The 131,458-nt window shown below is 37.9% G+C and overlaps 7 protein-coding genes and 1 pseudogene across 8 annotated transcripts; 3 read left to right on the top strand and 5 right to left on the bottom strand.

Moving 5' to 3' along the window:
- Positions 1-6,012: 6,012 nt before the first annotated feature.
- Positions 6,013-6,113, bottom strand: LOC143636655 (small nucleolar RNA R71; annotated as a pseudogene).
- A 16,238-nt stretch (positions 6,114-22,351) lies between these two features.
- Positions 22,352-27,534, bottom strand: LOC143636651 (uncharacterized). Its single transcript, XM_077104192.1, has 15 exons — positions 26,963-27,534; positions 26,736-26,865; positions 25,466-25,667; positions 25,215-25,301; positions 25,071-25,130; positions 24,903-24,989; positions 24,494-24,565; positions 24,370-24,425; positions 23,964-24,049; positions 23,788-23,878; positions 23,561-23,718; positions 23,390-23,481; positions 23,227-23,301; positions 23,022-23,095; positions 22,352-22,578 (listed from the first exon to the last, which is right to left on the bottom strand). Exons 1-15 carry the CDS (start codon positions 27,516-27,518, stop codon positions 22,503-22,505), a joined length of 1,902 nt encoding a protein of 633 aa, XP_076960307.1. The 5' UTR covers positions 27,519-27,534; the 3' UTR covers positions 22,352-22,502.
- A 23,689-nt stretch (positions 27,535-51,223) lies between these two features.
- On the bottom strand, positions 51,224-58,614 carry LOC143636612 (uncharacterized). The gene is made up of 12 exons (XM_077104170.1): positions 58,297-58,614; positions 56,942-57,165; positions 56,173-56,231; positions 55,620-55,697; positions 55,158-55,507; positions 54,786-54,854; positions 54,619-54,707; positions 52,704-54,485; positions 52,542-52,619; positions 52,335-52,446; positions 52,206-52,256; positions 51,224-51,554 (listed from the first exon to the last, which is right to left on the bottom strand). Exons 1-12 carry the CDS (start codon positions 58,612-58,614, stop codon positions 51,504-51,506), a joined length of 3,261 nt encoding a protein of 1,086 aa, XP_076960285.1. The 3' UTR covers positions 51,224-51,503.
- A 2,644-nt stretch (positions 58,615-61,258) lies between these two features.
- On the bottom strand, positions 61,259-67,834 carry LOC143636650 (serine/threonine protein phosphatase 2A 55 kDa regulatory subunit B beta isoform-like). Of its 2 annotated transcripts, none has more exons than XM_077104191.1 (14): positions 67,679-67,834; positions 65,917-66,020; positions 65,711-65,809; positions 65,276-65,395; positions 64,983-65,186; positions 64,319-64,410; positions 63,429-63,547; positions 63,160-63,283; positions 62,543-62,666; positions 62,296-62,364; positions 62,113-62,204; positions 61,958-62,035; positions 61,820-61,884; positions 61,259-61,731 (listed from the first exon to the last, which is right to left on the bottom strand). In XM_077104191.1, the coding sequence occupies exons 1-14, from the start codon at positions 67,794-67,796 to the stop codon at positions 61,604-61,606; spliced, it is 1,536 nt and encodes a 511-aa protein (XP_076960306.1). In that variant the 5' UTR covers positions 67,797-67,834; the 3' UTR covers positions 61,259-61,603. The 2 variants fall into 2 exon arrangements, with proteins under 2 accessions (XP_076960306.1, XP_076960305.1); XM_077104190.1 differs by having other exon boundaries at positions 64,980-65,186; positions 67,679-67,833.
- A 22,464-nt stretch (positions 67,835-90,298) lies between these two features.
- On the top strand, positions 90,299-92,298 carry LOC143636634 (inorganic pyrophosphatase 2-like). The gene is made up of 4 exons (XM_077104179.1): positions 90,299-90,439; positions 90,684-90,805; positions 90,908-91,109; positions 91,870-92,298. The coding sequence occupies exons 1-4, from the start codon at positions 90,302-90,304 to the stop codon at positions 92,230-92,232; spliced, it is 825 nt and encodes a 274-aa protein (XP_076960294.1). The 5' UTR covers positions 90,299-90,301; the 3' UTR covers positions 92,233-92,298.
- A 15,154-nt stretch (positions 92,299-107,452) lies between these two features.
- LOC143636632 (inorganic pyrophosphatase 2-like) lies at positions 107,453-108,568 on the top strand. Its single transcript, XM_077104178.1, has 4 exons — positions 107,453-107,622; positions 107,689-107,810; positions 107,897-108,098; positions 108,207-108,568. The coding sequence occupies exons 1-4, from the start codon at positions 107,485-107,487 to the stop codon at positions 108,549-108,551; spliced, it is 807 nt and encodes a 268-aa protein (XP_076960293.1). The 5' UTR covers positions 107,453-107,484; the 3' UTR covers positions 108,552-108,568.
- A 1,432-nt stretch (positions 108,569-110,000) lies between these two features.
- On the bottom strand, positions 110,001-116,291 carry LOC143636649 (ABC transporter C family member 8-like). Its single transcript, XM_077104189.1, has 11 exons — positions 114,133-116,291; positions 113,730-114,050; positions 113,567-113,653; positions 112,898-113,485; positions 112,661-112,825; positions 112,286-112,580; positions 111,985-112,199; positions 111,565-111,870; positions 111,115-111,178; positions 110,282-110,521; positions 110,001-110,162 (listed from the first exon to the last, which is right to left on the bottom strand). The coding sequence occupies exons 1-11, from the start codon at positions 115,888-115,890 to the stop codon at positions 110,122-110,124; spliced, it is 4,080 nt and encodes a 1,359-aa protein (XP_076960304.1). The 5' UTR covers positions 115,891-116,291; the 3' UTR covers positions 110,001-110,121.
- Positions 116,292-128,458: 12,167 nt separating this feature from the next.
- On the top strand, positions 128,459-128,917 carry LOC143636611 (uncharacterized). The gene has a single exon (XM_077104169.1). It carries the CDS (start codon positions 128,459-128,461, stop codon positions 128,915-128,917), a length of 459 nt encoding a protein of 152 aa, XP_076960284.1.
- The last annotated feature ends 2,541 nt before the right edge of the window (positions 128,918-131,458 follow it).

The following is a 131,458-nucleotide window of genomic DNA, read 5'->3' as shown; positions in this document are numbered from 1 at the left end:
CTTTTAAAGCTTGTTTAAATATTCATTGAAATGAATACCCAGATGATAAACCGCATAAAGACCCGATGTATCCAGGAACCTTAAAGCATCCCATCAATACAGGATTTAAGGCCATAAAACCATACATCATTGAAGCGTTAACCACTTACTGATAGCTATGTTTTAACAAATTTAAACAATCATTCTGATTAAAAGGCTTGAGTATGACCAACTATTACATTTTTGCCATCATTATCAAGACTTTTGTTAGAAACTAATACCCCATCAATTTGGAAATATTTAAGTTTATATCACTTACTTTTCCTTACTTGTTTGTTTTAAAGGCCTACCAATGCACCAATACAATTAAGCACACAACCTTTTATGACTACTTTTTACTGGATTTGGGACCAGATGATCAATGTACTATCCTATTCCCTTTTTGCTTCAAAAACTCATTTTCTGAGGAGCAACAATTTTTCAATGTTTTTGGGATTTTGAAAATTTTCAATGTTTTTGGTTTTTCTGAAAATTTCTCCCCATAAATTCAAAAACTGTATGAAAAAAAAATTATTTACAAAAAGAAAATTTGACTCTGATGTTCAGGATCACAAGGTATCCAACACACCTGTAATCTCGATAACCCCTGTTCAACACCGCCCAAAACTTTTAAACCATTTAGTTTTAATAAGTAATGAAATCTTGACTTATCAAAAGTTTTGGTGAAAAGATCTACTTTTTTGTTCATCAGTGTGAATTTTATCTATGGTAATCAACTTCCTTTCGTAGCAATCATGAATAAAGTGATATCGTATTTTTATATGTTTAGTTTTAGAGTGGTTTACCGGATTCTTAGTTATCGAGATAGCTACATTATTATCTACAAAGATAGGGGTAGTATGAAAATTCAAACCGTAGTTCCGCATCTTTTGTTGTATCCAAAGAACCTGAGAGCAGCAACTGGAAGCAGCTACGTACTCAGCTTCACAAGTAGACAACGAAACTGTGGTCTGTTTCTTGCATTGCCAGGTGACAAGTCGCCTGCCAAAGAACTGACACCATGCCGTTGTAGATTTGGCATTCAGCTTACAGCTTCCATAATCTGAATCAGAATAAGCCCTTAACACAAACTCATCGTCTTTTGGATACCAGAGACCGACCCCCGGGCATCCCTTGAGATAGCGTAAAATTCTCTTAACGATCATGAGATGTGAAACTTTCGGATTTGACTGATATCGGGCGCACAAACAGGTAGCATACATGATGTCTGGCCGAGAAGCAGTAAGATACATTAATGAGCCTATCATGGATCGGTATAAAGTTTGGTCAACCTTCTCCCCGTTGGGATCAGGACCGATACCATGATTCAATGGTAGAGGAGTGCTGATTGCCGATGCATCAGACATGTTGAACTTTGTCAATACGTCATTGACATACTTTGTCTGATGGATAAAGATACCATCTGAAAACTGTTCGACTTGAAGTCCAAGAAAGAACTTCATCTCCCCCATGGCACTCATTTCAAATTTCTTCTTCATGACTTCTTCTAACTGCTTGCACAGAACATCGTTTGTAGATCCAAAAATTATATCATCGACATAAATCTGAACGATCAGTAGATGTCCATCAACAGATTTGGTGAAAAGTGTACAGTAGACGGTTACTCTGATAAACCCGTTGTCCAAGAGATGCCGGGACAACATCTCATACCAAGCTCTCGGGGCTTGATGGACACCATAAAGAGGTTTATCAAGGAGATACACTTTATCTTTGTGGATCGGATCGATAAACCCCGGTGGTTGTCCCACGTAGACTTCTTCACTAATCTTCCCGTTAAGGAATGCTAATTTCACATCCAACTGATATACCTTAAAGCCTTTCCAAGAAGCAAATGCTAGAAAGATCCGAATTGCTTCTAGCCTTGCAACTGGTGCATAAACCTCACTGTAATCGATACCTTCTCTCTGATTGAATCCTAACACAACTAATCTTGCCTTGTTTCTTACAATAATCCCATTTTCATCCCTTTTGCACTTGAACACCCACTTGGTGTTAATCTGCTTTTTATCTTCAGGTACCCACCAATTTCCAGACCCCGAGCTTCTCAAACTGCATAAGCTCCTCTTGCACAACATTTACCCAGCTTTCTTATGTTAGGGCCTCTTTATACGTCTTTGGTTCTACCTGAGAAATGAAACATTTAAATGAGAAATGATTTTGTAAAGTAGAAACCTTAGAATAGAAACACTGAGATTCTGTTCGATTTGACTTCTTGTTTGCTCCCCAGCATTTAGATTTCCAATTATATTATCCTCGGGATGGTAGGATAACGTTCTCGGCAACACCTCGGTAAGTACTACCACTTCAGATTGGAGATTGTTCACATTCCCTTTAGCATTACTAATGGATGGAGAAATGGCTTCAATAATCTCTTCATCTGGTTCACCATCATCATCAAAAACAGGATTAGTTTCTGGAACATCATCAGATTGAACATGGTCAGGAACATCTTGAGGAACAGACGCAGGTTCTTTAGGCATAGTAATAAACAGTAGGAAATATTATTGATTCATTGTCAAATATTTGATTACAATAGGATCCTATATATAGGACTAGATATTACACTTAAGTACCACCAAGAACAATAAATATAAAATACATCTAATAATATTGTCTAACATACCCCCACAAGTTGAGGGCGGCGAATGACCTGCAACTTAGACCTTAACATTAGAAATCTTTGTGACGGTAGTGGCTTTGTAAAAACATCAGCTATCTGGTCATGTGTAGATATGAATTGAACATGTAGTTTCCCTCGAGCAACCTTCTCACGAACAAAATGATAATCGACTTCAACGTGTTTTGTGCGGGCATGGAACACGGGATTGGCGGCGAGATACGTGGCACCCAAATTGTCACACCAAAGCGTGGGTGAAACCTTGGAGACAATACCAAGTTCATTTAAGAGAGCCTCCAACCATGTTATTTTAGCAACAGTGTCAGCAAGAGCTTTATACTCGGATTCGGTGGAGGACCGAGAGACCGTGTGTTGTTTGCGAGCATTCCACGAAATAAGATTTGATCCTAAGTAGACAGCAACCCCCCCCCCCCCCCGTGGACCGACAGTCATCTGGACACTCGGCCCAATCAGCATCAGAATACGCTTTCAGAGTAGTGCGCCAATGAGTATCAGTGAAAGCATGAAGAGAAGACCCAGAATCATGCCGGATAAAAAGACCAAAATGAGAGGTATCGTTGAGATAACGTAAAATCCGTTTAACAGCCAACCAATGATTTTCAGTTGGAGCATGCATAAATTGGCAAACTTTATTGACAGCAAAGGTGATATCGGGTCTCGACAGAGAGGCATATTGAAGCGCTCCAACTATTTGGCGATATTTGGTAGGATCAGCCAATAAGGGGTTGTCGCCAAGCCTTAAGTTTTCCGAGCTACTCATTGGAGAAGGCACCGATTTGCATTCGGATAATCCAGCCCGTGCGATCAAATTAGAAATATACTTGCGTTGGGACAGAATTAGGTTTTTGCCATGAGGAACAATTTCAATGCCCAAAAAATAATGCAAGTGACGGGTGGATTGCCGAACCACCCTTAAGTGTAGTATTTCTCGTTAAAACGTATGCGTTTATGTTTAATTTCACGAATTTGGATTACTACACTATGTCGTGCGTTTGTAGGTACAAGTGCTAAAAATGGCGATTCAAGTGAACTATGATGGAGAGGAGCAAAGGACTCGAGAGTTGGCGATGGCAGTCAACAAGTCAAAGAAGATCAAGTGTGTTGGAGCTGAGGCTACCGTAGCTTACGGTAGCCACCGTAAGATACGGTAGGGTTCCACCGTAGCTTCCTACCGTAAATAGTTAGAACCTACCGTAGTGGTTTTCAAAGCCACCGTAAGCTACAGTGGCCACCGTAGCTTACGGTGGGGCCTGCACGCTGGTGACGGTTACAACTCCAATTTGATGTTATAATGGGCTTTTGAGATCCTTTTCATGATATTCCGATCTAGACATTTGTGTAGATTAACACTATAATCTTTGAAACAATATTTTGGGTGATTTTAATTGAAGATTAACACTATAATCTTTGATTGCTTTGGATTAAAGATTGAATCAATGATGCCAATCATGTGTGGCTAAACCCTTTGGTGTTTCTCTTGGATGTAAGTTTATTCACAATACACTTATGTTTATTGTTCTTGAATTGGATTGGTTATCTAATTGTTAATGTTAGTATAACTATGATGTTTGTTTGATTGTTTGTAATCTGTCCATATCGTGTTAAACCTACTTGCGTTCTATACGTTCTTGGTGTCATTGACAATTGAGATTTAGTAGAAGGAATTAGGGTTAAAAACATATTGATTGATTAACAAGTAACAACCTCGCGTTCTAGTAATCCGAGTACTTAGTTCATGATTAATCACATTTACACAAAATCAAGATATTATGATTTATCCATTGAACCTTAACAAGAGTGTTGTGTGATAACCCGAATTCCAAGAGAAATACTTGTTCGATCAATTGTTTACAACTTCCGTATTAGCTAATTTAGTTCTTAAAATCTAATAAAAAAAAACCAACTTGAAAATTACTTCCTGTCATTTACATTTATATTAGTTTAATTGTAAGCTACTCAGTAACGCATATTCCACAAACTATTCGTGTTCGACACCCATTTACCACTATCTAATTAGTTGTATTTGGTTTATTTTTACCCGAGTCTTCGACCTCGTGTCAAATTTTGGCGCCGTTGCCGAGGAGTAGTGCGCAACGTGTGTTATTTTTGTAGTTTTTGTTTAAATTGTTATTGTCAGTTTTACGCGGGTTGTGCTAGTGTGCAGGTACTCACAGGTATATGCATACAAGACGCTCTCGGTCTTCATCACCGTTAGCGTTTGATCCTGAAATCGAGAGAACTTTTCGTCAGAATCGGATTCTACAAAGGGAAAACAAGATTATTGGGTCACCAAGCACAAAAGGTCGAACAACTGACAACACAATCATGACTTTGGAACAAACTTTACCGCCAATGCCACCATCCATTAGTCCACCATCCACCATTACCACCACAAATATCACAAGTGAACCTACTTCAACCGTATTTAGCTTTCAACCACCAGTTAACCTCCCACCCTTGACAAATTTCATGCCTATTCAAGGACAATCAACAAACTCACCACAACAATCATCCTTCCAATCTCAACGAAATCCAACTTATCAACAACCATACACGTTTACCCAATACCCACCCATAATCCATACTTCACCGGGTCAAAGATCGGGCCCACATTTGTTTAGTGGGCCACGGTATGGTGATGGCAATGAAGGGTATGAGGAGTTTGAAGAAGGTTATTCAAGTGGGGTTGATGGGAGTCAGTTGAGGATTCAAGGCAGTTTGGGTATGGATCCGACTTTCAACCGCAACAACAAGTGCAGCAATGGGGTAGACCACATGTCAATCAAATACAACAACCACAACCATTGCAACAAGTTCCACAACAACCGCATTATCAACAACCTCAATTCCAACAACCAAATCCCCAGCCACAAGTTTAACATAATATGCAACAAAGACCCGTTTACCGACAAATGGGTCAACCAAGAGTACCATTGGGGGTACCAAGAAGACATGCAAGGGAAATGGTTAGGGGAATAGAGGCTCATTTTTGACCAATTATCACCAATAACCCATCTCTGGTGGTTATTCCTCAAAACCAAAATGGAAGAACATTTGAGGTGAGAACTAATGCACTTCAAAGTTTACCAAAGTACAAGGGTCTTGCAACGGAAGAACCCTACTTTCACTTGGAGGCATATGACTCTATTTGCAACACGATTGGGGGTCAAGGTTTCTCACTGGATGAGGTGAAATTGGTTTTATTTCAATTTTCGTTGGAGGATAAGACGAAAAGATGGTTCTACACATTGTCATCCGCATCAATTTACACTTGGGCTGAAATGCAACAAAGGTTCTTAGAAGAGTTTTACATGGCCCAAAAGACTAATGATGCGAGACGAAGTTTGAGGTCTTTCCAACAACAATTGGGTGAAATGTTTCATGAAGCATTCGAGAGGTTCAACATGATGATCAAGAATTGTCCTCATCATGGTATAGCTCATTGGGAGTTGTTAAATGCGTTTCAAGGGTTGAATGCGGAAGATGAGAGGGATTTAATGTCAATCACAAATGGTACATTCGGTACCAATTATGAACAAGATGATTGGGCATTTTTGGAGCAAGTCGGTCACTTCAAAGAGAAAATTTCAAACTGCAAGAAGAGCGAGACCGGCAATTGGAAGACCGCAAGTTCATGTCGTGGAAGATGTGGGGGTACAAACTACTAATCAAAGAATTGATGTTTGTACCAATTGTAATGAGTTGGGTCATGGGGCTGATGTGTGTACGGTAGGTCAAGCACAAGTTGAAGAGGTGAATGCACTTCAAGGTCAAGGGGGTGGTAATCGGAATTTCAATGTGAACTCAAACACTTACCATCCCGGGTTGAGAAATCATCCAAATTTCCGTTATGGAAATCAAGCAACCTTTATCCCCCGTCAACAATACTTTAACCAAGGAAATCAAGGTCAATTTCAAGGAACGGGTGGTAATCAAGGTGGATCTTCGGGCCAAAGTTCATCAAGTGGGAATGAAGTGATGGACATGCTAAAGATGATGCAACAAGAGATGCAAAAGAGGAATCAGTTGGATGAAGCTCGTGTACAAAAGGATGAAATTCGTGACAAGGCCATTCAATCATTAACAACTCAAGTGGGCCAACTTGCAACTGAGGTATCCAATTTTAAGAAGAACAAAGGTCAACTCCCGAGTGACACCAAGGTGAACCCTACTCACACTACTTCTCGCAATGTGCCGATTAATCAGGTAAGTGTTTTAAGAAGTGGTAAGGAGCTTAAAATCAATACTACACCGGAATTAGTTGAAGGTGTGGTAGAGGATGTGACGGGAGTAGAAAGTGAAGATGAACAATCTTCACCCATTCAACCCCCTAAGCCATCCACGTTTTCAAGCAAAGAGTCGGATCAAAATGAACTCTTAAACGATAAAAGTAAGGAAGTGGGAGAGGTTCCAATTCCATTTCCTTCGGCTTTGATTGATCTGGGTAAGAAAAACGTAATTTTAAAACGGGGTCCTCAAAAGGAGGAGATGTGGGAGGTATTTAAACAGGTTAAAGTTAATCTTTCTTTACTTGAGGCAATAAAACAAGTACCCGCATATGCAAAATTTTTAAAAGAATTGTGTACTCAAAAAAGACAACAAAAGGTTCCTAAATGGGTTGATTTAACTGAACGAGTGAGTGCAATTCTAAAGGGTAATCTTCCACCTAAGCTTCAAGACCCGGGAGCACCCTTGATTAACATTCAAGTGGATGACTTTCAAATGTCGCGGGCACTATTGGATCTTGGAGTGGGTGTGAGTATCCTACCGGGGGGTTTGTATGACCAATATGATTTTGTTCCACTTAAACGAGTTGAGACCACAGTTGTATTGGCTGATTTGTCTCACAAACTTCCTCGCGGGATTGTGCGGGATGTTATTGTTAAAGTAGAGGAATTTTATTATCCTATTGACTTTTTGGTTCTGAATTACTCGTCGGTTGACCCAACACAACAACAAAACGTTATTTTGGGTCGACCATTTTTAAATACTGCTCATGCTATTATTAGCTGCCGGTTTGGTACAGTTGACATGGCCTTTGGAAATAGAAAAATGTGTTTAAATATGTTTACTAATGTTGCTAATTCATTGGCTAGTGAAGAATGTTTTATGGCAGATATCATAGATGGGTGTGTATCACACGAGTATGAGGAAGGTATGTTGGATGTTTGTGTTTATGATGATTCTAAACAGGTTCACATTTGTGCATTGGAGTTAGTGGAAAAGAAACAAGAGCTATTGGCATTGCAAGACGAAAGACCACCATGGACTCATCAGGTTGAGAGTCTACCAACAGAGATCAATTCTGATACCAAACCTTTGTTGATTTGTCCTCCCAAGGTAGAATTGAAAGAATTGCCAAGTCATCTCAAGTATGCATTCTTGGGAGAAGGTGAGACGTTGCCGGTTATCATTGCCTCTAACTTGAATGAGGCTCAAGAAGAGGGATTGTTGGACGTTTTGAAGGCTCATAAAGCAGCGATTGGGTGGACTATAGCCGATTTGAAGGGTATTAGTCCATCTATAGTCATGCACAAAATCATCACCACGGATGATGCAAAGCCTACTCGGGAAACTCAAAGAAGGTTGAATCCTAATTTGCAAGAGGTGGTGAAAAAGGAAGTTATCAAATGGTTGGATGCGGGAATCATCTATCCCATTTCAGACAGTGCATGGGTAAGTCCAACACAGATAGTTCCAAAGAAAGCCGGCATTCAGGTAATTAAAGATGAAAGTGGTGAACAAATCACCACCCGACCGGTAACCGGGTGGTGAGTGTGCATTGATTATAGAAAGTTAAATGTGGCTACCTCAAAAGATCATTTTCCATTACCTTTTATTGACCAAATTATTGAAAAATTATCGGGTCAAAAATTTTATTGTTTTTTGGATGGGTACTCGGAATATAATAAAATTGCAATCCATCCCGACGACCAACACAAAACCACATTCACATGTCCATATGGCACTTTTGCCTTTGGGCGAATGCCATTCGGATTGTGTAATGCCCCGACCACGTTCCAACGATGTATGATGAGTATTTTTTCGGATATGGTTGGGGATTCACTTGAGGTATTTATGGATGAATTTTCTATTTTTGGGTCAACTTTTGAAAGATATCTTGATGAATTGGAAAAAGTTTTAAAACGTTGTGTCGAGACTAATTTGGTTTTAAGTTGGGAGAAAAGTCATTTCATGGTACAAGAGGGTATTGTGTTGGGGCATGTAGTTTCAAGTCGAGGAATGGAGGTGGATAAAGCAAAAATTAAGGTTATTTCTTCATTACCACCGCCGAAAAATGTAAAAGGGCTAAGGTCGTTTTTTGGGCATGCTGGGTTTTACCGGCGGTTTGTTAAAGGTTTTAGTGTGATTACTAAACCTTTATGCAATTTGTTGCTAAAAGATGTTGCATTTCATTTTACTAATGATTGTTTGCAAGCATTTAATGTTTTGAAGGAAAAATTAGTGCAAGCACCGATTTTGCAACCACCGGATTGGACGAAGCCTTTTGAGATTATGTGTGATGCAAATGATACCACGATTGGAGCAGTTTTGGGTCAAAGAATTAATAAGAAGCCGGTGGTGATTTACTATGCAAGCAAAACGTTATCCAAGGCACAATTGAATTACACCACTACTGAAAAAGAATTATTTGCGGTGGTGTAAACCTTGGATAAGTTTCGGTCATACATATAGGGAAGTAAGGTTGTGGTCTATTCGGATCATAGTGCGGTTCGTTACCTCATGGAGAAGAAAGATGCAAAACCCCGTTTGATTCGTTGGGTCTTATTGTTACAAGAGTTCGATTTGGAGATCCGAGATAAGAAGGGGTGTGAAAATGTGGTGGCGGATCACTTATCGAGGATTCCTTTGGAAGTGTGGATGATTCACATGAAATCAATGAGAGATTTCCGGATGAACAATTGTTAGCCGTTTCCACTACACCATGGTATGCGCATTTTGTCAATTATCGGTCCACGGGTGAGATGCCGAAACATTGGGCCAAGAAAAGGAGACAACAATTTCTCACCCAAGTCAAGAAATATATTTGGGATGAGCCCGATTTGTTCAAAGTTGGTGCCGATCAAATCATTCTGCGTTGCATTCCCGAATCGGAAGTTCAAGAGATTTTGGCACATGCTCATTCATCCGCTTATGGTGGTCATTTTAGTGGGCAAAAGACGGGTTATCGAGTTCTTACAAGTGGGTTTTATTGGCCCACTATTTTTAAAGATGCAAGTGAATATGCCCGCCATTGTGTTAAGTGTCAAAAGATGGGCGGAATTTCAAAACGGGATGAGATGCCGTTACAACCCATATTGGTGGTTGACATTTTCGATGTATGGGGCATTGACTTTATGGGCCCGTTTCCAAATTCTTGCGGGTATTTATATATTTTGGTGGCGGTGGATTATGTTTCAAAGTGGGTCGAGGCCATAGCAACAAGAACTAATGATCACACCGTGGTATGTAAGTTTGTTCAATCCAATATTTTTGCAAGATTTGGAATTCTGAGAGTGATTATAAGTGATGGGGGAACGCACTTCAAGAATTTCAATTTCGGGAAATTGTTAAAACGGTATAATGTGAATCATCGAATTGCTACTCCGTATCACCCGCAAACAAGTGGACAAGTTGAAGTGTCCAACCGATAAATTAAAGAAATATTGATGAAAACGGTGCGGGTTGATAGGAAGGATTGGTCGGTGAAGTTGGATTATGCACTATGGGCGTATCGAACCGCTTATAAAACACCCATAGGAATGACTCCTTACCGGTTGGTTTATGGGAAAGGATGTCATTTGCCTATGAAGTTGGCTCATCGAGCATTTTGGGCTATTAAGAGTGTGAACATGGATTACAATGAAGCCGGTGGGTTGAGAAAGTTGAAGTTGGCGGAATTGGAAGAGATAAGGGATGAAGCATATGAATGTGCATCGGCATACAAAGATAAGTTGAAAAAGGTTCATGATGCCAAGTTGAGGAAGCGGGTTTTTGAAGAAGGGCAAAAGGTTTGGTTATATAATTCACGGCTTAAGCTTTTTCCCGGAAAATTGAAAAGCAAATGGATGGGCCCATACGTGATAACAAGAGTGGGTAAGTTTGGTGATGTGAAAATTGAAGATTTGCAAAATCAATTAAGACAAACTGTGAACGGACACTGACTTAAACCATACTTGGAGGGTAAGGATATTAACATGTGTGAAGTGGACAAGGTGGGCTACCTGTTTCGGTCGCCTGAGGAAATAACCAATTAAACAGTCCAGGTTTGTTGTATAATTTAGTTTAGTTTTTGTTCAAATTTGGTCTTCAAAATTACCTTTCTCGTTACGAGGTTGTCCAAATCAAGTATGAGGAATTCTCAGGAATCTCTTCACCGTGTTGAGGACAACTCGGGTTTTCATGGGGGGTAGGGTAATTTCTAGTTTTTTTTATTTACTTTTTCATGATTTTGTTTGATAAAAAAAAAAGAGTTTCCATCAGGTGCCACCGTAGCTTACGGTATCCACCATAGGCTACGGTGGACTTGATAATCCCTACGCCGGCTAGCTTCTGTTTATGTTGGGTTTCTCACGCTAGGACCTACCGTAAGCTACGGTAGCCACCGTAGCTTACGGTGGTTGTGAAAGGGCGACGGGCTCCTGCAGGTTATAAAAAAAACTATTTTAATAAATCCAAAAAATCTACACCCACATCTTTTATTTACCTTCTTCTTCTCCTCATTCATTCATCATCTTCATCCTAATATCTTCTCTACCAAACCCTAATCCCCAATTCATAACTTCTTCAAATTTTGACCAAAATCAACAATTTTCGGGTCTAGATTGACTAGATTTTCGCAAGGAATCACATTCTTTGCTTGGTTTTCATCAATCTTAACTTTTTGGGGTTCGATTTTGGACGTTTTTGGTCCAAAAATTTTGAACAACAAGTGGGTTTTGCAAGTGACTAGTGATTAGAGTGATTAGAGGGTTTAATTCGGCTTAAAGGTATGTTTCTCTTCACTCGTTTGCTACAAAACTCGTTATTTAAGATTATATGTTGTACATTGCTTACACTTGCTTGTTAAATGTGAGAAAGTTTGATGTTAGTTTGAAGTTGTGCTATGGTTGTGAATATGGTATGGAAAATGATAGTTTGACAAAAGTTGAAAATGGGATATGTTCTATATTTAAACGAAATGTTGTCAAAATTTTGTGAAAAATGGTTTATGACTTTCGTATATTCACAGCCGTAGAAACAAGCAAGTGTGGGAATGCATATAGAGATGAATACTAACATGGTTAATGTTTGTCATTGTTAGATGGGACGTTCTGCTAAGGATGAAGGAAAAGGGATTGCGGGTTCCTCTAGCAACTCTGCTGCCGAACAAGCAAAAAAGCGGAGGTTAGAACAACAACAAGAACGGGAAGAAGAGGTGGAGTATGTTAAACCAAATTGGACTCATGGACCACTAACAGATAATGATTTGAGATGGCAACCAGAGTTGTTTCACGAGAAAATGAATACATTGACAAAGAAGTACGACGCATTTATTTGTGAGAAAATGGTCCCGGAACGTGAGTTTGGCCCGTTTGATGTTTTTGACCGATTCAAGGCATTGGGTTGGGAAGCAGCCCTCAGGTGTTATGATCGAAACGAGAAGTATGTTTTCATCAATGAAATTAAAGACTGGATGGCAACGTTGAGATGTCCTTCGTTTAATAAACCCTTGGGGATGAAGCTTGTTGGAACTGTTAACAACATTGAGGTCACTATGTCATTTAGAACATTGAGGCAAATTGCACGATTTGACAGTAAGCCTCAAAGCAACTACGTATATCCAGATTTGAATGACTTGTATTATCAACCCGATAGGCATCCAACGTGGAGAATGATGTTGGGAGCATTGTTTTTACCCGACACTTATGATGGGAAGTTATTGAGGAAGAATTTGAAGATTGAGCCAAAGATGTTGCTCATCATTTGTTTACACAATGTCATGCCAAAGAAAAAGGGGATATGCAAGAATTTCGGTATCCCGATGTCCCGATTCTATATTCTTTGATGCATGGAGGACCACTTGTTTCATTCCGGTATCTAGTACTTAACAATATTTGGATAAGCCGGAATAATGTGAGTAGGAAGATTATTCCACGTTGTCGGTTGATTACCGCATTGTTGATGCGGTTTGGTGTTATTGGAGATAATGATATTGGATTTGGGAAGAAACACAAGCTGTTCGATGTGACGAAGTTGGGGGTTGGTTAGGAATACCGAGCAAGTGACAGGTACCATATATTGAAAAGTGAGGGACATAGATGGAGGGCATTGAAGGTTGATGCGCGACCTTTGCAACCGGGAGAAGAAGATGAAAGTGAGCGTGATGATGAAGAGGGAGAGAGTGGAGAGGATGATTATGATGATGAACCAGCGGGTTGCGATGGAAAGTGAAGGAGTAGGTGGTAGTTCAAGTGCGCAAGGACGGGGACGTGGAAGTGCCTTACCATTTGATTATTCGAGGTAAACATTTGACCCACATTGGGCACACCATGGCAGCATGCAGGATGTAATATTCAACACCAGGCCAGCACACTACTATAATTGGGCCGAGAAAACTCAGACATTATTTGATCACCAAACTTTCATGGGCGCGAGCATGGAACAGGCCCAAAAGCAAATGTATGATCGCCAAGAAGTGTGGAACCGGACCCACGCTTATGCTGAGCAAAGAGAAATTAATCATCGGTATGAGGATGACCGTCAAAGGAGAATGCATGAAGCGTGGCATTCTGGTCAACCTGTGGTGGCTGACCCACCGATCGTCGACTACACCACATTGCCACCATACGACGGTACGGTGAATTATCCCATGCCACCATTGCATCATTCCGAATGGGTGAACCCGCATCAAACTCAAGGAGAAGGTCAAGCTGGTGGAGAGGATCAGGGGGCGTTTGGTTTCGGTGAATTCACGGACGTGATGACGTCCATCTTTGGACCACCGCAACCACGTTACTATTGAGCTACGTCGGCAGCAAATCAGGTGTCCTCTTGTACATTTTTGTATCATATTTTTCTGTTTATGTTTGGGTCTTGGAAGGTTGGGTGGAGTAATGACAAGTTGGAATTTAAGGATCGTGCTTGTGGTGGTGTTTTTGTTACCCTAAATACCCTACATTGAGGACAATGTATCTCAAGTGTGGGAAGGGGGGATGAAAATAAATAAATATATATATATAATTAAAAAAAATTGAAAGAAAAACACCGGAAAAGTGGTAAGATTGTTGGGGAAAAGTTTTGGTTCCCTGTCATGGTCATAATTCCCCTAAAAATCAAGTTTGCTTAGCTATGTTAAAACTGTGGTCGAGTAATAATCTAGGCAAGGTTAGCATGCTTTCAGTTTATCTAATCACATAACATGCCCACAGTCACTGGGGTATTGGGAAAACGAAGAGCGGTGAAGGAATGGTTATTCTCCGTTAGAACTTGTGCCATCAATGCACTTCAAGACCTTAGCTTGGCATAAATGTAAAAGTGATTGAGGCACATAGGTTAAAACCTCTTCTAGGATGAGTGTGAGTGTGGGTTTTGGGGGTTGGGCCTCATAAATTACATATATGAGCGTGGATAATGAGAGGGGAGGGGGCTTGGTTCCTTTAGAAAACTTTATTGGACCTATTCCTTTATTTGATATAACCCCGATGTATTAGTGAGACGATCTGGCTTAGTAGGTTGTTCTTTGTAATTGTAGTTGTTTTGTCAGTAATCAATAGAGAGTAGTAGTTAATTGTTTATGCAAGTTTGATGAAAAAAAAAGACAATGAAAAGTTGAGGCATTGTTCAAAGCCTTGTGGTTCGAGTTAGTGATGAAAACTGTTATGTATATAGTAGTGTGTTTTACTGTTTAATTTAGTTTTGATGTAACAAGCCAGGTCGGATCATTTGAGCCACTTCCAATATCCTCATTCCACACCTTACCCCTAGCCTCATTACAACCCGTTTAAGACCTCTTGATTTGCATTTATGTTAAAGCATGATTAGGTGGAGATTTGACAGTGGTACAAGCGTATGCGAGGAGAATCGAGTATGATTGTGATATTTGGAACAGTCACCGATAAGTGAGTTAATGAGTGACGATGTGTTATGTGCGAGTACAGACCAAAAGCATGTTAAGGTTGACTAGAATTCTATGTTTTAAAATATAATATCAAGTAAGCTAGTGCAAACCTCTGATTATGTGGGAATAGGGTATGACTTAGGACCTTGATCGAGTCGGGCTTGTGGTTTGTGTGGAGGTGGTGTTCTAAAAACAATTGGTTTGATGAGTTGCTTGAGGGCAAGCAACATTGAAGTGTGGGAATGTGACGGGTGGATTGCCGAACCACCCTTAAGTGTAGTATTTCTCGTTAAAACGTATGCATTTATGTTTAATTTCACGAATTTGGATTACTACACTATGTCGTGCGTTTGTAGGTACAAGTGCTAAAAATAGCGATTCAAGTGAACTATGATGGAGAGGAGCAAAGGACTCGAGAGTTGGCGATGGCAGTCAACAAGTCAAAGAAGATCAAGTGTGTTGGAGCTGAGGCTACCGTAGCTTCCTACCGTAAACAGTTAGAACCTACCGTAGTGGTTTTCAAAGCCACTGTAAGCTACGGTGGCCACCGTAGCTTACGGTGGGGCCTGCACGCTGGTGATGGTTACAACTCCAATTTGATGTTATAATGGGCTTTTGAGATCCTTTTCATGATATCCGATCTAGACATTTGTGTGGGGTGATTTTGGTGCCTTGAAACAATATTTTGGGTGATTTTAATTGAAGATTAACACTATAATCTTTGATTGCTTTGGATTAAAGATTGAATCAATGATACCAATCATGTGTGGCTAAACCCTCTCTTGGATGTAAGGTTATTCACAATACACTTATGTTTATTGTTCTTGAATTGGATTGGTTATCTAATTGTTGATGTTAGTATAACTATGATGTTTGTTTGATTGTTTGTAATCTGTCCATATCGTGTTAAACCTACTTGCGTTCTATACGTTCTTGGTGTCATTGACAATTGAGATTTAGTAGAAGGAATTAGGGTTAAGAACATATTGATTGATTAACAAGTAACAACCTCGCGTTCTAGTAATCCGAGTACTTAGTTCTTGATTAATCACATTTACACAAAATCAAGATATTATGATTTATCCATTGAACCTTAACAAGAGTGTTGCGTGATAACCCGAATTCCAAGAGAAATACTTGTTCGATCAATTGTTTACAACTTTCGTATTAGCTAATTTAGTTCTTAAAATCTAATAAAAAAAACCGGCTTGAAAATTACTTCCTATCATTTACATTTATATTAATTTAATTGTAAGCTACTCAGTAACGCATATTCCACAAACTCTTCGTGTTCTACACCCATTTACCACTATCTAATTAGTTGTATTTGGTTTATTTTTACGCGAGTCTTCGACCTCGTGTCAGCAAGTTACCCAGATCTTTAACTGCAAAAGAGGTGCCCAACTTGGTGATGACATCATTAATAGCCGTAGGGTTGTTACCAGTAACAATAATATCATCCACGTAAACGAGAATATATACCAAGGTGCCTTGAGCCTTTAGAATGAATAAAGATGGATCAGTTTTGGAGCCAACAAAACCAAGATGATGCAAAGTAGCTGAGAGATGTTCAAACCAGGCTCTTAGTACCTGTTTCAGACCATATAAAGACTTATGTAGGAGACAAACATGATTAGGTTTAGATTTGTCAACAAAGCCAGGTGGTTGGCAAAGATAAACAGTTTCTTTCAATTTACCATGGAGAAAAGCATTCTGTATATCTAGCTGTCGAAGAGACCATTGGTTTGTTACAGCCAGAGATAAAATAATCCGAATTGTACTAGCCTTTATCACAGGACTAAAGGTCTCTTGAAAATCAACACCAGGTTGTTGGCTAAATCCTTGTGCGACAAGTCGTGCGTTGTAATTAGTTACATTCCCATTCTCATCCTTTTTAATCCTGTAAACCCACTTGGAATTAAATAACGTTAGTATTTTTAACAAATGGTACAAGAGACCATGTCTCATTCTTAACAAGGGCTTCAAACTCTTCAGCCATGGCTTGGCGCCACGTTGGCGACTTATTGGCGACAGTAAAGGAAGATGGTTCGAAGGAATCAGAAAGGCTAGTGGAGGTGTGATAGGCTGAGGGATTGTAGCGAGATGTGGGCTTCGGATTGGGTCGAAGGTTAGATGGACGAGGGCAATGTTGTGTGGATGATGGGGGGGGGAGGTTGTGGTGGTGTGTGTTGAGCTGTAGGGGTGAGGCTTGTAGTGGGTTGAGCTATAGGGGTGGGGGCTGTAGTGGGTTGGTTAGGAATGCTAATTGGAATATTGAGGATGGGCTGGTGTATGGGTTCAGCTGTAATATTGGGAATGGGTTGGTTTATGGTTCAGTTGTAGGAATAGGTGTAGGGTAGGAAGAAAAATAAGGAGGCATCTGGTCATTTATTGTGGGTGTAGGAGTGGGGGTGAATGGGAAGAATTGTTCATTGAAACGAACATGACGAGCAATGTACACGCGTTCAGTATTAAGATCTAAGCAACGATACCCGTGATGAATAGGACTATATCCTAAAAAGACGCACGGGGTGGATCGAAAATCCATTTTGTGACGAATATACGGACGTAGATATGGAAAACACTGACACCCAAAAGCCCAAAGAAAGGAATAATCAGGGGGTCTTTTGAAGAGATTCTCGTATGGTGATTTGGTGGAATTAGCACGAGAAGGCATTCGATTTATCAAGTAAACTGTTGTTTCGAATGCAAAATTCCAAAAGCGTTGAGGGGTGTTGGAATGAGCAAGGAGGGTAAGGCCCGTTTCCACAACATGACGATGTCTACGCTCGACAATACCATTATGTTCACTTGTGTGAGGGCATGAACGCGTATGAATGATACCAAGTGAATAGAAAAAGGGTATAAGGCTGCGAAATTCACCCCCTCTCCCCCCCCCCCCCCCCCCAATCAGTTTGCACGTGCTTAAGTTTAGTATTAAATTGTCTTTCGACCATAATGACAAATGACTTAAAGGTTGAATAAGCATCAAATTTTTGAGCCAATGGATAAAACCACATATATCGTGAGTGGTGGTCAACACATAACAAAAAAAACCTATGTCCATTAAAAGAAAGTGATGGAGCAGGCCCCCAAACATCACAATAAACCAAATCCAAAATATTATTACTACGAAAATTTGAAAGATATAAAGACAATTTGGAGGATTTCCCCATTTGGCATGAAGAACATAAAGATGGAAACAATTTTGATGAAACTGATAAAGAACTACTAGAAATAATAGACCAGAGAACACGAGCATGTGTCCGAGACGGTGATGCCAAATTGTTGAGGATGCTTTAGTGGCTGTGAAAGAAACATGTGGAAGAGAATTCAACTGAGGAATGCGGAGCGAGTATAGACCTTGACTACTTGGACCCGTGAGTAGGATGGCACGTGTAGATTCGTCCTTCACAACAAAAAAAGACGAGTGAAATTCAAAGAAAACATCATTATCCATGCAGAATTGTTGAACAGATAGGAGATTCTTTTTAATTTGGGGTACATGAAGAACATTAGATAGATTAAAGGTTTTGTTAGGAGAATAGATTTTTGAGGAACCAATGTGAAAGACAGGAAGAGGATTAACATCGCCAACATGAAGTGAGTTGTTACCGTAATAAGCTTCAGAGTTGTCCAAACTTGTTAAGTCTGGTGTGACATGGCTGTTGGACCCTGTGTCTGCAAACCATGGGGAACCTGATGCTGATCCATTTGAGAATGCTGCATAGTTTGCCTGAGACGGTTCACGAGCAGAAGAAGAACTGGACTGGTTGGGACACTGGGCGGGAATATGATCAATACCACATCGGTTACAATGTCCATACACTGTATTTTGAGTAGACGCCCAAGCAAACTGTTGTTGGCGGTTTTGACCACCGGTACCACGAGAGTCATCACGGTTTCTGTGGTAATTGCCACGCGAGTTGCCACGTGAGTTTCCATGACGAGTGCCACGATAATTTTTGGACGAGCGATTGACATAAAAGGCTTGAGGCCGAGTATTTTGAGAAATAATAGGGCTGAGTTGATACCCTAATTGTGCCGCCATTTGTTGTAAAGTGGTCAATGAAGTTTGTGATGAGGGATTGGAATGAGGTGCATGACCAGCCATGGAGGCTGTGAAAACTTGAGGTGCGGTTGGAGTATGACGGCTGATCACAAATTCGTGATCACCGAGCAATCCATACAATTCACTAAAGGTGATGGGTGGTGATCGAGCCACAAGGGTTGATTTGAGGCTATTATACTCGTCACAAAGACCGGAAATAGCAAGCATGGCTAAGTCCTTGTCTTTAAAGGGTTCGCCAATATTAGCTAAAGCAGTGGCATACTCTTGCACGCGGCTGAGGTAGGAGGCTGGGCTTTCATCGCCTTTCATCTCAATCTTTAACAGTTGAGTTTTTAGTGTGTATTCCCTAGAAGAGTTGTTCGGTGCATATGCCCTTTCAAGCGAGAGCCATAAATCTCTAGATGTGGTACCTTGAACATGTTGAAAGGATGATTCAGATATGGTGGAGATGACAATCATTCTTACGTGGGCATCGTTGGCGATCCAATGGAGATAACCAGGGTTGTCAACAGAGGCCGTGTCTGTGGTTGCAGCAGTCTTCGGTGGTGGGCATTTAATTGTACCGTCTATGTAGCCAAACAGATTGTTGGTGACTAAGAAGGGATGAATCATCACTTTCCAGAACCCATAGTTGGTGGGTGATAGCTTGAAAGCAAACTTATGAGAGTTATGTGCAGTTTTCTTTACAGTGGTAAAGGCTGCAATCATCGCCATTGAAGGGAGTGGTTTTTGTGGATCGAAAAAGAAAAAAAAGAGAGGCTGTGATGGCAACTAGGGTTTGGCAGAGAGGCTGCAACGGCAGCTAGGTTTACCAGGCTGTGATACCATAATAAACCGCAGGAAATATTATATATTCATTGTCAAATATTGATTACAATAGGATCCTATATATAGGACTAGATATTACACTTAAGTGCCACCAAGAACAATAAATATAAAATACATCTAATAATATTGTCTAACACATAGCCACTTGATTTTCCGACAATTGTTGATTGTAAATCATTGTCAAAGTTTCTTCGGAAAAATCTTCCTCAGGCAGTTTGAAACTCTCCCAAAGACTCTCATAATCAAACAGCCTTGAATCCCCTGGTCGTTGTATGGCAAGAGTGTATCGTTGACAATTGACATTTTGGACTTGAATAATCTTGTAGAGGCTAGGAATGTAGACACGTCTAAGTAGACTAGCATACCCCACAAAGAAACCTTCAACAGATTTAGGACCAAATTTCCCACTTGGGTCAAGAACGGTACACGTTGATCCAAATGGTTCTTGCCACTTCAAATATGGTTTTCGACGATTAAGTAGCTCAAAACGCGTCTTACCAAATTTCTTTACTGTATGTACCCGATTAAGTAGCTCTGATACCACTTGAAATGACCTGGAATCTTGATGTAGATTGCAATTAGGATCTCTAGATATTACAGCCTATAACTCAACGTGCGGAATCCATTGAGAATGAACACACACAAGTAAACATTAAGCTCATATTCATTGTTATGTTGAAAGATTACAAGATATGACACTTTTGCTACTTTCTCTCTCTACTCTCTCACTCTAACACTGACCAAAAAGTCTACATACAAACGCATAAGTCCCCTATTTATAGAAAACAACATGAAGACCAACAAGTCCGTATATGTTATACGGCATATAACATATACGTCGCATAAGATATGTGTTCTTGTGGACTTATGCATTGAACAAACTATACAGAATACATTTGACATTTTAAGCCCTATACAATCATATTTACTTCATCTAAGACCCTAGCAATAGACATTATGCTCTAACAATATTCTTATATTAGAAGAGTTGGATAGTTATAGACCAACTTGATATGGATAAATATTAAAGAGGGTTAAAAGGGTCCAACTTAAAAATGACATAACTTGGGCTATATGTGGAATTACTAGGCCCATTAGTAGGCAACGACACGTCTTGACCAGCTTTCAACCTAAAATCCATCATTTAAGCCTCTAATTTTACCAAAGAAGACTTTCGTGCAAGATTAACATCATTTAAAATCTTCCATAAACAAGTAAACGCGTTTCCTAGCTGTCTCCAATAACTGAGACTACCATTCACTTTTTTTATTACATTTTTCTATTGTCCTTTTGCATTTCAAAATTTTTTCATAATTGTCAAAACCAGGAATCTCTGTATAAAGTAATATATTGTCATGGCTTTATTTATTCATAAATTTAATAAAAAAATGAAAAATAATTTCTCTAGTTTTTATCGCTTCCACTTTGCATCTGACATTCAATTATACTTCAAATAAACTTTTATCGAGCAAATATGAAGCCATGATATTTTTGAACCCTAATTAAATTAGATATACATAGAGTAGAAAATAAATATGGGACCGAATTACAGAAATTCATTATCTTTTATCTTTAATCCAAAACACTAACCAATCAGCAGCCAGCCCAAATGAAGCACCCCGTTACTCAAAATCTGTATTGCAATCGCACTCCTGAAATCAGTTCCGATCAACGCCACCTCAGCCATAACCCACAACACCAACCTCTCCCCGCAACAGCTCCTGCCTGAAGATCCCCTTCAAGATTCCCCGGATCCAAAAACGCGATGCTCATCAGAAACCCGGGTCCGGTGAATAGGGCGGCGTGTTGGTGGAATCGTCGGAGAATGAATCTGAATCAAAGCCGTCGATTATTATTTTTTGTTGGGATTCGAAGGCGTTGTCGGCAGTGGGAGTGGTGGTGAAGTCGGTGGATAAGGGGAGGAGAGTGTGGTGTTCGGGTTTGGGTTTTGATTAGGTGATCGGATGGGGAGTTTTGCCCTTGAGTTTATGCGTTTGTGGTTGCCGGTTTTGAACTTGGTGGTGGCTATGGAGGAGAGAATATTAAATTATATATTTTAAGTTTTTATTGTTTTTTTTATTTATTAAAATATTTTTTTAATTTAATAGATAAAATTATTAATTTGCCCTCACGTGCAAGACAAATGACCTGACTTAACGAAGATTTTTAACGGAGTTAGGTGAAAAGGACAAACGCGGTTGAATTTTAAAACGTAAAGGACAAAAAAGATCAATTTTGAAGATAACGGAGCACAAGTGAAATTTAGATGAAAGATAAAAAACAGTTTCTGTAATTCTTTGTGTCTAAATATAGGGGCAGTAGCTATTTGATTCATTTTATAACAAATTTGACCTTTGGATATTAAAAACTATTTGTTTTGGTTTATAACCATTTTTGTCTGGGGCGTAAATGAGCTGTAAATAAGCCGAATTGCTCGTAAACTACTCAGGATTGACTCATTAAAATCTTGAAAGTTGAATCGAGCCGAGGTTAAACAAGCAATCCCAACACCAGGCATATTTAAAGACACAAGCTCGTGTTGATTAGTACTATTAAATTCAAACATCTATCACCTATTGAAATATTTAAACACAAAATGTTTTGTGCTCTCAATCAAATGATAATTTATTAGTTCACTTCTTAAATTGAAATCAATACACACAATTCTTCCTACATATATCTTAAAACACACAAACTGCCTAGGATTAACAACATGCATAATCTTAATAGTATGTCTTCTTACCTAAAACTATATATACACACAACGATTTTCGCTTTCCAACACATTACCGCTTGCATATAGTGGATGATCAATGCTAGATGATCTACACACATCCTTGTTCCGACATACTTGTAGCAATCGTCAAAAACGCAGAGATAACGCTCCCATATATCAAAGCCCTAAGACAACCAATATTAACGAGTTAAATATTAATAAATAAGCAGGTCAAATAGATCAAACGGTTTGAAATTGGACCGCAATGCATACAACCTTTAAAAACATTTTATTCAAAGATTTAGATAACTATTGTGATGATTTATTTTTCTGTAACCATGATTAACGTACTAACCATTAGTAAAAAAAGTTCAAACAAAATATCATCATCCGTTCTTAACGCACACAACCTTTAAAATCATTTTTTATTCAAAGATGCAGATTACTATTTTCCTAATTTGGTTTGGTGATCTTAATCGGTGCACTAAGTATTTAATGTAACCATTTTGATTCAACGATCAAGATTTTTATTATCATAACTTTGTTTTTTGTAATCATAACTAACGAAATAAGTATTATTGTTATTTTCTATATTTGTAAATTGTAATTATGCATTTGAGAATCTTACTCTGGACTCTCTTTCTGATAACCAAATTCAGCTGCTGCTTTGAGAGCGCGCTGATACGTCTGTTTCATTGCTTCCTGCCATTAAAAAAATAACAATGCTTCACAACTGAGTACAAACTCATACTCCATATATAAACATCATCACAGATAGACGCATGTCACATAAACAGACAAAAACAAACTTGTAATTTTCATGAGTTTCTTGCCTGTAATTTAGACTCGAAGTCCTCGGGTGCCCAGTTAAGATTGTACTCTTTTAGCTCAAGCTCACCAGCAACAACCTGGGATATATCATAAAAAATAAATGACAAAATTAATTAAATTAATGTCGATATAATAATAATATAGGCCATTAATATGTATGCATACCCCTCCGATACCAGCAGCTATGGAAGGAGCAATTAGAACATTGGCTCCTTTCAATACATCTAGTGCTTCGGAAGTACATGGCATGTTGGAACCTTAAAAATAATACAAATATTACCATAATCAGTAAAAAGAACAATAATTATAGGTGGCTAAAATGAGAAAAAAAATTACCTTCAATAAGTATACGACATCCCAAATTAACAAGTCTAACGGCATCCGAATGATCGATTTCATTTTGTGAAGCACAAGGGAAAGCAACATCACATCTTTCATTCCAAGGTTTCGCTTCATCATAGTACTTAGCACGCGCATAAGTCTTTGAATAATCTCTGGATATTTTAAAAAACGTCTAATATATAAAGAACGAAAAAAATGTGTTTCCAAAAGGGAACACACACCTTAAACTTCGATGTTGTGCTTTGATGTCTCTAAGGAAAGATAGTTTCATGAAATCAAAGCCGTCTTCGTCAACTAAATAACCTTTTGAATCTGTAAAAATGTGTCGGCGCAAATATCGCGTTATGAAATTGTGTTAAATAAGTTAAATCTAACGAGTGTTGAGAAATGAAATAACCTGATACTGTGACAGGAAGAGCTCCATATGCAATAAGCTTCTCTAAAACATGCATTGCTATCTTCCCGGACCCACTAACCACACATCTAAAAATAAAATAAATAAAAATAAAATGCCATTACTAAAACCATATTCAAAGCATGTTTCAAAAGATATAGGGATAACGTATGTTGAGGCCACCAGCCAATAACATGTCAAATGGCAAAAATACCCTTAAAAGTTTTGAAAAGACGTAACACATGTGATGAGGTGTCTAAATGTTACACATTAAAACTGTTGTCTCTTCAAGAACTTCAAGGGCATTTTCGTCATTAGACAACTTTTGTTGAACTGTTGAAACCAAATACAAACTTGGGTGGCCTTCACATACATTTATTCAAAAAAAGTATATAGTTTGGTGAAAAACCTTAGTCCTTTGAGTTCTTTATTCATGTCTGCAAGCATAAGTTGTGCAAAGAAAACCTGTGAAAAACAATACAATCTGTTAAACCATATACTCTTAATAAATGCAGAAAATTGTAAAGGCTTACCAGTCCATAACCGGTAGCTTCAGTACGTAGGCTGGAACCGGACCAGTTTAGTCTTGGACCCGTAAAACTTCCCTGCCCAAAAATATCACAAAAAACACAAACAAATCCAAAGTTCAATATAAAAACATCATGAAAATATTATTAAAACGACAAGATATCACAAAAAAACACAAACAAATCCCAAGTTCAATAAAAAAACATCATGAAAATATGATTAAAACGACAAGAAGAAATAAAAGCAACACCCAAGTGAAGAAATACTATTTTGCAAATTAGGATTATCTAATACTTTATTTTTTCTTAAATTTAAGAAAAGTAAATTCCAGAAAGGGGTAAGCTGGTCGAGCCAACCCAATCAGACCCATTTGGCCCGTTCGCACAATCACCCATTTTGCCACGTCAGCCTCACCTGAGAATGTCCAGCCAGGCGTCTATATTGGCCATAAAGGAAGCCCATTTCACGAGTACCAACACCCATCTCCTCAGAAGGAAGATCCTGATATTATCATAAAAAAAGATTGCACGTTTCATACTAACAAATAGTAGAATACACAAGCAATCAACTTGATTCGGATACCTTATCGGGACTAATGTAACGATACAGCTCATCCATATAGCTCAGGCAGAAGTGCATAATCTACAAACAAGAACATGTAAATCACATTATTATTTAAAAACGCATGATAAACAATTATATTGATATAAAGATTAAACAAAGTACCTCATTGTCACTTTTCCCTTTGGGATCAAAATCACTTCCACCCGAAGCTCCTCCAAGCCGATAAGGAGATAATGCGGTCCTTAATGTCTGCAGTCAAAAGTCTAAAGTCAAAAATCAAAATTGGAAAAACTCAAAACTACGGATGCAAAATGCATAAAAGAAGAAGACCCATGACAGAAAAAGATAATAAGACATGGAAAAACGTGACCTTTATTTAAAAAGATAAAAGAAGGTAAAAGATGGAAACTTGCCTGCTGAAAACCAAGAAACTTGGCAATACTTAAGTTCATTAACGGATGAAAACGAAGGCCTCCTCTACATGGGCCCAAGGTCTGGTTAAACTGGACCCGAAACCCACGATTGACATGCATTTCACCTCTATCGTCAACCCATGGAACTCGGAAGATAATTGTACGCTCGGGCTCTAACAGCCGCTCCATTGTATTGATATAACTACAACAAAGTTAAAAAAAAGTAATGAAAAGAGAAACTCATTAAAAGTGACAAGATATTCAGGTCGGGTTGGTAATAGATCAAAATTTGTACTTTTAGGTTCGGGCCGGTAATAGATCAAAATTTGTCCATTTCTTTAATTTTATAGATAGGTAACTTATTCAATATGACTAAAAATTATATTACCAAAAAAACTATCTTATCCATTTTAGTGACATGTTTTAAAGGTTGTACGCATTTAAATACACTTTCAGCAACTTTCGGCCCGCTTATGTTTTAGCTTTTACTTCTTTTTTATGCACAATCCAAACTGGCACATATTTAGGTGAACGGGTCGAAACTGCCGCCTCTACTATTATTAGGGGTGAGCAATTCGTGGTTCCGAACCGCTAGAACCGGGGAACCGGAACCGAACCGGTAGATCCGAACCGTATTATTGTATTTCGGGTCCGGTTCCGGTTCTTAAATTTGGCTGAAAACGGTTCCCGGTTAGAACCGACGGTTCTAGTCAAAGAACCGCTAGAACCGGGTTAGGTTTAAACTTTGAAGATTATATTTAAAATCCTATTTATTTAGTAGGCTTTCATACTTCCATGTACGAGCAACCATCCACGTTCTCACTTTCCCGGTTACATTAAATCCCTTACAATATCATAAACAATAATCATCTTCCACGGCCCTAAATCTGTTTTAAAAAATAATGGTTTTCTGAAATATTTAGAGTTATTCTAATCTATGTTCAATCCCCTTCATTAAAATATAATATGTTGATAATGTTTTATTTTATGGGTTGTCGCTTGTTTCTTGCACCTTCTAATATTTCATATTTAGAATTTTAATTGAAAACAGGTTCTGGCAAGAACCGTTTACACAAGAACCGTTTAACTCGGTTCCGAACCGAACGGAACCGTTAAAATAAAATACGGTTTGGTTCCGGTTCTTATATTTAGCATTTAACAGTTCCGGTTCGGTTACGGTTCCGGTTCGGTTCTCGCGGTTCTTAAACGTTGCACAGCCCTAACTATTATATCAAATAAAATCAATACAATCCACTTTGAGAAAACACACCCTGAGTTTTTTGAAATGACTCTTTCAAGAGAGTGAATAACTTCTTGCACAGATTGTATGAACTCGAGCTCATTAGGATCTCGTTTTAGTGCAGCTTCAACAATCGATCCAGCCGATTTTGACATGAGAGCTGTGATAAATATTATATTATTAATAAATAAGACACAAAAAAAAAATTTTAAAAAAATAAACTTGAACATTTTAATAATGATAAAAATCATTAAAACCTTTAACATATATGGGCTTGTCAGCAATGATCTTATCTTTAGAGGCCAATTGGAGACGAAGAGCCTCTTTATGAAGCAAACTGTTGTTATGTTCTTCTAACGCACTCATTTGCATATTTCTACTGCCTTCATTTCCGTAAGGATTTCTTCTATGTTTCCTACCATATTCCCGGCAAATCGAGCAAAATATCCTCGCCGTACCTTCTTTCATATCCACATAGGCCCATTTGTACGTGTCGGCCCATTCTTCCCGCCATCTTTTCACCACTTTTTTCTTTCTTTTGGCGGGAATCGACTTTAACAATTCTTGATCGTCGCTTGGAAGTTGTGAAACAACAGCCATGTTCTTGTTTTCATCATGATCATCAGCTGAAGATTCTTGTGGCGGAACGGTAATTAAAGGAGTGTGAGCGAACGTCGGGTCGTCGTCACCGGGCCCGATTTCTAAATCGATTTCTCCACCGAGCTCTCTGACGACCAAGTGATGCCTTTGTTGAATCAAGCTGATGTCATCCATTGCAGAATCCATCCCTAACCCGACAACTGGAATCAACATTCAGCATCACAAGTGTAATCCCACTCGGGGTTCGATCTGTATGAATGTAAAGATATGTATTTATAGGTGAAAAAGGTTTTATTATAGTGACTTCATGCAATCACACACATTTAGGCGTGATTATGTGGTTTCATATGATTAGAATCAGATAACTAGTTGTAATAAAACGGGCAACTAATTATCTGCTTTATTGGCTACACAAATAAATTTTGTATGTTACTTATGGTATTAAAAAACATTCAACAAAGAAAGAGCATGCAACACAATACATATACATCATCATCATCATCATCATCATCGTCGTACTCAGTATATCCCACCAATAGCAAAGCTATGGTAGGGTCTGAGGAGGGTAAGATGTAGACAGCCTTACCTCTACTCTATAGGAATAGAGAGGCTACTTCCAGTGAGACCCCCGGCTCGATAGTGGTTTTGCATCAAGCCTTGGACATAAGGCACATAACACTCAACCATCAAGACCCCAGTCGATTGGTGCATGTACCCTTGTCTTTCGGCTATCAACGCCACCACATGATGCCTGATTAACCTTCCGCCACTTTTAACGCTATTTTCACGAAATTAGTAAAATAACGTCAAAATTAGTGCAATTTCACTTTTGCCCACCCAAGGGCCCACACATATATACGTTTTATGCGCGTACCACAAACAGGGCGTGATATATACATCAGAATGTGTAAATTAAAAAAAAAAAGGTCTTCTTAAGGTGAGTTGTTGCATATATAACATTATCATGATAAGGAATTGATGATAATGATTTTTCCCAAATTACATCTAACGGTACTAAGATGTGTAATCTATTACAACCGGAGTAATGATAATGATGATTCCAAAAATACATTTAACATACAGAGTAAAATAACGCGCCTTTTTACTAAAATTTAATGTGTATATCCTTGTGTTTGAGCATTAACAGGGCGCATACACGAGCCGTTATGCTCATACCGACTACCATCATGGCACGTCTTCTTTTCCCATCGAATTAGTTTTAGCGGTTACGACTTTACGTAACTGGCTTCTACACATAATCATTTTATTATAAAGTGATAAAAAACAATCAGTTTCATCCTAGTTGAAATAAAACCAACTATACCCATGTCCATGGTTGTAGAAATTGTGCCTAGGCGCCGATTAGTCGCTGTTTGGTCAAAATCAGTCAAACTTGAAAAACTTATAAAATTTAGTATGCATATGAATAATTGAAAATTTTCACATAAGTTCCAATCCAATTAATCTAGAATACTCCCTATTAACCCCGATTAATCATTTTCTTACCCCACCGCTCGATTAGCACCTAGCGAGTTCTACAACACTGCCGTGTCAATTTTATAATCACAATGTGCCAACTGCCAAACACTCAAAACTCTTGAACAACTACACACTAAACACCATCTAATATGATTATCACAACTTGAAACACAAAAATGAAAAAAATAAAATAAAATAATAATAATAATAATAATAATAATAAAAGTAAATAAACACCAAAACTGATTAAAACACAAAGCTGAAGCTTAATGCAACCCACCCTATCTTCTGATTCTACATTAACTAAAATAAAAATAAAAATCCTAAAATAATAAAATTAAAAAAAAAAGTAATATAATAATTTCTCAAGATTCAATTTTTTTTTCTTTTTTATTAATACCCATTTCAACAAAGCAACAAAAAAACCCTAATTTCAGCTTCGGGTACAATACCCAATTGATTCTGACCCAAAGATTGAAACTTTATTTCAATGAAACGTAATAAAGATAAAATTAAAGCGGATTTGGGGACTTACAGAACTGGGGTTTGACTTTGTTGACTGTTTAATGAAGAGGGTCAACTGCGAATTGAAGGTTGATTTAACATTGGATTGATTCGGTGGCGTATGATCATAAGAAAAGAAAGTGTGGATAATAATAATAATAATCTGTAGAAAGAAAGAGAGTTATTGATAGCTCAAGAAAGTTGGGTGTTTTTTAATTTATGGTAACAGAGCTGGAATGAACAGTAGAAAGAAGATTGGAATATAACTAACCATCAATAATAATAATCATTATTATTAAGAAATTGAATTTTAATAATAGTTGATGTCCGGAATGTGACAAATGACATAACTAACTTTAACTTTTGTTGTTAAGAACTTAAGATAAACTATCTGATAAGTAACTTCGTCTGTTACTGTCTTAGGGGCACATACACTTACTTCTCTAGTTAATAGTGGATTGTTACAAGCAAAGTAGGTTAAAGTTATGAATGCTAGTGATCATCATATCGTCACGGTAAGTTATTATCGATCAATAGTTCATAGTTTGAGTTATTAATCTAATTTACCAAAGGGGTTGTGGCCTAACGGTATTAAGGTTTGTAATTAGTATCTTACTCTGTGTGGGTTTGCTTTAAGTTCTATGATGGATAAACATGTAAACTAATGAGTAAGATTAGAGTATGTGTTTTAGATGTTAACAAAGGTTATCGCCCATTTTAATTAATAACAAGGGGCTATGTAAAAATACAAAAATATAAGAAATGAGTTGTTGGCACTTGAAAAAGATCATATTATCAGGCTTTCTTTTTAGGTTTCATGAAAATACAAAAAAAAAAATAAATAAATTAATTAAAGACCTTTGTGGCTAAAAAGTCAAATGTGAAAAGGTTAGTTATAAAGGGTTAAAAATACTTGGTATTTTATTAAAAAGCACTATTAATATCTTTATAGTTATAAAAGACTTAATAGTTACTTTGAATATATAGTGTTTCAATCAATTCAGTTTTCAAAATCGTTATCAGTTTATTTGTCGAATCCATCAGTCCATTTTTAAAAAATTGAATAGACAATATAAATAGTTAAAGAATTAAATGAGTTTTTGAAAAAATAAATATGAAATTGTAAATGATCATTTCAGATGGACCAACCTGGCCGATTATGTAAAATACTATAAGACTAAAATCTGACAAAATAAATAATTATATCCTAAGAAAAAAATATATATTAAGTGCAACTAAACTTCTATTTTAGAAGAAGAAAAAAGTCACAGTTCTGCTAGTTATAAATTTAATAACTTATTATACTACTATAACAACAAAGGATACACATCTATAGTCAAAATGCCGTTCTAAAAAATAATTAAATAAATCTATATTCAAAATGATTAAAAAGAATGGTGATTATTTGTCAAAATTCACTTATACTTTTGTAATCTTAAGAATACATTAAAAAGGAGTGTAAGGCCCCGTTACCGGTAGCCCTACTTTCGTGTTGGGTTTACTCATAAACACAGTTCTAAATATCAGAGTTAATTAAAACATTTACGCGGAATATAAAACTTTCATAAAACATTACATAATTCATAACTTGTCTCAAAACATCCTTTGTCTTTCAACATTAAAGCATTAAAATTAAAACATCATAAGTCTTCAGATGCCAGACTCTTATTCATTGCCATGTGTCTCCTCAAGCGAGCTGCCTCATCCTACTCACCTGCGTGCATACTAAAAGTCAGCTACGCTGAGTGAGTTCTAGTTAATCATACACTATACAATACACATAAACTTATATTCTTTCATTCATACTTTCATACTTTCATTCTTTCTTTTGTATTAACTTACCTTCATATCTTACGTTATAAAGAGCATTACGCCCTACATTCCTCAAGTATTATTAGGGCTCGGTACCCTCCTTCCTCGAGTATTATTAGGGCTCGGTACCCTCCTTCCTCGAGTATTATTAGGGCTCGGTACCCTCTTTCCACGAGTATTATTAGGGCTCGGTTTCCCTCTTTCCACGAGTATTATTAGGGCTCGGTTTCCCTCTTTCCTCGAATATTAGTAGGGTTCGGTTCCCTAGTTCTCGAATATTAGTAGGGTTCGATTCCCTCTTCGTTACCATACAACCATACATCATACCTCGAGTATTATTAGGGCTCGGTACCCTTTTCGTAACCATACAACCATCCTTTCCTTCTTTTATTAACTTTATCACATTCATACACATAAGCATACATATCATACTTACCTTATACTTAGCGTTACAACTTGACAGTACGTGCAATATCCGAAGATCGTTCACGTACCATCAAGCAATCATTCATACATATCACATCATTCACATAAGGCATACACTTATCTCTTAGGATAAGCGTATTAACAAACATATCGAGTATGCACACAGCCCCGAAAACATAACACATAAATGGGGCTAGAAACTCACCTGAACACGGTTACGTTCACCGTTAATCGTAATTCCTTTCTTCAGTTGTGCACGGCTGACTGTATAACAAGTATACGTATCAATTAACTATCACTTCTCATAATGTATTTATATCTTTATATGACCCACAATGAACGGGGGTCCGGGGGCAGCACCCCTGGCAGTGGGGTCTAGGGGCGGCAGCCCCTAGCAGGGTCCAAGAGGCAGAGCCCCTGGCTGGGGTCGAGCTGCCAGGTCAGCTTGGAAAAATTTTGTAACATCCTAAAAATTTTAATGATGAATAAAGGAAGTTATGTTTAGTGATTTCGCGTAATTAATTAATATCGGGTAGGGAGCGGGTCTTGGACTTGGATTAATTGAGATGGGTTAAATGAGAATGGGATTTCAGATATATAAATACCCCCAAAACCCCAAAATACCTTCATTTCCATCATTTTCCTAAAAACACTCCATAACATACACACCACCTACAACCGCCGGCGGCAGCCGAGGAGAGGGAGAGCGAGGTCCGAGAAAGAGAGAGCGGTTGGTTGTGATTAAGCAAGTAAACGAGATCCAAACAAGCCCAAAAAGGTATGGTTCTTGATCTTTGAAGTTTAAAGATCCAAGCTTTTTAGTGTATAAACGACCGAAAATGGCCGGGTAGCGTAGTGGGTGATATTGAACCATAGCAAGGGTGTTAAAATCGCTCGAAATGCCGATCAGAAGCTAAAACAGCGGCTGTCTGGGCAACTTCGCCTTCATCTGGGCAACTTCGCCTTCAAAGCAACGAACTTCGCCTGCAAGCTAAGTTCGCCTGATGAACTTCGCCTGCAAGCTAAGTTCGCCTGATGGCAACTTCGCTATAAAGTTAAGTTCGCCTAACTGGTAACTTCGCCTGAGGCCAAGTTCGCCTGATGACAACTTCGCCTGAAGCCAAGTTCGCCTGATGGCAACTTCGCTGTAAAGCTAAGTTCGCCTAGCTGGTAACTTCGCCTAAAGCTAAGTTCGCCTAAGGTTAACTTCGCCTAAAGTCAAGTTCGATTAGAAAATAAATTAAAAATCTAATGAAAAATGTGTTAAGACAGTTAATGGAAATAAAATTTTTCCAAGCTGACCTGGCAGCTCGACCCCAGCCAGGGGCTCTGCCCCTTGGACCCTGCTAGGGGCTGCCGCCCCTAGACCCCGCTGCCAGGGGCGCTGCCCCCGGACCCCCGTTCGTTGTGGGTCATATAAAGATAGACATACATTATGAGAAGTGATAGTTAATTGATACGTATACTTGTTATACAGTCAGCCGTGCACAACTGAAGAAAGGAATTACGATTAACGGTGAACGTAACCGTGTTCAAGTGAGTTTCTAGCCCCATTCCTTGTTATGTTTTCGGGGCTGTGTGCATACTTGATGTGTTGTTAATACATTTATCCTAAGTGATAAGTGTATGCCCTATGTGATATATGTGTTATGTAAGAATGATTGCTTGATGGTACGTGAACGATCTTCGGATATTGCACGTACTGTCAGGTTGTAATGCTATGTATAAGGTAAGTATAATATGAATGCTTATGCGTATGAACGTGATAGAGATAATAAAAGAAGGAAATAATGATGTATGGTCGTATGGTTACGAAAAGGGGTACCGAGCCCTAATAATACTCGAGGTATGATGTATGGTTGTATGGTTACGAAAAGGGTACCGAGCCCTAAAAATACTCGGGGTATAATGTATGGAACAAAGAGGGAATCGAACCCTACTAATATTCGAAAACTAGGGACCAGACCCTTATAATATCTGTGATGTTAGGGACCAGACCCTTATAATATCTGTGATGTTAGGGAATCGAACCCTTCTAATATTCGAAACTAGGGACCAGACCCTTATAATATCTGTGATGGTAGGGACCAGACCCTTATAATATCTGTGATGTTAGGGAATTGAACCCTTCTAATATTCGAAAACTAGGGACCAGACCCTTATAATATCTGTGAGGTTATAGGGCGAAAGGCTCTTTAAAACGTATGATTATGTATGTAAAGAAAGTATGAAGGTAAAAATGAAAGTAAAAGCACTTAAGTGTGTATGAAAGAAAGTTAAGAGGTTAAGTATGAAGTGTAAAGAATGTATTGTATGATTATGTGATTAACTAGAACTCACTCAGCGTAGCTGACTTTTAGTATGCATGCAGGTGAGTAGGATGAGACAGCTGGCTTGAGCGGGGACACATGGCAGAAGAATAAGAGCCTGGCATCTGAAGACTTACGATGTTTTAATTTTAATGTTTTAATGTGAAAGACAAAGGACGTTTTGAGACAAGTTATGAAATATTGTAATGTTTTATGAAAGTTTTATATTCCGCGTAAATGTTTTAATTAACTCTGATATTTAGAACTGTGTTTATGAGTAAATCCAACACGAAAGTAGGGTTACCGGTAACGGGGCCTTACAAATTTTATTTCCATTAACTGTCTTAACACATTTTTCATTAGATTTTTAATTTATTTTCTAATCGAACTTGACTTTAAGCGAAGTTAAACCTTAGGCGAACTTAGCTTTAGGCGAAGTTATCAGGCGAACTTGGCTTTAGGCAAAGTTAAACCTCAGGCGAACTTAGCTCTAGGCGAAGTTATCAGGCGAACTTGGCTTTACAGCGAAGTTGCCATCAGGCGAACTTAGCTTCAGGCGAAGTTGCCAGTTAGGCGAACTTAGCTTTACAGCGAAGATGCCATCAGGCGAACTTAGCTTGCAGGCGAAGTTCATCAGGCGAACTTGGCTTGCAGGCGAAGTTCATCGCTTTGAAGGCGAAGTTGCCCAGATGAGGGCGAAGTTGCCCAGATAGCCGTTGTTTCGGTTTCTGCCCAACATTTCGAGCGATTTTAACACCCTTGTTACGGTCCAACATCACCCACTACGCTTCCCGACCATTTTCGGTCGTTTATACACTAAAAGCTCGGATCTTTAAACTTCAAAGATCAAGAATCATACCTTTCTTGAGCGTGTTTGGATCTCGGTTAACTTGTTAGTCACAACTAGTCTCTCTCTCTCGCGCTCTCGGATCTCGATCTCCCTCTCCCGGCCGCCGGCGAAGTTATGGTGTGTGGTGTGTGTCTTTTGGAGTGTTAGGGAGTTTGGTGAAAATGAAAGATATTTTGGGTTTAGGGGATATTTATATCCCTTAGATCCCATTCTCATTTAACCCATCTCAATAAATCCAAGTCCATGGTCCGCTCCTTACCCGACCATAATTAATTACGCGAAATCACTAAACATAACTTCCTTTATTCAACATTATAAATTTTAGGATGTTACAAGGAGGCTAGGCATTGTAATTTAAAAAAAAATTATATCAGTAACAAATCATGAATATATATATATAATAAGGTAAATCACAATTATCTTTACAATTCTCGTGATGATGTAGGTGTATTTGTTAATTGTATCACTAAAAATGAATAAGTCATAATCATATTAAGTTTATTTGTCTTTTTCTCATTCTTTAAGGGTAAGGATTAAGTCATAATCATATTAGAGTTGTTGTAACGCTCACTTTATATAATTGAGAATAAACCTTAAATTCAGGGCTGGTCTAACCTTTTTGGAGGCTCTAAGTAAAGTTTAAAATCGGGACTCATTTCATACATGCATATAATTATTTTACCTGTGATAATAATTTTGATGAGTTATCATTTAAAGTATATTCGACCGTTGATATGCTCGGATGTGACCATCTTTTCTTATGATTATTACCGGGCATACATACGCAGTCCCTTCATAGATGTGTAACACCACTTCATGCATTCTAACATGCTTCCACTGAGTCACATGATAACGAAACGCATCATTTAAACACTCAACATTAGAACCAAGAAGTCAAATTGTATGAAAATAATTTAAAAAAGAAACAGGAAAAAGAAAAGAAAATAAAGGTTTTGATGCAATATGATATATGATATTTAGTAGCTTAGATGTTGACTTCAAGAATTAGTTGGCCAAAATTATTAGGCTTCATAAAACACATTGCAAATTGCACCAATATCAGGTATTACAAACTCCAACACTCAACAACCAACAACAGGTAATATTGAATTAAATTAAAGCATACCTCTAATAAACCCTAATTAAAACTCCTTCATTACAATTTTCACTTCCTTGGTCATTCATGTGTTCTGCTTCTTTTTTGAAAAAAACGCTAAGAAAATTTTGGTGGCCCTTTAAATTGGTGGCCCCAAGCAGCTGCTTGGGTTGGTATAACAGTAAGTCCGGCCCTGTTTAAATTATATCTCTATACTACAGTTTATAAAGTGAATACATGGATTGTCTATAACTCTATATTCTAAAAGATGTTTTAGTTTTCTGACTATAGCCAAAAACGCAAACCGTCGTATAAGTCGAAGACTGGGGATGGAACGAAATGGTGGCAGAATTGTTGATCAAGGTTGATAACAAGGTAAATATAACAAACCATAAACAATCCAAAACGAAATAAAATAATCAAAAGAAAAAGTGAAAAAATAAAAAGGAAAAAAGAAGAAATAAAACAAGCAAAAGAAAGAATGGAGAAAATAAAAGAAGTACAAATTTCATCCCACGTTGGTGGAGGAAAGAAAATGGAAGGCTTCCACCATGGTATAAATAAGATTTCTAATTCTTGTCCGACATCGTTAGAGTATAAAACTTGTAAGCTCTTTATAAGGAAGAGAGCTCGCCTAATAATATTCTTATGTGCCAAATCACACCTAGTGGTCCTCGCGGAGGGTGTGGAGCACCTGACGCGCTCGCGCACGGGCTTGGGCTTTGCGCAATGTGGCGTTTTGATGGTGCACTTTGTGCTAATGAAGTTAAGCTTCTTCGCGCTACGCGAAGTAGTAGTCGTTATCCAGAAAGTCCTTTTGTCTTTCAAACGACACGAAGTATCTACGCGACGTGAGATTCAAGCAATGGTGGCACGTTGCCTGTGACACATTGCCTGCCACGTGGCGTAGCCCTAGGGCCGACTCAACAACCCTATACATACATTGCCCGACACGAACCAGTTGTATAGGTTTCCTTCGCGCTATGCGAAGGAGCCCAATTTCAAGTATAAATAGGTTGGGATCCAAACAGTCACAACTCGTCCAAAATTCAGATCCCTCTTGTTTTCTTATATAAGGTGTTGATATAATACCCGAATAGTTGTAACGGTACCTCTCCGATTGAAAGAAACTTTAATACATGAATCCGAAAGCTCTACCTGAACAAGGTAAGACGTTGCCTGTGACACATTGCCTGCCACGTGGCATAGCCCTAGGGCCGACTCAACAACCCTATACATACATTGCCCGACACGAACCAGTTGTATAGGTTTCCTTCGCGCTATGCGAAGGAGCCCAATTTCAAGTATAAATAGGTTGGGATCCAAACATTCACAACTCGTCCAAAATTCAGATCCCTCTTGTTTTCTTATATAAGGTGTTGATATAATACCCGAATAGTTGTAACGGTACCTCTCCGATTGAAAGAAACTTTAATACATGAATCCGAAAGCTCTACCTGAACAAGGTAAGACATTGTGCCATCGTGTAAAGTTTCATGTCTCGTGATTATTGTTATGATTATAGGGTTTATACTAACTTAGATATACTACATTGTGCTTAACCTAGGTGCTTAATATCAGGAGGCTTGCTAAATATAAACTTTCAATGTGAGACATTCGAGTTTTTGCACAACTCACATTTGCGTGAGACAACTGATTTTCCAATACTGTCATGATGCTATTCTAAACTCATTAAACTCATGACAGGGATTCCAAATGTTTTCAAATATATTTTCAAAGGATTTTAATTACATTACAATGATTAAGTCTCTATAGACATACGGGATGGTTACTACTGGTATTGTGGGGTTATGTATACAAGGCTTGCCTATTGGGATATTACACGTTACTTATTGGACAAGTGTTAGCCAATAAGTAATATGATCACAGTCACAGATACCGTCAAGTGACAAGTACCTTTCAGTAATTTGTAAGCAGGCAGATGTAAAAACATCTTAATGCTGTAACTGTAAAATATGTCATTTACAAATGAATGTACTCACCAGTATTTCCTGCTAATCAAATATTTTTAAACATGTTTCAGGTGACTTGTTAGAGATGAAGGAATGATGCCTGCGGGCTTCCAGCTTAAATAAGTGGCTTGTCACCAGAATAAAGAAACATGCTTTGTAAATTAGGGTTTATCCCTGTGAAACCTATGTTCGTATAAAAATGGGTTTTAATCCCAGTTTATGAAATAAGAATCATGGTGTTTTATAACTCTGATCATTTTTCCTAACTACGGTCCTGATGAAATATTCTGCTACAAATTATTTTAATAAACACCGATACCACCACTCAATGTTCGTGGCTCCCCTCCCGGGATATAGGGGTCTGGGGCTATGACAGTAAATCTATGAAGGAAATGTAAATCGATGGTTAAAATATGTGGATGCGTTTATGTTTCGTTCATATTTCCGATTAGGCATTAAGTAGTCAAATTTTAGGCGTAAATGCATTTCTATTTCATCGATTCAAATAGAGAATTCCTATTTTTTGCTTTTAATAGGATGCATACAAGTTAAGAATGAGCTCGACTTTGTTTTCTTTTTAAGGAACGAAGCATCAAAACATTATTAACGATAATAAAATTAAAACACATGCCATCAAAACGTTATTTTCGATACATCTTCTCGACTTAAGGTTGTATGAAAAGAATAAAATGATTGATAAATCTACAAGCAAAAGGCTTGTTTATGACCGGTGCAAGCTTGAACTAAACAAATATCATAATTTTGTTTAATAAGAATCATGGTCAATACAACGACCATCCATTGATCGCCCAATGATCCCTATAATTCTGTTACCACTTCTGTGACATTCGTAACAAAACTGGGTACACCTTAGTATTCACGTGTTGAAAAAGCGAGTTACCGCTTATTGCGTAACGAACGAACGAATAACCACACGGGTCTGGTTATGACCCGGATATCCCCCGGGGGCATCTATAAGTGATATACGTATATTATAAGCCAACATATTGATATTATGGCTTTAGTATGATAGCAAACCAGTTAAACAAAAACATACTCGTTTAACTACCCGCTATGACTTTAAACGCGAAAGCTAGTTACGAAACAAGCATTATATCATCCGTTAAGCCAAAAAAGATCTACAAAACACTTAATTGGGATGTTTTAAGCGATCCATGAAAATATTTTGGATTTTTACAAACAAATAGTATGTTTTTCTAAATTTACAAGAAATTGACCGAAATACACTCGTTTTCGCTCTGTTTGTTGTACCCGATATATTTTTCTCACCAAAAATCGATCCCGAAACAAATTTGGACTCGGTATTTCACGTTCAGGCATGCAAAATGAGACTAGTGGGGCCCAACCCCTTGCGACAGCCACCTTTGAATTATTTGTTTTTTTTAGTTTTCTTTGCAACTAAGTAAGATATAGATATTTTGATCAAATTCCAGACTCTTGTCATCTAAAACCTGCTGCTCTTCAAGAACCCAGCCAAACCCTAAGGTATATTAGCAAGTTTAATCAATTTTTAACTTGTTTAATCATGTTAAAACACATATAAACATAGTTTGATTACCAAAAACCACTTCTATCCATGCAAAAACCCTAAAAATGGTCCAAAAATATATTTTGATCCTACACATGGTTAGGAATCTGGTTTGATAAGTTTTTCGGCCATAAACACGGATTTGAGGGTTTAAATCGCGTTTTTACGGTTCAAAAGTTCAGTTTAAAACCCTAACCGAAACCCTATGTTCCAAGGCTGAATTTTTAATGATACATGCTTTGTTTTGTGATATAGGACCTGTAGTTACTCTAGATAGAAGGTCAAGGACCCGGAAAAGGGTAGAAACAGTCGAAAACCGCAAAGGTATTACCGAAACACTCGTTTAGGGGCTGTTTATGATTAGATTGTGACGCACTTGTTGTTAGCTTATAAAATTTTTCAGAGAAATCAGGGACCATATGAATGAGTCCCTATCCAAATTTAGTAATTTTTCGACCATCCGAGAATATTTGGCGAATTTCCGTTTAGAGACATTTATTTATGAAAAATATTTAAAATGTTTGAAAAATTATGATATTTTTTGTAGAACTCGGGTATGGACTAATATGAACACATATAAAATTTGGGATCATTTGGAGAATCCTAGCTATGTTTTCTGGATTCGTGTTTATTCAAGTTTTTATGGTCGATTTTCGATCGAAAAGGTATGTTTGCCAAATTTTTAAGTTCTGAAAATTTTACAGGGTGTTTTGGGAGCCATTTGGGTCACTCTAGAAATTTATCGGATTTTTCGGAAATCATTTGATATAAACGGACAATTTATGGGTTAAAATAGCAAATAAAATGAATTTTATAAATTAATAAATCAGTAAATAATTCCATAAATATTTTTATAAAATATACATATTTTATTTAGTAACTGTGTAAATTTTCATAATTTAATGATAAACGAATAATTAGTTGTGCTAATTTGAACGTTAAACAAATTCAATTTTGATAAAAACCGACAAGTTTGTGATTGACGAACCTATTGGAATATCAAAACACCAAGAGTGACCAAGAATCATATTTTTGGGTTAATTGAGTAAAACCTAACTCTTTGTGAGAAATCCGGACAGTTTGGATGATTTGTGCACGTTTTTCTACAAACCAAATTGAATAAACGGAAATTAACCCTGTGGCGAATCCAGACATCCAAACTATGATTTCTCTTTATAAATTTAATCATTTTATTAAACAACACGTTTACTCAAGCTTATGTGGTCATACCTATTTTCTAAATGTGTAAACGATCAACTTGGCCCGACACGTGAAACGATGAATCTGAGCCAAGTTAGGTTTTAATCATTAGACATTGAACAACGTCACAATCTAATCCTATTGACATGTTCTGGGCGTGACAGCTATACCTAGACTAGTTATACAGCCCAGCCTAGGATAGAGATTATAATAATATTAAAATATTGGTATTATTATAATATTTATTATAGGGACTAAGTGATAGCACGTGAAACAAACCACGAGCTGAGATCGCACTGAGTACCAACTAAACCATGAGTTTCATGACCCCACTTTTAAACTGTTTTTATGAACTTTTGGGGTGAAAAGCATGTTGATACATATCTATATATCTAGAATTGTTTGATGATGTGAATTATCTAAGTGCTAACACACAAAAGTCCCCACGAACACAGTGATTAACTTCGAGCCGGCGGCTTGTGAATAGTGCTATTGGTTTGACAAACCCAAACGGAGTCGGCATGGTTTGCTGAGACTTTATCCCGTTTGCACATGACCATAGTTATACAAGCAAGTTATGTAGTATTATACATGGCTACTTGGGGTATCTTGTGAGAGGAAGGGGGCCACTGTTTATATATATAGTACAAAACCAAAACAAAATAAGTAAATAAATCTTAAATATATATAAACGAAACCATTAAAATCTCTCTGGTTGCTTCCTACATCCTCTCTGGTTGCTTCCTACATCCTCTCAACCCATCAGATTGTCTTATTTGTAAATGGAGGCTTCTCATGCGTTTGACCCGAATTCACAGGTATGGATCTCACCAAACCCAGATAACCCTTAAACGAGCTACAACATCTCATTAAATTAAAAAAAAATCACACCAAATATTTGATATGAAAATCCTATAAAATAGTGATATACTGTAAATTAATATCCATTTTTTTTTAAAAAAGATATAATTTATAATTAATAAACAATTTTATAGTAAAAAATTATGCGGGTCATGGGTCTCACAAAACCCAGATATCTTTTAAGCGGGTTATAAAATTTTATTTATTTATGAAACCTTTTCGTTATCAAACCTTAAATATATTATTAACTCCATTACAATAAATAAAAATAAAATAAAAGAATATGTAAATATCATAAACGAAAAATGAAAACAACTACGGAGAATAAAACCTAGTAAATCTATATCTATATCTATATATACTATTAAAGAAATACAATCTAGCCAATTTCTATTGGTTGATTTTACTACTTTCTAAAAATAACTATGATTCTTAAAATTTCTTTACAATTTAATAATTCAAAATTAAATTAATAATTTAGTTTGGAAAGCTCTTCTTTTTCTCTACATTTTAATCATTTTCCATGTACACTTTAATCTCTTATCTAAATAGTTGAAGCTTAGTTTTGAAAACCATTAATGTAAACAAAATTCATAACATTTTGTAAGCTCCATCATGTTATAAATGTAATACATTCATTTGAACATTAATTCGTTTTGAATCTTGTGTTTTGTGCTAATCCACTAGGTTAATCAAAACAATCCCAATATCTAGGTACGTGATGTTGTTCCATTCATTTTATAGTGTATTCGTTAAGGAAACTTTTAAAGATTTATGATTTGTTTATAATTTTGTAAATTATAAGTGCAAATTAAATTCATCTTTATTTAATGTAATACGCTACTTTTCTATTTTTATAAGTTACCACTTATATAATTTAAATGGTTTAACCAATGTAAGTAGAAAAAAAATTACTTAAGGTCTTAACTATAGATATAATGGTTCCTTGAGTCTTTCAATGTGGTCATCATGTTTTGAGTAAAAGTGTCAATTTAAACTCGTTTACTAATGAACGTCCGATTTTGGTAACATGTTGATGGGCCAAAATAAAATATCTATTACTATTATTGTTTTTAAATCTGCCAAAATTGGCTCATTCAACTTTAGGTTGGGTTGGGTCGGGTTATGTAGGTTACTTCGGTTATGAGCTTGCTTTGGTTTCATGCATACTTGCCAAAATCAAAATTGTTTTTTTTTCTTTTTGCAGCATGCTTTTACATGGTCTTAGGTTAATCACTTGCGATAACGTCAACATGGAGTTTCGGGGAATTCGACTATTATTTTAATAGAAATATCACGGTATTAGGTTATAGTTTTGTTATAGGTGACGGTCTTTACCCGTCCACAATGCATTTTAACGCTTAGTGCCGAAATTCAACTTTGGTTGTTTTTTGTTAGCCTGTAACAAATAAAAGAACATAAGGTGTAATAATGTCACCAACCTAAATCCAATTAAATTATTATGTTTATTTAAGTGAATGTGATGAATACTAACTATTACAATTTTAAAGTATATTGTTTAGAGATTTCTATTAAAGTTAAATTTTTAGAAATATATCATTTTCTACAAATTTTAACACCGCGTTAATTACTTTCCTCGGTACAATCAACTGCATTTTTTGTGTCCATTATAAATACTTAGCTAATTCGCCAAAATCCAATTACATTATAATTTCATTATGTACATGTATTATTACCTATTAACCAATTTCTAAAAGCTCCGCTAAGTGTTCCAGTCGGTGGAACGACTGAAAATTTTCAAAGGTTTTCCCTGAAAATTCACTTTGATTCTCTATCAACAATAATGTGGGATCATTAACATGGTTAAAGCTAAACTGTTTGTCCAGAAAAGTCTGCGATCGAGTAAATAGCTCTATGAACGAATGGATTGGATCGAGTTGGGAAATGACGCTTTACGCCCAATCATTGCGGATAACGCTTGCATCCTCTGTATTATCGCGTCCCCTTCGCGCAATTCTTCTAAATTTCTAATATTTATGTACTTGCTCATGATCATGGTTTAAATGGATCGATTTTGTTGGAACTTATATAACGTGTACGTATTATTCTACATGATGCTTCGTAAGGACGACCGACATGATAAGTTTCAGTTATCTTTTTAACAATATAATTTCTTATATTAAGTCCTTAAGTTATATATTATGGGGTTGTTTGGGATTCCTTATTTTTATCTCCTTATAACTTATGGAAAAGTCATAAGTTACAACCTTGTGTCTTATGAAATTTTTTCTCTCATATATTAAGCAAACCCAAACATCTTTTTAACTTTTTAATAAGTGATAAGTCAATATTACAATATTTATTACAATATTTATAAGTCAATCTTTCGATATTAAGCAAACCCTAACATCTTTTTAACTTTTAGTTTTATGTGTTTGCAGTATTTATTACAATATTTATTTGTGAAATATACATGTTTTATAGGTTTTTTCATGTTTTAATGATTTTACATTACATTTATTTGTGTATTAAAGTTACGTACGTAATAAATATCATGTTATCGTCTCAAAAAATATACTACAAATTATCTTGTCATTTAAAATTATATATGTTTGTTAGACGATTTCTATATTTCCACCTGTATTGTGCACGGGTCATTAGCCTAGTAATATACAAACGTCAAAATTATCCGGATTCCACCCCTTATCCAAAATCCCAAATGCTAAGAAACATGTTTGCTAGAATGGGCCAATGGGTCCTCCACTTGTTACCAAACAGGAATTACCATACACACTACAAATCCTTATTCTGATTCCAATTTGATATCTACCGTCCACATGAAGAAACATCATAAAAAGTTCTTTTAAGATAATAATAATAATAAGGAAAATTGGTTTTCATTGATCCCAACTATTTCATTTTTGTTGGCGCTGGTCCTAACTTTCATTTTGGCTGGTAACGGTCCCAACTTTCACATACGTTTCTTCTACCAGTCCGCGACTAACGGAGTACTAACTCCGTTATGTCATTGCTGACGTGTCCTTCCTACTTGTCAAAAAAACGTTACGTGGCAGCCATCTGAGTTGTCAAAGACCGGAGAATCAGAAACCCCTACCAGACTCCGACCTCCCACCCATCGCCGCCATCAAACTCAAACCCACCTCCCCAATCCACGGTCCCACCGCCACTCCCACCACCCCACCACCACCGCCTAACGCCGCATCGGCTACCGTCACGTTCACCATTTCCGACCACCATCATGCTTGCGGAGTTTTGAATCTGCTCGAGCCATCTCCCCATATTCGTTATTCATCTCAGTTCGTATCCAATCGCCTCGTCCCGTTTTTCCGGCGACCCACCCCCGTGTTCCGATTCAGGAACCCGATTCATATATGATAAATTGGGGGGTTTGACTCCAAAGGCACACCCAAATAAAAATCCCCAATTTATCTCAAGAACCCAAATTGAATCATCGAATCAATTACAATGTTTTTCCGTCATCACCGTCATCGTTCAACTTCATCCGCCGCATCGGCATTCAATTCCGGTGTCGCCGTCCTCCGTTCCGGATGACGTCATTCGTCAGGGCTTTCTCTTCCGATGAAACGAACGAGGTTACGAATAACGTTGAGAAGGTTGTGAATAAGCCTCCGATATGTACTGCGGATGAGTTGCGATCTTGGAGGATGGCTAGTGGTCTCTTTCTCTGGTTGCCGGAAAAGAACCGTCGCCGGAGTTGGCGGAGGAGAGAATTAGGGATTTTGATTATGAATATAAAATTGTTATATAAAAACTAATATCCACGTACCATGTCGTATGTTTTTGACAAGTAGGATGGACACATCAGCAATGACATAACGGAGGTTAGTACTCCGTTAGTCGCGGACTGGTGGAAGAAACGTATGTGAAAGTTGGGACCGTTGCCAGCCAAAATGAAATTTGGGACCAATAAAAAACCAATTTTCCTAATAATAATAATAATATTTTTTTTTATTATTATTATAAGGGAGTGTTTGGGGAGTTATCTTAAAAAGTATCTATCAAAGTATTGTTTTCTTAATTACCAATATCATAGAATAGTAAGTTCTGTAAATGAACCAAACCAAATCAAACAATGCCCATTCGCTAAGCATTTATCGAGCAAGGCGAACAGTTCATGAACACCTAACGAGCTAACAGAACGAAATTTCTTGTCCATGTTCATTCATTTAGGAAACGTACTTGTTTGTAAACGATTCACAAACACAAATAAACACAAACAATGTTATATTTGATTTGGCTAACCGAAAATGATCAGTATCAACGATTTGGTATTTGGTCTGGCTATCAAATCTATGTTGGTGTTTCTTTTAACATTCATATTCATGTATCAATTTTACATATAAATCAATCACATAATAATTAATAATTTTGCTCAAATATGTAGAAAGATTAGAAAAGTCATTTAAAAAAATATTAAAACCTCTAGTGAACAACACAAAGAAACAAACATTAACGAGCATAAACAGGCACGTTAACAAGTGTTCATTTCATTTAGTTAATCGAACGAAATCTGTTATCCATATCCCTCCATTTATTAAAGGAACAAACATAGTTCGTCAAACATTCAGTTCGTCCCAGAACTACAGAATACTCATCTTCAATTCCCATGGCAAACCTTTATCAGCAACAATCGATGACAAATTTTTGTTCACACGAAATTAAGCACATTATACACACGAAAAAAAAAGTAAAAAAAAAAAAATACATAACATGTTACATAACCATAGATTAATTCGCACATAACTAAATTACATAATAACAACAATAATCATAGCCATTTCGGTTTCAATCTTCATCCGACCCTAAACAAACAACCATTAACGAGCATAACTAGACATAAACAGACGTAAACAAACACATTAACAAACATTCGAATACGCAATTAAACAAACATGACATCTACTCGTGCTCATTCATTTAGTTAATCATAGAAGACTTCATGATTCACAAATACGTTCACACGAAATTAAGCACAAAGTACATACAAAGAAAACAAAGAACGAATTACATTAACATAACATGACCATAACATTCTATTTCGGTTTCGATTTGGTTTTCGGTTTTCAATCTTCGTAAATCCGACACTCATCCGTGTCGGGGTTCTGCTCACAAAACGACTGTAACGGATCCTTATTCTCATCCAACTTCCGTCGTAGATCCGCTTTGGCCTGACTAACCTCTTCCACCTCATCCCACGCCACCTTACACTCGTCCGAATCACGATCCGCTTCGCATACTTGCTTTGCTTCGGCTACTTTGGCTTCGATTAACTCCGTCAGCTTCTTCTCTCGCATCTGTGTGCCTTTGTATTTTGCTGATCCGCCGCCGGTTACCGCCTTGGCTACGGGTATGGAGGTTCGGATCCGAGTGGTGGTGGTGGATCTGAATGATGGTGGAAGCTTGAAGGGTACGCTACTCGTCTGCATAGCTTCAAGCTTTCAGAAGACTCGTGAAGATTGTAGAACTGTTTGATGGGAAGAAGAATAATGGTGAATGAATTGGTGGGGAATTATATTAATACTAACCAGAAAGTTAACCGAAGCATTGCGCGGCAAAACTCAAATGTTGTCGGTTCTAAGCGTTGACATGGAAAGTCGATGCAAATTTGGTTCGTTTCATTTACACGACATAGGTAAAACTCGAGTGTTGGTAAAACCCAATCGTTATCAATATCGCAAGTTGAGGAGGCGAGTCTAAGCAAATTCGGTCAGTTTCCAACACGTTCGTTACAGTACCAGAACTAAAACATTAAAAAAATCAACGTTCTGTCAGTTTTCGTCATGTACGTTACGACGACGATAGGTCGGTAAAACCCAGGCACTAGTAAAACAGGAGCTTTGTCGGTCCTGGGCATTCGTCGATGCGAATTTGATCAGTTTCGGTTACATTTGTTACGGTACCGAAACTAAAACCAAAGGGTATGTAATACCTAAGTGTTGGTAAAACCCAAGTGTTGTAGGTACCGAGTGTTGCGGTGGTGAGTCTGTGAAACCCTAGCGTTTTCAGTCCTGGGCGCTACGGCGGTGAGTTGACACAAATTTTGTTGATTTCACTTACGTTTGTTACGCTACTGCAACTAAAACACAAAAGGTCGGTAAAACCGGGGTGTTAATAAAACCCGAGCGTTGCGGCGGTGAGTTGACGCGAATAACAATTTCTTTATCAAATATAAAACAATAAAAAACTACTTGGCCAATCTCATGCCGTCAAATAGACCAATAATACTATTACGTCGCCAAAGTTCTCATTTATTCTATATAATAATACCATAGTCACAAAATGTTTTTTTTTTGCCATGCATGGTTGGGTCTGAGGCCAATTTTATATTGAAAATATAATATAACTGGTTATTTACCCTCGCGTTGCGCAGTGAATTCGGACGTTGTAATGGCGAGTTATTGCAAATTCGGTCAGTATTCACTACACTCTTTACGGCACGGAAACTAAACCTTAAAATAAATATACTTAACATAATTAATAAAAATAAAAACAAAGTATACGTCACGACGTCTATTCGGTCAGTAAATCCCTAACATTGGTTAAACCCGAGCGTTGAAACTCAGGTGTTAGTAAAATCCGTGCATTGGTAACACCTATGCGTTATGGCGGCAAGTCGACACAAATTCGGTCCATATCAGTTACATTTGTTACAGTATCGGAACTAAAACAAAAGATATATAAAAATTGAGTTGGACCAACGGAATGGTATCGGTCAGTATAACTCAGCATTGGCAAAGCCTGAGCGGTAAGGCAGTGACTCCACACGAATTCGGCCGGTCTCCGTTATGTTCAGTATGATAGTAGAACTAAAACAATATAAAACAACAAAAAAGCATTGAAAAATCCCCAAAGTTATTAGTCCTCGACGTTAATACGTGAATTTGGTTAGTTCTCATAATTGCGGAGGGCACCAAAGAAATGAACAGAAGTTCAAAAATCAACATATACAAAAAAAAAGGAAAAAAAATTAACGTGAATTTGGTTAGTTCTCATAATTGCGGAGGGCACCAAAGAAATGAACAGAAGTTCAAAAATCAACATACACAAAAAAAAAGGAAAAAAAATTAAAGCGGGCGCTTGGGACATGAACATGAGATTCTAAAAGGATTCGAACTTGCGTGCGTTACTTGGAAAGTTAAAAACAACCCTACCAACCAACTCACTACCAAACACTTACAATTACCATTGTCAAAAACAAATCATAAATACGAATCCAGAGAAATCAGGAGATCAAGTTATGTGACACCAAACTTCACTTTTACTTAATATAGATAATATGGGTTAGGTTATAATAAGAAGTATAGTTTTTGTAGAAAGGATAAAAAGTAATCTTATTCATTGATTTTAAACATGGATGGTTGAGATTAGTTTAGGAGGAAATCAGGTGTGAACATAAGGGGAAGGGTATAAAAGAAATAACACATTTGTTGACTTTCTCTCTCCACATGCAAGGCATATGTCAAATTCCCCCATCATTTTTAAACGTCCATAACTTTTTTTTACGACATTTTTATTGAAAAACAAATTCACTATAATAACGAGTGTCTTTTTATCTTTTATATGAGTACCATATTGTAATATAAAAATTAAAAAAAAATTATTGGGTTTTTTACAAATTGTTCTACCGAATTGTGTTTTACAAAGTTGTGTTATACAATATTATTTTTCATTGTATTTTTTCTATTGTGTTTTTTACAATGTGTCATATAATTGTGTTTTTTATTGTGTTTTTATCATTGTGTTTTTTTCATTGTGTATTTTTTCATTGTGTTTTTTTCATGTGTTTTTCATAGTGTTTTCCATTGTGTTTTTTCGGACTTTTCCGGCGAGGTGGTGGCGGTGGGTGACGGTTGTAGTGGCGGTGGGCGGTGGAGTGGCGGTGGTTGTAGGAGATGAGTGAAGATGTAATTGGGTTTTATGTAAGTGGGTTTTTAAAATTAATTTAAATGGGTTTTGAGATTAAAGTAAGTGGGTTTTGAAATTAAAGTGTTAGACTAAAATACCCTCCTTCCTAGCCTTCTTAGGAAAATCAAACTTCTTATTTGAACCTAACCCTAGATAATATTAATAAACGACAGTGGTTTTTAATACTTTCAACTTTTATTGCTAATAACTTGTTACCTATCATTTTAAACTTTCATTATATTTGTTTTTGTCACTCCATCCCTAACAGACGACTAACGTCGTCGTTAACAGAATCCCAATTTTCCGATGAATCTCGATTTTCGATGAAGCAGACAATCGGAAACAGAAAAGAGGGAGGTGGCATGGCTAGGGTTCTGTCGTACCCGGCAGCGGCCTCTGATTCAGGGTGGTTTGGACATCTATCGAAGCCGGTTGCAGCATCTTGGGTTATGAAGGTTTTTTGTGCTTTTGGGTTGACAATAGAGACTATGGATGGAAGGCCCATCTAGTTTTCCTGGTCCCTAAGTTTATTAACCCTAATCTTGTTCTATTTATACCCGTATATTGTAATTGTAATTTTATACCGAGCTTAATAAAATACCTGGTTGCAACCCGTGGACGTAGGTCACCTTGACCGAACCACGTTAAATTGTCGTGTTCCTGCTGCTTTTATTTTCTACTCGTTTGTGTAATTGTGTGTTGGTTCCGTTGCGCCACTTAATCCTAACACAGCAACTCCAAGGTCGGATTGACTCAAAGGGAGGACCAATCGATAAGATGCAAGGGCGTTCCAACGGTTGTGAAGTGCATCCGAAAATCTGGTATGATTTCCGGCAAGGTTCCACTAATGACGTTAGTGTCCGTTAGTGAGGGGTGACAAAAACAAGCAGGGCGAAAGTTGGGAATAGTCGGTAACAAATCAAAAGTTTGAGGTGTTATCAGCCAGCGGGTGAAAGTTGAGAGTTTGAAAGACAAATAGATTATTCTTTATCAACATAGAGTGTTGATTATTCCTTTCCCCACCTTTGCACCAACATAAATGGGATTGTAAGTTTATAACACGTTATTTTATACTTGGCAGTTGGCATGTCATACTGTGACAGTATGAAAGGTGGTCAAACGGAATATTTTGATTAGTCATGCAGGTTGTATGATAGTCCGTACGATTTTATTTACTAACAAATAAACGACTGGTGTGATCATTAACAAAGTCATACAAGATGTATGACCTTTTTCGTCATGTCGTTCGGCGTGTATGATAGGACATACAACTCGAATGGCATGACATACAACTCGTCATGTCGTTCGTCATCTTAGAGTTATGTTACAAAAATAGGAATTAAGATAACATAAAGCATACATAAACACCAAATCTAACTCAACTTTTACAATTAGATGCATATTATAGCTAAGAGTTGTAACGCTAGGAGGTCACGGGAGTTCGCTTTCCTAAGAGATTTTATGTTTGAATATAGTTTTTACTAGTTTTCTATCACCATTAAGACTAAGGCGCTAATAAGCACCTGATTATCTCTACGTTAAGACCATGCGTAATATTTAATGTCCTTTAAGGAGTATTTTCTATCACATCAGCATTACTTTTTTTAGCCAAAAACATATGAAATGGATAATGCCCTTAATGATACTCTTCAATCATTGCAACTATCAATGCCCCTATAACGCTTCATAATGCCCCAGCAATGGTGTAAGGCCTTTATTTGCTTCATTACGCATGGTCTAAGACTCTTTAAGGTTTAAAACCAACTTTTTCACTGGTTTTTAGGATCTCTAACAAGGCCAACAATATGATACTAGACACATTTAGGAATAGATTTACTTTGGATAAAAAAGAAAAAGCTTCTAAGATCCAGTTTTGGATCAGATAATTCAATCAAACAGAACTAAAAACCTTTTTAACTCTAAATCACTGTGCACTGCAAATATTACAATTTGCAACCCAAACCAAAACCATTTATTAAAAACAAAACAAAAAAATAAAATAAGTACATGTACAGTTTTTATATACAACTAATCCAAAACTTTTCCCTACCAAACCCTCAACAACATGTCATTTAACTTCACCAGTCACCACCTTCATGCACAGCCAACAACTTGGTTTATCAATTCTGCAGGTAGATCCTAAAACAACTATAATTAAAAAAGAAAAAAAAAGATTTGAGTTTCTTCTCCATGTTACACTTTCTTTTCCTATTTTATACATCGATTTTGCATCATCCTTTTGTTTGTTTCTCAACGAAGTCTCTAATCATCTCCTTCAAATGCTGGATTCAAAAAAAAAATGGTAATTAGTATGGAGTAAATCATACTATGATTAATACTACCTTCACTAAAGCTATTCCACTTATTTCCTAAATTAAAATATTACATAAAGTTGTGAGATCAACTACTAGATGGTGGCAAAACAGGTGGGTCGGGTGGGTTTGGTAATGGGTAGTATTGGGTACCTCTCGAGGTGCCTCTGGTTGGCCCACAAAAACTGGGAAATTGTTAAAGAAGTCCAATGAGGCGTGCACTGAATTTGCACACAAGTCCCTAAACTATTTTTGAATGATTAGATTTCAATGAAAGGGCAAAATTGTACTTTTTAAAGTTCCAGTGGTGTATGGATAATTTGATCAAGTAAGCTTTTACGCATTAAAATCCACCAATCCAACCCATTTGACCCATTTTATTTTACCTGTTTGGGATAAAGAATAACCCAAATTGACCCGCTTATAAGTAAATGGGTCAAAAATGCTACCTCTACCAAAAACGTTATTTTTGGCAAACACATCTTATTATCATTTTCACCCATTCAAAACACGAATATAACTCATATGGAAGTAAAGATGGTAATCTAATGATTGAAATGAGGTAACATGTTTAATACAACCACTGGGTGCACAAATAAGATTGAGCAGTTAGAAAGAAACCTGTAGTTCATGATGAAGCACAACAAATATCTTCTTCAGCTGTTTATGTTTCTGCAACATCAAATACTTCCACGATTAAGACCAAAAAGTTCAACAAAGAAAGTGAAAATAAATAGATATTTGGTGTACCGTTCCACACTGGCGATAAGATTCCATCAACTGTTCCAATATTTTGTTATATCTTTCAATATCTTTCCCTTTAGCAAGCTCAAGGTCCCTTCTAAAGTTTTGAAACTCGTTTCTGGATATTTAAGATGAAATTAATTAGACAACGATATTATAGCAGGACTTAGTTTAAAATACAGCACCACAAAATACAGAAAAACGTTGTAAAACCTGTAAGATTCTAGAATCTTGTTCAACGTATGGTAGCAATCATACTTCTCATGATACTCCTGCACATATTCATTGTGCCTAAACATGCAGAATACAAGTATGCAATCATTATATAAACAATGTCAACCAAATAGTAACTGTAAGAAATAAAAATACACTTACTGTGAAAGATCCCATATTGGTTCCTTCATCTCTGGCTCATCTTTTTCGTACTTCATATATGAAGCAATACTGTCATCAGAACAAGACTCCATTTCCCTCCTTTTTGTTTCATTTTTATTCCTACTATTTACCATCCAAGAATCCTTTTTTTCTCCTAAATCCTTAGACTTATGTTTTCTCTGATCTTTGGTGGAAATAGGTATCTCTTGTTTCTCATGCTTATGTGGCACATCAATATGCCCTTTTATTTGACTCTCTGTGTTGACCGTGTGTCCTTCGGAACCACTTGCAGTCCCCTGGCTTGCACCGGCTTCATTATGTCTACCTTTATTGTTCTGAGAACCAGATTTCAGATTATCTGGTTTTGATAGTGACGGTTTGCCATTAAATCGTGTGAAATCATCAACATGATCCTCAGAAACCACCTTGTTAGGTATGTTTGGCATGTCATTAGGTTTTATTTTACTTTCATCAAGATTCCAGTAATCTGAACTTGATTTGGCCTCTGACTGTTTAAATGAATTATATCTCCCAAAACGATTTTCTTCATGCCAATTCTCGCGTAACTCACCAATTTCTAAATCAGAGAGCTCTCTTTGAAGTGCGGGCCCGCGCCCGTTTATTACATTTGACCTTTTTAAGTCAACGGGCATATTTTTAATCTGGGACGTTGACGGTAACTCCAATTCCTTATTTTTTCCAATCAAACCACCGTATTTCTTTTGATGAGAACCCGAAGGTTTGCCTCCAGAATTCTTTGGAGCTCTTCTATCCTTAGGATGACCGTCTTCATCACGTGTTTCTTTGTTAACTCTGTTATCTTTTTGCATGAAAAACAAATCATTTCCTTGTGAGCCCCTTTCAGAGAACCCAACAATGTCATCCAGGTCATCAGGAGGATGTGCTTGGGCATTAAGATCAATTTGTCTCGGGTCAGATCTCGGGAAATCTGAAGTAGAATTTCCAAGAAAGTCACGGTTGTTGACATTTTCATAGTCATAATCAGACATGTCATCAACAGTCCCACCCAGCGTTCTGGGCCCATCAATAGATCTGGAGTTTGACCGGGCCTGATTTCTTGACTTTAATCTTTTCACGTTTTCGTTTTCGTTTTCATCAAAATGCTTCTCATCAGATCCCCTTTTAGATGTACTGGTTCTTGATACAACTCTTTTAGCATGATCATGAACTTCATGAACTTGATCATAATGAAGATGATTAATGAAGTGATTTGTGGTATCACCAGCATAATTGTCCTCAGCTTTGTGGTTATCTCCAAACAAATCTTTTTCAAGATCAAGTAAATCAGAGTCGTGACCGTCATCCTTTTCATCGGGCATATTATGTGGTGCATATCCTAATTCATGATCCAAAGGTTGTAAGTTCTGTTTGGGTTCTTTATCATCATCACTCATGATATCTACATCTTCATCAGACCCTTGTTTGCTGTTTAAAGAAGCATCACTATCACTGTCACTGCTACTACCAACAGGACTTTTGCTGTCACTTCCACTGTCACTGCTGTCACTTTCACTGTCACTGTCACTTCCACTCCTGCTAGAGCTAACTGCAGGATCTTCTTTATTGTGAGAAATTTTTTTATCACTAAATGCATCTGGGGAGAGATTGTCGGTATCATTTTTTTCTAAAATATTTAAATCTCCATAAGGTTCAGAAATTAGGTGAGATGGTTCTTCAAATTCCTTCACATCATCTGCTCTCGAAGGGAAGCTAGATGCAGGAGCAGTAGTTACTCCGAAATGATTATTGTTCTCAGGAGAACTGAAATAGGGGATATCGGGAATTAGATTCCAGCATATGGCATAAATAATCAAGTAATAATGACAATGTTTAACTTAGAACAAAAAAGATTACTTAATTTTCACATAAAAATGGAAGCATTAGTTAGTCTAACCTTCCACTTTCAGATAAAGATTTCCTGAAACTTTCTGACTCAAAATCGGGTTTCAGTATATATTTTCCTGGATCTTGGAACACAGCAATCTGAATGAAATAACAATGTCATTCAGCAGTCCTGACAAGCACGATATTGAATAATAATACTAGTTTATTATCACTTACCCTTTTCAAGATGGGCTCAATTAGCTTCACAGATTTGGGAATGGTTTCTCCAACAGCTCTCTCCAGAGCCTACAAAGTAGGATGAGAATGTATGAGAGAGAAATGAAAGAAAGAAAAAAAAAAGTGTTTATATGTAAAGTTCACACATGATAGGTTAAATAACAAACAAAAGCTATTTGCTAGAAGATAAACTGCATAAATAAAGACACTGTTCTACAATTTTAAACAAAAAAAAAAGCTTTTAGCAGGTTGTATGCATTAAATATACGCTTTGGGCAACTTTCAACCCCAGTTGACCGGTTCCCCTTTTACTTATTTTTTTAATTTGACCCGTTTGAGATATAACACACACTAAAGAGACCGATTTCTTACCTTGAGGTTCATCCCTTGTGGTTTATCCATAAGAAGAGAAACTAGCAAGCTTTGCAGATCAGTAGGTCGGTTTCCAAATCTTTTATTGCTCCCTGGTTTATTATGTACAATACCAGCAGGAACTCTGTTGGGCATTTCTCTCTCAAATGTACTAGCATTCTCTTTACTAGATTGAGTCAAAGTTGCATCGTCTCTATTTGTATGTAATTTATTAAGGTTGTTACTTCTAGGTGGAGACAATGGTACACCAGACTGATCAGGTGCAGATAGAAGTGGTGAAGCTGAAGCCCTAATTTTGGAAGGAGTTGATGACGAGAATCCAGGTTTTCCACCAGCTTTAGGAGGAATCACTGTTGTAATAGATAGTTTTAAAGAATGCAAAAATTCACTTTAAAGTTTAAAACACAAATTTATATTTGTAGATATACATTATCATTAGTATACCATTATAAGATCCCTTACCTGAAGAAGTTTCAGCTTTCATCTTTTTGAAAGGGAGATCTTTCTTCTGTTTGTATGATCCTCTCCATGCATTATTTACTGAAACCAATATATAAATACAAAATTTTGATATAAAGTTTGAAATTTCAGATATTAAGATATGAAGTTTGAAACTTTGGATATTAAGATATGATAAATTGGTTATATGTGAATATGCAAGCTTTTCAAATAGCAAAAACAGTAAAATAAGAATGGCAACAGGAATCCCTGAAAACCACAGAAAGGACAGTGGACACATGTAACTTTTTGTGGATTAGAACTCTTTAACGAATAACATTACGTGAAGAATAAAAAATGTTTCCTTATACTGACGAATGCATGAGATGGATTAAAAAACAAAACAAGTTGAACCAGGAATCCTAAATTCTTAAACCATGCATTCAGTTCCAAAGACTCATCTCGCTGACAAGCCATCTTATTTTCTGCATCGGTGCAAACTAAAAGAGCAAAATGCATACATAAAGTACAAAACATGTATAACACAGAAGAAAATTAGTGGCAATCGATATGATACCTTCAGCAGCGGCCTTCAATTGATTCTTCATAGATGGATTTGGGTCTAAAACAATGGCTCTGTCAAAAAAAATTCAAAACGGTCATTTATCAATACTCACACAGTGTCGGTTTTTAACCATCAATAACTGATAATCTAAAAAGGGTTGTGAAAAAACTTTGGTTAGCTGTAGCCCTAAGGGATAAATTTACAAAAACCCTTTTATTGAATGACATCAATCATGTGATGATTGTAATTGTAAGAAATACTTTTTTACATTAGTTATGAATGGGCTGAGTAAAGACTTTAAAATGTAAATATTGTAGTGTATGCTTCTTTCACATGATAACTTGTTTATTGATGATTATACTAGAATTATGAAGAAATGAAGAATGTATCTAAACCCTAAGATTGAAGGTTTGGTCAGACAAAAAATGAATTCCAACTTTAGTGAGCAGCTGACCATGATAAGCAGGTTGAAGATGCAACAAGTACATGCATATACAGGACAAGTGGTAGTAAGACATTACTCTACACATGAACAACTATAAGGGATCTTTTACACTTAACTATGTGGGAACATTAAGGAGACCATTACGTGTGTATAAGCAACAATACAAGAAGATTCAGTAGGCAAGCATTTCAGAAGTACTAGTTAACAGATCATAAACAGAAGCATTGGAGAGTGAGATGCAGCAGAAACACATAACCTAGCAATTAATCATAGGGTAAACTGCAACATGTAAGTGATCACGAGTATAATATTGGTCATATCAAACATAAAGCATACTTTCGTGATTTGTGCTTGCGTTCTGCCTCCACTGTCCGCATTTTAACATGGTTTTTAACAGAATCGTCTAATTCACGTTGAACATTCAACTTCCACCAAGCACTTCCTGATTCAACAAGCAAACCATCTCCATCACAACTTCGGCGCTCTTCATATATGTCACATAGGTGACCAGTTTCTTGGGACCATGTGAATCTGAACTCCTTTCCTCCTACATTAATGACCTGAAAGAGGAGGAGAAAAACTAATAAGTTTTAATGATTTAATAGACAAACATAAAGATAAAATTTCTAACCAAGATATATGCTTTCTGTAGTTTCATAAAACCATCTGTTTAATCAGAAAACCTACGAAGCAACTGCAGAATCGTTGTTACGTCCATGATCTTCTCCTATGTGCACAATTCTCATGAAAAATACAATTATGCTTAGTTCAGTGTCAAACCTCCAAACTACATATAATAATGCTATGTGTACTAATATTTTAACCTAGCAAGGGAATTTACGCAAAGCAACTTAACCTGTGAACCAGTAAACCTAAAATTCATCGATATATGACTAAGCTTACACAAATACACCATCTGTTTAATCAAAAAAACCTATGAAGCCTTTGCAGAATTGTTGTTACAGCACAAACATCTCCTTCTATGTGAGGGCCAAGGGTGCCCCCCACCCCTTTTGCGCAGTGGTGTAAATTTACCCATTTTCGACCGAAAATTTGACCCCCCCCCCCAAACCCCTCCTCGGCGTTCTCGTCCAAGCTTCGCCACCGGGCAAACCTAATGCTATGTGTATTAATACTTTCACCTAGCAAGTAAATTTAGGCAAAGCAACTTAAATTCCTGAACCAGTAAACCTAAAACTCATCAAACAATGCATTTCCAGACTACCTATACGTTGCAGTATGATCAACGATTCAACGGAGACAAACAAGCAACAGATTGTTTGTTGTCACAGTTCATGATCCTCGCCTTCTATGCGCCTAACTCTCATAACTATTTCATCATTTCAATAATGCTATGTGTATTAATACTTTAACCTAGCAACTTAAATTATGAACCAGTAAACCCAAAATTCATCAAATAACACAAGACCTCTACGTAATTGTGTACAATCTCATAATAATTTCAATTATGATTATTATTACTTTAACCTAGCAATAGAATTTAGGCAAAGCAACTTAATTACTTAAATTATAAACCAGTAAACCTAAAATTCATCAGATTATTCATTTCCACAAGCAATTAACATATTAAACATCCAATTTTCACTGATCTATGCTTAATTACGCATCGAATTAAAACTATTATGCATAAAACAGTTAATAGATTCAGCATTCAGATAAACTAAACCTACATTTCCATTAGTATTATTAGCACTGGAATCAAACTTAATCCTGGCAACACCGCCATCCGCTTCAAACCGCTTGATCTCTTCAACGAGAACAGGCGAAAGCCTAATAAGCATAACGAAGTTGAGAACATTATTACGAACTAAACTAAACGTCTCTTCCGTTGTGGATACTGAATTGGATTCGGTAGGTGTATTATTATTGCTAGGGATACGGTGACCGGACTGACGGCGTTGAACGGATGACGGTTGGAAGGCCGAGTGGATGTTCCGTTTGATTGGACCGCCGCCGCCGCGGTTGAGCTTGCCGGAACCGCCGTACATTGCCGGACGTCAGGGTTTTGTGACGAAGTGAGTAATCTGTCACAAGGAAAAGATGTGAAGGAATTTGAGAATTCTTTGATTTATTTTTATTTACTTTTTTTATTATAAAAACTAATTTATAAATAAACCAAACTTATTTAAAAATCCAGATTATCATTTTTTGGTCAATGTTGGTCCTAACTAACGAATTCGTTGCTATCAGTCCATCTTTTAACGTATTTGTTCCTTAACAATTCGCAACTAACAAAACCCTAACACCATTTGTTGCAGGTCATCGGAAAATGTCTTTGGCCGGAAAACTGAAATTTTTTCCCGGAAAAGCATTTTCGGAAAAAATAATGTGCCTTTTCAGGCCAAAAGCGTTTTTCCGCCGACTTGCAAGTAACGGCGTTGGGGTTTTGTTAGTCGCAAATCGTTGGGAATAAATACATTAAAATATGTGACCGTCAACACCCAATTCGTTTATTGGGACCGACACTAACCAAAAAAGTTGATAGTTATGATTAATAAAAACCAATGTACGTTTATAAAACTAAAAATATAAATATGAGTACAAGATATGACAGGGGAAAGTTTTTCAAATTGAAAGCATTATGAAAAATATATAATCTAAAATGGTAAAGTAGTAAAAAAAGTGCAACGTTAGAGGGAAAACACGTTTTATATTTGAGGAAAGGTCTCCCGCTTTATTTTATTCAGTTATACTCTGTTAATTTTACTGGATTTTATTGATATTTAATATATGAGAGTGCGCTAATCAGTTTATAATTTATTGCAACGTATTAATTTTGATAGTGCAAAGTTGATATGAGAATCGCGGTCGATGCACGATTTAACTATGTCATTAAGTGTAACACATCCTCTTTCTTTTCTATTACTTATTTAAGAAACATTGTTTAAATATTTTCACGGCTCTTCAACCAAATAAAATTACATATTTCTCTTATTTTAAAGTGTTTTTAAACTCTTTTTTATTTTCAACATTAGAAGTATTAGAGCTAAGATCAAAATACAAAGATATAATAGAAAGGTAAAAAAGAAGAGGTGTTCTTATGCCTCTTAATTCTAATTCTAAACCTTAGTGAATTTTTTTTTAGTTTGGTTTGTATTTGTAAAAAGATAAACGATGATCGCTACCAACATTGCTAATAAAAAAATAGGTCGTGATCACGGTCAAATTTAGTGATGAGAAGATGTGATATTTTCTTTTTAGTGGGACATCATAACACTATAACAATGATCTCTACCGATTTATAAAATAGATTTGTGTGAAAACAAACTCAACTGAAAATTAAAAAGTGAATTTGGTGACATCTATGTGAACCATCTTAACTTTGGTGTTCTTACTTCTTACACATACCAATGAATTCACGCATGCTAGCACCACATATCAACAACATTGACCAATTGTAATTGTATATCCTCTAGTTGGGTTCCACAACACATCGCTAGTTAAACCTTTATACAAGTAACACCTTTACCCATAACATAACACCTCTTCATATACAAAATAAATCAAATATGGAAAAAATAAATAAATAAGGTCCATTCACATTCTCAAGAATTTAAAATGAGATTTCACATAGTAATCTTACTATACAATTAAAGCAATACAAGGTTTCCACATTGTATTCAACTAGCATGTCCACATAGGCTTCTAACTCATCAATTTTTCATTTATATAATTTTCACATGTTAATTTGAAAATTAATTTTAAACATTAACTCCTAAGTTGAAGAAAGTTTCAAAATAAATTGTTATAATCATCATTTATGGAGTAATAAAGACAATTAATTGTTTTCATTATTATTTTTTTAAAATTTTGAGACTTTGTTGTTATTATTATTATTATTTGGATTTTGGGAAATTATTTATGAATGTTTGGATTGGATGTTTGGATTGAAATGATGGTTTAAGTCACGAGATTTGGATTATATTGTTGCTTTATTAAACGTGCAGATTAATAAAAATATAATTATATCTCAGTGTTATTTTAATATTTTTAGCATTTTTTATGTTGTGTACTTAAATGTTTTATAATTTCAATAAAAATAATTTTTATAGCACACAACTTATATTATAGCATCTACATAGTTACGTTTCATAGTTTACAACATATGACTTTAGTATATGATAAAGTTTTAACTAATATGTCTTTTTTGTTTTATGGTATAATTTAGAAATATATAGCATAACTTGAATTATGTTTTAAATTGTTATTTTTCTTTATTGTCTTTGTATGTTAGGTTCTTTTGATTAAAATAACAATACGATACCTTATAATAATAATAATAATGCTAGATTAAGTGACGTTTACAATTCGTTAAAATGTATATAACACACACGCGTGCGCGCGCGCACACACACACACATATATATATATAAAGTTTTATATATTTTTCGTCCGTGTGTTTTTACAGTTTTATCATTACTGTAAACAAGATTTTTGAGTCTTGAGTCACAAGTCATAACCATTGATACTAGTTTTAGCTAACTAGCAATTAATACAAAAATCATAGTTTGATTTATGCTCAAACTGTAACAAAAGATGAGGTGAATTTCACATTTTAGTTTTGTACAAAAAGATTATTAAACAATAAGAAAACCAAGTAAAAGTGCAAAATTATTCTACAATATCCCCAAAATAATATATAAACTTTAATAGCCTGCAATGCAAGTAAGCTAGTTGCATGGCTGTTTCCCAACTAAAACTACATGTCAACTACAATCCCAATCTGTTTTCCTTTAACACAAAAACAACCAAACCAAAACCATCCCTTTTGCAATTATAAATCTAACTTCTTTATCAAAAAAGAAAAAAGGAAAAGAAAAGAAATAATGGAGGGTGAGGATTTAACAAAAGGCCCAACATTTGTGGATGAAAAAGACGACAGAATTTGTGACAACATCTTCTAGAACCTTTTTGACACCTTCTTTATGTGTATGCTAAAATCTTCTAGAACCCTTTCTTCATGGGTAGATTTGTAATTTATGCATAGTACATGTACAAACTGTTTGCAGCAGCACAAGCAATGGAGTTTTCGGTAGGATGCCACGCTAAGTGAAGTAACTTTGTAGTGAAATCTAACGTCGTATCATTCCCCAGGCTCTCTCCCCCTATTTAATTTAATCATCAAAACTTACGTTAATGAAATTTTGTACCACAAACGATCGATTCGATTATTAATTGACAAAGACGGCTAACCTCGTCTAACCACACGGGTTAGGCTGCTGCTCAAAGATCTTGCAGGAGTCTGCTGCACTTGTCGCCTGGTCCAATTCGGTTGTATATTATTTTAACGGGTTAAATAGGTTAAAAAAACAAATTTGTATAAAAAAGCACCTCATTGGGTTTTTGCTAGCTTCAAGGGTAGTGTCTTCAGTACTGTTGGGACTTGATCCAAATACGCAGAAAAGATTGCTGAAATTTAGTTTAACAAGTTAGTAGGTGAGCAAAGGTTACCAAAAAACATTTTATAAATTCAGTACAGGAATTACCTGTAAGAGCCGGTTGCTACTCGCTTACCATCACCACTTAAACAGCACTCAAATTTGTCAAAGATTGAATCGTTTTCATACAAGTCACATAGCTGGAGATTATCATTTGCAAAATGTCAATAATCTCGGTGCAAAAACATAAAAAAATAGCTTCAAAAAGTTTGGTGATTTCAGAAGGTATACCCTTGGTCTTAAGTATTCATGAACCTGAAATGTTGAAACTGGACCCGAGTCCATGTTGATGTCCCATAACTGCACAAATCAGTTACATTTTTAGTGACCAACTGTTGATGATTCCAAAAGGTATAATAATTAATTTGTGTTTAATATAATTCTAAAAAAGAAGGAAAAAATATAGCATACATGTTGGAAAACTTTTGACCGGTTAAATTGTAAACATAATTATTACAAATATAATAGAAATATGCACCTTAAGGGTCATGTAATCACGGCTTAGTATATATCGTCCATCCCTTGCAAATTTAATATCTGAAATAGATGCTATTATCTCAGTAAAAAATGATCTTGAACCAGGTGACTCATGCTCCTCAAACCTACAAAACACGTGTCGTTATGAGAAAATATAAAAACACTAAAGTAGGCAAATTACACGTAAAAGAAACGAACTTCACACTTTTTCGTGATACTAGCAACTGAAATGTATCATCGATTTTAGCAACCAAGTAGACTTTAAATATGCCACATTGCCAATGGCATTTGATGCACATTTGTTAACTTTTTGATAGGGATTATTATAAAAACAACTCTTTTCCAGACTTGCAAGTAAATTTATTCTTTTTAAACTTTCTTAACATATGCATTTTAGTATATGTGGAGGATGGCATGGCATCAAACTGTGCCACGTCACTATATATGAGGTTGGCTGCTAAATTAGTAACAAACTGTAATTTAATTTCTATTATATGCTTAAATAAAAGTTGGTCGCAAATATCAGAAAACTGTATAATGTTAGCGTTTCTATTTCGTGGCAGTTTCCCCAACCAGAATTGAATAAAAAGAATATTAAAAAACCACCAAAATACTTACAATTTAGAATGTCTATCACACAATGCAGATTGACGCTGGTCAATAAGACGAATGGATCCTTTTGAACTACTATATGCTAGTGTGTTGCAGTGAGTAGGATGAAATTCTGCTGATGTAATAACCTCTGCAAGTGAGCCAAAATATGAATATGAGAGTCGATAAGAGTCATAAATGGTTAATTGATACAAAATCAGATGAGCATACGCATGCATATAAGAGAAAATTATATTTAAATTGCGTGTAATAAGTTTAGGTGCTTAAATTTGTACCAGTGAGGTCCTCCATATTTGCAGGCTTCACATCCACAATGTTGAAACTTTGATTGCTAATTTCCAAATTCCAAAGGTTTATCCGAAGATCATCAGCCGATATGAATGTTTCACCATCACTAATACAAACAGCAAATAGTAATTATAAAACCAGTAGACACAACTATTGATGAACATTGAACGCCTGATGAAAAGACCTCATAGGAACAAGCTTTGCTACCATTCATATACAAAAACAGATATTATATCCTGAACTTCCATAGAAACTTGATAACTATCTTCAAACTGATTTAAGTTCATATGACCATAAACATCACATCTAAAATTAGTAAATATTCAGAAAGAAATTCTCACGAGCCCGCGTCTTAGTTATCCCAATGTAGGTGGTGAGTCATGAAATTAATATACATGACGCATATCATTATTAAATATTCAAAAAAAAACATGGTCCTGTTCTTATAGTTATACTAATTTAGGTGGTAGGAAAAGAGAATTGACTTAACATTTACTATTCACTTGTTTGTAAATGAATAAAAAGGTAGGTTAGTTTGATTCTTCAACATGTACTAGTAACTATAATTAACAGATTATAAGACTAATAATCTACAACTCACTTCATCCTTTTTCCTTCATAAATTGATGTAAAGGTAAATAGCCATAAGTCTATACTATTACAAATTATGTGTTACTGATAAGAAAAGGCCCAATGTTCTTCTCATCAATGAACAGTCAGTAGATCAGGGGTACTTAATCGACTCTAATTCGCTTGTTCTTAGCCTATGACTATTAGTTACTACTGGGATAAACATGCCAAATTTACTTCATGAACATGTTTGGGATAATGATAGGATCAACATGACAATAACATGAAAAGGAACTTAATATCCAACCTGTTATTTGATATAGAATTGATATGATAATCATGAGCATGGGCATACACTCTTCTACATCTTGCAACAAGGCTCGTCTCATTACTTGTTACCTACAAAATTTACCTTCGTGTTATGTTAAATAAAATAAAGCAAAAAAGAGAGGCAAAAATAAGATTACAATGCTAAAATTGATTTGCATTTAGAAACCGATTATCTGATTTTTGCAACTTGTAATCATACTAATCAGTCTCATTTTAGCTACAACAAACTGATTATCAAACAATAATGCAAATTACCTAATTAGGGAGACTTTTACTCACATCTTATAAGATGTAACTCCTTTTTCCCAAGAATATCCTTTTTGGTCTATTTATGAATTAATTTTTAAGAAAATCAGAACTCTTGAACACCCAAACAACTAGTTATCCAATAATTACAGATCCAAACCAAAAAAGCACGTCCAAACAAATACTTATCCTTCGGCTCGTTTTTTACAGCTGAATTATCCGGCTCAAATTCACGTATCATATTCAAAACACACATCCAAACACTCCCTAAAGAACATCTTTATAATCAATGAAAAGACTGATATCACTATCACTAGCTAGCCCGTTTGCACCTGCAAATGCAATAGTTGAAACCACATGTACAAACATATAAAGCACGAGTTGAGTACAACTACCACGGGTAAGCGCAATGACTGAATTGCCCCTGCAGAAAAGTCCTTGTTCAAACTAGTGGAAGATTTATCTTTGTACTCCCCATTTGCAGTATTTGACAAATTGTTAACTGAAGAAATACTAGAACTTGCAATACTTCCATTTCCAACAGCTTTTAAAGGGTCCACATTCAAGTCGGCAACTTTCTTAATCTTTTTTTCTTGAACCTGAAATGTCAACAAATTTTGTTCACTTATGAGCATGACACAAAAAAGAACGAAAGAGAAACAAAATAAATTGAAGTAAATCTTTGGACCTTCCAGTATTTTATGGTTTTGTCATTAGTAGACAGAAGAAAAAGGGCACCGCTGGCAGTTTGGCACCACCTGATCTTGTTAATTTTCTCCTCAATCTCCAAACTCTTTAAATAATCAAACTGAAAGCAAAAGTTGAGAGACAATAATAAGCAACTCCTTGTCCTAATTCTTTTAACAAACAACTAGTGTGTCAAACATGATTACAAAAACTATATTGTTTCAATTTTCAATAGTAATCTAACTTCTTCAACAAAACGATTCAAGAGGTTTTGTGCATACAAACTAAACATTAAGCAACTTTTAGATCGGTTTTACCTTTTTTAGCTAACTTTCGTTAGATTTAAAACATAAGTGCATAACCCGAATTAATCATTCATAGGTAAATGTCTCAAAATTGACACACTACGCAATTGGACATATAACAGAAAGAATACCTCAGGTTCATGGCTCTGGAACTCGGTTTTGTAACGGAATTCTGGATGCCTGGTTCTTGGGTAATCGGTTTTCTCTAAATCCTTTCTACTTCCACCATGCTACATAATTAAATGAGATTTATAAATTGCAAAATACAAAAAATGACAGAAAATGAAACACGCAATAAACAGAAATAAAAATCTCAAGAAATCATATCATATCAAACCTCCTTAGTATCAGTCCTCTCGAATAATACCACCCTTCCCCCACGATCGCCAGTAGCAAGATGGTCACCGCTTCTATCAAACTCAATAGCCGAAATAATATCAACTGTCACGCAAGTTATAAACAGCTTAGACAACTTAAAATAAGTGCAAAAGGGCTGTTAAGTGAAACATCATGCATATAACTGGCCATTGTCACTAACATTTTGTCAACAAGATTCACGTCATGTTGTCGATTATAGAAACATATTAGCGCTTGCAGCATTTGAATATTTTCAGCATCCATGATATTTTAAACAATAAAAACTACACGAACTACACGCGATATAATCACCAACAACGCATAAACCGACACAACATAATCAGCATGCAATAATTATCTGTTTTGAGATTATAGCAACTATAAGAGTCACACCTCAGCCTCCTACTCAAAACTAAAAGTCTAAAACTTCATTAGTGTCCTTTGATATGCAGTTTAAAATGACTGCAACCTATATTTGTTCGCATAGATATCATCTCATCACAATACTAACGTAAGGTGACTTTTCTTTACCATCATTAAAATACAAAAAGTATTTCAAACACGACTCGAGAACTCTAAGCAACTTTCCCTAGGTCTCGAGGTTTTATTCACTTGAAAATATCTTATAAGTCTTCATCTATGAATATATAAAACTCAAACTTTCAACAGAAGATACTACAAGTCCACAGCATATCAAAGTATAACTATAATACCTACATATATAGCATTAACAGTAAATTATGAAATAAACATTATGCATATAACTAGCCATTGTCACTAATATTTTGTCAACAAGATTCAGGTCATTATGTCAATTATAGATTACATGTTAGCACTTACAAGATTCAATATCTTTAGCATTTATGATATTAAAAAATAAAAACTACAAGCGATATAATCACCAATAAGGCATAAACCGGCACAATATGCAACAATTACCAGTTTCTAGGTTATGAATCACACCTCGTACTTAAAACTAAAATTTAACTAGCGTCCTTTAACATGCCATGAAGTTTAAAATGACTGCACCCAATATTTTGCTTGCATAGATATCATCTCCTCACAACACTAACCTAAGGTGACTTTTCTTTGCCATCATTGAGTTACAAAAAAGTAAGTATGTCAAACACGACTCGAGAACTCCACGCAGCTTCCCCTAGGTCTCGAGGTTTTATTCATTTGAAAATATCTTATATATCTTCACTTATGAATATATAAAACTCAAACTTTCAACAGAAGATACTACAAATCCACAAGATATCAACCAATAACTAGATTTTACATATACAACATTAACAGTAAATTATTAAATATACAATATACATGATAGTGTGATACAATGACAAATAATTTATTATTTGATCAGATTTACCCTGACTTTATTAGTTAGATTTGTCTATGCATCAACTAAAGCAGATTCACACACACACGCACACACAATTAATAACATCAGAACAAAATATTCATTTAAAGAAGCAAATTAAATTCAACAATTTAGGTAAACAGCTAACCACAACTTGATCAATGAACAATTACAACTTCATCATTAACTCATTACATAACTAATAATTTAGGTCAACAACTTATTCAAGTATCAGCATCAAATACAACAGAATCAGCAATGCATCGATCCGAAAACTAGATCAAACCCTAACCTTAACCTAAATACAAACTATATATAATAATAATAATAATATAATCGAATTAACTTATTAACTACAAAGTACAAACCCTAGGTTTACCTTCCTGAACCTCTTCACCGGCGGTACGTTCACCAAACACCTGTGAAAACTTCCAGTCTAGCGGCGCCGGAGGACTCGCCGGAACTGATTTTACGCCGGCGACATCACCACCGGTCATTGCTTCGTAATAACCTAATCGCCTTCGTTAATTAATTAATTAATCAGCGAACAACAAATTAATCGACTCTTAACTGAAATCAAATCAAATCAAATCAACAAATCGCTTTTACGCAATTATTATTATTCGAGACAGTAGCTTCTGAGCCGTTGGATGAATTCATTCATCTATTAATCATCATCGTCATCGTCATCGTCATCGTCATCGTCATCATCATCCGAATCGATTAATTCATACTTTTGAGATTTAATTTTCTCTCTCTAGAGCACACAGAACAAAACTCGTTGCGTCACAGCGGATGATTTTTCATTTTTTTATATATTTTTAGTTTTTTAATTTTTATTTTATTGATTTGTCGTTTATGATGATATGTGTGAAAGTCGAATTGGATTGGAAGATGTGTGAGAATGATGGGTGAGGGTGACGGGATAAGCGTGACAGTCAGTGACTGGAGTTAAAAGTTAATAAACTAGATGGACATTGGTTTCGAGGCTGTGCACGACCGGGGTTGAGTTAGTGATGACACATGGTCTGGTTGTGTAAAATGACAATTCTATCCTTTCTAAAGGGAAACATTCGCTGTTATGTGTAAGATATCTGACAAGACCGAACAAATTTGAGAGAAACTTGTTGAAGTCGGCCAAGTTTGAGAACCCAGATACACGTAGTCACATATATGTGTTTGAAATGTAGTTTATTGTTGTTAACACATGTAAGATGTATTGTATTTCAGTAGCTTTCGGTTTCTACGTCTAAACAACTAGGTAAGGATCAAGAGTTATCAACCAAACTACCAAAGTAGTTTAGAAATTCGACCCACTTAAACCCATGTAACCTCATGGACCATGCCCTTTAAATTAGCCCCACATAACAAAACAAAAGTAATAAATAGCCCAGCAGAATAGCATATATGGTCTTCAGGAGTTTAGGCATAAGCAATGCATTACCGTTTCACTAACACTGCATTCTTGAGTTTTTTATAAAAGGGTTTGGAAAAAAAAATATTAGAAAATTTTTCTTTTTTCATTCTTGAGTTTTTTCATTAAAATAAAAGAAAGAGAATGGAAAGAAAAGTTATGGCTTTTTTCCTCCAAAACTTTCCAGCCAAATATGGCCTGATTCGGAAGAAAAGTTTATAGCCATGTACAATATTACTAATTTAGCCTATCTTTTCATTCCTATCTAACTCAATAATGAGGACATGATTGTAAAATTACAAATTTTTTTCCTGTCTTTTTTTCCCTATCTAACTCAAGAATGTAATTAACACTTATTTTATTTTATTTTAGCTCGAGAATGTCTTTTAAATATATAATTTATTTTCCTTTCTGCTCCCATCCAATCTTATCATTTCTTTTCCTTGTATTTTAAACCCGAGAATGCAGTGTAAGATTTTGTTCAAATTGAATAAGTCGAATTTAACCCAGTATCATAATTGTTTATTTATATTTTCAAAGCTTTTTTTATTTTTATATTTAAAGAGTACCTAAAATGATTTATCAGCTTTTAAAATTAGTTTTAGACAGAAGAGTAAAATTATCTATCTATCCTAATAAAAGAAAATAAATGTGCCCATTGTCACTTTGTGGTTAAACCTCACAACTCTTTTCCCTCCAAAACTAAAATCGTAATTGACCCTGTATATTATATCTATACATTTTTATAAAAATAAATATTAACATATTATTTTACTATAAATTGTAAAAAATATTTTGTGAAATCCAAAAATCAACAGCAAACCATGGTTGTTAAAGATTGAAAAGAATATAATTTTAAATTATATCATTAACATTCTGTACTATGCATATTGTTGAAGATTATAAAGGAAAACAAAACTCGAATATACTTTTATTTTACAAATCAAAATTTTTAATTATTAAATTATAAATATATGCTTAAAAGTTGATCCATTTTTTAAAAAATCAATCTATTTATCTATTAGTATTGTTGTTGTTGTTGTTGTTGTTGAAAATTGTCATATAAGTTTATAAATTATAAATATATGCTTTATATCCATAAATTTATTTTTTTGGTTAATTTAGTAAATATATATAATCACTTTCTATATAACAAAGTTTATCATAATTAGTTTATTGATTTTTTTATCAAGGATTGTTTCTGGTTTTGTGGAACTTAACTTTGATTTTTACGTTCAAAAGTTGATAAATAGATTGTTTGGTACAAGTTAAATACGCTTGAGTCAAAAAATTGTCGCATGTAAAAAATAAGAAATCTGAGTATTTTTAAAACTTTCATAATACAAATAGATTTATCGTAAAATTTGTTACGGGTTCAAAGTGTTGAATTGAAAATGCCAAACAGAAGAAAGTTAGAATTTTAAATAGGAAAATTGGAAAAAAAATAATCCCACCTTTTGTATATTGGCCGATAATAATCCCACATTTAAAAATCACTAGCAATGGTCCCACATTTTAACTATTTTTGTCTCACTGGTCCCCCGTTAAAAAATACTTAACGTCGTTATGTTTTTTCCCTAGTTTCAAACCGATGTTTTAGGGCTTTTGATCGGAAGAACGATACTAGTCGACCAATGTAAAACTTATCTTGAAATGTGATCCAAACGACGAACCAATGTTTTCAATTCGGGTGCTTGAATTTCCAATTAACAAAAATCAAGCCATTTGAATCACCGTTTCGAAATAAGTTTTACATCAGTCGACTCATATCGTTCTTCCGATCAAAAGCCCTAAAACATCGGTTTGAAACTAGGGAAAAAACATAACGACGTTAAGCATTTTTTAACGGATGACTAGTGAGACAAAAATAGTTAAAAGGTGGGACCATTGCTAGTGATTTTTAAAGGTGGGATTATTATCGGCCAATACACAAAATGTGGGATTATTTTTTTTCCAAATTTCCTTTTAAATATAATTTGGGTTTCAAATTTATTTTCAATGACATTTTGGAAATAATCAAAAGGTTCGGGATTTAGCAAGATGACTATTTTTTCGCCGACTATTAATATTTAAGAAAACACAGTAAACACTTCCGGCATGCCACCTCCAGATCTATCAATGATTCTAACTTTTATTATATTTAAAACATTTGTGTCAGTATTAACTTTTCCTTCAAAGAACGTTGCATAGGAAGCATGTCATGCAAAACTGTGCTCAAATGAAGCAAAATATTCAAAAAATTGAATGGGTTAACATGTTATTTTTTATGTTATTATTATGGCAAAGTCGAAAAGCCCCTGAAACTTATAAAAAAAAGTTTTCATGGTGTAGCTCATAAAATGTGTGTTTGTGTTGGGGGGGGGGGGGGGCTTATACAGCCTACACTCCTGGTAGTGGGTAGTATGCATCGAGTGGTTCAAATATCCAAGCAACCCATGTCACCCCACCCTAATTTTCATTTCTAGCATAGCTAATGCAGGTGGTATAACTCGAAAATTAATAATGATTGTGTGTGATAGAATACTATGGGTTTGGTTGGAATACCTGGGTATATATGGAACAAACCTTCTGACGTAGGCTGTAGCAGTCTACTCAAACAATTAATTTTAAATACTTAAATACATGTACTAGTACGGGTAAGTAAGGTCGTCTCCACAGGAACTCGAGGAAAGTGTTAATTTAATATTTTGTGATTTTAACTAAATTAATTATTAACTAAAGAGGACAGACGATATCAAACGGTTTTTGAAAAGATTGATTAAAAACTAAAACGGTTATTTTTAAAGAGTTGTGAACAATATTAATTAAAGGTATTCATTCTATGTTCGGGTAATGTGATCTTCAACTTAATCCCAGATTCACTTGTCTTGATTGCGCAGTAATTACTAGACCTAGTAGGCTGGTTGTGATGACAAACGATACCCTAACCGAATTGTTGACACAATTGAACTCGATCTACCCATTTACCGATTTATGTTTTATGAAACTAATTTACAATAGTTGATGATTAATAGTCCAATGACACAAGAGCCTAACTCTAAGTGTTGATGAACAAAACCAAACAAATGATGTACTAATCAATAAATGAAAACATAAATTGTTTAAACAACCAAGCAATAATTAAACAAGATACAACCAATAAATTAAATCAAGTTCTAAACACTAGGCACAATGAATATGGTCTTAAGGAGAATTACACAAAACCTTAACCTAGAACGGACACGAAAGTTTAGCCGAACATTGACATATTATTCAAAATATTTATCTTTGATGAACATGCAAACCCGGAACAAATCGGAAGCTTCGGAATGGTGGAAAATCGCCCTAGGACACCTCTTTAGTTTCTGGAATTAATGATATGACGAATGGGAAGTTAAATGGGTTTATATAGTGATTAACCCTAATTTTCTTCGGAATTAAGGCGGTTCGCGTCGTGCGAAGCCTTCATGGGCATTGTCTTCGCTTCGCGCGAAAGACAAAATAGTCGGGGCTAGTTTTCCTGAACTTCGCCTCGCGCGAAGTTCCTTTCCAATCCTTCGCGACGCGCGAAGGACAAAAGACTCAGCAGTATTCTTTTCTTTCTTCAAATTGCCTCGTGATCCATGCACTCCCATTCCCGCACTTCTAAGCCTTCATTCCAAACTCGTAAATCATCCCAATAAGCTACTTAACTTCCAATATCCTGAAAACACATAACAATACTTGAAGTATCAATTTTCATTCGTTTATTCATCTAAACATAACTAATTATATATATAACAATTGCAAACTTTGTTATGCTTATAGGGTTCAATAACATGCATTATACTCTTTAACCTTCTCCTTCATTTTGGATTTTCTGAACTTCCCGCTGAGTCATTCTGATGAAGCCTGACACCAACCACGTGTTTCTCACACACAAAAAACCAACTCTTACACAATCAGCTGTCCTCATCCCTGTTTCACATCCTCCCACCACCACATGTACCGACCACTTCATTAGCCTACGGCGGTTGTTGCCGGCGACGATGGTTTCATCTGACACGAATACCGGCTTCCGCTTCCATGTCGACTCCAAGTATTTAATTTTGCTTTTTTTTTCTTTTCACTTCTTATTTTTATCTGGGTTTCTTTTTTTGTTTCTTTCTCTATTTGTTGGTCAAAGTTGTCTTTGGTTTGACCGTACGGTAATTGTGCTTCAAGTTAATGCTATTTAATTTCAATTCTCTTATATCATCGTGAAGGTTGAAATTGGTAACACACTCAGTTTTAAGGCTTCAGTTAAGGTTAGCCATTACTGCGATTTTGCATTATCTTCTATGTAGTTTTATTTTTGTTCGAATCACTTTTCATGTTAGAGTAGTTGGTTCAGTAAGGGTGGTTGTTATTTAATCATTATTAATTTGCTTGAACCTTTGCAATATTAAATGCCACGTACCATTATGAAAATGGGTCGTTTGGATTATTCTTTTAGTTTTGCCCATAAGGTGTTTGATGAAATGCTTATAGCTTTTTACATAATAGTTGGAGATGGCTTGGTGTAGTATTAGGTTTCTAATCTACCTCTTGCCCGTTTAACCCGAATTTTTTTATTGACTTCACATATAAATGTACTTCAATAGAATGTTCTAAGCTCGGTATGTCAGACCCAACACAAAACCGAACCCGAAGACCATGTTAAAAATATATATAACCTGAGCACAATATGAACCTAAAAAACATGTAACGCGCCGAAACAGATGCACTTCAATAGAATGTTCTGCGCTTAGCATGTCAGACCCAACACGAAACCGAACCCGAAGACCATGTTAAAAAATATATATAACCTGAACACAATCTAAACCTAAAAACATGCAATGTACCGAAACAGAACCCGAACCCACATCACTAACTAAACTAAAACTTCATTCTACAGCTTACATTTTTCTAAAATATAAATCTAACAAATCAACAGTTTACTTGCAAACAATAACTAATCAAAAAATTGTATCCTCTTTCTTTGCATGCTAGAGTGTCTATTTTTTAGCTGCATTTATAGTGTGTTTTCTCCTTTGTTCCTAAATGGTAGGTGTGCTTCTGTAACAGGTTTTCGACGATCTTGGTGTTAACGCTGTGCAGTTATGGTAGAAGATGTTTGCTGGGATTGTCATATAAGGTATGTATTATGTGGTTTCAGTTACTACCTTACTACCTGAGCACGTTGCTATGTTATCTTTTTTTGGTTAGTGTAGTGTCGACTTTGGTTGCTTCGTTCAGTACGCATTGGTCTTTCAAATTTTAGTTGTCAGTTGTGGTTTCCTTTCAATCAGAACCCCAACTAGACACACATATTTACGGGATGACCATGGCCCGTTTAACCTGAATTTTTTTATTGATTTCACATATAAATGTACTTCAATAGAATGTTCTACGCTTGGCGATTCAAACCCGACACGAAACCAAAGCCAAAGACCATGTTAAAAATATAATAAACCTGAACACAATCTGAACCTAAAAAACATGTAATGAACTGAAACAGAACCCGAACCCAGATCAGTAACTAAACTAAAACTTCATTCTATAGCTTACATTTTTCTAAAATATAAATCTAACAAATCAACAATTTACTTGCAAACAATAACTAATAAAAAAAATGGTATCCTCTTTCTTTGCATGCTAGATTGTCTATCTCTTTAGCTGCATTTATAGTGTGGTCAAAATCTTAATTGCAGGTCATGACTTGGAGCATACGTCATATGGTACATTTCTTGGGAGTCGGTAAAGAAGATGATTTTAATACCAACCGTTAATTTTAGTTGTTTGGGATTTGGGAATTGCTTAGTGATCACTTTAAGATTCTGCGTAGGACAGCTTAGTGATGATCAAAAGACTCTAAAAATGGGAACAATATGTATAAAATTTGAACTTTATATAGTTTTTAAGATTTGGTTGAATGTGCGACTAGGATAAAGCCCGTGTGATACACGGGTTGTTAAAAAGTAAAATAAAAAAAGATAAATTTAATAATATACATATTAACATATCTTATGGATTCATAAGATATAAATAATTTATTAAAATACATAGATTGGTAAGAATAATTTGTATTGCATTTTAAAAGTAATAAAATAAAAGGTTGTGAATTTATATCAGTTAAGAAAAAGAGAAGACTAACATCAATTAATCCTAGTTGAGTTGGTATATAAACATTTTAAAAGTAAGGTGTTGAGTTCAATTCCCACCAACAACATATTTTTTATTTTATCATTCATGAAGGAAAAATTATAAAAATAGAAACTTGTACACTTGGAGCCTATGTGGAAGGTCTAATTGAATGACAAGTATAAAAATTGTGTTGCGTTAATATGAAGGAAAAATTGTAAAATAGAAACTTGTACACTTGGAGCCTATGTGGAAGGTCTAATTGAATGACAAGTGTAAAAATTGTGCTGCTTTAATATATAGGTAGATACCATTACATTAATTCTTTCCGTCAGATTAAACAACCTAAGATAATAGGTTACAATTCACACCCCCGCAACGCCGGGTATAAAAATTCTAGTTAATATATAATATTAACTAACTTTTACACCCCCCCTCCCACCCCACACACACACACACACCAATTTGGGTTTTTAAGGTAGTTTTGAGTTATCACCCACCCCACACACACACCAATTTGGGTTTTTAAGGTAGTTTTGAGTTATCATCATGTTAATGGTTGTAAACTTTAGGAAATTTACATATTTCGGGTTGTTCCCCCCTCCACCATAACACTTAACAACCATCAAAATAGTTCAACTCATAATATCGTCACCCGTTCATCTTTGTTTGTGAAGTCACCAAGTGAAAAAGGCGATGTGTTATTTTACTCTCTATGTATAGGATTGTGCCCCCTCCGTCCTAACACTTAGACTATGCATGCAAAAATATTAGCTCATAGCAAGCTATAAGCTGGGAGCGTGAAGAGGTAGGTCCCAGCAGAGCCCAGTTGGACCCGCAAGACTCACCTTGAACAGGGACGTCTGCGCAGAAACCAACTGGATCCGCAGGACCAACCATGCTCAGAGACGTGACGTCCTTACGCGCAGTACGCAAGCTGTTCCCGTAGGAAATGCCTCCCAATGGTGAAGGACTCCGCCTGTCCCCGCAGCCTCGGATACAAGCCATCAGGGAAGGCCACCCGCGCAGCAAGGCTACACGCACAAGGCACTTAGCTCTCAATCACTCAGTGTCACCTGAAGGAATGAGCGAAGCCGGGAACAATCCCGCACAAGGGCGGGAGGGGGAATACTCCCGCCCAAATAAGCCAGTCCGTACGATACGGGAAGATCTTCTGTACTGTACCTGACGAGGTATGGGAAAAAGATCTGACTAAAGATACGACAGCTTATTGACAACAGTATGGCGAGCAGTATGCTCCTGCACTGTATGTCACTATTAGCCGCTGCCTACTCACCAACTTCTGTCATACCACGTACGTAGCCGGCAGTTGGTGGAAAAGGAATGGTATACAGCAGGCCTGGTCACTATCAGCCGCTGCCTACCCACCAACTACCAGCAAGGCACGTGCGTAGGCTACTGTTGGTTGAACAGGAATACTGTTGCAGCCGGCCACACCTCCTTGGAAACCTACCTTCGGCTATAAATACCATAAATGGTATGACCATCTCATCTTATCTATTATCATCATATTATACCTGATATCTGCTCTAGCAATCTCTTAATATACATTTATATTTAAAGAGCAATCTAGTCTGATTCTCACGCCGGAGGGTGGTCACAAGGAGGAACCCCCCCTTCTCAGTGACAAGCTCACGGTGTCTGTTTTGCAGGTTATCAGAAGAACCATCTTCTCTGGGTCTAACCCCTCGTGGGAAACATCTATCTAACCCCCAGGTTACCCGTAATCTGCCCGGGGTACGGTTAGTGTTTCTTCATTGGCGCCATCCGTGCATAAAGCTAGAACTTTATTTTTCTCCAGTTTTTTCAAACTTTTACAAAGATGGTTAAAGAAATTCCGGTAACCACAACCCCAGCTACTGGGGGGAATACCGGCTACACAGTCTTTACAAACACTACCCCGGTTACCCAAGCCGGGGCAAGTGAAGTAAATTTTACGAACACTACCCCAGTTACCCAAGCTGGGGCAAGTGCAGTAAATGATCGCCCACTGGGATTCACTGATACCCAGTTAGAGAAACGAAGACTCCCCCGCCAAACACTCGATGAAGTTAAGGCATGGGCGGAGGCACGACAAAAGGAATTCCAGGCTGAGTTGGACGAACGCTTGCGTTCCGTACAACAGGCCGACGAATTCGAATACTTGGAGGATGACTCGGAGGAATCCGACTCCGACGCGAACCCTCGCCATAGGGCAAAAGGGAAGCGTAAGGAAACGGACTCCCAACCGAGAAGGCATTTTGGACAAGCCTTCAAACCAAAAAGCACAGGTGGAAGTCCACGAGACTTCTCCAAAACATTCAGACCAAACGTTGCAAATGCGGGAACGTCCAAATTTGCAAGGGACATTGCGGAAGCAATCGCCCCAAAAAGTGCCAAACAAATGTCAAACATCGGCACTTATGATGGTATATCTGATCCAGATGATCATTTGAACAGATTCATAGCGGGGGCAACCGTCAGTAGTTGGACGGAACCCACGTGGTGTTACATGTTCCAAATGACGCTGGTTGGGGCTGCTAGAGCGTGGTTCGATCGTCTACCGGTCAACCACATCTACGACTGGGCAGACTTCCAACAGAAGTTTAGCCAACACTTCAGCCAGCAAAGAAAGTATACCGAGGAGCAATGGACAATCCTCAAATGCATTCGAGAGAAAGATGAATCTTTGCTGGACTTCATCACTCGCTTCAACTCGAAGAAGCATAGTCTGGGTAACATTAGCGAAGATCTTGTTCGCGCTGCTTTCATCCAGGGCGCCAACGACCCAGAGCTCATCCGCACTTTAACGGGTAAAGATGGCATGCCATCCACATGGGATGCCATCATGACAGCAGCTAAACGCTTTGCGGAAACGGAAAAGCAACTGGGTAGAGATCTCCCACAGAGCACAAACCTCTACACCCAGAAAACAACGGAAGACAACGTCCTTACCGCCCGATTAAACAAAAAGCGAAAGCTAGGCATTTGGCAGTCAAGGGTAAACTTTGACACCTCATCCGGCTTACAACATCGGTTGGGCGGAAGGGATAACGTACAGTCAAATAAGAACTCCAGATGGACGCCGCTCACCAAAAGCGTCACCGAGATATTCGCCACCGAGGAGCTCCCATGGCCAAAGCCTCAAATAATCCGACATCGTCACAATACTGATCGGAGCAAATACTGTGACTTTCACAGGACAAAAGGCCACAACACCGAAGAATGCATAGACGTAAAGGACATGGTCGAAGCATTTGTCAGAGATGGGACGCTCGCGCACCTCGTGGCGCAATGAACGCTGAGCAGGCTGATGCGTGTAGAGCCCCAGCTGGGGAAAACACGAATAAAATTCCAGCTTCAATGTGGAGACTACATGCTACGTAAAGAACGAGATCCCGAACCAGGTGCGTATCGGCTCGATGGCACTCCCATCCCAACAACATGGAAGGGAGCTCATTTACACAGTTTGCATGTAAATCAATTCCAAATTTGTAAAGAAAAGGCCAAGAGCCACTTCTAATGGAAATGATTCTCCTTAAAACATCGATGCTGACAATTTTTACTTTATGAACTATCAACACGGATATGCCGGTTTTCACCGCATAATTACGTGAAAAGTCGTTGCATGGGGAAGGCGGCATAACCCGCATAAACCCAAAAAACGACAAACCTTCACGCAGGTCAGTTGAAGGGGAAAAGTTCAGTTATCCCACTAAATGAAAGTGCAGGTCTATCCGCATGAATCATGAGAGGAAACTGAACACTAACCTATCAACAACCAAGCGTCGAACGGTTAACTTATTCAATACTAATATGCCGGTTTTCACCGCATAATTACGTGGAAAGTCGTTGCATGGGGAAGGCGGCATAACCCGCATAAACCCAAAAAACGACAAACCTTCACGCAGGTCAGTTGAAGGGGAAAAGTTCAGTTATCCCACTAAATGAAAGTGCCGGTCTATCCGCATGAATCATGAGAGGAAACTGAACACTAACCTATCAACAACCAAGCGTCGAACGGTTAACTTATTCAACACTAATATGCCGATTTTCACCGCATAATTACGTGAAAAGTCGTTGCATGGGGAAGGCGGCATAACCCGCATAAACCCAAAAAACGACAAACCTTCACGCAGGTCAGTTGAAGGGGAAAAGTTCAGTTATCCCACTAAATGAAAGTGCCGGTCTATCCGCATGAATCATGAGAGGAAACTGAACACTAACCTATCAACAACCAAGCGTCGAACGGTTAACTTATTCAATACTAATATGCCGGTTTTCACCGCATAATTACGTGGAAAGTCGTTGCATGGGGAAGGCGGCAAAACCCGCATAAACCCAAAAAACGACAAACCTTCACGCAGGTCAGTTGAAGGGGAAAAGTTCAGTTATCCCATTAAATGAAAGTGCCGGTCTATCCGCATGAAACATGAAAAAGGGAACTGAACACTAACTTATTGACAACCGCGCGTCGAACGGTTCAAAACAGAATTTCTAACAAAAGGATGAGGAAAACCTACACGCAGGTCAGATATGGGTAAAGTTTAGCCATCCTACTAAGTGCAAGTGACGGTCCTACCCGCACAATCACGAAAGAGGAAGCAAAACTTCACACCTAATATCTACCACGTTCAAATGTTAACTTATCCTCAGAAAAGATGAGGAAAACCTACACGCAGGTTAGACGCAGGTAAAGTTTAGCCATCCTACTAAGTGCAAGTGACGGTCATACCCGCACAATCACGAAAGAGGAAGCAAAACTTCAACCTATTATCTACCACGTTCAAAGGTTAACTTATTCTACACTTGGAAAATTGCTAATTTAAACTAAAGTATGCAAGTCATATAACGTTTATAAAGCAAGGAATCCAATAAAAGAAAATAGCGGTCTTACCCGCACAAAGATTTATATTTCACAAGGAATCATTACAAGAATGGCCGGGTAACTACCCGCCTACAAGAAAATAAATCTATACAAGCTAAATCTATCCTAGCAGTGGGAAGGGATCTTCAGGATCAGGCTTCAGGGCCACTTCCACTTGGACCAGCCCCATCAGTAGAGCGTGGCAGTTCAAGGAAAGCCTTAAGGATAGCGAGCCCATCATCAGCAGCAGCAACTTCATTCACCTTCTCCACCACCGGATGCGGGAAGGCAGCATACTGGTTCACTGCTTGGTCGTAAACAGCTTCAGTATCAACATTATACAAAGGGAAGTTGGAAGGCGGGATGCCTTTCTCAACGAACCCTAGACCAAGCAGGAAGCCGACCTTTTCCCCATCCTCGTGAGAAGCGTTGAGGGCTGCGCTCATAGCATCGTCGTAAGATGTCTCTGAGAAGACCCGATGCACAACCTACAAAAGAAAATATACAAGTCAAAACCTATTCTATTTACAAAGAAAAGCGTAAAGACATGAAAACATACCTGAGACAACGCTTCTCGAAGAAGCCATTCCTTGGCAACCAGAGCTTCTTGGAGGGCAGCTTGAGCTTCGTTACGGGCGCGTTCGGCTTCACTCTTGTTGAGGTTGGCAAGCAACACTTCTTTAGCCGCAGCCTCTTCGACGCCCTTTAGCTTCCGCTCAGTATGGTCAAGCACCCCCCTCTGGTCCAAGATCTCCTGGAGCTTTTTGGCGTCTTCCATCGCCAAGGCATCATGAGCCTGCTGGAGAGCCTCTAATTTGGCTTTAAGCTCTTCATTCTCCACGCGTAGAGGCTCAGCAACAGCTTCAGCCTTGGTGGCCCTCTCGATTGCGTTCCTCGCAGTCTCCTTAGCCAGCCGAAGCTGTTCATTAACAGCCTGGGCAGCCTTGGAACGGGCCTCGAGTCGAGCCTGAACTTCAACCTCGAGGGCCTTGAAGGCCTTCTCCTTCTCCGCAGCTACTGCGGCAAGTTTTTGGTTCTCCTCTCGGACAGCCCGCGCCTGAGCTACTTCTTTAACGCGAGCTGCTTTTAACTTGTCGTTTTCACGACAAAGCAGCTCGACGCGCGGCTGCATCCGGGCCAGGAGAACCCGAAGCTCATTGGTTAGCCTACCCTCCTGGTAGCTAGCCATGGCTTCCCCTAACGCACCACTGGGAGCAGCGTGACGAGCCCATTCCACGCACTCCACAGGGGTGCGAAGGGTTGTTCCTCGGCGAATGTTCCATCGTGGAACATACACTTCATTGGAATCCGACACTGCAAAAAACAAAAAGCAGTTAGGAAAAGATGATAAAAAATATATATAAAAAAGGGCCAAAGGAACCCTACGCACCTGTAGGGTCAATAACAGGCCGATAGCCGCCGAACCCATCACCTGAACCCAAAGGAAATCCATCCAAGAGGTCAGGCAGATGGGAAGGTGGCAAAGATTGGCGAGAAGCCCCATGCGTACCTGATGGACCGGCCGTCGTTGCCGATGGCGGGGGCATGGTAGCAGCCGCCGCGGTCGCCGCCGCGGTCGCCGCAGCAATAGTAACCGCCGGCTCGGTGAAGGATGCTGTAAAAATCGCACTCACAGCCGGTGGTGACGTCATCTCGGCTGGAACAGTCGGCTCAAAGGAGTGAGCAACTGAACCAGCGGAAGCAGGCGCAGGCGCCTGGGTCGACGCCTCAGGTAGGCTGACCAAGCCTACCGTCATTGGCGGAGAGGTACTCCTCTGCGCTCCACCCTGGAATGCGTCAACATCCACACCTGCGTAAAGAAGATAAGTGTTAACGACATTAAACTATGAAGCTAAAGATAAAGGAAATTTGTACTTACGGGTTTTCTTGAGCCTGAAGGTACGGAGAGGCGGGGACGAACCCGATGGAGCCGGCCTCTTTGCGCCGGTCACCGTCGTCTTCTTGGGCTCTCCGGAGGTGACAGTCGCAACCTCCGGAGCAGTGGTCTTATCACCACCGGGATTCCCCGCCACCTCTTCGCTCTCGGTCTCCGAATCAGACCGAGGCGCTGGATCGGCAGTGGAGGCCTTCTCCTTCCCCTTCCCGCCGGCAGCCTTCTTCTTCCGCACCAACGGAGGACCATCTGCGGATTCCTCATCAGAGCATACGATTAAAGGAATTCCAGCAGAGGTTTCAACATTGAGGGGTCGGGGGTTGAAGAGCGCCTTACCTGGCTGACGGGCGCTCAGGATCTCATGGCCTAGCGGATAGACCTCCACGAACCGATCCGCCGTTTGTTCTAGGATGGGCAACTCGTTCTCGTCTAGAGGGCGAGTACCCATCCGAGCGGGACCGTCAGCCTCCCGCGGGTTAAGGAGCGACTGCAGGTCGTTCCCCTCTGAAATAAACAGGAAAAAAGTTAGAAGAAATTCAGAATCAACAAAAAGAAACAAAGCATACCGTAGGGAACAGAGTTCGAACCGTATTCGAGGACGATCGGAACCTTTTGCGCATCCGCCGCCTTCCACACCCGGCTCATCCCCAACATCACCATCCCGGACTCCGCAAACCGGTAAACCGGAGATTGGACCCGGGAAATCCTCGAAAACCATTCCGCCTCCTCGTAGTTGGAGGCGTGAAGGCTGGGAAGAGCTTGCCCGTTCTTAAACTTCATGGCAAGGGGGATGGCGCGAGCGGATATGAAGAAGAACTCCCGCTTCCACGCGCGAAGACTGCGCTCGGTCGCGCAAATCTTCAAACCCTTAACCCGGGTTATCAACGTGTACCACCCCTGGATGCACCTCCAAGTGTAGAAGGTCATCAGGCGGTCAACATAGGGCTCAATGCCCAGGATCCGGCACACCCACTCGAAGTGGCGAATCTTGGCGATCGCCATGGGGTGCAACTCGGTCAAATGAACACCGTGCCTCTCAAGGACACGGTAAACAAACTTTGTCAATGGGAACCTAAGATTCCCATAAACAAAGAATGCAGCATAAACCCCGATCTTGCCTCTGGGGGCATCGTACACAGTCTGATGGGGTTCAGGAAACTCAGGCTCGAGAGACTCGAGCATGAACTTCCTGACAACATACCGGTACAGATCTCCAGGCAGAGCACACTGGCACTCGCCAGCAGTACTCTTGTCATCGGCTGTGGATTCAGCATCACGAGACGACATCTTGTGAAGGAAAGAAGAAAGCGATTTCGAGAGAATGCTTGCCTGAAAAGGGGAGTATTCGCCGGAAATCGCTTAAAAGATGAAGAGAAGAGTGAAAGTGTGGATTACAAAGAACCCTCTCCCCCTTTATATACTAATCGCAATTAATGCAATGAAATTAATGCGGAAGAGAGAGAAAACGAAGGTGCAATGAAACTATGACACGTGGCAAAAAGCAAGCTGGCAACAGCTGTTGACAGGACGCGTACCATTAATTTCGCGGCCACGCGCCCGAAAAATCGCGCCCACGCGCCTGAAAAAGCGTCTGGAATGACCATGTACTGTCACGTCACCATAACTTCCTGCACATCCTGACACAGTCAGAAGAAACCGTCGCACGACGTTTCAGAGGTTTGGACTGTTCTTATCTTTCCACCAACTCTTCGAATTTCAAAATTCAAAATTCAAAAAGATTCAAAAGTAAGCGGGAAAATACCCCTTACCTTGGCGAACAAGTAACCGTAAGACGGATGCGGGTTCAGTGTTAAGGCAAAACCCTTCACATACCTAGCACCCGCAGGGAATTGAAGCCAAGTAAACCTTGGCGAACAAGTAACCGTAAGACGGATGCGGGTACAGTGTTAAGGCAAAACCCTTAACATACCTAGCACCCGCAGGGAATTGAAGCCAAGTAAACCTTGGCGAACAAGTAACCGTAAGACGGATGCGGGTACAGTGTTAAGGCAAAACCCTTCACATACCTAGCACCCGCAGGGAATTGAAGCCAAGTAAACCTTGGCGAACAAGTAACCATAAGACGGATGCGGGTACAGTGTTAAGGCAAAACCCTTCACATACCTAGCACCCGCAGGGAATTGAAGCCAAGTAAACCTTGGCGAACAAGTAACCATAAGACGGATGTGGGTACAGTGTTAAGGCAAAACCCTTCACATACCTAGCACAAGCAGGGAATTGAAGCCAAGTATACCTCGGCAACCATGTAACTATAAGACAGGTGCGGGTACAGTGTAAAGGCAAAACCCTTCACATACCTAGCACCCGCAGGGAATTGACGCCAGGAATACCTTGGAAGTAAAGTAACCGTAAGACGAGCGCTGGTACAGTGTCAAGGCAAAACCCTTCACATACCTAGCGCTCCGCTGGGAATTAAAACCAAGAAGGATCTTCTGGGCAATGTTTGCGGAAACGGAAATAACATCCCCGCATAGCGGGAACGTCGAGAACTACGTTGTTTGAAGCTCCATGATGGAATTGGTGGTTTTAACATAATTGATCACTATGTTCAAAACTACCAAAACCTCATGGAGAATCCACACAAGTGGGACTCAACGCTCCTGACTTGCGAGGAGGTTACAGACCTACCCGCATCATACCCAAAGACCAAGCAGGAAACTCGGGAATTTCTGTAAGTGACAAGGACTTCCGCGGGAAGAATCCCCATGGAAAACCTTAAAAAACCCTTTTCAAAACCCTTTACTTAAGTCCAAAAGTTCACCTCACTTTATTAAACACGCATGAGAAGAACATTGGACTGGGGGGACTTGAAGAGGTAGGTCCCAGCAGAGCCCAGTTGGACCCGCAAGACTCACCTTGAACAGGGACGTCTGCGCAGAAACCAACTGGATCCGCAGGACCAACCATGCTCAGAGACGTGACGTCCTTACGCGCAGTACGCAAGCTGTTCCCGTAGGAAATGCCTCCCAATGGTGAAGGACTCCGCCTGTCCCCGCAGCCTCGGATACAAGCCATCAGGGAAGGCCACCCGCGCAGCAAGGCTACACGCACAAGGCACTTAGCTCTCAATCACTCAGTGTCACCTGAAGGAATGAGCGAAGCCGGGAACAATCCCGCACAAGGGCGGGAGGGGGAATACTCCCGCCCAAATAAGCCAGTCCGTACGATACGGGAAGATCTTCTGTACTGTACCTGACGAGGTATGGGAAAAAGATCTGACTAAAGATACGACAGCTTATTGACAACAGTATGGCGAGCAGTATGCTCCTGCACTGTATGTCACTATTAGCCGCTGCCTACTCACCAACTTCTGTCATACCACGTACGTAGCCGGCAGTTGGTGGAAAAGGAATGGTATACAGCAGGCCTGGTCACTATCAGCCGCTGCCTACCCACCAACTACCAGCAAGGCACGTGCGTAGGCTACTGTTGGTTGAACAGGAATACTGTTGCAGCCGGCCACACCTCCTTGGAAACCTACCTTCGGCTATAAATACCACAAATGGCATGACCATCTCATCTTATCTATTATCATCATATTATACCTGATATCTGCTCTAGCAATCTCTTAATATACATTTATATTTAAAGAGCAATCTAGTCTGATTCTCACGCCGGATGGTGGTCACAAGGAGGAACCCCCCCTTCTCAGTGACAAGCTCACGGTGTCTGTTTTTTGCAGGTTATCAGAAGAACCATCTTCTCTGGGTCTAACCCCTCGTGGGAAACATCTATCTAACCCCCAGGTTACCCGTAATCTGCCCGGGGTACAGTTAGTGTTTCTTCAGAGCGCAAAATTCGGCCGGCATGACCTAAATTAACTCATACAAACCCGAATGACTTACAACCACAACAAAACTACCTATAAACCTCTTATAGGTTTGTTCGTTGGTTCGCGCACCTAAGTAAAACAACTTCCCCAAAATTTCTTATACCGATTTCATTTTAAAGACATAATTTTTAAATTGGTATATCACTTATTTAGTTAAACCTATATTTTTACTGATTTTGTAATAGAATGTAGTTAAATGTTATAAGTGATTATATTACATATCATTTTTTTAACAATATTGTCACAGAAGTAATATATTGTTGATCAGTGAGATGATCTAAGGGTACCAGTTATCACCCATATTTTTCCATCGTAAATGCCCTAACACCACTTTGCTGGGCGTTTTCGATCGTTTTTTTGACCTGCATGTTTTTTTCACAACGGCGTTTGGAGCAAAAGGGTTGGTCAATGGACTTATGGACTAATCATATATCTTCCTATTTATTTATTTATTGTTATATTAATTTAAACAAATTAATCATTACAATGAGTTTCAACCATATCACATAAACTAGAAAAGGCCCTTAAATCTATGTGGCGTTGATGGCAATATACGTTTTTAGCGCATCCACCACGGATGCTAATATGCATGTAATGTAATCTCTAATAATAGATTTGCTAAATTGGGTTTGTTTTATTTAATATTTGAAAAAAGAAACTACAACATAAAAAAATGACAAGTGCCCAAATTGTGGTGAGTTCATGATTTGGTTGGAACTTGGAAGAATATGCAATTCTGCTTCCTGTAGGGACATCGACCTTAGCCTATATCTAATCACATGATCTGTTAATACGTGTCCTATAGATCTCTAGCTTTCAAAACCTTCGTTTTGTTCCATATCTTTTTACATTAAATGTTACTAACCACACAAACTTGTTATTTAATATTTGAAGCAAATTTCGGCCACTCACTGTCTCATGTAAATAGTTTATGGGTATGGAGCTTTAGACACACGTGCCAGCTATATTTTTTTAAAACCAAGCACTGTTAGATTCGTCATAACATAAGAAGATAGAAGATTTTTTTACGTAATAAGTTAAGTATTTATCTGTAAATGAGAGAGATAATATAAGAATTTTCCTCTGATGAGTATTTATAGTTCTATTCGAAGCATGACGTAGGGTAAAAAATTCTTGATGTCTTCCGGGATTTAGCATCGTACTTGCCCAAATGGTCGTGTGTCCCATGATGTCACCAAGCCCTATGGCCCGTGTATAATGAGCCGAATCCGAAAGTAGCGCTCTTGATCTTATGTAGGACTACATTCCTTTAATATAAAAATATTTATGTTACATAAATTTTACTTTTAACCCTAGTTACTCTTAGATTGCACAAAGTTCTTCCTTGCTGTTAGGGACCTTTTATCAAAGAGGTTTGCCCCTCTACTATATGGGCTAGTTTTGCAATGGCTGGTAATCTGGTATGTTATATTATTAGATTCTAATAGACATTACAAAATATTTTAAAATAAGATAGATGTTTATTTTTTATAAATTTATTTACCTATATTTTGATGGAACTGTTATTACACAATTTGAATATTACCCCAAAAAAAGTGTTTTTTAGACTCACTTGGTATTTGGGTAGTTCCAAATGTTATTGTTGTTAAAAAAACATTATAAAAAATATTATTTTGTTAATGATCCTTAGCTCAAATGATTGAAGTGACAAAGGAAGTGCAAGGTTTCGGGTTGGGCCATGGAGTTTTTTTCATTATGGTGGGTTTTCTCTTGAGGGTCGTCTACAATACTAGGCAGGGCCGGCTATTATATGTGGCAGGGGGATCGACCGCCATAGGCCCGACTACCCGCTAGGCCCGAAAATTTTTAAAAAATTTATATATATTATTGTTATAAAAAAATTGTATTTGAACTTATAGTCTTAGAATAGATCTTCAATTTTGTTTAGGCCCATACAAAATCATGTTCAATTGCCCAAATTATTTGTAAGCCCATAGCTCAATTACAAAATTTTTTTATTATTAATATGTTATTTTGTTATACTGCTCAAAAAATAGAAGTGTAGAAGGCAGAGCCAGAAAGCAGAAAGCCAAACAACCTTAATCCATTATCCACCGCACGATTGAGACTGACGACGGCTTGCTTCCGCCTTCCGTCACTCCGTCAGTCTGTCGGTGGACCACCGGTCGCCGTCCTGACCTACACGACCAGTCGACCACTACAACACCACCACCGCCAATCTCCAGCCTCCGAATAACACATTTAACTAAGTAACTAACTGAACTCGGAACTAAATAACTAATATTAATATATATTATTTTGCTACAATATAAATGTTTTGTGTATTGAAATTACTATTATCATCGTACGATTTACTTTTTTTTATGAGTTATCGAGTTTATTTTTTGCTTAAGTCTTTAGGCTCGCCTCTGGCCCAAAATTTTTTAGTCTTTCTCGGAGCCAGCCATAATACTGAGGGAATGGAGATGAGCAGGGTCAGTAATCCGTCAGTAATTCAAATTAACCATTAATAAAAAATAAATAAATAAATAAAACATTATTTTTAGTAGGATAACAACAAAATAAGCGGTGGAGGTGACGAGGCTTGGTCTTTGGTGGATGGCCATTATTATTTGCTAATGCATTAATATGTTCCGTTCGTTCCGGAAGCTACCTTTCCCATATGCATGCAAATTGTTCTCTCTCCGATACATATTACATTAGTATAAGTAATAATCAGCAAAATAAAATAAATAAATAAATTGATCGCTTTAACAAATTTCACATTAAGTTCTTTTGTGCTACTGAAACTTAAAGGAATTTTATGTCTCAAATATCTCCGATGTATTATCAATATAATTAATTTATATTTTTTTAATCAGAACTCTATAATTAAGTGTGCTAATACATTGACTTCGATGGTAATTTCATGGGAAGTTTTCATACGAGTAACAAGTAGTAAATTGAGTTTTTTATGAACAAATCAATATATACAAGTTTTTAAGAGCAGTCATATCTTTATAAAATAAATAATAAAATGAAAATGTTTGTTTTCCATTTCTCTTTCTTAATTCCAAAATTTTTATTGGTATTATTTAAATTTCTTTTTTCTTCATATAAGATATAAGTTCGTTTACCTTTTAATTTCTACTAAATCTTTGTTACTACTTAATATTCAATTTATTAGTTTTTTATTTAGCATATGTAATACACCAGTTTCTAGCCTAGCATTATCATAAACAAAAAGTTTTCAAAACAATAAATATGTTATAACAAGTTCTACTTGTTTCTAACTAAATATCTCGATTACACCACTAGTTAATTAATTAAACTAAATAAAAAATAACATTATAAACCTTCAAAGCAATGTTTATCACTATTTTTGTTTTCTGGAATAGCCGCCCAACACCACTAGTTATTACATGGTACTTTCCTAATTCACATGTTTTAACACAATTTGGATTCTAAGTTTCTCTAGAAAATGCATCTCACTTAAGTCACTTTTCTCCATGACTCATTGACTTGTACTTCGTGCACTACATCTTGTAAACAGAATAACGGATAAAAACATTATAGTTGTACGGGACACGTTAGTATAAGTGCTTGTATCACGGGTTAGTTCAAAATAATATTTACCTCATGTTTGGAACCATATTCATTTTTATTTTCTGCTTGAATTTTAAAAAGCGAAATAACCGAAATTCAATTTGACAAAGTTAATACAGCAACTAGTCTATCTGACCAGATATTTCAAAAGCGTCCATTCCAAAACCGTCGTTCCATCACTTTTAATTATTAATCGGTGTTTTTAGCCAACCAAAATCTGCCACATATTTTAATATCGGCGAGTTACTGGTTTATTTATTATATTGACGGAAGCTAGTTTTATATTGTTTTATATAGACGGAAGCTAGTTTTATAAATGTGGAAATAGCTCATGAAGCTTAAAATATAATAAAAATATAAAAGTATTAAGGAAAGAAAACTCTCATACTAGAACATATGGAAAAATATGACGGGCTCTAAAAACCAACGTTGTTGAAACTGGACAGGACCGGTCGGACCGGTCTGACAGGAGTTGGTCCACTGACCGGTCCGATTCTGTCTAGTTCGCTTGGTTTTCAAAGAACCGGCCGGTCCGATTGGAAAACCGGAACGGTTGAACCTATTTACTATGGAAAAATATTAAAAAAAATTTTTCCAACACTACCTGCTATATTTTTACCAAAATTGTTCGGCTGGTCCGACCGATTGAACCTGTCCGGTTTGCTATCCGATCCGGTTATAAAAACATTGCTAAAAATGATCAATTTAATAATAATTGAAAAAATGACGAGTCGCCTGCTTTAGAACGGACTTATTTTGAATTTCTTGGTCAAATAAACAACTTTTGGATTTTATAAAAATTCTAAAATGAACCAATAGATAGATAAAAAAAAAGTATTTATTGGTTGAATTCAATTACACGGGAATAGCTTAAACTCGGTTTAAGTCGGAAATGGGTGGCTAGCGTTATTTTACAAAAGAATAGAATATATATAGTAAGGCATATTCTTTACCATATTCCCGCGCTTTTCAATTTACGTTTTGCTTTTAAACTCCACTGCTACCAAAACCGTCAGATCACTGACCATCACTCACGTGACCGAAACCAACGGCTGAGATTTCCCACGTCTTATTATTATTATTATTATTATTATTATTATTATTATTATTATTATTATTATTATTATTATTATCACTATGCAGTTAATATGGATGGATCCAAGTAATATTCGTTTGGCATCCACTATTTTCCTCACCTTATATAATATAAATACCCCTCCTCGTACTCCTGCAATTCCAACAACAAAACACACACACCTGCTTCCGATCATCAAACGTACGGCGAACATGTCTGGAATTGTGGTGGTTTTTGACTTCGACAAGACGACTATTGATATTGATAGTGACAATTGGGTGGTGGATGAGTTGGGTGCCACTGATCTCTTCAACCAGCATGTTCAAAACATGCCTTGGAACTCCATGATGGTACTATGTTTTTTAAGGTTTCTTAAACATGTTTCTTTTAGATCTTTGATTAATTTCATGTTCTGTTTTCGTAGTTTAAGAATGTTTAAGGCTTCTTACAAATGTTTTTTTTTATTTTTTTAAGGTTTCTTAGACAAGTTATTTTGTGTTTCAGATCTTCCACTAATTTCATTTTTTGTTTTCATAGAATTTAAGAATGTTTAAGGTTAACTAATTTCTGATTGTTAATGGAAAAAAAAAACAGGACAAGATGATGCAAGAACTACATTTACAAGGCAAGACAATCGAAGACATTAAACAAGTACTAAATCATGTCCCGATACATCCTCGGATTGTTCCGGCTATAAAAGCGGCGCACGCTTTAGGGTAGCTAATTTAACCTAGTATATATTGTTCATTTATTCTATGAAGTTTCTTTATTTTGTTGTTTTTGATGTTTGTGTTATCTAACGTACGAAATTATTTCAGATGCGATCTGAGGGTAGTTAGCGATGCGAATACGTTTTACATCGAAACTGTTTTAAACCATCTTGGGATCCGAGAATGCTTTTCGGAGATCAACACGAACCCAGGATTCGTGGACGATGAAGGCAAGCTAAGGATCTTGCCTTACCATGATTTTAACAGATCGCCGCATGGTTGCAGTCTTTGTCCTCCAAACATGTGCAAGGTGAATCTTTATTCCATCATTTTCATTTTATAATCAAACTTTCACATGTTTATTAAATTTTATTTAAGTCAAATGTGCTTCTATAATATATGATTGTTTATTAGATTACATCAAAACAGAAGGCAAGCGGGAAACAAGCTGCGCCGCTATTCCTTTTTGAATCGCAAAACCCAATCTTTTAAAAACTATATTTGCTGATGTTGGAGTTATAACATTACTATGCATGACTCACTGAACACGGGTAAGTAGCTCCACAGCCTCAGACGCGAGGAATATTTATCATACAAAAAAAATAAGAATATTTATATTTATTTATTATATTAACTAATTTGTATCGACAATTTATTTTTCATGTTAAAACGTGACAAGATTTGGAAATCTCTCAAAATTTGTAGCTTTCTTTAGCGAAATTTTTATTAATATTGTTCTAATAATGTATTTTTATATTTAATTTAATGTCAAGATATTCATGTCAGTTATGAAATTGTATTTTCATTAATATTTTTTATATTTAATTTAATATCAAAGATATTCATATGTCAGTTATGAATTTTATCATCCTTTATTTTTATTTTTTAAATAACAATTACAATTTGTAATTTTTGGCTATTTATAATTATATGTTGATTATGAATAAAAAATAATTTAGTATATATTTATATAAGAAGTTATTAGGACTCAAAATTGGGGTGCATTATTGGATGGGTCTATAGTTATGTTATTGAACAGAATTTTAGTTAATACTAGTATTTTTAACCAGGGTAAAATCATAGAAAGGATTCAATCCACCTTCAAGACGGAAGATAAAAGAATCATATATTTGGGAGACGGAGCGGGTGATTTTTGCCCGAGTTTGAAGCTCGTGGAAGGGGACTACATGATGCCAAGGAAAGATTTTCCTGTTTGGGACTTGATATACAAAAACCGACAACTTATCAAGAGCGAGGTTCACGAATGGACCGATGGAGAGGATCTTGAGCGGATTCTTTTACATATTATTACTTCGTTGATCTCAATTGACGATATGAAGAAAAATGACGACAATACAAGTCAAATGTTTGACTGCAAGTTTGAGACTATCACTCTTGGAGCTTTGCCTAAACCTCTATACGTTCCTCAGTAACCGATCTTCGGACCATTAATAATCGTCTTCCTAATCTTTATTGTAGTAGTCTAGTAGAGTGTGTTCTGATGAATGAAAGAAGATTGTATCCTGTTTATATGCTTTTCATCCTTACAATGATTTTAGGGATGGATTGCTTTGCAATTATTGATCTAATTAAATGAAAGATATTACATTAGCTATATTCTCTTCTCTAAAATACCTACATTTATTTTATGCAAAACTAATTATAAATTAATAAAAAATGAGGTTTTCAAAACTTAGTTACCTAATTAAGTAGTTCTCCATAACTTGTATCAGAAGCACCATTGAAATTAACTTATCTTTTTCTAAGATAATGAAAGAAGTACGGTGCTAAAAATACCAATACAGGTTCGGATATAACCCGATAGCTCTAGATGATAAGGAATTGGGTTGTGACGAGTTCACTCACGATCATTGTCCAAGTGGCAAATGATATGGAGTGCATGCTCAAAAGACCACCAACCAAATTATAAGTATAAAAAAAAAAAAGAAAACCAGGAAAATAGGGACCATGACTATTTAAAAATGATGTAACAATGTCTAATATATGCTAGAGATATCGTAAATATACACATCAGGTCATTCACCGTGTCTTACATACTAATTATCTATAGTGATTGTACAAATATTTATTATTTATTCTCAAGTCGGCTCGTTTAAAAGCTCGAACGAGCTGAGCTTAATCGAGCCCAAGCTCAAGCTCGAGCCTAAAAAGTAAGCTCATTTAATAAGCGAGCCTGAACCCGAACTTCACTTATCGAGCTCGAGCCAGCTCGCGAGCCTAAACAAGCTTGCCATTTATATAATTATTTAAAAAATATATTTAATAATTAATAATTAATATATATAATGTTATAAAAAATAAATAAAAATAATTAAATAATATATTATTTTATACAAAAAATTATAATAGAAAAAAATATATAAAATAATTATATTATTTAAAAAATAATTTATAAATGGTAAATGAGCCGAGTCCGAACCGAGCTCGAGCTTGAAAATCTACTAACGAGTCAAGCTCGAGCTTTGAAAATAAAGCTCGAAATGAACCGAGCCAAGCTCTGTGTAAATTAAACGAGTCGAGCTCAAGCCTAATCGAACACAGGCTCGACTCAGCTCGTTTGCACCCCAAGAAATGATCTCATGTGGAGGTTACAAAAGCGAGTAGGTGTTTTGGTACTTGTTTTTACAATAACGTCACCCACTGGACTCCGGCCCACAATCACGTTACATGAATATGAGTCTACCATTAATACACATTGTGGTCTAATAAGCTCAACATGTAAAACAAATCGAATAAAAATAATTACCAACGCCCACCATATTTTATTATGAAGAAAACCCATCCCCTAAAGGTCTACTGTGACAAAACCTGATTGGAATTATATTTGAACTTGACAACCCAAATCTTCATTTCCCTCCAACAACTAAACTAAAGCTCACTGATAGATAATTATGTAACTGACTTGTACTTATAGCTATTATCATGTTTAAATAAAAAAGGTAAGATAATATAAAAATAGGTTTTAGAGCAGACACAAATAAATTTTATCCTAAGAAGTGTACAAATAACTAGATAATTAGAGTAATTAATATTACTTTATAACTTTGGTATATTGGTTTTTATTAATCTCAACTATTGCCTTGTGGTCATTGTCAGTCCCAACTTTTAACGTGCTTGTTAATGGTCCGCGACTAACAGAATCCTAACGCCGTTAGTTTCAAGTCGTTGAAAAACGTTTTTGGCCGGAAAAGTCGAATTTTTTGCCGGAAAACACCACCTGAACACCGCAACCACCACCATTTGACTCACCGCCAACCAACTACCACCACTTGAGCACCATCAACTGATTCCGACGATGGTTCTAGGTTTTCCGACGACCTCAATAATTGGGGCTTTTACTAGGAAAACGTTCCTAAAAGACCGATACAAAGTTACCAAGATGTTTGAGACGGAAATATTGAGTTTTCGGGAAAAAATTGAGTTTTCTGGCCAAAAACGTTTTTCTGGTGACCTGAAGTTAACGGCGTTAGGATTCTGTTAGTCGTGGACCGTTAGGAACAAATACGTTAAAAGTTGGGACCACCAATTTGTTAGTTGGGACCGGTAGTGACTAAAAGACGATAATTGGGATTGATGAAAACCATTATACCTATAACTTTTGAACTAGAGTAATTATTATTACACTATTTTATTTTTTATAACACAATTACTCTAGTTAAAACTATAATTACTGCAATTATTCACTTATTTTTATTTATATGCTTATTAAATTAATTTTATTTATACCCAATCTCACGCTAACCGAAATACAAATTTGAAGAGGTAGGTCCCAGCAGAGACCAGTTGGTCCCGCAAGACTCACCTTGAACAGGGACGTCTGCGCAAAGGCCATCTGCTCCCGCAGGACCCACCATGCTCATAGAATCTTACGCGCAGTACGCAAGCTGTACACGCAGGGAAAGCCTCCCAATGGTGAAGTACCCCGCCTGTTCCCGCAGTTGCGGATACAAGCCATCAGGGAAGGCTACCCGCAGACAGCAGGGCTACACGCACAAGGCAATAGCTACTTCAGTAGTCACATGAAGGAATGAGCAAGGCGGGAACAATCCCGCCAAAATGAGCCAGTCCGTATGATTCTGAAAGATCTTTTGTACTATACCTACCAAGGTATGGGTAGGACAGACGATCTGACCAGAACAACCCATGAGCCAATCACAGGGTGACAGCTCACCGACAACAGTACGAGGAGGAGCACCCTCTAGTACTGTTTGTCACTATTAGCCGCTGCCTACTCACCAACTCTTACTGAGGAGCGTGCGTAGCCTACAGTTGGTAGAATAGTGTTACTGTTGGCCGTAACCTACTCACCAACCAGCATGGCCTGCGTATAATCCACAGTAGGTGGGACGTGCATAATCTACAGTTGGTGGAATAGTGCAGCCGACTTTGTTACTGTTGGCCGTAACCTATCCACCAACTAGTATGGCTTGTGCATAATCCACTGTTGGTAGAACAGGAATACTATTCAGCTGGCTGTACCTTCTAGGAAACCTACCTTCCGCTATAAATAGTCCAACATCTTGGAATGGTAAGATCATCTGCTATCCTGTTATCTAGCAATCTCTTAATATATACTTATATTCAGAGCAATCTAGTCTGATTCTCACGCCGGAGGGTGGTCACAAGGAGGAACCCCCCCTTCTCAGTGACGAGCTTACGGTGTTTGTTTTGCAGGTCTCCTGAAGAACAGCCTTCTCAGCTAGATCTCATCCGTGGGAAACATTACTTAACCCCAAGATTATCTATAATCTGTCCAGGGTTCACTTAGTGTTTCTTCATTGGCGCCATCCGTGCATAAAAGCTAGAACTAATTTAGTTTTTTCGAATTTTCTGAAGAAATGGTTAACGTTACTCCGGTCCAAAGGCCAGTAACCGACCAAGAAACCCCGGTAACAACCCCAGCAACTGGGGGGAACACCGGCGGTTATACAATCCTTACGAACACTACCCCGACTACCCAAGCCGGGGCAAGTGGAGTAAATATTCCACTGGGGTTCACCAATACCCAGCTGGAAAAACGAACGAGGGTCCCTCGCCAAACACTAGATCAAGTGAAGGCGTGGGCCGAAGAACGTCAGAAGGAGTTCCAAGCTGAGTTGGACGAACGCTTGCGTTCAGTTCAACAGGCTGACGAATTCGGCAGTACTCGCCAACACCTCATTATGAACAGCGAGGGCGAGTACTCAGACGACGAGAGGGAGGAGTCCGATACCGACGCAAACCCTCGCCATAAGGCGAAAGGGAAGCGTAAGGAAACGGACTCCCAGCCAAAAAGGAATTTTGAGGAAGCCTTTAAACCAACAAAGGCGGAGAGAAACCCGCGTGACTTCTCCAAAACCTTTAGACCAACTGCTACGAATGCAGGAAAGTCAAAATTTGCGAGGGACATTGCGGAAGCAATCGCCCCAAGAAGTGCCAAACAAATGTCCAACATTGGCACTTATGATGGTCTATCCGACCCAGACGACCATTTGAACAGGTTCATTGCGGGGGCTACCGTCAGTAACTGGACGGAACCCACGTGGTGTTACATGTTCCAGATGACTCTGGTCGTAGCAGCCAGGGCATGGTTCGATCGTTTACCGGTCCACCACATATATGACTGGGCGGACTTTCAGAACAAGTTCAGCCAGCACTTTAGCCAACAGAGGAAGTACACTGAAGAGCAGTGGACGATCCTCAACTGCGTGAGAGAGGAGGATGAATCTTTACTAGACTTCATCACCCGCTTCAACTCCAAAAAGCTAAGTCTCGGCAACATAAGTGAGGATCTGGTTCGCGCCGCCTTCATCCAAGGCGCCGAATACCCAGAACTTATCCGCACATTGACGGGTAAGGATGGCATGCCATCAACTTGGGATGCCATCATGACGGCGGCAAAGCGCTTTGCCGAGACGGAAAAGCAACTGGGAAGGGATCTTCCCCAGAGTACACACCTCTACACGCAGAGGACAAGGGAGAACAACGTTAGGACCGCCCGGCAGAACAAAAAGAGGCGGCTAGGTATTTGGCAGTCAAGGGTAAACTTTGACACCTTATCCAGCTCTCGCCCTCTTGTTGGCGGAAGGGACAACACACACCCTTCAAACCGAAAAAACCGGTGGACGCCACTCACCAAGAGCGTCACGGAGATATTTGCCACGGAAAAATTGCCATGGCCAAAAGCCCCGTTGATCCGGCAGAAACCTAATGCGGATCAAATCAAGTCCTGTGATTTCCACGGGACAAAGGGTCATGGTACTGAAGAGTGCACATCCTTGAAAGACATTGTTGAAGCATTTGTCAAGGATGGAAGACTTGCACATCTCGTGGCATCAATCAGGAAGGGAGGAAGGAATGACAACCGGTACAGAGGTAACGGACGAAAGCCCGTCGATATCAGCATCAACATGGTTCATGGCAAGGTCGGAGGAAGAAAAAGACGAATGACAGAACCATGCGCGTGGAAGGAAGCTGAGGTGCGCTTCCCGCGAGTGCCAGGAGGCCCCAGCAAAGAAGGCCCCATCGTCATCAAAAGCCAGCTGGGGCATTACATCACTTCCCGCACTCTTGTTGACAACGGCGCTTCCTCAACAGTGATGTACAGGCAGTTCTTTGACAAGCTGGATGATGAAGACAAAGAACGCCTGGAAACGGTCTACGCTTCAATGGAAGGGTTTGACGGCAGTACAGAAACCCCCCTGGGTATCATATCTTTCCCCGTCACTCTTACAGATGGGAAACACTCCCGCACAGAGGATGTGGACTTTGTCGTGATGAGGAAGCCACACCACACGTACGACATCCTCTTCGGGAGAGACGGGATGGCAAGATTCAACGCCGTGGTATCTTCAGTCCACGACATGATGGGATGGCCAACAGCTGAGGGTGTAGCGATGATCACTGGCATTCCCCAGGTATGCATCGCATCTGTCTCATCTAAACCCAAACCAAAGATGGCTAAACCAACCATCACCGAACCGGAAAAATGGGCCTTCAATGGCAAATACCCCGACCAGGCCGTTACCATTGGACCAACAATCGTTGATCCCACCCGCACCTTACTCAAACGCTTACTGCAGAAAAACGCTGACATCTTTGCGTGGGCACCAGCTGACATGACTGGTGTACCCCGAAGTAAGGCGGAGCATAAGCTCAAGTGCGATCCGGCTGTCACGCCAGTCGTACAAAAGCGCAGAGTAATGGGGCCTGAACAAACTAACGCGTGTAGAACCCAAGTCAAGGAACTCCTTGACGCAGGCATAATACGCGTTAGTAGATATCAAACATGGGTTGCAAATCCCGTAATGGTACCGAAGAATGACAAACAATGGCGCATGTGCATAGACTTCAAAGATTTGAACAAAGCATGCCCCAAAGATTGTTATCCGTTACCAGAAATTGATCTTAAGGTGGATTCGTTGGCACCATTTCGCCTTAAATGCTTCTTGGATGCATATAAGGGGTACCATCAAATCCACATGGCCGTAGATGACCAGGACAAAACCGCATTTCGGACGCCCGATGGTACATTTTGTTATAAAATGATGCCATTCGGACTTAAGAATGCAGGGTCCACGTACCAACGACTGATGGACAAAGAGTTTCATGCCCAAATCGGGAGAAACTTGGAAGTCTATATGGATGATTTGGTCATCAAAAGCCCTGAGCCAGAAGCGATGTTGAAAGACATTGAAGAAACTTTCAACACGCTCAGAAAGATAAACATGAAGCTCAACCCGAGCAAGTGTTCATTTGGGATGGAAGAAGGGAAGTTCTTGGGAGTCATTGTTACTAAAGATGGCTTCAGAGCGAACCCTGAAAAGGTCGAAGCCATTGTTAAAATGGAATCACCTACCACCATCAAACAGGCTCAGACACTGAATGGACGACTAGTCGCACTTAATCGCTTTCTGGCAAACCATGCGGATAAGTCGTTTCCTTTCGTGTCAACATTGAGAAACTGCTTAAAGAAAACGCACTTCCGCTGGACACCAGAAGCGGAAGCAGCTTTTCAGGAGATTCGGTCACGCCTGATCGAACTCCCAACACTTACAGCACCACAAGCGGGAGAGGAGTTAATCCTATACCTTTCCGCAACAGATAGAGCAACCGGGGCAGTCCTGCTAATAGAACGAAAAGGCATCCAGATGCCAATCTATTATGTTAGCCGTGTACTAACAGACGTAGAAACCCGGTACTCTACCCTCGAAAAATTGGTCTTAGCACTTATACACGCTTCACGCAGGTTAAGACGATATTTCCAGGGCCACCCAATCACCATTCTCACCAACTTCAAACTCTCAAACGTTCTAGGCAAACCCGAATTATCGGGACGTCTAGCCAAATGGGCAATTGAATTGGGAGAATATGCAATTAAGTACAAGCCAAGACCAGCCATAAAAGGCCAGGTCCTGGCCGATTTTATTGCAGAAGTCCCCGCTTCGCGGGAGAAAGAGTGCCAGGAGGAGGCTCAACCCTCCCCAGCACAGGACATCAATGATGTCTGGCGACTCTACACTGATGGAGCAGCCAATAACGAGGGTTCAGGCGCAGGGTTAAAATTAACCAACCCAGCAGGCCAAGAATATACTTACGCTATTCGGTTGGATTTTCCAAGTACGAATAACGAAGCCGAATACGAAGCATTCTTGGCCGGTTTGAGAATTGCACGTAAGATGGGAGTGAAAAATTTGGAAGCCCACGTGGATTCCATGCTAGTGGCCAACCAAATAAATGGGACGTACACGGCTGTAAACGACACAATGGCCCTGTACCTCGCCTAGGCAAAAACCCTTATGCGTGATTTTAATGATTGTAAAGTCATACACGTCAAGCGCAGCGAAAACAAATCTGCGGATGCGTTAAGCAAGCTTGCATCACTAGCCTTCACCCACTTGGGAAAGGACATCCGCATTGAACTCCTCGAAGCACCATCAGTCCCGCACAAGGAAATTTGTGTCATCCAAACCGGTACAGAAACGTGGATGACACCAATAATAAATTACCTTGCAGCAGGAACGCTACCAGAGTCAAAAACACAGGCAAGAAAACTACGCTGTAAAGCACTAAATTATCAGCTCGTCAACGACATCCTTTACAGACGTAACTTTCTTGGCCCACTCTTGAGATGCGTGGACAACCAAGATGCTGACTACCTCCTAAGGGAAGTACACGAAGGCATCTGTGGAGTACACGCAGGTCCTCGCGCTGTTGTAGCCAAGCTAAACAACGCGGGATACTTTTGGCCGGGGATGCATACGGATGCACTGGCATACATCAGAAAATGCAGGTCTTGCCAGCTTTACGCACCCAACACGCACCGCCCAAAGAATGAACTTGTTCCAGTCACTTCTTCATGGCCATTTCAGAAGTGGGCCATCGATGTGACAGGCCCATTTCCTACAGCAGCAGGAAATGTTCAGTTCCTAGTGGTAGCCATCGACTACTTCACCAAGTGGATAGAAGCAAAACCTTTAGCCCAAACAACCGCGAAACATATCAAAAAATTTATTTGGGAATTTATTATTTGTCGTTTTGGACTTCCACAGAATTTGGTGAGCGATAACGGCACCAACTTTGCTGACAAGAAGCTACAACAGTGGCTAAAAGAACTTCAAATCACCCACACCTTTACCTCAGTGGCACACCCGCAAGGTAATGGTGAGGTGGAAAGAGCAAATAAGAGCATTGTCGAAGGCATCAAGAAGAGACTATCGGAACACAGATCCGGCTGGGTGGACGAGCTTCCGCACGTCCTTTGGGCAAACAGAACGCTGAAGAAGGCCAGTACGGGAGAAACCCCGTTCAGCCTCACTTATGGCACTGAAGCCATGGTCCCGGTCGAAATTGGTCTACCCTCACCAAGGGTCTTGAGTCAGCCAGAAGACAATGATGCGGAAAGACGGTTGGATCTTATGCTAACCGAGGAACGCAGAGACTTAGCCGCAGTGCGTGAAGAGAACTACAAACGACAAATGCAAAAGTACTACAACACGCGGGTAAAACTCTGCAACTTCAATATAGGAGACTACATACTGCGTAACAACGAGGCTTCAAACCAAGAGCGCCCGGGAAAGCTGGCCCCGGTCTGGGAAGGGCCATACATTATCAAAGAAATCCTGGGAAAGGGCGCATACCGGCTCGAAAGGCTCGATGGCACTCCCATCCCAAGAACATGGAATGGAGCTCAATTACGCAAATGTTATATGTAGATCAATTCCAAAACTTGTAAAGAAAAGGCCTAGAGCCACTTCTAATGGAAATGATTCTCCTTTCATAATGTGTTTACCTTTATACTTATGAACTTCCCACTGATACCGGTATTCACCGCGTAAACGGGAAGAAGTAAGTCGTTACGTGTGGAAGGCGGAAAAAACCCGCATAAACACAACGTTAAGGGAAACCTACACGCAGGTATGATGTAAGTAAAGTTTAGCCATCCTTGTAAGTGCAAGTGACGGTCTTACCCGCACAATCACGAACAAGGAAGCAAAACTTCAACCTATCATCTACCACGTTCAAAGGTTATCCTAAAAAAAAAAAAAAAAAAAAAAAAAAAAAAAAAAAAAAAAAACCTACACGCAGGTCAGATATGGGTAAAGTTTAGCCATCCTACTAAGTGCAAGTGACGGTCATACCCGCACAATCACGAAAGAGGAAGCAAAACTTCACACCTATTATCTACCACGTTCAAAGGTTAACTTATCCTCAAATAAGGTAAACCTACACGCAGGTCAGATGGTAAAGTTTAGCCATCCTACTACGTGCAAGTGACGGTCCTACCCGCACAATCACGGAAGAGGAAGCAAAACTTCACACCTATCTACCACGTTCAAAGGTTAACTTATTCTAAACACTTGGAAAATTGCTAATTTAAACTTAAGTATGTAAGTCATATAACGTTTATAAAGCAAGGAATCCAATGAATCAAGCGGTCTTAGCCGCACAAAGATTTACATTTCATAAATATTCGTTACAAGAATGGCCGGGTAACTACCCGCCTACAAGAAAGTAAATCTATACAAACTAAATCTATCCTAGTAGTGGGAAGGGATCTTCAGGATCAGGCTTCAGGGCCACTTCCACTTGGACCAGCGCCGTCAGTAGAGCGTGGCTGTTCAAGGTAAGCCTTAAGGATAGGTAGCCCATCATCAGCAGCAGCAATTTCATTCACCTTCTCCACCACCGGATGCGGGAAGGTGGCGTATTGATTTACTGCTTGGTCATATATGGCTTCGGTATTTACATTGTACAAAGGGAAGTTGGATGGCGGGACGACTTTCTCAACAAACCCTAGACCAAGCAGGAAGCCGACCCGTTCCCCATCCTCGTGAGAAGCGTTGAGGGCTGCGCTCATTGCATCGTCATAGGATGTCTCTGAGAAGACCCGATGCACAACCTACATAAGAAAATATACAAGTGTCAGCACCCTATCTACAAAGAAAAGCGTGAAGACATGAAGATAGACTTACCTGAGACAACGCTTCTCGAAGAAGCCATTCCTTGGCAACCAGAGCTTCTTTAAGGGCGGCTTGAGCTTGGGTGCAGGCGCGTTCGGCTTCGCTTTTGTTAAGGTTGGCAAGTAGCACTTCCTTTGCGGCAGCCTCTTCGACGCCCTTAAGCTTCCGCTCGGTATGGTCAAGCACGCCCCTCTGGTCCAAGATCTCCTGGAGCTTCTTGGCATCTTCCATCGCCAAGGCATCATGAGCGCGTTGGAGAGCCTCTAATTTGGCCTTGAGCTCCTCGTTCTCCACGCGTAAAGGCTCAGCAACGGCTTCAGCCTTGGTGGCCCTCTCGGTCGCGTTCCTCGCAGTCTCCTTAGCTAGCCGAAGCTGTTCGTTAACAGCTTGGGCAGCCTTGGAGCGGGCCTCGAGTCGCGCTTGAACCTCAACCTCGAGGGCCTTGAAGGCCTTCTCCTTCTCCGCAGCAGCTGCGGACAGCTTTTGGTTCTCTTCCCGAAGAGCCCGCGCTTGGGATACTTCCTTGGCGCGAGCTGCTTTCAACTTGTCATTTTCACGACAAAGCAGCTCGACGCGCGGCTGCATCCGGGCTTGGAGAACTCGAAGCTCGTTGGTTAGCCTACCCTCCTGGTAGCTAGCCATGGCTTCCCCCAACGCACCATGGGGAGCAGCGTGGCGAGCCCATTCCACGCACTCCACAGGGGTACGAAGGGTTGTTCCTCGGCGTATGTTCCATCGCGGAACATACACTTCATTGGAATCCGAAACTGCAGAAAACAAAACGCAGTTAGGAAAAGATGATAAAATATATAAGTGAAAAAGGGCCAAAGGAACCCTACGCACCTGTAGGATCAATTACAGGCCGATAGCCGCCGAACCCATCACCTGAACCCAATGGAAATCCATCCAAGAGGTCAGGCAGATGGGAAGGTGGCGGAAAGATACGAGAAACCCCACGCGTACCTGAGGGACCAGCCTCGTTGCCGGGGGCATGGTAGCAGTCGCCGTGGTCGCCGCCGCGGTCGCTGCCGCGGAATCCGCGGCAAAAGTAACCGCCGGCTCTGTGAAGGATGCTGTAAAAATCGCACTCACAACCGGCGGTGACGTCATCTCGGCTGGAACAGTCGGCTCAGTATGAGCAACTGAACCAGCGGAAGCAGGCGCAGGCGCCTGGGTCGACGCCTCAGGTAGGCTGACCAAGCCTACCGTCATTGGCGGAGAGGTTGTACTCGGCCCCTCACCCTGGAATGCGCCAACATCCACACCTGCGTAAAGAAGAAAAGTGTTAAAAAGACTTGAAGATTAAACTACGAAGATAAAAGCTAAGAGAGTTGTACTTACAGGTTTTCTTCAGCTTGAACGTACGAACGGGCGGGGACGAACCCGATGGAGCCGGTCTCTTGATGCCGGTCACCGTCGTCGTCAATGGTTCTCCAGAGGTAACAGTCGTAGCCTCTGGAACAGTGGTCTTCTCACCACCGGGCTTCCCCGCCGCCTCTTCACTATCTGACTCAGTGTCAGATAGGAGCACTGGATCGGCTGTGGAGGCCGCCTTCTCCTTCCCTTTCCCGCCGGCAGCCCGCTTCTTCCGCACTAACGGAGGACCATCTGCGGATTCCTCAGAAGAAGACAGGGTGTAAGGAATTCCAGCAGCGGGTACAGCACTGAGGGGTGGAGGAGAGAATAACGCCTTACCTGGCCGCCGGTGGCTCAGGATCTCGTGGCCCAGCGGATAGACCTCCACAAACCGATCCGCTGTTTGCTCCAGGATGGGCAACTCGTTCTCGTCAAGAGCACGAGTACCCATCCGCACAGGATCGTCAGCTTCCCGCGGGTACAGGAGCGACTCCAAATTGTTCCCCTCTGAAAGAAAAGAAACAGTTAGAAGACAAACTCATATCAGCAAGAAAGACAAGACATACCATAAGGAGTAGAGTTCAAACCGTATTCGAGAAGGATGGGAACCTGAGACGCCTCCTTCCATACCCGGCTCATCCCCAGCATCACCATCCCGGACTCCGCAAAACGGTAAACCGGAGATTGGACCCGGGATATCTTGGCAAACCATTCCGCCTCCTGGTAGTTGGTGGCGTGGTGGCTCGGAATTGCTTGGCCATTTTTAAACTTCATGGCAATGGGGATGGCGCGGGCAGAAATGTAGAAGAACTCCCGCTTCCACGATCGGAGACTGCGCTCGGTCGCGCAAATCTTCAAACCCTTGATCCGGGTTGTCAGGGTGTACCACCCCTGGATGCACCTCCAAGTATAGAAGGTCATCAGGCGGTCCACATAGGGCTCAATGCCCAGAATCCGGCACACCCACTCGAAATGGCGAATCTTGGCGATCGCCATGGGGTGCAACTCGGTCAGATGAACACCGTGCCTCTCAAGGACACGGTAAACAAACTTTGTCAATGGGAACCTAAGATTCCCATAGACAAAGAATGCTGCATAAACCCCGATCTTGCCTCTGGGGGCATCGTACACGGTCTGATGGGGTTCAGGAAACTCAGGCTCGAAAGGATCGAGCATGAACTTCCTAACAACATACCGGTACTGATCGCCGGGCAGAGCACACTAGCACTCACCAGCAGTACTCCTGTCATCGGTGGTAGACTCGAGATCATGTGAAGACATCTTGCAGAAAGCGATTTCGGGAAAATGCTTGCCTGAAAAGGGGAGTATTTGCCGGAAATCGCTAAAAAGAAGAAGAGAAGGGTGAAGGTGTGAATTAAAAAGGACCCTCTCCCCCTTTATATACTAATCGCAATTAATGCGGTGAATTTAATGCGGAGGAGAGAGAAATCGAGGGTGCAATAAAACTATGACGCGTGGCAAAAAGCAAGCTGGCAACAGCTGTAAAAAGTACGCGTGCCAGAAATTTCGCGGCCACGCGCCCGAAAAATCGCGCCCACGCGCCTGAAAAAGCGTCTGGAATGACCATGTACTGTCACGTCACCATAACTTCCTGCACGTCCTGACACAGTCAGAAGAAACTGTCGCACGACGTTTCAGATGTTTGGACTGTTCTTATCCTCACCTACCTTTCGAATTTCAAAATTCAAAATTCAAAAAGATTCAAAAGTAAGTGGGAAAATACCCATTACCTTGGCAACCAAGTAACCATAAGACGGATGCGGGTACAGTGTTAAGGCAAAACCCTTCACATACCTAGCACCCGCAGGGAATTGAAGCCAAGAATACCCCGGCAACAAAGTAACTATAAGACGGGTGCGGGTACAGTGTCAAGGCAAAACCCTTCACATACCTAACACCCGCAGGGAATTGACGCCAGGGGTACCTTGAAAGTAAAATAACCGTAAGACGAGCGCGGGTACAGTGTTAAGGCAAAACCCTTCACATACCTAGCGCTCCGCAGGGAATTGAAACCAAGAAGGATCTTCTGGGCAATGCTGGCGGAAACGGAAATAACATCCCCGCATAGCGGGAACGTCGAGAACTACATTGTTTGAGGCTCCAGGATGGAATTGGTGGTTTAAACATAATTGATCACTATGTTCAAAACCACTAAAACCTCAAGGAGAATCCACACAAGTGAGACTCAACGCTCCTGACTTGCGAGAAGGTTACATACCTACCCGCATCATACCCAAAGATCAAGCAAAAAAATCGGGAATTTTTGCAAGTGACATTAGGAAACCCGCGGGAAGAATCCCCACGGAGAACCTTAAAACTAAAAACCCTTTTCAAAACCCCTTGCTTAAAGTCCAAAAGTTCACCTCACTTCTTTAAACATTCATGAGAAGAACATTGGACTGGGGGGACTTGAAGAGGTAGGTCCCAGCAGAGACCAGTTGGTCCCGCAAGACTCACCTTGAACAGGGACGTCTGCGCAAAGGCCATCTGCTCCCGCAGGACCCACCATGCTCATAGAATCTTACGCGCAGTACGCAAGCTGTACACGCAGGGAAAGCCTCCCAATGGTGAAGTACCCCGCCTGTTCCCGCAGTTGCGGATACAAGCCATCAGGGAAGGCTACCCGCAGACAGCAGGGCTACACGCACAAGGCAATAGCTACTTCAGTAGTCACATGAAGGAATGAGCAAGGCGGGAACAATCCCGCCAAAATGAGCCAGTCCGTATGATTCTGAAAGATCTTTTGTACTATACCTACCAAGGTATGGGTAGGACAGACGATCTGACCAGAACAACCCATGAGCCAATCACAGGGTGACAGCTCACCGACAACAGTACGAGGAGGAGCACCCTCTAGTACTGTTTGTCACTATTAGCCGCTGCCTACTCACCAACTCTTACTGAGGAGCGTGCGTAGCCTACAGTTGGTAGAATAGTGTTACTGTTGGCCGTAACCTACTCACCAACCAGCATGGCCTGCGTATAATCCACAGTAGGTGGGACGTGCATAATCTACAGTTGGTGGAATAGTGCAGCCGACTTTGTTACTGTTGGCCGTAACCTATCCACCAACTAGTATGGCTTGTGCATAATCCACTGTTGGTAGAACAGGAATACTATTCAGCTGGCTGTACCTTCTAGGAAACCTACCTTCCGCTATAAATACTCCAACATCTTGGAATGGTAAGATCATCTGCTATCCTGTTATCTAGCAATCTCTTAATATATACTTATATTCAGAGCAATCTAGTCTGATTCTCACGCCGGAGGGTGGTCACAAGGAGGAACCCCCCCCCTTCTCAGTGACGAGCTTACGGTGTTTGTTTTGCAGGTCTCCTGAAGAACAGCCTTCTCAGCTAGATCTCATCCGTGGGAAACATTACTTAACCCCCAGATTATCTATAATCTGTCCAGGGTTCACTTAGTGTTTCTTCAAAATTATTCTAAACAGTGCAAGTGCCGTCTTACCCACCACGAAAGTTGTGGGCCGCCAGGACTCATACTTCACTAGAATCTGGTGGTTGGTATTAATTAGTCGATCCGTAAATTCATGACCTAAATAACCCAATTCTCGGATAAAAGGGATATTCGTTGTCATATTCCTATTCATATACTAAACATAAACATATGTATTCCTTTGATCACTTAATACTTATCACGTGACAACAAACCAACGGCTCAGATTGAATCCCACTACTAATGTAATAATATTCCTTTGGCATATTTAATCTATATTCCGTTTTAACATCCTATAAATACATTCACTTGTGTAACATAGTCCACAACAAGCACATTCTTCTTAACACCATTCAAATCAAACACTTGTTCTTTTCGTGTTCGAAAGAAATGTCGGGAATCGTAGTGGTTTTCGACTTCGACAAGACGATTATCGATATCGATAGTGACAATTGGGTGGTTGATGAGCTGGGTGCAACCGATTTGTTTAACAAACTTCTTCGCACCATGCCTTGGAACTCCGTCATGGTACTTTTAGATTTTTCGTTTCAAATATATGTATATGTGTGTGTATTGATGTTTATTTGAAAATAGGACATGACGATGAAAGAGTTGTATTTGCAAGGTAAAAGCATTGAAGACATTGAGAGTGTACTGAAACGGGTCCCGATACATCCTCGTGTTGTACCGGCCATTAAAGCTGCATACGCTTTAGGGTAACTCAACTTTTCTATTTTTATGTACAAAAGTATATTTTTTTTGTGCATGAGAGTAGTTTGTGACTTTAACGACTTTGTTATAGGTGCGATTTGAGGGTGTTGAGTGATGCCAATTTGTTCTACATCGAGACGATACTAAAACATCTCGGGATACGAGAGTGTTTCTCCGAGATTAACACGAACCCGGGTTTAGTTGATGAGGAAAGAAAGTTGAGGATTTTACCATACCATGATTTCCACACCTTCTCTCATGGTTGTAACCTTTGCCCTCCTAACATGTGCAAGGTGAGCCTTTAGTTATTTGATAATAAATAATGTCCTATTATTTTTTGTATTATATTTTATTGATGTATTAGTTTTTATTAATTCAAACTATTAAAATTCTTTTAACAGGGTAAAATAATAGAAAGAATTCAAGCGACTTTAGAAAATAAAAGGATCATATACTTGGGAGATGGAGCGGGCGATTTTTGCCCGAGCTTAAAGCTAACAAAAGAAGACTACATGATGCCGAGGAAAGATTTTCCCGTGTGGGAGTTGATATGCAAAAACCATCAACTTCTTCAAGCTAATGTCCACGAATGGATTGATGGAGAAGACCTCGAGAGAGCTCTCATTCAACTTATCACAACAATTATATCGATAGACGGCAATGTTGATAACACGAATCAACTGTTTGATTGCAAGTTTGAGACAATTGCCCTCCAAGTTTTGCCTAAACCAGTCTATGTACCATGATATTGATAGCTAATTAACTATTGTATTTCTATCCAAAAATGTTGGATTAATTAAAAATAATATATATGAAAATCTTGGATCTAATATATTGTGTTTTGTGTTTTTGTATATATATTTTTGTCTTTTGTTCAGTTCAAACATGGCCCACACAAATTTTGTCTATTATAAATAGCCTTTTTCCTTTTTTTTTAATTATTATCAGCATACAAAATTGTTTTAGTATGCAAATTTTTTTTTGTATGCTGATTTACGTTTATACTTTTAAATTTGGTTTTAGGAAGACAAATTGTTAACAGGTGACAACACTTAAAATCTTGTGCATAATGTGAATTTTATTTTGTTTTTAATTATTTTTAGGTGAACAATATTACATATGAAAGTAAATTTAAAAGTGTGATAATCATATTGATATAAGTCAAGTCAAGTCACATTTTTTCTTCTTGGAAAAATAGTGCTTTTGGAGAAACCTTTTGAACGTCTAGTGTTTTTTAACTTAGAGTTAGTAGGCCTCGAATTTTGCTAATTGTGTTGGTTAAGCAAGAAAAGGAAAGCCAAAGTACCCAAGACCGACTTTAGGCGACACTCAAGTGATGTCTTAAGAATGAGGCTCATAAGTCCGACTTTTGTTCCAACAAAACAAAAGCAAACCTCGCTAAATCAATAATTCAAAGAGTCAATCATCACAGGTTTAGAACTGGAACAGAATAAAACAAACCAAAACAAAGAAAACGACAATTTAAATTCGCAATAATTCAAAGAATCTCACTCAGTATATTCCAGGTTTAGTGATGTCACACAAAAAACGACAATTAAAATTCGTAACGGTACAACGTATCTCACTCAGCATTGAGTGAGATTCGTTGTACTGTTACGGATTTTAACTGTATCGGCCCATACTAGTAAGCCCATTTCTTGTATCACCCCACAAGTCCATTCCAAATACTAGACATAGCAACCCACCTAATGTTGCCTTTTTTTTTCTCTATTAAAGTTTAATGAATGAATACAATGTTCAATTCCTTAACAAATGAAAATGAACCAAAAAATATGCCCGCTTACTTATTCATGTCCGTTGTGTTCGGTTTATGTTAACCGAATGTACACGAGCATGCCCCATTTAATTTTTTTGCGTGCTACACTCAGAATCTCATATGCAGATTTATATTTATTTAATGAGAGTTATTGAACATTGTTTTTATATAAAAATATATACAAAAATAAGAATGAGCTACAAGTATGCTGCTTATTAAAAAATAATAAATACTTTTACTATGACACATGCCACTAAAAACAATGTACATATCAAAAACGGCGACATGATTATACTTTTTTTAGTAATTACTATTTTTAAACAAGGATTATACCCTGTTTAAAAAGCTTTAATTACCAAACCAAAAGTAAAATATAAAAAATGGGCTTAATTGCTTTCCAATGTAGTGACATTTGCCATAGAATTGTAACTTGGAGAGGAAGTTACCGGTAACAGTAGAAGAAGTTATAATCTTGAAGCAGAGCTACTCCTGCAACTGGACCAGTACTCAGTAACAAGCTTTGAGAAATACGAATCCGATTATATTAGCTTCGAGGGCTCGTCATATTCCATCATCTCACCTACATACACACACAAGACAACACCGTAAATTTTCTAAATTATGTTTTTACCAAAAATTAAATCGTATTATAGTTTTATCAGAGTAATGAATTTTTATATTTGAGTCGGCAAAGCATACCAGAAGATAGTACCATAACCATGTCACTGTCTATTACGGTTGGGATTCTGTGGGCCACGGTAACGACAGTGCAGCTTGAAAATTCTTGCCTTATAATCCTCTGTACAGTGGCATCAGTGTCGGAATCAATGGATGCAGTTGCTTCATCAAGAACTAGAATCTTGTTTCTTCTCAGCAACACTCTTCCAAGACAGACCAGCTGGCGTTGACCCATACTCCAGTCTTCTCCTCCATCGCTCACTAATTGTACACGAAAGAACACAAAGATCTTAGATTATAAACTTTGAAGTAATATACGACAAACTGCATGAAATAGAAACAGAGTTTACAAATGTTCCTGATTTTATTAACCAGTTTTGCAGTTTATTACTGACTTTAGCAACTTACCATGTTTTAACTGATTTATGTGTAAGTTGCTGATGTGGCACCGGTTGCTGCCATGCCAGCTGCCACATCAGATGTGGAAAAAATGGCCGTGTTAAAAGTTTAAAGGATAATCTATTTACAAGTAAGGAAAAATTATCCTTGCTTCACTTTTCAATTAGAACACTTTTATATGTCACATCTGATGCCGCATGGTGTATACATATCCCCAAAATGACAAATAAGATGCCATGCCAATAACTTAAAATAAATTTGGCAGTCAAATGTTACTTAGTTTGCTGAAAGTTGTAATTAATGTAACTTGGTATCTATTTTACGCCTAATTTATCGTAGATTGCTAAAAGTGGGAAAAGTGAATAATTCGTTTAGATTTGCAGTTTCCCCATATATGAGTGTGATTATAGTTCAGATAACAGAATTTAACTACAATCTTCTAGCGATTCACTCACCAGGAGAATCTAAACAGTTTGGGAGACTGCTAACAATACTGCTAAGCTGGCATTTATCCAATGTCTGCAAGAATCAGTCAACTTAATAAGGATTTGTATAGTAAGTTTGACTAGAAAAGTTTGACTAGAAAAGAGATCAACTTTAGATCCCTTTTTTTATTTTTTACGGTTGAAGATATTTCTCATTAAAATCAAAACGATTACGCAGGCAAACGGGCAACAAGCTGCGCAATATGGGTTATGTTTCATCCATAATGGGTTAAACAGGTAAAATAAAAAAGATTGAATGGTAAACATAGTCTCGAAGAGTACTTTATTAGAAAATGATGATTGGTCCTGAAATAATATAATTTTTATAGTCACATTTTACGCACACAAGTATTTATTTGTGTCCCCTAAGGTCACATGTTAAGAGCATTTAATGCATATTATTGAAACTGTTACTCTTACCTTCCATATTTCATCATCAGAGTGAAGTTCTAGCGGGTCCAAGTTTGTTCTTATGCTACCCTTAAAAAGGGTTGGTTCTTGAGGGATGACACTTAGTTTCGTTCTGAGGTCTTTTAGGCCTATAGAGCAAATGTCCAAACCATCTATAAGAATTTTTCCACTATCAGGTTCTACCAAACGGAAAAGCGCAGTTATTAAAGTTGTTTTTCCACTTCCTGTCCTTCCAACAATGCCAACGCGGGTCCCTTCTTTGAATGTGCAAGTAATTCCTTTCAGAACTAGTGGAGCATTGGGACGGTACCTAATCTAAAACATGCAGCCAAGATTATATATTTACAAGTTTGGGGGTTGTAAGCAACTTTCAAAGTTTCAAAATTATGATTTAAGGTAGCCAACTTCTGAGATGAAATGCTAACTTACTTTGACATCATGGAGCTCAATTCTACCCTTTGAAGGCCAAGAAGATGGTGGTCTATTGCCCTCCACAACTGCTGCAGGCTCTCGTGGAATGTGCATATATTGTTTGATCCGTTCTACTGATATAATGTAATTTGAGAGACTACAATACCATCTTGTCAAGAACACATGGGCATTTGTCAGCGACAGTGCATATGAAAGTGAAAGCCCAACTAACCCTACAGAAGCATCAAATCACTTTGATAAATTGATTTACATATGAAACTTATGATAAACTTTAGATAAGAAATAGAAACATGTATACCAGGAGGAATATAAGCCTTTGGAAGTAAAACCAGAGAAATAGCAGCAGTAAATAGTGTCAGGTTTTGAAGTGCTTCTGCTCTCAAAACCAACCACTCCAATGTTGCGTTCGTGAAAATGAAAGCACGTGCATCAATATCTACTAACTTTAAATAAGTTTTAAAAAAAAGATCCTCTTTCTTAAACGCCCTTATTGTAGCTACACCAAGTGATGTTTCAGATGCATAATTTACCACAGGTGCTTTTGTTGTTCCATTGATTCTGATAAGTTCCCTTGCAGATGGCTGATATAACCCCTGCATGCGATAATAGGTTTAAATAATAAAATAAAAGTAGAGCAAAAGTTTTTTTTAAAAAAAAGAGACGTTCAATTCACCTGGAAATATTTAGTAGCTACTAGAGCAAAGATGCCTACAATGAGGACTTGCCATGTCACTGATGCCATAACAGTAATTATGGTGAGCAGTTCAATACCCGAAGTCACCACAAAAGTAAATGAGAAGGGTATATCAAAATCCAATACGCTCAAATCTGTCGAAGCCTGCATGGGTAATTTAGAAATTTTAGAAAGTCATCTTGTTATCTTGGGGTGTGATAGTGTTAAGGAACTTACTCGTGTTAGAATTCGTCCAACTGGCGTAGAGTCAAAAAATAACATGGGTGCACTGAAAATTGAATCGGTGAACTTTGAAAAGAAGGCTTTAGAGGCTTTTAATCCCAAAAGGGTAGTGGATAAAGATCTTAAGAAAACAAAAAATGCGCTTGTGACTGAAATCATTGCATACACACTGATTAAAGTGACACTGGTGAATTTAGGAATTTTAACAGCAAAAGCTAGCCAATAACTGGCTGCAGCCTGAAGAGCAGAAAACCCGAGTTGGGTTAGCAGACTTGAAAAAAAATAGAATCCACCTTCTGAGATAACAATATAATCCAGAAAAGGCTTCCACCCAACATCACCAATTGGTTTCTCTTCTTGCTCAGTTAACTGAACAGATTTCTTTGATATCTCCTCATTGATTTCATTTCTATGGTTCAAATTATTTTTATCTTTTATGTGACCGTTTTTGTTGTTACAAGATGAAGAGTCCAAATCTGTTATAACATTTTTGTGAGCATTCACAAGCTGCACAAAAGCCGTGCCTGCCATTATGAGATCCTTGTACATTCCTGATTGAGTAATTTGACCATCTTCCATCACCTTTATTCAATTAAAAATATATTACACAACTAAAATATTCTAGAATCTCACGAATTGTAAGTCTGATAACTGTCTTATTACCAGAATGTGGTCAACCTCTGAGAGAAACTCCACTTGATGAGTAACAAGAATGACTGTTTTCTCCCTTAAACAGGTCATAACACAATCCTGGAAGTTAAATAATTCACATGTAATGTGCAATAAAGAAACCAGAACCAAAATAGTTGAATTGAGAGAATCTAACATTAAAAAGAGTTGCTGCTGTATGTGCATCCACAGCACTAAAAGGGTCATCAAGAAGATATATGTCAGCATCATTGTAGACTGCTCTAGCAAGCTGAATCCTCTGCTTTTGACCACCACTCATATTAAGTCCCCTTTGACCTATTTCTGTTAAATCACCATGGTCAAAATCATTGATATCCTTATCCAAAGCACACGATTTAATTGCATTTTCATATCTGATAGTGTCCATTGACCTTCCATAGAGTATGTTATCCCGAATTGTCCCACTTTGAATCCAGGAAGCTTGACTAACATAAGCAATTGATCCAGAAACATCCACCTGGAGACGAGCAACAGCAATAAGCTTTACAAATATACATACTGTTTCCAAATAAAAATAAAAAACTAGTTTATGGACTCACAGTTCCTGAATTTCTGGTTATTTCTCGGAGTATAGCATACAGTAGTGATGATTTTCCAGCCCCAACGGGCCCACAAATCACGACTTTCTGTCCTCTATGGACCTTTATATTTATGTCTCTAAGTATTGGGCAGGAAGATTCTGGATCCCAACTGAAATTGCCATGCTGTATTCTGACACATAAGCCTGAACTTCTTTTTTCTTGATTTTCAATTACCCCTTCGTTTTCTAGTTCATTCTCAACCAGAAATGAATTAATCCTATCAAATGACACTTTAGTCTGGATTAACATTGAGAGAGCCTGTGGAAAGTATTTGACTGGCTCAGACATAGTTCTTAAAGTTGCCAAAATCGTGAAAATTGTGGCGGCATTTAACGAAACATTATTGAAAAATGCACAACCAAAGAGTATAGCTGAAGAAACAATGGTTGGCGACATCCAATACAAAATCGACCCATAAGCCTTTTGATATTGAGACTCACTCAGCCATTTAAATTCATTTTCCCTGAAAGAATCAATTAAATTCTTGAATTTCTCTTCCCATGATTGTAACTTGATGATCTTCATATTGTTTAGAATTTCAGAAGTGGACCTAAGTCTCTTATCTTGTGCAATCATAAACTGTAACTGACATTTCTGAAGTGAAATTGCAAACGGCGCATTTAAAATCCCACACAAGAGAAGAGGAACCAACCCGGGGAGAACTGCAACTCCTACAACAGAGAAAAGCACTCCAATGGCTAGAAATAACTGAACAAAAGAAGTCCAGCCCACATGAATCCACATAGGGAATTCACCCATTCTGTAAGCATCAACAGCTATGTAATTTACAACTTCTCCAGTTGAATGCCTTTTTCTCCCTAAACTAGAAAGTTTGAGTTGTTTATCATATACCGCCACCATTAAAGCTGACCTCATCCTCATGCCTAACCTTTTTGCATCAAAGAAAAAATGCCTCTGAGACAATGATTCAAACACCTTGACTACAACCAAGCATCCTATCAATAGTAGTCCATATTTAAAATCTTCTACCTCACTATTCGAATAGTTGACAAACGCATAGAGCAACAACGGACCAAATATGACTGAAATAGTCCTAATCAAGGCATAAAGTCCTATCAGTACCATTTCTTTATAATATACCTTCTTTAATGCCCTGCCGACTATGTTACCATGGTTTGAGGTCTTCTCCCCTTGAAGCAAGTCCCATGCTATTTTAAATTGTTCATATGCAGTAGCAGCTTGGTCTTTAGGTGCTAATGAGGGAATGTCTTCAAGAACTAGTGGCTTTCTATAACCTAAGGAAATCAAAGGGTTTACCCACGAAAACACCAATTTGCTGAAGAAAGAAGGCTCTTCTACTTGGTTTGTGTTATCTTCCTTAGTTCTATGACTTCTATCAGCCAATAAGGGATCTAATAAGATGTCCTCTGACTGCTGGGTGACAAATTCTTTGCCATTTCTTAGAGCACACAACAAAAGTAAGAAACTGACAACCCATTCGATAAATTCCAAGATTACTATTCTGTGTTTCGCTACTAAATTCTCGATTTCTATCACGGATAGAGTCACAAATAGTAACATCCACCAGCCAGAAACTAATATTTTGATCAATTTTGGCCTTTCTATAAGCAACGAAACGGTCAAAGTCATCCATATAACCACTCTACCAATATCCAATCCCCAATCCAAACAACTGAACTTTCTAGTTCCACCTACAACCTCCCATAAACAATCACCAACATAAGCACTACACATTACAAAACAACAAATCCCAACCGATACCGAAATCCAATCGCTTCTCCTCACACGACTCTCACTTACTCTATACTTTATTAGGTAAACAACTAATAAAATCAAATAGAAGACAACAACAAACAGTAAATTCAACAAATCCAAAACAATCCTTTGACCATGTGGCGAAATCAAATCGCATGCATCCTCACAGATGCATTCTCCTGCAAGCGCACAGTTGCATACAAACTAATCAACAATTACTACATGTGGAGTCAAATTGTGCTACAGAAAACCTAGAATGTGTATAAATTATGGTGGCATGAGAAGGCAAACGCATAATCGTGTAGAAAGTAATCAACAATTACTACATATAGAGTCAAACTGAGCCACAATTAACCTAAAATGTGTACACATTACAATGACAACTGGTTACTACATGTCGAGTCAAATTGTGCAATACAAAACCTAGAACACCACAAATCCCGATGGCAGATGGAGGCAAACTCACAACAGTGTAGAAACTAATCATCAACAATTAGTACATGTGGAATCAAATTGTGTTACAGAAAACGTAGCATGAGTATAAATTACAATGACAGATGAAGACAAACGCACGTAGAAACTAATCATCAACAATTACTACATGTGAAATCAAATTGCGTTACTGAAAACATAGAATGTGTATAAATTACAATGACAGATGAAGACAAACGCAAGTAGAAACTAATCATCAACAATTACTACATGTGAAATCAAATTGCGTTACAGAAAACATAGAATGTGTATAAATTACAATGACAGATGAAGACAAACGCACGTAGAAACTAATCAACAATTACTACACGTGGAATCAAATTGTGCCACAGAAAACATAGAATGAGTATAAATTACAATGACAGATGAAGAAAAACGCACGTAGAAACTAATCATCAACAATTACTGCACGTGGAGTCAAATTGTGCACCATAAAACCTAGAATGAGTACAAATTACAATGACAACAATTACCATATGTGAGTCAAATTATGCAACATAAAACCTAGAATGAGTACAAATCACGATGACAGATGGCGGCAAACGCACAACAGTGTAGAAACTAATCATCAGCAATCACTACATGTGGAGTCAAATTGTGCAACATAAAACCTAGAACGTGTACAAATTACGATGTCGGATGCCAGTAAACTGCAAACGCACAATAGTGTAGAAACTAGAAACTAATCATCAACAATTACTACACATATAGACTCATATTCTGCGACAATTAACCTAAACTGTGTACACATTACAATGACAGCTGGCGGCAAACCGCAAACGCACAATAGAGTCATGTGGAGTCAAATTGAGCTACAGAAACCCTAGAACGAATATAAATTATAAATATGCATTAAACCGATTAGTATGAAACGTGAAGTTATATTATTATACCGAGAAAACGCCATATTGACGCCATTGACGTTGAAGATGTGCTCAAATTAAGATAATGAGCTGAATTATTGGCAAACAGCTGCTGCTACTGTGCTACTGCTACCGCTATTGGCATTTAAAGCGTGTAGCACGTTGCAGTATAATTATCTTTAGCAGTTTTGACGTGGAACTATGATCGTACACGACAACTTGTCCGTGTTCGTCCGTTAAACTTTTATCGGATAAACGGACGGTTCATGAACACTCTACCGAACGAAAGTTCGTGTCCGTGTCCGTCCACTAAGTAGTTGAGTTTGTTTATGTCCATCCGTTAATATTGTAAACAGACACCAACAGAAAAGCGAACACTGATGGACGCTAATTGACAGACGAGCACACATACATTAATGGACAAATGAACACTAACAGAACTAATGAACATTAATGGCAAACATATATAAACGACTCTAATGAACATGCGAACATAAATGATTACATATTAATTTAAAAAAATAAACTAATCATTACCGAATGTTACCGGACGTCCATGAACAATAGTGAACTAACGCGATCTCTGTCCGTGTTCGTCCGTTGAGTTTACCGAACGAAATTTTTTGTTCATGTCTGGTTCGTTTATTGAACGGACGAACATAAATGAACTTCTTACTAAACGGACATCCGGACGATTCATTTACAGCCCTGCGTGGAACTTAAACCCGAGATGCCCCCGTTTTAAACGCAATATTAAAGGTTTTCCGAATTGACCACCACACGATGATTGATCAAAGTTTCATTATTATTTTAGTGTTCAATTTAGGTGGACCTTAGAAATAATGACCTTAGAAATAATAATTATGAAATAGTATCAAGTTTCTTTTATTGAAACCACTTAAATATATAACATGTTAAAAGTGGAGAAATTTTGATTACATCAACTAATTACGAATATTTGGCGGTAACTACATATGCATTTAACTTGTTTAATAAAACCAAAATGACAAATGGTATTTGTTGCATATAATCACTTATCATACAAGCTATATTATTACGGTATAAATAAAATTAACCTATTAAATGTATAAATAACGAAACTATTATTACTACTCTACAGTATTGATCTTGAGTAAATACACTAAAAAATGAGGTAGGGTATTAATAATTATTTACTAGTTTTAAAAACAGTTATTTTTACGCTTTTAATGTTATGATTTATTTGTATTTAATCTTAACACATTATAAACAATTAACTCAACTAAAACTACTTTAAAAGGTTCACATTTTACATACTCGTTTTGTTAATATGTTTGTAAAAATATAGCATCTTGCTTAAGAGCATTCACATTCTATCCTCATCCTATAACCCAATAATGTAACTAAAAAAACATATTTTTATTAAATTTGTTTCATACAGTTTATAAACTCTCACATCTCAATTCCTATATTTATTTTTATTCAATTAAATATTTTTTTGTATTCTTCTTTATATATTTCTTTTTTTCACTCCCATCTACCCATAAAAAATATTATAAAAAGATACGAGGTGGAATAGTGAAAGCAAATTTGGATGCTTGTTGATTTTCTCATAAAAATAAGACGATGAGGAGGATAGTAGATAGAATGTGGGTGTGTTTTTAAGTTTTTGAGGATGGTAGATGCAGGACCGGCCCGAAGGGGGATCGAGGAGGTCGACAAGCCCATACCCAATCTCCTAAAATGATCATGACTACTAAAATATTATATTTATTTATATATAATTTGTTTTAAAACATAAATATACAAAACGACTCCTTGGTGCAATGGAAGAGTGGTACTTTACGGAATCAAAGGTTATGGATTCAATTCCATCGATGGTGTTTTTATTTTTATAGAAAAACACTTTCCTTTTGTGTTTTATATGATACTAGATTTTATCCCCCGTATTATGGGGGTTGTTTTACATTATTCATTTTTAATATTTATATATGTATATTTGTATTTTAATTTTATTTATTGTAAAAAAATTAATAATTAATATACTTGAGATTTGATGATGAAATGGGTTCACAAGTAAATGATATGCTATAATCCTGTTAAATAGCTATCTGGGTTTGGTGATACCCATTACCTGTTTATAATCTTTATCATAAAATTTTTCTTAATTATAAATAATATTTTTTAAATAAAATAGGATATTAATTTTTAGTATATCACTATTTTATAGGATTTTCATATCAACTATTTGATGAGATTAATTTTTTATATAATGAGATGCTATAAACCGTTTAAGAGCTATCTGAGTTTGGTTAGACCTTTACCTGTGAATTCGGGTCAAATGCTTGAGAAGCATTCATTTACAAATAAAGCAATCTGATGGCTTGAGAGAATTGTTCTTTTACATTTTTCGTTTTTTAATATTTAGTTTTTGGATTTTATTTTTCTTTATTGTAAGAAAGTTAATAATATACTTAGGGTTTGAGGATGAAAGTGTTTCATAAATAAATTATATGTTATAACCCGTTTAAAAACTATCTGGATTTGGTGACCCATGACCCGCTTATGTTTTTTACTATAAAATTGTTTATTAATTATAAATAGATATTAATTTTTAGTATATCTCTATTCTATAGGATTTTCAAATCAAATAATTGGTAAGATTAATTTTTAATTTAATGAGATGTTATAACACGTTTAAGAGCTATCTAGTTTTGGTAAGACCCATGCCCATGAATTTGGGTTAAATCAATGAGAGGCCTCAATTTAAAAATCAAGCAATCTGGTGGCTTCCATAAAAGGAGGGAGCGACCACATCGTGACGCGTAGGATTTTAAGGGTTTCGTTTTTATATATTATAGATTTAAATAACATTATTATTATTATTATTATTATTATTATTTTGCTTTGGTCCGTATTAAGCTTTAGAAAGCACACAATTGATAAATTGTTTAATTGTTTAAACATAATTTTATAAGTTCTTTTATATATTTGTCTCAAGCCTCAAAAGTTTAAAGGATTTAACGTTCTGGATGGATGGTTTTCCATAGTTTGATCATTGATTTATATTTTAATTTTCTTTTAAGTGAAATTTGGCCCACTATAGTCTTATTCTATTGTATAGTAGTTCTGGGAAAAAAACAAAAAAAATAAGAAACAATAATATGTTATTGAGTTTATCATTTAGTTATATGTTAATTATACGAATAGTCCTTTGACTATGAGTACATTGCGATTCTCATTACTCACTCACCACCAACAAAACACTTTCGCCTATAAAGTGGATGTTCATTAAAAGCATTACTAAATATGCCTTAAAAGAATGTTGTGCCTTTACTCTTTTTTTAACGGTCAACAAGCATAAAATGCCTAAATATTCTGTACGGAGTGACTCAATGGTAAAAGGCCACTGCCAGTTGGCCCAACCCAGCCATACTGTGACATTCGTCAAATTTCCGACTTGTATTTGTTTTTGTTAACCCGACACGTTGGGTCGTCTCGATGTATTATCATTATTATTTATCATTAATAAGGTATTCCCGACGTTTATGTTCAACATTCGTTCATTTATTATGTTAGATTTATTTACAAAATCCCGAGCTTGATCGTTAAAAGAACTTAGCGGCTTAAATGCGTGATTATCCAAAAGCCATAATAACCAAATAAATAACTTTATGGCACCAAAGATAATATCTTCAAAAATCCAAGGTTTAAAGTGTAAATATATTAATTAAATTTGATTTTTAAGTAACTAGAAAGTATAAGGGTATAAAGTGTAAATAATATTTAAATTATATTATTAAAATATTAAAATCAATCCACCCCTTGCCCGTATTTCCGTTGACATCTCTGGCCGCCGGAAAACCTCGTTTTCACCGTTAAACTCGTTAATTAACCTACTTGATTATTATAACAATCTTAACCGTCGATATTATATTATGATTAACGAATTAATTTGATTATAATAACCGATAACCGTAGTTTAATCCTGTAACTTTAGCAGGACATAATTCACGGAAATTAACTCCAAGAATTGACCACCTCGTTGCAATTCAACTATAAATAGGACCGTACACGACCTCTGCAACTCGCTCACACCTCGCAATCACTCTCATCTTTCTTTAACCTGGTCGTAATCTTAAACTCAAGTTCTGTCTCCGACGAAACTGGTTCTCAGCCAAATCAAAACACTTTAAGGTAATTATTATATGCACAATACCGGTTTTTAAACGACAATCAAAACCCCCCATGCTTAATCTTTCGTACAAGGACCATATTCTTCCAATTGAATGAGGAAGATGATATTCATATTGTTAATCTATATAATTGTTTTCAAAGATTAGTCGAATATGATTGACGGTCCAATGGTTAAAACGTGGCTTTATTAAACACTAGACTCGGATTCGAAACCTGGATCAACCATTTCGTAATTATTTTTGTTATTAATAGTAATATATCTTTAAAACTATAGTATATTTAATAAATAAAAATCATACCTAAACGAATGTTATCTCTGGATCAACTGGTTAATACCTTGAACTTGTAACGCATGGACCCGGGTAAGAACCTTAATTTTTTAAAACGTTTTATTAATCCATTAATTCTTTATTAACGAATTAAAATCATTTAAAAATCATAATAAAATGTTAAAAATTACTTTAAACTAAATAAAAATTTTATAAATTAAATATAAAATATATTTCATCCTTTTACACTTAAAAACCAAATTTTTGTTTTCGTAAATCATAATTAAAAATCATTCATTAATATTAAACGTAAACTCTAATTCGTTAAAAATCATTTCGCTAAACTATTAATTATAAATTCGATTTATAAACCTTAGTTCAAGTTTTTCGAACGTGCAAGCCTCATATCTTTGCCATTAAAATAATTATATCCTAATATTAATCAAGTGTTCGATAAAACATAAACATTAATAAAATAATCAAAAACTGTAAAATTGTTAATAAAATTAATAAAATATTAACTAGCCCTCAAATAAGTTATACGATAAAATAACCTCATTAGGTTGTCGATTAAGTCTCGTATTTATTTTTATCTTAGCTAGTGCGGATCGTCAATTTCGGCTTTTGTGACTGCAACATTCGTTACTTTTCAACATTCGTTACAGGTACTGTGATTAGAGGATGACGTTAAAGGAAGACACTAGTCTTAGGTTATCTAAATTAATAAATAAATTGTTATGATTGTTCATCTTTGATTTGGATGTACTTGTTTACCTTGAAACTTGTGTACTTTTGTTTGTTTTAAACGAATTAATGATATTATGGTCACTTAATAGTGCCACGTGTGTTTGAAATCTATATGTCGCATTCGGGCGTTTCCGCTTAAGCCGGAGTGTTATAGATTGGTATCAAAGCCGTGGCTATAAGATATGACATTAGACATAGTGTTTTAGGTAGCTATAGCTTAATTGTTAAATGTTTAGGTTGCATGATAGAAAATTATATGGGCCTTTATTTGATTGTTTAAACGCACTTACTATTACTGTACTGCTGAATTCGTTTACGCCTCATATACACAAGCACACACACAAGTCCAAGGCTTAGGCCTAAAACAAAGATTTTCAAAAACTTTCAAATCGATTTTTCCTTTAGTTTTCTGATATTTCCTCTTCATAAAGATGGTTCTATGTGGCGGGTATGTAGTAACTGGAAGAGGGATGTGCTTGTTTTCCGAACTCGTGACACCAAGGTTATTGAAACCTAAGGATAAGCAATGCGCACAAATCCAATTAGACGTCGAGCCTGGTTGCTTACCTAGAGAGTTCGGAAGGGCATGAAACTTATTAGGCCAAAACGTACCACACCAAACGCCATACGAATCACAACTTTATGTTTTCAAACGTGATCATGTCCTCTTTGTGATACAGATATGGTTACACTCCTTAGGATATAAAACAAGTCATGGTGGTTCATGCGACGTGTGACTCCAATCTGTCACACCCCGACCAAAGGCGGAACATGCCGGGGCGTAACGTATTGATTGGACAGTAGCTCAAAAGACACTAATTAAAGCGACAATAATTATTTAACTTCATTAACATTAAACAAGTACGCAAATTCAATAAGTAAATACATCATAACTTGTAATTTGAGTAAATATCCTACGGTCAACTAACTATCTTCGATCTTGAATATATCAAATACTTGAACCTGTAACATGTATAAAATAGAGTTTGTCAACACGAATGTTGGTGAGAATACATAAGTTTTAGTTGTATATATATATATAGGTAAATCACAATTCATATGTAAATGGTGAACATTACAACACTTATGAAAATGTAAACAACTAAATAGATGTGGACCCGTTTTTATTGATACAAAATCAATGTACTTGGGTAAGTGTAAGATCATACTAGATGAGAATAGATGAGGATGAGATACCAACCACCAAACATAAAATAAACACTTAAGCACATAGAGCATAATCATAAAGCATGCAATAATCACACATAGACATAAATTGAATTGTTTTTTCAATAGATGAAGAAATAAAACATGAGTAAAGTTGATACGGTATGCATCCAAAATATAAAAGATGGAAAAAGGGGGTATGTAAATTCACCTTAACGAGTGGACTAACGAAGACGAAATGGCGATAGAATTAAGATAGAAAAGGCCGGCTCCTTGGGATACGTCGACGAAAGTTCCTAGTTGTTAACGAATACATAAATTAATAATAACGAAATAATTACAACTGCGAGACTTGTGACGGATTCGGGTTTTGATAGTGTTTTAGTTAAAATCGTAATTAATATTATTTATCTATCATTAAATTTGTAAAAATGTAAGTAGACTAGTGAGTAATAACAAATCAAACATTGAAACTAGACATAACAGTTACTAGTTGGTTTTTAAAAAGCAATGGATTAGATCTTTTAAGGTTTAAACTATTATTATTATTATTATTATTATTATTATTATTATTATTATTATGCTGCATATAGGTTTGATTTTTCAAATAAAATAAATATTAATTATTGATAAATAAATAGATATACATTAACGGGAAAGTTAAACGAAAATTGATTTTGAATATAGCTCGGTTTGTTATGCGAGTGGTATAAATATTATTTTTTTTATCTTATATATATATATGTATATACAGAAAGGTTTACATGACAACTTATTTTGAGAAACTAATGATTCTCGGTTCGTTAAATAGCTAACATTAGTTATATAGTGTAGATAATAATTATTAAAAAAATAAATAACAAAAATCGGCCCTAAAGGGGCTTGAACCTGCGCCATCCGCGTCCCAACACTTTAATGAAGTGCACTTGCCATTGAGGCAGGTGCCTAATATGCTTATAACATGAAACTTAATTTAGATAAGTATCTACTTGAATCAACCCAAACCTTAAACAAACCCTAGAATGTAACAATCCCCGAATTGAAGGTTGATGTCCCTCTGTCACATGAAATTGACAGAGGGCTTAGACTAATCATTAAAAACCGATCAAAAACCATGTACTTATTACCTTAAATGAGTTCGGATTAGTGGAGATCGACTAGCTAGGTTTTACGGCAATAATACAAGGTCAAAGATGGATCTGAATGACTTCTGGGATAAAATTGATTGAGGGGTTTGCTTCAAGAGTATATGAGGATGGTGAGGGACGATTGAGTTACATTTTCGTTGTTTATTTATAGGGTAACGGGATCAATTTCAGTACGTGTATAAAGTTAACAAAAATCATTCAGTTATATTCGTTTTAGTTGTTAAATACGTGGGATTACCATGTAGAAATGATGCGTGAAGGTTAAGGATCAAGCAATTACACTATATCCCGGATATCACGGCTCAGTTAAAGGTCAATTCGCAAAAGGGGGGGGGGGGGTAACCACGGTGGTGATGGGAAAAAGAAAAAAGGAAAAGAATTGATAATTGTAACATGGTCCTTAGTCTTTAGATGGGGGTGCAAGAGTAGATATATGTTAGTTAGGGGTAGATTATGCATATTTCTAATAGTTTTGATATATTATTAATAAATAGATGAAACTAAGATCGAGTGGCGGGAATACCCAATGATCAAAAGAGTTAATAAATTAGCGGTTTTATTAAATATTGATAGTCAAGATAATGACAAAAGTTTTAAAATTGGTTGGGTTTCGGGTTTGGAAAATAACGGATGTTACAATTCTGAGTCTCACGAATTTCGATACCCTTGTTCGTAGAATGGCTTCTTGTCACCTTCAGCGTCGTTCATCTGGAACTCTAGCCGCAAGATTACTGCTCAGATCACTAAGCACTTGACAGTGGTCCTCCCTAATATAATGACCCAGATCCACCAGAACATCATGGCTAGCATTAACCCTGCTCCACCCGAACCCAAGGCTCCTGTTGTGACTTTTAAGAACTTTACTGATGCAAAACCTACCGCTTTTAATGGAACTCAAGGTGCCACTTCCCTACTTCAATGGTACAAAAAGATGGAAAGCGTGTTTCTCCATATTGAGTGTCCTGATGATAAGCTAACCCAATTTGGTTAAAGTGTTTTCGAGAAAGGTGCACTTACTTGGTGGGTCAAGGAAAAGTCGACCCGAGGTGCCGAAAATGCCATGGCCTTGCCGTGGAATGAATTGAAGGATCTGATAACCCGAAAGTTCTGTCCTTCCAATGAGCTTATGAATTTGGAGATAGAATTCTGGAACCTCAAACAGGAGGGTGGTGAACACTCGGCTTACAATTCACGCTTCAATGAACTTAGCGTGTTGGTGCCGCATCTTGTTACCTGATGTGCTAAAAGTAGTCTAATAATTATTCACTAAATTACGCTAATCTAGACACTAAGTAATACTCTAGACTCTCTAAAACTCGAATAAACTGCTAACCAGCAAGTAAACCGATCGACTCTAGTAAAGCTAAATAAGTCTGGATATCGAAGTCACGAGACTCTTTAAACTACGTTTATTAGTTAATTAGATTCTACTAATACCGACACGACTACTTGTTTGTAAAAAAGGGGTTTTGTTTAAAATACTAAATTAAAACTAATTAAGGAAAATAAGTAAAGTATACGAAAATACAAGTTTGAGTAAATAATATGATGATGAGAAAACTACCTAGGCTAGAATCCCCTAAATTTCAGTTATGAATTAACCGGGAAAATATTAAGTTATGGACTGGGATTGTAAAATAGACACCTAAGAAAAAACCCGAACATGACCCCTGACCCATCTCAAGAGACACCTATGAGTTTCTAATAAGTTTTAACGCACACCAGTATTAAAAATCAAGTTTCCTTACGGTCACCTAATTATTTATGACTTAGTTCCATTGTACGAAATCCTATCTTACAGCGCGGAAATCAAAGGCAATTTAATATTTTAATTGATTCAATAGACAATAATAAATAATCAAACATACACGGACTCCTTACGAAGAACTAAATCTAGCAAGATTAAATAATAAAGATCTATCAATAACCTAGCACCTTACAGCTATTTAGGTTAGCAGCACACTTAGGTTTAATTAATTAATAATTATTATTCCTTGATCTTAATGCATGTCAATCATAAAATAGTCAAAAACATAAAGTAGATGATCTAATAGCAACCTATCATAATGACAAACAATAATCTAGGCAACTATGGAATAGTGACAATTAATCAAACAATCCTAAATATCCATATGCATCAATTTAATATGATTAAACCTTTTACTAAATTATAAAAACGATAACGATAAATAAATTCCAAATCAAAACACAACGTCAAAATAGGTTCATCATAAGCCTAGGCAGTCTATAATGTTTAGCCTTGCATCATAAAATAAAACAAAACGATAATAAAAGAATTCATGGCGAAAATAAATAAGAACGAAAGATTAAAGGCGATAAAACCCGTGGTCTTCGTCCTTGGGTCTTCGTCCTTGGATGATAAGCACTTCGCCGCTGATTCCTTACCTTCAAACCCTCGGAAATATCTCTTCTTAAGCTCCCAAATTCGTCCAAGCCGTCTAGGGTCTTCAGGTTATGTTTAAGGTTGAGTTTAGGGGTGTTTAAATAGGAAAATACAAGACCCAAACCCAAAAAACGAAGAATGTTCTGGAACGTGCACCCAAGGTGCCGCGTGGTGGGCCTTGGCCTCCCTACCGCGCGGCGCTCCGGCAAAGTGAGGGGGGGGCTAGCTGGTCCGGTTCTCTTCCTGGTCTGGCCCGGTTCGTTTCCTGATGCGCCGGTTCGCCGGTTTAGCTCATTTTTGCTTGTTTTTTCGCTCTCTTTAACCACGAACAAGTCCCGGGACCTAGATTATTCAAATATGTTAGTAATATACAAATCCTAACAAAAAACGAACATAAACTAATAAAATATTATAAAAAATTTACAAGGGATTTATGTATATTAAGCTTTATATTATTACCCCTGCTTCGCGTGCCATCGAGAAGTACATTAGGGGACTACCGAGACAGATCCAAGATAGTGTTTTCAGTAGTTCGCCTAAAGAACTTGGTGATGCAATCAATTTGGCCGCAACATTAACCGATAACCATGTCAAAGTCGAGACTTTGACATTGAAGTCATCCAAAGAAACCTACCGATAAACCTGCTGCTGAACCCAAAGAACCCAAACCCGAATCATCCAAACCCGCTTACTCCTCCCACAACCGCAACAAGAAGCGCAAGAACTACGCGCTAACCCACTTCAGCAACACGTGTCTACGACTTGCAAATGTGAACCCGCTTCAACTAGCCCCTGTTCCGCAATTTCAACTCCAAGCTTACCAAGCCTATCAAGCGATTCAACCACAAGCTCCACAGTTGTTGGTTAATCAAGCTCAAGCTCAGCCGTTCCAAGCAATTCAAGCACCCACACACCAAGAGGGTCAAACCGCTCAAGCCGTTGTAGCTCCTCAAGATAACCGGTGGTCGTGCTTTCATGATGAATGCCCACCAAGTTCAACAAAATGGTGATGTAGTGAACGGTACATTTCTTGTAGACGACCACTTTGCATCCATTCTATTTGATACCGGTGCCGACATGAGTTTCATATCCTTAGAATTTGAACTGTTGCTTGCTAAACCTCGGTCTAAACTCAAAAGCTCGTACACTATTGAGGTTGCTAATGGTAAATCCGTTTCGATCAATTTCGTTATTCGAAGTTTCAAGATGAATCTTAATGGCCACACTTTCTCAATTGACCTCATCCTGATGTAGTTAGAAAGTTTCGACCTTATAGCAGGCATGGATTGGTTGTCTTTTCATCGTGCCAAAATTGTTTGCTTCGAGAAGATCATTCGTATCCCGCTTGCCGATGGTCAAGCCCTTCATGTCCTTGGTGAAAAGCCTCCTCATTCGAGTCTTAACCTCATAACTTGCTCTCAAGCCCAAACATACTTACACAAGAAGTATGTAGCATTCGTGGCTCACGTAGTTGAAAAGAAAGAGCCAAAGATTGAAGATATTCCGGGTGTTCGTGAGTATCCCGAGGTGTTTCCCGATGATGTTTCCGGTCTTCCTCCCGTTCGTGATGTTGAATTCCGCATTGATCTCGTGCCTGGTGCAACTCTGATTGCAAAGGCACCCTATCATCTTGCACCCTCCGAGATGCAAGAATTGTCTACCCAGCTCCAAGCACTTTCGGACAAAGGGTTCATCCGCCCCACTTCGTCTCCATGGGGCGCACCTGTTTTGTTTTTTTAATAAGAAAGACGGTTCCTTTCGTATGTGTATCGACTACCGCGAGCTCAACAAGCTTACGGTTAAGAATCGTTACCCCTTGCCACGTATCGACGATCTCTTTGATCAACTTCAAAGAGCTTCTTGATTCTCTAAGATTGATCTTCGTTCGGGTTATCATCAACTATGCGTGTACGAAGATAATATACCCAAGACCGCCTTTCGGACTTGATATGGACATTACGAGTTTAGGGTTATGCCATTTGGGTTACCTAATGCACCCGCAGTATTCATGGACCTCATCAACCGCGTATGCAAGCCATAGTTAGACAAATTCGTGATTGTCTTTATTGATGATATTCTCATATATTCTAAATCCAGAACCGAGCGTACGAAGCACCTTCATTCCATCCTTGATCTTTTAAGGAAGGAACAACTTTATGCGAAGTTCTTGAAGTGTGAATTCTAGTTGAACGAAATTCCATTCTTAGGGCACATAGTAAATGAAAAGGGTATTCACATTGACCCAGCCAAAGTCAAAGCCATTAAGAATTGGAAAACTCCAACCTCTCCTACCGAAGTTCATTCATTTCTTGGTCTTGCGGGTTATTATCGTCGCTTCATCCTCAATTTCTCCAAGATTTCTTTGTCCCTAACCACCTTGACTCATAAGGATAAACCTTACGAGTGGGGACCAAAGCAAGAGAAAACATTCCAAACTCTTAAACATATGCTTTGTGATGCGCCGATCCTTTCTCTCATCGAGGGCAACGAGGACTTTGTTGTCTATTGTAATGCTTCTAATCAAGGCCTCGGTTGTGTCCTTATGTAATGAGGTAAATTCATCGCTTATGCTTCACGACAACTCAAGGTTCATGAAAGAAACTACAGGACGCATGATCTTGAGCTCGGTGCTCTTGTTTTTGCGTTGAAACTTTGGAGACATTAACTATATGGCACAAAATGTGTGGTGTTCACCGACCACGAGAGTCTTCAACACATCAACACATTTTCGGCCATAAAGATCTGAACATGCGGCAACGACAATGGGCCGAATTACTTAGTGATTACGACTGTGAAATTCGCTACCACCCTGGTAAAGCGAATGTTGTAGCCGATGCCCTTAATCGTTAATGGGTTCCCAATCTTGACGATCTTCATACATTCATCATGGATGAAGCTCGTAAGTCCCGATATTCCATTCATCTCGGTGCAGATAAGATGTATTTCGACTTATGGTCCACATTTTGGTGGCCCCGTATGAAGAAAGACATTGCGTTGTACGTTGCAAAGTGCCTTACTTGCCGCTAAAGTTAATGCCGAGCATCAGCGACCATCTGGTTACTCGTGCAACCACACACCCCGATTTAGAAATGAGAAGATGTGACAATGGATTTCATGTTCAAACTCCCAACCACTCGAAGCCGCCACGATGGTATTTGGGTTATTATTGACCGTTTGACTAAGTCTGCCCACTTCATTCCGATCAACGAAAAGTTCTAGGTTGATCAACTCGCTTAAATCTATGTTCAGCGTATCGTTTGTCATAATGTTGCACCTTTGCGTATCATTTCCGACCCCGATAGCCGTTTTACTTTGCACTTTTGGTCATCTCTGCAAACAGCGTTGGGAACTCGATTGGACCTTAGCACCGCCTATCACCCTCAAACCGATGGGCAATCCGAGCGAACGATTCAAACTCTTGAGGACATGCTTAGGTCTTGTGTTTTGGATTTTGGTGGAAACTGGGATTCTCATATTTATTTGATTGAGTTTTCCTACAATAACAATTTTCATACAAGCATCGGTATGGCTCCATTCGAAGCACTCTGTGTAACATTCGTTACTTTTCAAACCCGACCCATTTTAAAATTTTCGGTTTTGTTAATATATATATATATATATATATATATATACACATACATACACACACACACACACACACATATATATATCAAGTTCGTTACATGTGTTTATGTGACATTCGTTAATTGTTTATTTGAATTGACATTTGTATGCATTAAACTGACTCGTTTCTTCGTTTCAATGCATTTTTAGTTCGTCATTCATCATTTGTATTATTCTCGGCAATTGAAGTTCATCGTTCGTTCATTTTATACTACTTTGACGAAACCCGGAATTTAAAGTTATAAATGTTTAAGCAATCCGCAAAATTAACGGGTTTAATTCGAAATTTATCCAAGTTTATTAATTCTATTTCATTTATAAATCATTCAAGGTTCAAGGTCCCATTTGAAAATTTAAGTTTAATTTTGAATTAAAAAGAACTATAAACTTGAAGGGGGAATAGTGTAAATATGTTTAATTATAATACAATAAGTAAAACCCAGCCCACAGATCCCCCCCCCCCCCCCCCCCCGCGGTCGTCCATGGTTTTCCGGCCAGAAGATCCGGAGACCGCAATATTATCCGACAACTTTAATATCCCCTTAAATCTCGCAATTAATCCAGTTATTTTCTTGTATTAACCTTAGAATTCAACGACGACCCTTAAACATCGATAATAACGGCTTCTTTAATGGGCAATTTGAGCCAGAATCGCCG

The sequence above is a fragment of the Bidens hawaiensis genome, unplaced genomic scaffold, assembly GCF_021521415.1.
Source record: "Bidens hawaiensis isolate Kalapana, Puna unplaced genomic scaffold, B.hawaiensis_p1.1 tig00008036_1, whole genome shotgun sequence".
Classification (NCBI taxonomy): Eukaryota; Viridiplantae; Streptophyta; class Magnoliopsida; order Asterales; family Asteraceae; genus Bidens; species Bidens hawaiensis.
This window is presented reverse-complemented; position numbering and strand designations above follow the sequence as displayed.

Coding starts and splice junctions, on each gene's coding strand:
- LOC143636612 (XM_077104170.1), bottom strand. CDS start 58,614: ATGTACGGCGGTTCCGGCAAGCTCAACCGCGGCGGCGGCGGTCCAATC. Junction 56,232..56,941: donor CGCAAGCACAAATCACGAAA/GTATGCTTTATG, acceptor TTTTTTTGACAG/AGCCATTGTTTTAGACCCAA. Junction 55,508..55,619: donor GAAAGCTGAAACTTCTTCAG/GTAAGGGATCTT, acceptor CTATTACAACAG/TGATTCCTCCTAAAGCTGGT.
- LOC143636611 (XM_077104169.1), top strand. CDS start 128,459: ATGGATTGGTTGTCTTTTCATCGTGCCAAAATTGTTTGCTTCGAGAAG.
- LOC143636632 (XM_077104178.1), top strand. CDS start 107,485: ATGTCGGGAATCGTAGTGGTTTTCGACTTCGACAAGACGATTATCGAT. Junction 107,811..107,896: donor AAAGCTGCATACGCTTTAGG/GTAACTCAACTT, acceptor ACTTTGTTATAG/GTGCGATTTGAGGGTGTTGA. Junction 108,099..108,206: donor GCCCTCCTAACATGTGCAAG/GTGAGCCTTTAG, acceptor TTCTTTTAACAG/GGTAAAATAATAGAAAGAAT.
- LOC143636634 (XM_077104179.1), top strand. CDS start 90,302: ATGTCTGGAATTGTGGTGGTTTTTGACTTCGACAAGACGACTATTGAT. Junction 90,806..90,907: donor AAAGCGGCGCACGCTTTAGG/GTAGCTAATTTA, acceptor AAATTATTTCAG/ATGCGATCTGAGGGTAGTTA. Junction 91,110..91,869: donor GTCCTCCAAACATGTGCAAG/GTGAATCTTTAT, acceptor ATTTTTAACCAG/GGTAAAATCATAGAAAGGAT.
- LOC143636651 (XM_077104192.1), bottom strand. CDS start 27,518: ATGTTGATTCCAGTTGTCGGGTTAGGGATGGATTCTGCAATGGATGAC. Junction 24,566..24,902: donor GCCTGGCTGGACATTCTCAG/GTGAGGCTGACG, acceptor ATTTTTGGGCAG/GGAAGTTTTACGGGTCCAAG. Junction 23,482..23,560: donor ATGTCGTATACTTATTGAAG/GTAATTTTTTTT, acceptor ATTATTTTTAAG/GTTCCAACATGCCATGTACT.
- LOC143636649 (XM_077104189.1), bottom strand. CDS start 115,890: ATGTGTAGTGCTTATGTTGGTGATTGTTTATGGGAGGTTGTAGGTGGA. Junction 112,826..112,897: donor TTGGACGAATTCTAACACGA/GTAAGTTCCTTA, acceptor TTACCCATGCAG/GCTTCGACAGATTTGAGCGT. Junction 111,871..111,984: donor TTGAGCTCCATGATGTCAAA/GTAAGTTAGCAT, acceptor TGCATGTTTTAG/ATTAGGTACCGTCCCAATGC.
- LOC143636650 (XM_077104190.1), bottom strand. CDS start 67,796: ATGACCGGTGGTGATGTCGCCGGCGTAAAATCAGTTCCGGCGAGTCCT. Junction 66,021..67,678: donor CGGTGAAGAGGTTCAGGAAG/GTAAACCTAGGG, acceptor CTTGCGTGACAG/TTGATATTATTTCGGCTATT. Junction 62,365..62,542: donor GTGATTACATGACCCTTAAG/GTGCATATTTCT, acceptor TGATTTGTGCAG/TTATGGGACATCAACATGGA.